Source organism: Panthera pardus, unplaced genomic scaffold, assembly GCF_024362965.1.
Source record: "Panthera pardus isolate Hobbes unplaced genomic scaffold, ASM2436296v1 HiC_scaffold_22, whole genome shotgun sequence".
Lineage (NCBI taxonomy): Eukaryota > Metazoa > Chordata > Mammalia > Carnivora > Felidae > Panthera > Panthera pardus.
The window spans coordinates 67529207-67673385 of NW_026526788.1; the positions used below are offsets into that span (position 1 = coordinate 67529207).

At 36.2% G+C, this 144179-nt stretch overlaps 2 protein-coding genes across 4 annotated transcripts; one reads left to right on the top strand and one right to left on the bottom strand.

Moving 5' to 3' along the window:
• Nucleotides 1–253: 253 nt before the first annotated feature.
• On the bottom strand, nt 254–10827 carry BBIP1 (BBSome interacting protein 1). 3 transcript variants are annotated; one of them, XM_053909915.1, is made up of 4 exons: nt 10684–10827; nt 9306–9348; nt 1660–1737; nt 254–964 (listed from the first exon to the last, which is right to left on the bottom strand). In XM_053909915.1, exons 3-4 carry the CDS (start codon nt 1703–1705, stop codon nt 798–800), a joined length of 213 nt encoding a protein of 70 aa, XP_053765890.1. In that variant the 5' UTR covers nt 1706–1737; nt 9306–9348; nt 10684–10827; the 3' UTR covers nt 254–797. The 3 variants fall into 3 exon arrangements, with proteins under 3 accessions (XP_053765890.1, XP_019314973.1, XP_019314975.1); XM_019459428.2 differs by lacking the exon at nt 9306–9348 and having other exon boundaries at nt 10684–10799; XM_019459430.2 differs by lacking the exons at nt 9306–9348; nt 10684–10827 and adding an exon at nt 10435–10537.
• Nucleotides 10468–118077, top strand: SHOC2 (SHOC2 leucine rich repeat scaffold protein). The gene is given in 12 exon segments (XM_019459424.2): nt 10468–10581; nt 59050–59759; nt 59761–59817; nt 59819–59959; nt 59961–59997; nt 88562–88699; nt 101461–101591; nt 105853–106041; nt 109889–110011; nt 113360–113497; nt 113824–113941; nt 115984–118077. Coding segments are annotated over 11 exon segments (1749 nt in total). The 5' UTR covers nt 10468–10581; nt 59050–59291; the 3' UTR covers nt 116193–118077.
• Nucleotides 118078–144179: the final 26102 nt, after the last annotated feature.

A 144179-nucleotide genomic window follows, 5' to 3' on the forward strand; every position in this document is an offset into this window, starting at 1 on the left:
TGGGGCACCTAGGTGGCTCACTGTTAGTTAAGTGTCTGACTCGATTTCTGCTCAGGTCACTATTCATGTGGTTCATGAGTTTGAGCCCTGCCTCAGGCTGCATGCTGACAGTGCGGTGCAGTGCAGAGCCTGCTTGGGATTCTCTCTCTCTCTCTCTCTCTCTCTCTCTCTCTGCTCCTCCCCTTTCGCACATTCTCTCTTAAATAAACTTCAAAACGTTTTATGAAAACAAAAAGCTCAGGGGACTACTGGATAAGTGAGGGTTTCAAATTTATTTAGTTTTGTCATTACTGGTAGAATCAGTTGGTTAGGCAAAATAGCCTTAAACATGAAACACAAAATTTGTAAAAGAGTTTTAAAGTTAGGTAATGTAAAAGCCCCAAAACGCTTTGTACAAGATTAGAATGTATCGTCCAATTCAGTTTTTAATAAATGTGTAAAGATTTTGTGAACATAAGAGTTGCATTTAGTCACGTGTGCCTAAGAATTTTACCCGTAAGACTGATAGGAATGGTGAACAATAATTTACAGTTCTAAAAACTTGGGTAAAAAAAAAAAAAAAACAAAAAAAAAAAAAAACCATAAAATTTGGGTTCAAAGTTTTTTTAATTGCTTATGTTCAATACAAACCACAGTGTCTAAATTCACAATACAAGTTTCATTAGTCTTGGGTATTTTTATATTATTTATAAGCACTATCAGTTTTAACACACTGTTCTCAGCATACAGGTGCAAATTATTTTCTAGCTATTGTTAATACTAAGGTAGGGTATTCTGTAGAAGTGCTAAGTTATCATTCAGTGAGTTATTTGCTGTTGTTCCTTTTCTGCCATTTCTTGTTGGCGAATCGTATCCTGGGCTGCTTGCTGCATTTTCTCCAATTTTTCCAGAGTCAGAGATTTTAAGGGTAAAAGTTTGGGTTTACACAGCACCATTGTGGTTATATCTTCCACAGACAGCTGCCCTAAGTTTAAAAAGAAACAATTTGAGTGAGATGACCCAGTTGATTGGTAGTTTGGATTTGCAGCTAGAATGAAAGTCTAAAGACTTAATCCACTACCAGTGAAAATCTTTTGTTTTCACAGTTACTTCAAATATATCAACATTTAATACTAGGGAGTTCACAAGGACGCCTTTTTGAACTTGGTACCTAAAATTCCAAGCTACCTATGAGACACACGACTCATTTTGTGTCAAATGTTTAATGTGCAAAAAGATTCAGGAGAAATACATAGTGCATAAAAATACTTAATATTCATGTTAATACCATTCTTTTACTATATTAACTACTGAATGTTAAACTGTCAGCTTTTCTTAATGATTGCTTGACTTAGGTTTCTTTTTCCCCATTTCCAGACCATATTTAACATTATGGTGAGTTACAGTACTAGTTTTTTCATTGAAAATTTCATATTGTAATTTGCAAATTTGAGTGTAACAGGATTCCTAGGTTGAACAATGATTCATTTGGTATCCTTTTACGGGGGGGGGGGGGGGGGGAAGCAGTGGATGAGTTCTTTATACTTGTAAAAGAGTGGATGATGAATGTGGCATACAAGACACAAAATAGTTACAGATGTTAAGCTACTTAGCCTATGTGCCTACTACTTTTTAGGTACCTGTAATATTCTGTGACCTAAGTATTTGTAATTTAGATACCTTGTTTTGGAAGGACTTCCCGGAACATTGACTTCACTTCCGCCATATCTGAATTGTTGGATACAGCTAAGTTTTTTCCTTCAATGAGAAATCAATTGTTAACATTCAAGAATGAATTTCCAAAGCATATTGCTTGAGGTATTTCCATTATACTTTAAGAAGTAAAATCACAATTCCTACAGAAAATGAACTACCCTACCCTTGCATAATTTTCCTATTAATTTCCTAGGAGTCTTTTCATTGAAACAAGGTTGAGAGAGTTAATGTAAGGATCTGGAGTGTGTCGATGTTCTTTAATCAGTGGAGGTGTTAATTTGGAAGGCTACATGTTCTACGTTTTTTTCCCTTATAGTGAAAAATTGGTAGGGCTTCATTTATTAGGCATAATTACCTAATAGAGGCCAGCTGAGGAAAACCAAAAGCATTTTTGTGCAGCCATTTGGTTCACTGATAGCATCTCCCTGAATGTGGATGGGGTAAAAAAGTGTTACCATTTGGGAAGTGGGGTAAGGCAGGTAGTTAGGAAAAAGAGGAGGTAGTAGGTAAATATTTCCTAACGTTCCCACTTCTCAACAGCTAACAGCTGGCTTCTACTTTAATCCCTTTGCTATCATGACAAAAAGCATCCTAAGGAACAGTTATTGGCTATACCGGTCCTGTTTGTAAGGAGGCAACACAAATGGGTGAAACTGGCTCTTGAAGAACAGAAGTGAGGTATGCTTTCAGTTTACTACTTTCCTTTAATACAGAGATACTACATGCTAAAGTGCTAGCAAATACCTTTATCTTGAGTATTTTGTTAAGAACATACCAGCATATATGCCATCTCTGGCTGATGGCATTTGCTTCCAGTGTTACATTCCAGATTACTGCTATGCTGTATATTCAAGGTGTTCTGGATTGTAATTTGTAGCATGATCCTTTTACAAACACAGATGCTTCTCTAGACGGACCCACCCATTTTGCGATATTTCACCATACTGATGCAACCTTACCATGTGCCTTTCGCAACATCACCACAGAAGAAAGATTTATTATTTATAAAGTGGTGATGCTGGCGTGGTGCCTGCCTTTACCGCCCACTGCAAATTAGTTACAATCAAGTGAAGCTGCTTCTGGTCTGTTATTCCCACTCTACTACTAACTTTGACATTTGTAAAGAAAGCTTCCTCTTCCATCCAAGCCTCTCCTTTCTCATTCAAATTCCCATTCTGGAACATCTAAAGTTCCTAAGGAACCTCTATACATTTTCCAGAACTTTGTCATCAAAGTTTAACCCCTACACTGCTCTGTTTGGGAGTGAAGATGAAATAGGGAATGGACCAGGAATGAAGCAGCAACTCCTCATTAAATGGAATCTGAGATAAATGTAATATGCAATTTCCTTAGAATGCACAACTTCTTCAGCCATATTCTTTTCTTGTTAGGCCTGCTGTGGTATCTAGTGATCATTTCCCTTTTTTCCCCTGGTTATGTTGAAAGCTAATAGCATTGCAGATCCCTGATTAGCCTGAATATGAACTATAAGCTATAATAAACAGCCTCTCCACTAAAATATCACCATGAACATGTTGAGTAAGCCCTTATTTGTTGCAAATCTGACATGATATGCTGCCAAAAGGGAGGATAAACATTATAGATGTTGATAAATGTGAAAAGAAATAACAGTAGCCAAGAGTTTTTGTATCACCAATTTTTTTTTTTATCAGCAAAATATTGGATGAATACTTAAAATCTTCAATGTTTTATAGAGTAGCAACTTCAGCTACTCAGAACTCAATCACAATCCTTTGCTCTCTCTAATCTGTCCCTCTTTCACATCCAAAATCTGGCTGGAGGAAAACAATGAAACTTGGTGCTCTACTAAACCTTAGTTCTGTTTCACTAAGCTGCCATTGTTACTGCAAAGGGTGTGGGGCCAAAAGCCTGGTAGGGAGTGGGTTGGGTCTGGTGTGGGGAATATCAGTGCTGGCAGTCACTTGCCTGGGTGGAGTGTTGGCTTTACTAGGGTTGGCTATTGTTCTAGGCGCCCACCCCCCCTCCCCAGGCACTGGCAGGAGAGAAACAGGAAGGGAAGGGCTAAAATAAGCAAGGTGGTGGTTGGATGACCCTCACTGGCAAGGCTACAGTGTCTTGATAATCAACTGCCCAGGGAGTCCACAGTAGGAAGGAACATTTCTTTCCTTCACCTGCTAATGGCCAAACATGGGTGTTTTGTCTGGTGTAATGTGCCCTAAGGAGTTGTGGTTGCTTCTAAAGGTACTTTCTTATTATGATGAGGTAAGATGTGTGTACCACTAGGGACAAATGGGTCAAAGAAGAAACATATCAGCTATGACAGAAATTCACATGTATCATACAAGTGCCATGTAATTCAATTCAATAAATATGTGTCTATAACGTGCAAAGCACTATTCTTTAGTGAACAAAACAGACAAAACCTCAAACCTTTTGGAGCTTACACTCTAAAGAAAGTAAATAATAGGATGCTATAAGGTAGTAAGTGCTATAGAAAATAAAGTTTAACGGGATGTAGGAGTGCTGAAGTGGGTACTGTAGTTGAAGTAGAAAAATGATCATGGATTCATGAAGCAAGTGAAAATCATGTGACATTTTGGTGTGTGTGTTAGATCTTTTGAAATTGCAAAAATAATCTAAAGCTGACAGTATCCAGAGTTAGAGAAGGTAGAGAGAAATGGGCATTCTCTGTTGGTGGGTGGGTTTCTTGGTACAGATTTTTTAGATATTTTGTAGTATCTATTAATATTTTGTATTATCTACTGAAGCTAAATATGCACATTTTCTTTGACCCAAGCATTCTAGAATGGGCCCTAAAGAAATAATGCACCGGTGTATAAAGACATAAGAATAAGAATGTTCATTAAAGCACTGCATTGAAGAGCAAAATGTTCAGCAATAGGTGAATCTAAATATTCGGCAATATATCAAAGGTTAAATAAATTCTGTAACAGCCATACAATGGACTACTATGCCAGATTTTAAAATGATACATTTGTCAAGGTATATTTTAAGAGAAAACACATTCAATTGCAGAAGTAAAATTCTTACACTAATATAACCCAAACTTTTAATGCTTGGAGAATAGAATGTCAATAATTTTTGAAGCTCTTGGTCTGGGTAATTGGAAAATAATCTACTTCCTTTCCCCCCTTAGTTTCTTTAGTTTGTAATTTGTCCCAGAGATAATGGTTTTGATGGATAGTACATTTCAAAGTCATAACAAAGTAAGCAAACCTGTCGTAGCCATTGAGCCGGATGCCTAAAATTAATGCAGAAGAACTTGGAGGGGAACCAAATCTGTCATGAAATATTTTACAAAGCTGTAGGCGTGGGAGTTGAAAGACACTTAAGTCTAGGAAGGATTACTACTTTATATCAATCATACACATGTTGATAATATAAGTTAATTTTACAACTTGGACAAGTTAAAAATTTCTGGGGTGACTTAATTTGATACTTGAACTAAACTGTGTATGGGACTGGACAAGAGCACTAAAGTGTCCTGAACCCAGAGAATATATGTCAGTGGTCCTCAAATTTTATGCTTGCATTAACACGCAGAGATTTTTATTCCATTTACTCATTCATTCATTTATAGTTTATTTATTTATAGTTTACATATTGAGAGAGAGAGAGAGAGAGAGAGAGAGAGAGAGAGAGAGAGAGAATCCCAGCAGGCACTCCGCCATCAGGGCAGAGCCCACCAAGGGGCTTGAACTCACCAACCGTGAGATCATGACTGAGTGGAAATCAAGAGTTGGATGATTTGCTAACTAAGCCACCCAGGTGCCCTCAGATTTTTAAAAACTAGGTAGAAAAACTACCCCTTTACACATTTCTAAATTGACAAATAAATTTATTAAGTTCAAATAGTTCTAAAGACATAATTTCCAGCATATTTAAAAATAACTGTTATATCAGTCTTTTATTTTTTCGTTTTATTTTTTGAAGTTTATTTATTTTAAGAGAGAGAGAGAGAGAGTGAGTGCACGTGGGGAAGGGGCAGAGTGGGGGAGAGAGAATCCCAAGCAGGGCTCAAACTCACGAATCAAGACATCATGACCTGAGCTGAAACCAAGAGTTGGATGCTTAACCAACTGAGCAACCCAGGTGCTCCATATCAGTCTTTTAAAAATATATCCAACATAATCTCAATATCATAAAAACTTGACAGCTATTATCCTCCATTAGTAAAAAGAATGAAGAACTTACTTTTAAGTCAGAAAGTTTACATCTTTTTTCTCCCTAGACCTCTATTACCATTCCACTTAATTTTACTGTAATATATTTTCATGCTTAACCATATTTTAATGATTGATTATCCTACCATATTTCTCTACAAAAATGTTTACAAATGAAAAACTAAAATATTCTGGATTGAGTTATTACCATTATTAGTGAAAAATTGATCAAAATAAGTTATACATGGACAAAATAATTACTGAAGATAAAAAATAAAGTTAATGGCTGTATATCTATTAATAAGGACAGAGCTTTAAAAGTAAACACTGGACAGTGAAGACTGGAGTAGAAAGGATGCTCTTTTCGGGACAAGGGAATTTACTCTTTCAGAATGAAAAACAAATGTAACAAAAGAGGAATTTGGGATCATATGTTCCTATCCAAACACATTTTTCCTTTCAACAAACATACCAATGTCTATAATGCCAGTCACAGCTAAATGAAGGAGCTACAAATGGATAAGAACCTTTTGGGGGTGCCTGGGTGGCTCAGTTGGTTAAGTGTCCGACCCTTGATTTTGGCTTGGGTCACAATCTCACAGTTGTGAGACTGAGACCCACGTCAGGCTCCATGCTGAGTGTGGAGCCTGCTTAAGATTCTCTCTCTCTCTCTCTCTCTCTCTCTCTCTCTCCCCCCCCCCCCCCGTCCCCCACTCGTTTTCTTGTCGAAATAAACATTAAAACATAATAAAAAATATGATAAAGCAAATCTATTTCATAATATAATTCAAGGTTGAGCAAATGTGGGCAAGTTTTTAAGTTGGTGGCAAAGAGTAAAAACCTTTAAAATTATAGGGAATAGAAGCCCGGTGTACATAAGATTCTATCTTGAATTTTTGATGGAAGTGACAAATGGAAGTTGCCTAACCTAAGAAAATAAATGTACCTGAAATATGTTTAGAAAAACATTTCTAAAGTATTTTCAGATTCTGGCCTAACTGCCAATCCTGTTTTCATATAAGAAACAAAGGTCACAAACTGGTGGCCCTTGGTCCTATCTGGTTAAATGTTTTGCTGGCTTGCTAAATGTTTAAAAAGTATTTGAAACTATGTTTAAAAATCACAAGATCTTCACATAAAGTCCAAATTTCAGCTCCTCTTGGCAAATCTGGCAACACTTCCCACGTGGCAAAATTTGGCTAGGGCTGGAAAGTAACGTCCCAGATGAACGTGGAGACTTGTCTAGTCCCCCACTTCTGCCTATTGTTCCCTTTCCCTTACCATCCTCATTGCTATAGGCACTTGATGTCACCACTTCAATAGAATACAGAAGAACCACTATAACACATTATATTCCAAATTGTCCTATTTTACCATTAATAGGTATTAAGAAACAAGATACAATCTTAGAGAACTGAGGGAGGTACCAGAAGCAATTTGTTTATGCAAAGGACAATAGAGGGTATTTTTTGGTGAATATTTATTAGTTTAGATCTTTTTAAGTAAATTCAATCTGCCTAGTACAGGTTGTGGATGGAGTGGCAGGAATTGCAGGAAAAATATGAAAGATTTTATTTGTTTTATTCAAGACTTATGATCGACTAACAGATGAATTTTCAAATGCATATTAGATTTCTGAACGTAAACTAACATGAAGGTGAAAGAGGGAGCCCCAAAAGAAGTGTTTTCTTTTTAGCAGACACAAAGTAGTAATGCTCATTCTCACTTGAGGGCTGCCCACATACTCGCAGAGTGCTTAGTTTGGATTGATAATGTTCATCTGGAGATGCCAAATAACATCATATGTCACGTATTTGGAAACTATAATAGTTCTACTGTGTTTGCTATCTGGCATCTGCTGGTAGGAAAATGTTGCAACATGTTCAATTTGGCTAATTAATTTAGACTCATGTGAATAAAATGTGCAGTGTTTAGCTTCTGAAATGTGCCTAGGCCTAAGAACAGGAACTGTTCTTCTTGGATGAACTTGGATGATGGTATACTTCACTAGCAGACACTACTATTAAGTTAATAGAAAATGACACATCCCACTCACACAAAATACCAGATGGCCAGCAGTTGCCTTGGTATCTGCTTTGATAACATCAAGATTCATCTGTATTTGAATTGCAGGGCCCACACATCTTTCATCAACAGTCCTCAGGGTGCCAGGAGTTGAAACTCATGAAACTATGCTGACATCAGTACACTGTTGCAGATTATGTTGCATCAGCTACAAGTGTAGGCAAAGTAGCAGCAATACTTTACTAAAGGTCGACAGCCGAGGACACTAGCACTTCCTCTCTACAGACAGGAGGATTGAATGCTAATTTCTTCTTTGTAGGACAGCATAGCAGGGTGTGTGTGCAGAGAAGTGGGATGCATTTAACTAGCCACTCATGCCACTGGTAGATGTAGTCACATTTGAGAAGGCTTAATTATTAATCATGATTGGAGAAGTATGAATACTGTGAAGTATTCTTGGGAAAAAATGTTAAATGGAATCTAATCAAGCCTCTAGATCAGTTTCTGATTTACAAGAAATAAGAAAAAAGGAGACATTCAAGAAGACCTCTGCTCTGGACTCTTTAAAATGCCAACGTTGGGGCGCCTGGGTGGCTCAGTTGGTTAAGCGTCCGACTTTGGCTCAGGTCATGATCTCACGGTCCGTGAGTTCGAGCCCCGCGTTGGGCTCTGTGCTGACAGCTCAGAGCCTGAGCTTGTTTCACATTCTGTGTCTCCCTCTCTCTCTGCCCCTCCCCTATTCACGCTCTGTCTCTGTCTCAAAGGTGAATAAACGCTAAAAAAAAAAAAATTAAAAAAAAAATAAATAAAATGCCAACATCACAGGAGAAAAAAAGATAGGGGAGTTGTTCTCAATTAAGGCTAAAGAGTTACAATACCCAAGCACAATACATAAACCTTGACTGGATTCTGAATTTTGTTGGAGGAGCAGGGGTAGAGATATACAAAATATTCTTAGGTCAAATGGGAGAATGTACATACAGACTAGATTTTAAATATTACAGAACAATTAATTTCCTTTGTTGTGATAATGATACTGTGTTTTGTAGAACTTTATAATCCTTAGGGAAATACATTTTGGAAATTTTAGAGGTGCCTGCTTAACAATAGGTCGGTAACCTATTTCCAAATAGTTCAACAACAATGAAAAAAGTGTGAGAAGGAATGAAATAAATATAGCAGAATTTAACAACTGTTGGATCTAGGTAAAGGGTATATGAATATTTATTGTATTTCCTTCAACTTTTTAATGTATGATTTCTGTTTTTCGAGGGAAGAAATCATGTTGGAAGGAATTCAGAGGGGAAGACTAGGAAAAGGTTGAGTAACAGGAACCACACTGAATTTGATAAACTAAAGCTGGCAGTGTCTTAGGTCCCCAGGACACCAAAAATATTCAACCTTTTAGGAAGTACTTACCAAAATAATATCATGTGCAGGATACTATGATAGGCAGATGAATCTGATAAAAACCATTTTAGACATAAACACAGTAGTAAAGCTAAGAACGTAAGCAGCTGTTATATAAAATAGAGACCGTCCTAAAAGAAGTACAGAAAGTGCTAGGTAAGCGCAGAGAAAACTGCTTCCTGTTGGAGAGAATCTGGAAACACATCTCCAAGGGTAACTAGGACATTAATATACAATCACAAAAGGTTAGTGCTTCAGTGATTAATCTTGGAAGAAACCAGAGTAGTTCATTTTGGTTAAAGCGTGAGTAGTAAGGTAGCAGAAAGAGATTAAATAATGAAGGTAGGTCTGCACCCTTGTTGAGAAAGTTCTCCTGGTCTTTCCCCCCCCCCCCCCCCCCGCAACTTTAGGCATCCAACCCAGCATTACCAATCTGACTGACAGTTCTTGACTTAAGCCTACAGAAGGAACTACACGAGTTAAGGTGTGACAACTTTTGGAAAGAACCATGTAAAAGTATTACGGTATTTTTAAGAATATTCACAAGCAGTAAGTTAAAATGCAGACATGGAGGATTAGGACGGTATACCTCTACCCAGAACTGCAGTTAATGCTTATAAACCCACAAAAGAGGAGAAACAAAGAAAAGGAAGAAAATTCAAAATGTGAAGACAAGAGGTGGGAAAATAAGACTTAAGAGGTGTGGCCGCTGTGGTGGAGGACCACCTTTTTTCCATTCTAGCCGGCAATGGAAAACGTTTTCCTCAAGCTCCACAATTCTCCGTCCTCCAAAGGTCGGGATGGAAGTACTCAATAGGAATTTAAGGGGGCGCGGTCAGGAGCTCCAGCGGCGGGAGTGAGGGGCTCCGCCCCGTAGCACTAGCCTAAGCTCCCGCAGGGCCCAGCTGGCTGCAGCTGGGTTAGAGAGGATGGTGGAGCGGCCTCGCCCGACAGGGAACCTCAGAGGGGCGGAGGTAGGGCGGGCCGCCGTCAGGCCAGCCCGGAAAGAAAACCTTCCTCCAGCGGAAGCGGCTGTGAGCTCCCCTCACCTCCCCGGCTCTCCGTCTCCCGCGGGCCGTCTAGCTTGGGCCGTCTAACTTGGGCCGTCCTCGCGGGACAGGGCAGATCGGATCCTCACCTCACTTGGCGGCTCCAGTGGAAATGGGCACTCCCTGGGGTGCCGGGGGCTATTCCCACCCTTCCGCCATGACCCCATTCAGAAGTGCCAAATGCAACTTCCGGGCGGGACAGGGATTTTCGGAACCCTAACCTTTTGTCCACCTAGGTAAGTGATTAGAGGTCCCAGCAAAATAAGGGCCAGGAAACCTGCTCCTTCCTCTCCCCCAACCCGGGCAGGCGGTTCCGAATATGAATTAAGTTGTCTAACCTGGGATGACTGGTCACCTTTGGTCCTTTTTCGGGCCTACTTACAGACTCCTCTCTTCCCAGACTGCCCGATTGTTGCCCAGAGCAACGGTGAGATTGGACGAAGGGAAAACTACGTCACACTGGAGACGGGAGGCCAGGAAACTCCCTTTGCCATTAGCAGTTATGGCTGCCTTAGCGTCAACAGTCACTTCCGTTTGCGAGTTGTCACTCTACCCAGCCGGAGGCTTACTCTGTGGCCCGGCTTGCCAGCGGCGCCCAGTGGGCGGGAGAGAGGGCCTAGAGCAGCTGAGGAAAGGAAAAGGGCGGAGCGAGGGAAGCTGGCGCCAATGCCTCACTCTGATTGGACAGCGTCGTTGGCGCCAGTGCCTCACTGTGATTGGGTAGTGTCGATTGCCCTGGCCCCGCCTGTTTTTCTCCCAGCGAGTGACGGGCCTGAGCCGGAGGGGTGGGGCGGGGCGGTAGGAGCGAGAGTGTGTGGAGGGGCGGGCGGGGCGGGGCGAGTGGGGGAGGGGCGGGCGGGGGGCGGCGGTTGGGCAGCGTCGCTTCTAAGGAGGAGGAGGAAGGAGGGCGAACGAAGAGGATGGCGGAGTTGGGGCTCCTGACGGTAACCCGGGGCTGCTGAGGCGGGAGGGCGTTTGTCGGTCGGTTCTTCCTGCCTTCCTTCTTACCCGTCGGGCGGTCCTGTGGCTGTCGGTAGAGGGAGGCCCCGCGCGCCCTGAGGGGCTAGAGCCGGCGGGGCCGGGGCGAGGCCCGAGGGGCTGGGGCCCTGGGAGGCGCCGCGGCCGCCGCCGCTTTCCTGGGTGCTGTCGCAGGGAGGGCTGGGCCCTCGGAGCCGGCTCTTGTGCGGGGCCCCGCAGCTGGGCGCCGAGACCGAGCCGGTCGGCTCTGACAGCGGCCGGGGCTGGGCCTGCGGTGGTGGCGGGCGGCCGGGGCAGCGCCCGGGCGAGGGCGAGCCGGCGCGAGGGCGCGGGGCCGGGGGCGCCCGGTGGACGGCCCGGCTCCACTCTGCTCCCCGGGCACCTGGCCCAGGCTGCTTGGGCGCCCCGTGGGCGTCTGGGGGCTGTGTTAGTCGTTGGTGGGGGTCCTGGCGCAGCGCTGGTGGTGCGGGGTGGGGTATTTCCTCGCCCCCTACTCAAAGCCCACCACTCTCTCCCCGTCTTCTTTCGGTGAAGAGTGGTGAGTTGGCTTTGAGTATGTTGCCTGGTGAGGCGAGTTGTAGGCATCCAAGACCGCCCTGTTGGACTTGCCTGGTGGCAACCTCTTTCCGCCGTAGCTTTTAGGGATAGAGGAAAAGTACTCTTATCTCCTCCTCTCTTCTCCCCCCCCCCCCCCCCCCCCGCTCTTAACGCCGAAGGCTTCTGGGCCAAAAGGTTTTTCCCCAGCCCCTCAGTATCCATTGTTTTGTACCTTCCCCCTCCCCCGCCCCATGCCTAGGTAGAAGAATGACTTCAAACCATTAATTGCCCCCTCCCCCCTTTTTTAAATCAGTAGAGGTTTTGTGTTATTGTGTTTGTATGGATTTACAAACAGGTGGAGTGAATACCGATTCGGGAGTTGGAAAGATGCTTTTGTGTGAGTTTTTAAGCTTTCAGTGCTTACAGTTAGTGGGTGATTTGATTTTGTCTGTTGCTTTGTATCATAATGGGGGTGATGAGAATAAAAGAGGAAGCAATGTTTTGCAACCTACCCAAAGAAATGTTTTTTAAGTCTCTGGGGATGCTGAAGCAAAATTGGGTTGCAGACGTGTACTGTATAGTATTCGCTTCCATCATGATAACTACCAACAGTCTATCTCTAAGCTTTCACTTGTGCAATTTTGTACACTTCTTCATAAATGTCAGCTTCTAGTATCTACTCGGCGCGATTCCTGGATCTAAAATTTCTTGTTTGTCAGAATTCTAGGGCATACTTGTGTATCCAAGCATTTTTGTATTTGAATGCAGCATTAACACATTGTCTTATTTTAAAGACGTCAGTTTATTAGTGTACTAATTTCTACCCTCATCCTTCGATGCCATAGCCCTTATAACTGTTAACATTATTTGAAGAAACTTAGCTCTTGGGTACAATTTGTAACATTAAGTAAGCTTACATTTATAGTTTGAGTTTACCAAATGTTGATGTTTTTCTGTGTGACAGTGACAAGAATTTTTAGGAATAACATGTATATGACCCTTCCCTACCTATGGCATTTCTACTGAATAGGATAAATCTTTTAAGTATTTATTTGGACATAAGGTACACTATGAAACTTGTTACTTAATTATGAATATACATTTGAAAAATAGCTCTTAGACAAGTAAATAAAGGCTTTAAGATTTGTAACTTTCAAATGGCTTAAATATATAAAGCTAACAAACTTTTTGAAATGCTAGTTTTGAGGGATGGATCCGGCCTATTTCTAAGATTACTACTGTAATCTTGTGTTTTAGTTTTTGAAGAAACAACTACATTTATCGTAGGTTGGCATTTGTTTAGTGATCTCTCATTGTTAATACAGTTTTCAAGTGTTTTTCTCTTGTTTTAAATTGTTACGGATTAAAGAGTGATATTAAGAGATACATTAATAGCTTGCAGCTGGGTTTTTTAAACGTTTTAAAATGATATTCAGAAAGTTGATTAGAGCTGTGTTGTGATAATTGTAGCCAGACTCATACAATTTGTGAACTTTGTGTCAGAAATTTGAAACATTTCACTTTTCAAAAGGAACACCAAAATTATACATTCTTGTGTTATATTTGCTGGAATTATGACTTTTAAGTTTTACTATTTCTTTAGTGACTTGGGACAGGGCTTGTCCCATGTTTAGAGAAATATAAATTGGAATTCTATGTGGAATACTCCCAAAGATGCCTCCTGAATAGCTTCTGATATATAGTGTGTATATATACATATATATATATATATGTATATGTATATATACATACACAATATGTGTGTATGTATATATACATATACATATATATATATATGTATTTTTTTAAGTTTATTTTTTTAATAATCGTTACACCCAGCGTGGGGCTTGAACTCACAAACCCAGGATCAGGAATCACATGCTTTTGTGACTGAGCCAACCAGGCACCCCTCTGTTGGTGCATTTTTTGACTTGCCTTACCCATGTGGGGAAAGGTAAATAAAATTGAATTTCTTTGTTATACAGGCAGTCATATTTGTTTTGAAAATATGCTGGATTATCATTATTGTGTAATTTAATATTTCTGTAAATTTGTGTTCTTTAAACAATTTATAGATTTTTTTCTAGTAAGATATTTAAATATAAAAATAAACTGTTATGGTTTTGATGTAAAATATACCTGAACCTGTATTTGCAGATAAAAGGATGAATATTTTTTGGAGGTTGAAAGAATATATCTTTAGAATTCAGTTTACTATATTCATGTATCATTTATGTACTATTCATGTATGAAAACATAAAATCTATGCTTATAACCAAAAAAACCAAAACAAGACCAGCTATTCCTCCCTCCCCCCCCCCCCGACCCCGCCAAAAAACAAAACAAAACAACACAGTAAAACCACCAAACAGGTTGACCTACAAATCCTTCAGTGAGTTCTGAGGTTTATATTTTGGCCTAGGTGGAAGTGTTCTTGAATTAGTTTATAAAGTATCAGGAGAGGAAATTTAGATATAGAATAAACACTGACTTTTCCTAATAAGACTAATAGGGAATTGATAAATATTTTGTTGTAGATAAATTAGATAGAAATTAGCTGTAATGTAGCAGAAGGATACATTAAGTATTTTCACACGGTACTTGAGAAATTAGTACTGCAAATATTAAATTAGTTTCTGTTTTTGCTTATTGTTTGACTCATGCATTATATATTATGCATTGGCATATTATAATTTAAGGCTAAATCTTTCATAGACTAAATTATTAAAAATTGCTATCCCTGTCTTCTGAATTTTGTTTTATTTACTGGTTATACCACGTCAAAGTGATGCCATATAAATCTTTCTGAACATTTTTTCTCCGATAATATAACAGTTAAAATTTTGTAATTTTGTAGCTCTCTTGTTTACATGGACTTTTAAAATCTGAAAAATTTCTAAGTCACAAGGTGACCTATGGAATGCTTGAACTTTATATAGAGTGTTCTGAAATGTAATTGCAGTCAGTGCAGGTTGAAAGGAACACACATAAGTGGGAAAAGCTGATTTATGTTCTAAAATATGTAATTGCATTATTTTTGAGGTAAACAAACTTTCATTCTTTGGTATTTTCCCCTGGTTCCCAACTTTTTTAGCACAGGATCTTTAATTCTGCAAATCAAAGTTCTAACACATGAAAAGAATATTCTAATTACAAAGAGCTCTTTAGCTTTTGAAATGTTGGTAACATGTGCTTTCTCCGAAAGTATGAAGTTTCCATTATCAAGATTTAAAAGAACTAATTAGATTTCACACGATAAATCTCATTCCTCTTCTTTAAAGATCAGAACTGATTGCAAAAAGTAGTGCATGCTGTAAAAGGTAAGGGTTCTTTTATCGGAAAGAATGAACATACTGCTTGAAGTTAAAACATTAAAGGAGACCTTAAAAGTGAGTATAATTGGTCCCTATGTGAAATGAACCTGAAAGACTTTTTATGAAGTATTTTGGCCTGTCTTCTAATGTTTATAGCATGGTGACCGCTCACAGTTTAAGCACTTTATTTGCCCTCAAATACTATTTGTAAATCCTACAATTTTAATTAATTTCACAACTTACAAAGATAAATCTTTTTTTCTTTTGGTTTTTCAAATATTTTGGAGGTAAAGTGGAAATTACCTGTTTTGACACTGATGAAATTAACTCCAAATTCTAGATATTGTCAGTTAAATTTGCACTTTCTGAGTTTCAGGTTTTGTGTTGTATAACACTCCTTCCTGCTTTCAGGGACTTTCACAGTTTTGTAAATAGTCTTTAACTTTCAAATTTTGTTCTATAAATATTTCTTACTATGAGCTTAATATTCATAATGTCAGACTTTCTAATGAGTGCCATGTATGTCCCAGACTCTGAGGATACATAGTTAAATATACTATGTTTCCTGCTTTTAGTAAGTTCACAGTTTGTTGTATGAACTGTACAAGTCAGTAGTTAATTGCTTTACAATGTGACAAGTGCTTTGATAGCGGTATATGCTGGAGAACTGAGCTGAGTTAAGGCACAGAATGCATGTGTAACCAGCAATGCTTGCTGGAAGATAGGACTTGAACTTAACTCTTGAGGGCTAAGTAGGATAGGTAGTGGATAGAAAAGCGTAGATGTTAGACATGGTAAGCTCCATTTGGAGAATTGCAGGTGAATAGCAATTTGGATTCTATGTAAGACCTAGTATTTTAGGTGATCGAGTAGGCATTCATTAAAGCCTGTACTTTTAGAGATTGTTATTTCTTGTGTTCCTAATTTAGTTTGGGCCTTGGACTGTGGATCTGCATGAATGTTAGGGATCTGCTTCAAATTATTATTTAAAACTTTTAACTAAGTACTTTTCATTAATATTTTAATTAAATACAGGAAGAACATATCAGCCTGATGTGGAATAATCCCCCAGGTTTAGAACTTGAATAGTTGTGTTTCAGAATCACATTTAAGTATCTTTTCTCAGCATTTATGCATCATGTTAAGAGTAATATTTATGAGCCTTCTCAGAACTCATGGTAAGTTTCTATTGTGCATTTAAAGTTATTCTTCTGGGGGAGCCTGGCTGGCTCAGTTGGAAGAGCATATGAGTTTTGATCTCAGGGTTGTGAGTTCGAGCCCCACGATGGGTACAGAGATTACAAAAATAAATAAACTTAAAAAAATAAAATTGACTCTTCTGAAAACATTAAAAGTCATTTTTTTCCATACTTATTTCAAAGTGCCACTTTTTCCTTTAGGTAAGTCAGACTGTATAATCAGCAGTTATGTTGTGGTAGAAGTCTTTGTATGGCTTATTTGAATTAAAAATTCTCTGAACTTGAATATTAATAATTTTTCCTATAGTATGATTTAATACTCCTTTGAGGGCTTTTTTTTTTTTTTTTTTTTTTTTGCCATTCCAAACTCTGTTCCCTCCAGAGTGCCATAGTTTCTCATTTTAAAACATTCTCATACTACTTTTTGTTGTTGCTTTTGATCCTTCCACTTGTGTTTTTTGTTTTGTTTTGTTTTGTTTATTTTTGAGAGAGACAGAGAGCGTGAGTTTGTGGGAATGGGGAGCAGAGAGAGAGACAGAATCTGAAGCAGGCTCCATGCTGTCACTGCAGAGCCTGATTTGGAACTTGAACTCACGAACCTTGAGATCTTGACCTGAGCCAAAGTCAGATGCTTAACCAACTGAGCCACCCAGGAACCCCTCCAGTTATTTTCATTATTCAAACTTGAGAAATTCCTTTGTAAAATTTTCACATTTTAGTAATTACATTATAAATTTTATATCCCCACATTTATCTCAAGGTTATTTATTAGGAAACTAAAACTTTCTGGTATCATCTCCTTGGATACAACCCCAAACATTCTTTACCTGGTGAACCTAATCCCCCTTCTGGCCTCAATATCATGTCGTTTGGGAGGTCTTCTTTGATCCTTAGGTTCTGCTGTTCTAGGGTCCCTTAACACCTGCACTGCCTCTTTTTTTCTTTTAACATTTTTGTGATGATGTGTGTAATATCTGTCTTTTTTGCAGACTGTAAGTTTCATGATAGCATCAGGTATGTCTGGCTTCTTTACTACCATTTCTGTAGTATATGTACAGTGTATAACTTTGTAGGCTCCTAATAAAAAAAAAAATTACTGAAACTAAGTATTGAGCCCCAAAACAGACCACTAAAAAGGACAAAGAGATGTCATAGTCTTCTGTTCTTTAACATATTTTCTGCTCTTAGATTTCCTCAGGCCTTAATTGAAGGCTTTTTTACTCAATATACAATTAAGAAAGTTTAGTAGCCAAATGTAAATAGGACTGGGATATCTCCTAGAGGCCATAAGAGTTGAAAATAAGAGCAGAGGGGAAAACACTTAAAAATCAGATACAAGACATTTTTTTTTATATAACAGTTTAAGGCAACTTCATCTTGTGATAAACATATTTAGATCTTTCAAGACCCCATTTGTTTTATATGTGGAACAGTATAGCAGTAATGCTGATAGAAGAAGAAATTAATTGCTGTTAGTAAATTTTGTTAAAACACAGGACAGGGTCGCCTGGGTGGCTCAGTCAGTTAAGCATCTGAGTCTTGATTTTGGCTCAGGTCGTAATCTCGTGGTTTGTGGGTTCAAGCGCCAAGTTGGGCTCTTCATTGACAGTGTGGAGCCATTCTCTCTCCCTCTTTCTCTGTCCCTCCCTTGCTTGTGCTCTCTCTCTCTCTCTCTCTCTCTTTCTCTCTCTCTCAAAATGGAAAAAAAAAAAAATTACACAGGACCATGTGTTGTATTTGGGAAAAGTTTTATATCTAAAATGATGTAATTAAAAATTTCAGTGTCAAGCTTTTGTTGGAAATATTTGCTTAATGAGGGGAAAACATAGTAGGCACCATAAGTACTGAATAATAAGTTGAAACAAATAATTATCTGAAAATACTGAATCACTGCAGTATAGTATTATTGCCTTACAATTTGTAGATGTAGTTTTTATACTGATCATGTTTCTTTGTTAGCTTAGCTATGAAATATGTAAAATTGGGTAACATGTTTTTGTTAGTTTTGAATAAAAACCTACCTGTTGCAATGATGTGACAAAATGACATAAATATTTCTGCAACTTTTGTTAAAGAGAGTAAGCTCTATGTATGTATGTATGTATGTATGTATGTATGTATGTATTGTGTTTCTTGGTAACCTGGACTGGAAAAATTAGGTTGAGGGTTATAATTATTTCTTTGCTAGAAGTATGTGGAATCTAACAGATTGGGTGACCTGAAATAGATTGTATTTAATTCAGTTTTATTTTATATATCTTCTGGGATAAAGTATTCAAAATTTCACCTAAGGGCTTTAGTTCTTGTTCAGATATACTGCACTTTATCTTAATATTGTAATCTGTTGCATTCTAGGACTTTATAAGGATAGGTAGAAAAGCTAGTTATTTCTTGTTACTAAAACAAATGTTGGTTTATCTACCATGTGTTAATTACATTTTAAACTCATAGAAATAGGATACTTATATACTAGGCAGCTGAAAATAGTAAGGTTTATGATTTAATCTTGAAGACATTTATTTCTGTATCTGGAAGTAGTGATTTGAAATTCTTAATACTAGAAATATGGCCTAGTTTCAGAACACCCACTAAGCAACTGTGAGAACTCAGCATGCTAAATGGCTTGTAGTGCTGCAGTATTTTTTAATTTTCCCCACCCCCTGTTATATAATGGCTTATAGTAGTACACACAGAACATGAGTATTTGGGACAAGAACAAATTGTATTCAAGTCTCCAAAACATGTGAGGCTGTCAGGTTTTTTTGTTGAGTACTAAGGAGCTAACGATGATCAAATATAGTGCTAATTAGTGATTGAATGACATACATCAGGTGGTGATGTTTTACGCCGCAAAAAAGGCAGGAAAAGCAAGAATTGTTTCAGGCTTGAGAAAAATGACTTTTTAAAAAATGGGGTCACTATTTTTAAAACAAAAAAGTTGAATTAAAATTTTTATTTAGGTTTGATAGCTCTGATTTAAACATTTCCATGATGCTTGTGTACAGGGCTTAAAAATTTCAGTGGAAATAATCCTAAACATTTCCCCCAGAATGTTGTGCAACGGAAACATTGCGGCATTATGTCAGCCTGTGAGAACCAGACACTGAAACTGATTAGCACCTGCCTGTAAAGAATGAAATCTACTAGTTCTTATTCACTGTCCAGGAAAGTATGGTCGTAAAGGCGTTTGGTAAAACATTTCTTTGCCATCTTATTTTGTTAAAGGGACTGAGTTGATCAGCAGGAATTGTAATATGCAGATGTATATTAGAGTTAAAATGTTTCAGTTTTAAAGGTTTTTATGATACAGAAAAGGAAAGAATAAGTTTCTTTTAAAGTCACCTATGTAATTCTTGCAGTTAGCTCTGTCAGTAATGCCTTAATGCATAACTAATTATATACAAAAATATAATGAACTTATTCTCGCTTCTCTCTACTGAAACTCCATTTTATCTGACATTCTCGCGCGTGTGTGTATTTGTGTGTGTGTGTGTGTGTGTAATAATTGATAATCATGATCCTGTGGCAAGATCTTGAAGATTTCTGTTTCATCAAAGAAAGTTGAAAATAATAAAATTGAAGTTTTGCTATACTTTATTATGTTCAGATTCTTTGAAAATTGATAATCCACAAATGGTAGGTAGATTCATGTGCAAAAAATAATTTGTTAATTAGCTTCTCTCTTTCCTGATTATACCATTGTCCAGTTTTTATAATTAACAATTTGATAATTGCATTGCTTTCAAGGGTAATTAAAATTAACTATTGCCAAATGTTTTTTCTTTCTGGCATGATTTAAATATCCTATCGCTACCTGCAAGTTACTAAATGATTTACATCTTTGTGGTGTAAGAATTTTCAATGTCGAAACTTGTGTAAACTACGTGAGAATAATTTTGGGATTATAGTCACAGGATGGTAGATAGTACACACCAGCTGGGAATTGGTTGGGTTTAATGTGTTAACTTACAAAAATAATGTCCTTTTATGTATATTCAAAAATGTAAGCAAGGGCTGCCTTTGAATATTTTGGATGGTTCTGATGGGAGAAATTCTTTATTAACCTTAAGTTAAACTGGACTTGGCTGCTCAGTATATTTCTTTTGATCTTGTTTGACAAATCTTTTTGTTTTGGGATATTTTTGACAAATATAATACAGAGATAATGAGATTATATTTTTAAAGCCCAAAATGCATTCTGTAAATCCTATTTTAACTACCAGGACAGGTAGATAAATAAAATGGTTAGTTGAGCATCTGGTCTTCATCTAAATAGTCTCAAAAATGGACTGTATAAATGTGAGAAAGGATATTTGCTTTATAATGTTATTTATTTATTTTTTAAATGTTTGTTTAGTTTTTGAGAGAGCGCGCATGAAAGAGTGGGGTAGGGGAAGAGAGAGGGGGAGACAGTATCCGAAGCAGGCTCTGGTCTGACAGAGAGCTCGGTGTGGACCCATACTCACACACAAACTGTGAGATCATGAACTAAGCAGAAGTTGGATGCTTAAGTGACTGAGGCACCTAGGTGCCCCTATCATACATATTTTTTTTAAGTAGGTTCCACACCCAGTGTGGGGCTTGACAAACTCATTGACCCTGAGATGGAGTCGAATGCCCTACCAACTAAGCCAGCCAGGCATCCCTAATAATGGCAACTTGACAAATACTGATTCTTAAATGTAAGATACCTACCTTGAGGCCACATAGCTTCTCATGTTGCTGTGTATAACATTATATTTGTTTACATGTTTTCTGACTGTTTCTGGTGAATAATTTATAGAATGAGTAATAGAAAGGATTTATAATCAGATAACACCTAGTGAAGGAATACGTGGGTTTATACATACAAAAATGAAGCATTTAGATATAGGTAACTTAATTTTAGCTTACAAGTGCTGAAAAGCATTTGTTTTTTAAGTTGAAAATACTTTATTGAATATAATATTCATCTTAGTGCATATAAACTAAGATAGCAATTACATTTTTTCTTTTTTGTTTTACACTGATAATTAGGTAATCATCTTTTTCTTTATTGTCTGTTGGTGCATAGTAAATGAAAAGTAACATATATTTTGGGAATACTTAGGTTTTGTGTGACATGTTTTGAGTTTCTTGGTAGAAAAAGCAGTTTAAGCAAACATTGACAGGTCAGTCTTTTGGGGAGAGTTGTTTGGGTGGCATAAGAATTTTCAGAGAATGATCAAGATATTTGATGTTTACCATTATATCTTAGTTCCATTGAGACATTTAAATCCCTCCTGCCCCACCCTTGCCTTTTATTTTGAGGCTTTGTTGGAGGATCCTACAGTTTTTCTATATGGTGAGTCGAAGTGTTGTCCCAGAGAGCTGTAATTCCAATTATGGCTTATGTTGTGGGTTGGATAAATAGGAATTTTCAGTTCTTTGCTTAAAACTGCACAGAATCAGAATTTCATAATCTTAGGCTTTTCCAAAAGAAAAAAAAAATGCAGATTTTCCTAAAAACTCTCATGTATTTATCTAAATTAGCCCTATCTCTCCCTGCCAGTCCAAACAGTTTTCATCTTGTCTCCTCAGCAAAAGGAAAAAAAGTTGAATGAATGAATTTGAAGGTGCTAGAAGTTCTGTAGTCTTGACATAATTCTAATTAGCATGGGCTAGAGTGTTGTATTTTGTCACAGACTTATTAGCCTCCATGAAAACTAACTTTACCTCTGGTTCATTCATGCTACTTAATTTAATGTATTTTTTCCATTTCTGTCTGAACAATAACATTCCTTTGAGCATGTTAATTTTGGGTGCTTTTTCAGTTTTGGGTCTTCTAGTTTTCAAGATTCCTTTTTTACACTTTTGAACTACAAACAACATATAGGTTTATGTGATTCGGAGGGGGAAACGTTTTATTTTTGTCCTTTAAACTACTTAAAAGAATAAAGAACATTTCAGATCTTTATAAACAAGGGAAAATAGAATTGAAATCTTGTCATTTTTAGGTATTCATATCAAAATCTGAGTGACTTAGAGTTAATTTTAAGTAAAGTATAGGGAAACTATTCATGGGACAAGGTTTTTGTCCTTATTGGTTGACTGTCTTTATTCAACAAGTGTTCACTGAGCACTTACTGTGTACTTAATAAAAAGTTCATGGTATCTTTGAGGTTATTGCTTTGTTGAGTAAAAATTGCTTCTTTGTGTAAGGTGCCTACTGTCTACTAGGGGAGATAAAGCTAAGTTAACAAATATTTATAATTATTTCAGTAAATATAACTGCTATGTATGGTAAGTATGGTTTCTAAGTACTGTACTAGGATATGACTGTGAAAAAGGCAAAGGTATCCCTATTTTCCCACTTTAAATGAGAGAGTCAAGACAACTAACCTGGCACTTATAAAGTGTGATAAATGTCCTGATGGGAAGTTTAAGTGGGAGCTTGGAGGGCGGTCTATTCAGAAAGGCTTTTGAGTGATCACAGAAGTCTTCCCTGACCTCTGAGCTGAAATCTGTAGACTACAGGAGACTTAGCTCAGTGAACTGTAAACCTGTGTTTCTGACAGGAGGAAAGAATCGCTTGCGTACAAGTCCTGGGGACAGGAGGTAGCAGGACCTGATATGGGATCTGAAAGAAGTTCATGTGACCTGAATGCAAGGTGGGAAATACTGGAGTTGTAGCAGGGGCCAGGTCTTGAAAGGCTTGGTAAGAATTTTGGATTTTATCCTGAAGGTTAGGTTTGTGGGGGTCATCCACTATTCCCCAAGTGTTTTAAGTTGGACAGTAACCTGATTAGATTTGAGTATTTGAAAGATCACTGTAATTACAGTGTAGTGATTTGGTTAGGAGCAGGATGGGGGTGGTGTGGATGTGGTGAGATCAGTTACAGAGATGTTAGAGGAGAGAATTTAGTATGCCCTGGAGCAGGGTAGTGGCAGTGAGAATGAAGAGAAGTTGAAGAGTCAGACATTTTACAATGGATAGATAGGAGTTGGTGATTGTTGGGATGTGAGAGTTGAGCTGAGAGGAGTCAGGGTGACTGCAAGATTCCTGGTCCCCTTCCACCCTTCTCAGTTGGTTTCTCCTTAGATGTTATCTGTTTAAGAAGCTTTTCCTTATGGGCGACTGGGTGGCTCAGTCGGACATGTACTAGGTTTCGACTCACGTCATGATATTACATTTGTGGGTTTGTGAGTTTGAGCCCCTCTCTTTGAGCTCTGCACTGACAGGATGGATCCTGCTTGGGATTGTCTTTCTCCCTTTCTCTCTGCCCCTACTCGTTTGTGCTCTCTCTCAAAAGAAATGAATTTAAAAAAAAAAAAAAAAAAGCCTTTCCTTATTTCTCTAAGCTCCAACACTGGTTTTTAAGTGCTTTCTCTTTGTGCTTCAGCACCTCTTACCACACTATGTTCTTGCCTTTTCCACTGGTTTGTAAGCTTACAGGCAAGTACCATGCCACCTTGTTGCATACTTAGCATCTTGCACAGTGCATGATACTTAGTATGTATTAAATGTCTGAATGAAAATAAAGTTTTTGTATTTATAGTTGGAGGAAAAAAACTTTTTCTGAAGCACCAGGTATCCAAAAACTTTGTTTATAATTTCAGTGTGAATCAGATCAGTCCATGGTCTTTTAACTAGCTTTTGTAAAAACAAATTGTAATTATAATTCAAATCTGAAGTGCTGGATATATTAGTTCTTCATAGGTGGGTTATCTTGGATTAAGATTTATGAGCTTTGATTATTATGGTGAGCTCCTCTTGTATTATACATTGTCTTTTTTAATAAGTAATTTTTTAATTAGCTTTATCCTTTGTCAGTTTAAAGTCAACATAACCAAACTATCACTGTTAGAATTTTTCTGTTTCAAAATGAAAATAGCTTTTTGGGGGGGTGCCTGCGTGGCTCAGTCAGGTAAGCTTCTGACTTCAGCTCAAGTCATGATCTCATGGTTCATGGGTTCAAGCCCTGCATCAGGCTCTGTGCTGACAGTGCAGAACCTGCTTGGAATTCTCTGTCTCCTTATCTCTCTGCCCCCTCCCCTGCATTCACTCTCTCTCAAAAATGAATAAACATTAAGAAAAGAAAGGAAAATAGTTTTTTTTTCCTTCCCTGATTATAAGAGGAATCAATGCTTATTTTATGCATTTAAAAAATAATACAGAGATTGAAAACCATCCTAACCCCCAAGGATAAATATTGTTGTCATTTGATGGGTGTTGTAGACTTTTAGGATTTTATATATATTTATGAATGCTGTGATTAAGTTAAAGGCCGTCCACAGAGAGGAAATAGTTATGACATAAATATGTAAAAAAAAGGTATTAATATCCTTCATACAAAGAATCCTGATAACTACTATATAACCAAATAACTGCATAGAGATTGGGTCCTAAACTTAAATTCCTGCAGGAAACCAGGCAGGTAACATAAATGAGGGAACACAGTAGGGAGAATATGTGAGGTGGTTGGGTTGGAGAGTACTTGGAGGGCATAGCTTCTACTCAACACTAGTTGATTTTTGACCCAGTGGTGGCAATTTTTTTTTATTTTTTAAATGAGAAGTAGAGGTCTGGATTGTAGTGGATCTCCCAATTATAAAATAGTGGCAAATAAAAAAAATTTAAAACTGTAATGTGTGTTAAACATAATGTAGCCATGGTCTATATTTTGTTAAACCACAAATAGTGGAAGAATGGAAAAGTTTGTTTGCCCTCACTAATCAAGGAACTGTAGATTAAAATATATCGTTTTTCATATATCAGATTGATAGAAATGAAAGTGATTAATAATTGGTAAGATTGGGAGAGTATAAATTGATGTAGTCTCTTTGAAAGAGAGCGATTGGAACTACCTATAAATATTTAAAATACTTATTAGGGACAAGAGAGGGAAAATGACGGCGTAGGAGGACTCTGGGCTCACTGCGTCCTACGGATCACTTAGATTCCACCCACACCTGCCTAAATAACCCAGAAAACCGCCAGAAGACTAGCAGAATGGATTCTCCAGAGCCAAGCATAGACGAGAGGCCCACGGAAGAGGGTAGGAAGGGTGAGGCGGTGTGCGCTGCACGGACTGGAGGGAGGGAGCCAGGGCAGAGGGGCAGCCCGCCAGCCAAGCAGAGGCCCCGAGTCTGGCTTGCAAGAGCGGAGGGGCCGGACGGAGTGTGTTGGGACAGTAAGCGGGACTTAACATCTGGAAGGTTATAAGTTAACAGCTCTGCTCGGAGAGCGGGAAGGCTGGAGGACAACGGGAGGGAGAGTTGTTGAGCCCCAGATAACAGCGCAGCTTGGCGGGGAACAAAGGCACTCGCCAGCGCCATCTCCCTCGCCCATCCCCCAGCCAAAATCCCAAAGCGAACCAATTCCTGTCAGGGAACTTGCTTGCACCACGCAAACACCAAAATGCTGTGCTTCTTCGGATCCATCCCTCCGGCGGGTCTGACTCCATCCCCATGCCGCAGGGCCCCTCCTGAAGTGGATCTCCAAAGGAAAAGCGAGCTGAGCCTGCCCCTCCTGCCCCTGTGCACCTTGCCGATCCACCCCAGCTAATACGCCAGATCCCCAGCACCAGAAGCCTGGCAGTGGGCAAGTAGCCCAGACGGGCCACACCACCCCATAGTGAATCCCGCCCCTAGGAGAGGGGAAGAGAAGGCACACACCAGTCTGACTGTGGCCCCAGCGGTGGGCTGGGGGCAGACATCAGGTCTGACCAGCCCGCCCACCAGTGCAGGTTATTCAAGACAGCACAGGGGAAGTGCCCCGCAGTCCTGCACCACTCCAAGGACTATCCAAAATGACGAAACAGAAGAATTCCCCTCAGAAAAACGTCCAGGAAATAACAACAGCTAACGAACTGATCAAAAACGATTTAAACAATATAACAGAAAGTGAGTTTAGAATAATAGTCATAAAATTAATCACTGGGCTTGAAAACAGTATAAAGGACAGCAGAGAATCTATTGCTACAGAGATCAAGGGACTAAGGAACAGCCAGGAGGAGCTAAAAAATGCTATTAATGAGCTGCAAAATAAAATGGAGACGACCACAGCTCGAACTGAAGAGGCAGAGGAGAGAATAGGTGAGCTAGAAGATAAAATTATGGAAAAAGAAGAAGGTGAGAAAAAGAGATAAAAAAATCCAGGAGTATGAGGGGAAAATTAGAGAACTAAGTGATGCACTAAAGAGAAATAATCTAACCATAATTGGTATTCCAGAGGAGGAAGAGAGAGGGAAAGGTGCTGAAGGTGTACTTGAAGAAATAATAGCTGAGAACTTCCCTGATCTGGGGAAGGAAAAAGGCACTGAAATCCAAGAGACACAGAGAACTCCCTTCAGATGTAACTTGAATCGATCTTCTGCAGGACATATCGTAGTGAAACTGGCAAAATACAAGGATAAAGAGAAAATTCTGAAAGCAGCTAGGGATAAACATGCTCTAACATATAAAGGGAGACCGATAAGACTAGTGACGGATCTCTCTACTGAAACTTGGCAGGCCAGAAAGGAATGGCAGGAAATCTTCAATGTGATGAACAGAAAAAAATATGTAGCCGAGAATCCTCTATCCAGCAAATCTGTCATTTAGAATAGAAGGAAAGATCAAGGTCTTCCCAAACAAAAACTGAAGGAATTCATCACCACTAAATCAGCACTACAAGAGATCCTAAGGGGGATTCTGTGAGACAAAGTACCAGAGACATCGCTATAAGCATGAAACCTACAGACATCACAATGACTCTAAACCCATATCTTTCTATAATAACACTGAATGTAAATGGACTAAATGCGCCAACCAAAAGACATAGGGTATCAGAATGGATAAAAAAAAACAAGACCCATTTATTTGCTGTCTACAAGAGACTCATTTGAGATCTGAAGACACTTTCAGATTGAAAGTGAGGGGATGGAGAACTATTTATCATGCTACTGGAAGTCAAAAGAAAGCTGGAGTAGCCATACTTATATCAGACAAACTAGACTTTAAATTAAAGGCTGTAACAAGAGATGAAGAAGGGCATTGTATAATAATTACAAGGTCTATCCATCAAGAAGAACTAACAATTATAAATGTCTATGTGCCGAATACAGGAGCCCCCAAATATATAAAACAATTACAAACATAAGCAACCTTATTGACAAGAATGTGGTAATTGCAGGGGACTTTAATACCCCACTTACAACAATGGATAGATCATCTAGACACATGGTCAATCAAGAAACAAGGGCCCTGAATGATACATTGGATCAGATAGACTTGACAGATACATTTAGAACTCTGCATCCCAAAGCAACAGAATATACTTTCTTCTCAAGTGCACATGGAACATTCTCCAAGATAGATCACATACTGGGTCACAAAACAGCCCTTCATAAGTATACAAGAATTGAGATCATACCATGCATACTTTCAGACCACAATGCTATGAAGCTTGAAATCAACCACAGGAAAAAGTCTGGAAAACCTCCAAAAGCATGGAGGTTAAAGAACACCCTACTAAAGAATGAATGGGTCAACCAGGCAATTAGAGAAGAAATTAAAAAATATATGGAAACAAATGAAAATGAAAATACAACAATCCAAACGCTTTGGGATGCAGCGAAGGCAGTCCTGAGAGGAAAATACATTGCAATCCAGGCCTATCTCAAGAAACAAGAAAAATCCCAAATACAAAATCTAACAGCACACCTAAAGGAAATAGAAGCAGAGCAGCAAAGACACCCCAAACCCAGCAGAAGAAGAGAAATAATAAAGATCAGAGCAGAAATAAACAATATAGAATCTAAAAAAACTGTAGAGCAGATCAATGAAACCAAGAGTTGGTTTTTTGAAAAAATAAACAAAATTGATAAACCTCTAGCCAGGCTTCTCAAAAAGAAAAGGGAGATGACCCAAATAGATAAAATCATGAATGAAAATGGAATGATTACAACCAATCCCTCAGAAATACAAGCAATTATTAGGGAATACTATGAAAAATTATATGCCAACAAATTGGACAACCTGGAAGAAATGGACAAATTCCTAAACACCCACACACTTCAAAACTCAAACTGGAGGAAATAGAAAGCTTGAACAGACCCATAACCAGCGAAGAAATTGAATCAGTCATCAAAAATCTCCAAACAAATAAGAGTCCAGGACCAGATGGCTTCCCTGGGGAATTCTGCCAGACATTTAAAGCAGAGATAATACCTATCCTTGTCAAGCTATTCCAAAAAATAGAAAGGGAAGGAAAACTTCCAGACTCTCATTCTATGAAGCCAGTATTACTTTGATTCCTAAACCAGACAGAGACCCAGTAAAAAAAGAGAACTACAGGTTAATATCCCTGATGCAAAAATTCTCAATAAGATACTAGCAAATCGAATTCAACAGCTTATAAAAAGAATGATTCACCATGATCAAGTGGGATTCATTCCTGGGCTGCAGGGCTGGTTCAACATTCGCAAATCAATCAACATGATACATCACATTAATAAAAGAAAAGATAACCATATGATCCTGCCAATCGATGCAGAAAAAGCATTTGACAAAATTCAGCATCCTTTCTTAATAAAAACCCTCGAGAAAGTCGGGGTAGAAGGAACATACTTAAACATCATAAAAGCCATTTATGAAAAGCCCACAGCTAATATCATCTTCAATGGGGAAAAACTGAGAGCTTTTCCCCTGAGATCAGGAACACGACAGGGATGTCCACTCTCACCGCTGTTGTTTAACATAGTGTTGGAAGTGCTAGCATCAGCAATCAGACAACAAAAGGAAATCAAAGGCATCAAAATTGGCAGAGATGAAGTCAGGCTTTCACTTTTTGCGGATGACATGATATTGTACATGGAAAATCTGATAGACTCCACCAAAAGTCTGCTAGAACTGATACATGAATTCAGCAAAGTTGCAGGATACAAAATCAATGTACAGAAATCAGTTGCATTCTTTTTTTGTTTGTTTTTTTTTAATCAGTTGCATTCTTATACACTAATAATGAAGCAACAGAAAGACAAATAAAGAAACTGATCCCATTCACAATTGCACCAAGAAGCATAAAATACCTGGGAATAAATCTAACCAAAGATGTAAAAGATCTGTATGCTGAAAATTATAGAAAGCTTATGAAGGAAATTGAAGAAGATACAAAGAAATGGAAAAACATTCCGTGCTCATGGGTTGGAAGAATAAATATTGTTAAAATATCAATACTACCCAAAGCTATCTACACATTCAATGCAATCCCAATCAAAATTGCACCACCATTCTTCTCGAAGCTAGAACAAGCAATCCTAAAATTCATATGGAACCACAAAAAGCCCCGAATAGCCAAAGTAATTTTGAAGAAGACCAAAGCAGGAGGCATCACAATCCCAGACTTTAGCCTCTACTACAAAGCTGTAATCATCAAGACAGCATGGTATTGGCACAAAAAACAGACACATAGACCAATGGAATAGAATAGAAACCCCAGAACTAGACCCACAAAAGTATGGCCAACTAATCTTTGACAAAGCAGGAAAGAATATCCAATGAATAAAAGACAGTCTCTTTAACAAATGGTGCTGGGAGAACTGGACAGCAACATGCAGAAGAATGAAACAAGACCACTTTCTTACACCATTCACAAAAATAAACTCAAAATGGATAAAGGACCTGAATGTGAGACAGGAAACCATCAAAACCCTAGAGGAGAAAGCAGGAAAAGACCTCTCTGACCTCAGCCGCAGCAATTTCTTACTTGACACATCCCCAAAGGCAAGGGAATTAAAAGCAAAAATGAACTATTGGGACCTCATGAAGATAAAAAGCTTCTGCATTGCAAAGGAAACAATCAACAAAACTAAAAGGCAACCAACGGAATGGGAAAAGATATTTGCAAATGACATTGGACAAAGGGCTAGTATCCAAAATCTATAAAGAGCTTACCAAACTCCACACCCAAAAAACAAATAATCCAATGAAGAAATGGGCAGAAAACATGAATAGACACTTCTCTAAAGAAGACATCCAGATGGCCAACAGGCACATGAAAAGACGCTCAACATCGTTCCTCATCAGGGAAATACAAATCAAAACCACTCTCAGATATCACCTCATGCCAGTCAGAGTGGCCAAAATGAACAAATCAGGAGACTATAGATTCTGGCGAGGATGTGGAGAAACGGGAACCCTCTTGCACTGTTGGTGGGAATGCAAACTGGTGCAGCCACTCTGGAAAACAGTGTGGAGGTTCCTCAAAAAATTAAAAATAGACCTACCCTATGACCCAGCAGTAGCACTGCTAGGAATTTACCCAAGGGATACAGGAGTACTGATGCATAGGGGCACTTGCACCCCAATGTTTATAGCAGCACTCTCAACAATAGCCAAATTGTGGAAAGAGCCTAAATGTCCATCAACTGATGAATGGATAAAGAAATTGTGGTTCATATACACAATGGAGTACTACGTGGCAATGAGAAAGAATGAAATATGGCCTTTTGTAGCAACGTGGATGGAACTGGAGAGTGTGATGCTATGTGAAATAAGCCACACAGAGAAAGACAGATACCATATGTTTTCCCTCTTATGTGGATCCTGAGAAACTTAACAGAAACCCATGGGGAAGGGGAAGGAAAAAAAAAAGGTTAGAGTGGGAGAGAGCCAAAGCATAAGAGACACTTAAAAATTGAGAACAAACTGAGGGTTGATGGGGGGGTGGGAGGGAGGGGAGAGTAGGTGATGGGTATTGAAGAGGGCATCTTTTGAGATGAGCACTGGGTATTGTATGGAAACCAATTTGACAATTTCATATGTTAAAAAAATAAAAATAAAAAATAAAATGCGTATTAGTTTTGACCAAACAGTTCTGCTTTCAGGAATCTGCCTTGCAGAAATAGTAGGTCCTGTTTGTGAATATTTATGCTCAAAAAGCACTATTTACTGCCCCCCCAAATATATATATTTATATATATTTTGATGTTTATTATATCTTTGAGATAGCGCGAGCAGGGGAGGGGCAGAGAGAGGGAGACGGGATTCAAAGCAGGCTATGCACTGACAGCAGAGAACCCAATGCTGGGTTCTAACTTACAAACCGTGAGATCACGACCTGAGCCAAAGTTGCACGCTTAATCAACCAAGCCATGCAGGGACCCCATATATATTTTTTTAATGAAAAAAAATGTAAATGAAAAAAGGCAAATAGAAACAACCTAAATGTCAGTCGATAGGAGAATGATTATATTATAGTTATACCACAAGTCATAGCAATGAAAAGAAATGAAGTATATTTGTATTCTTGTGTGGAAAGAGTCCATAACTTACTGCCTAATGCAAAAAATTATAATTTCATACATAAATTTGTATTATGCATATGCTATCATTTCAGGTATCTATATTATATTCCATTGTGTGGCAATATAATTTATGGAGACTACTGATGCCTGTGTTTCCAATGCTTTGCTATATGCACATTGCTGTGAACATTTTTTTTTGTATATGTCTTTGAAGTGTTGTCTCCAAAGATAAGTTTCTTTTTATTTTTTAGTTATTTTAATCTTTTTTTAATGTGTATTTTTGAGAGAGAGTGATATGAGGCTCAAACTCACAAACCATGAGATCCGACCCGAAATCAAGAGTTGGACACTTAACTGAGCCACCCAGGCATCCCTAATTTTAATTTTTTTTTTTTTTTTTTTTTTTTTTTTTGAGAGAGAGCACGAGCAGGAGAGGGGGTGGGGGTTGCTGGAGAAAGTGAAATCTTAAGCAGGGTCTACGCTCTGTGTGGAGCCCGATGTAGGTAGGGCTCAATCCTATGAGCCTGGGATCATGACCTGAGAGTTCGAAGTTCAACCCACTGAGCCACCCAGGAGCCCTCTTTTGTATTTTATGTGGTAACATTAAATATCTGAACTCCTGTAGATGCTTTGGTGGAGAAAATACATTTGTCTCTGAGAGTGTTTTTTGTGACCTGTGATCTGAGTAAATATACCTTAGGCATGGAAGTCAGAGAACTAACCAGAAAAGTAGCACTGTGTTCAGTCAACTTAAATTCTTTAAGGGTTTTTTTTTTTTTTTTATGTTGATTTTTAAGAGAGAGAGAGAGAGAGAGAGAGAGAGCGCGCGCGCTCGCATGTGAGTGGGGGAGGGGCAGAGAGAGAGGGAGACACAGAATTCAAAGTGGGCTCCAGGCTCTGAGCTTTCAGCACAGAGCCTGACGCGGGGCCCGAACTCACAAACTGCAAGATCATGACCTGAGCCGAAGTCAGATGCTTAACCGAGTGAGCCACCCAGGCGCCCCAATTCTTTAAGGTTTTTAAATTTAAGTAGTAATTTTTAGCTAACCAATACATGCTTATGGTACAAAATCTAAAAGATACAGAAATGTAAAGCAAATCTTGCTCTCACTCTGCAGTCTCTTCTGCGTATTTTCCTTTCCTGGGAAACCACTACCAGTTTTGTGTGTTCTTCCACAGATATTTTATACATATATATGTATATATTTTTTCATAAATGGTAACATGATGTTGTTTTAAAGCTGAGTTTTCCTCACTTAACCAAAATGAATCTAAAACTTCCACAGTGTTTTATATGTTGTAGGCCCTGTTCTATCAAGCGTTTGGATATTCATTGTTAATCTTCATCACAGCCTTGAGAGGCAGGTAGTATTATTATCCCCTTCATACAGAGAAGGAAACTGAGGCACAGAAACCTTAACATGCTAGTAAGTTGGGGAGTTGGAAGTTGTGGAACTCCCAAGAGTCTGGCTGCAGAGCCTTTAGCATTAGCTAGTATGCTTTACTGTCTGACTTGAAACAAGTGAGAAACATACATGGTTGGTACAGCATACTTTTTAGTAAATATATAGTATTTCATTGAATAAACAATAGTTTATCTAACCATAACGGAGATAAACTCCCGTTGGACGTGTGTTGTTGGATATATAGATTGTTTCGGTATGTTGCTGTTACAAATAATGCTGTAGTGAATATCTTTGTGCCTATATCTTTAGAATGCCTGTTTCATTTTGAACATAGTCTGCTTGTATTTCATTTTTGTCCTTTCACATTGGGGCAGGGGGAGTGTGGATCATTTATTCATACAATTATGTTTTATGATCTGAGACTTTCTTTTAATGAATCTATTTAGCTCATCTGTATTTATTACAGCATTATGCTTATTTCCTCATCTTTTAAGAAATAAATCGAGGTATAGCAATTGAAGTATACTCAGAGGTGTAAAGCAGTGCTGTATAAAGGTATAAGCATATCTCAGTCCTATTTCCTCTCCATTCTTGAGGATTGTAACATTTACATTATATTCTATAGCTATAAATCTTTTTATCTTTTTTTTTTTTCAGGCCAATAATTAAATGGACTTTATGCTCAAAACTTGCCCTTTTTTCATAATTTTTATTTTTATTCTTTGGATAGTTGAACTTTGTCAACTAGTGTTTTCTTCAAAAGCAGTTCATAAGAACAGTATTCCTTGAGTTCTTTCATATTCATTATTGTTTAACTGTTGCCATTTATACTAAACTGTATTCTTAGACTGGATATAAATTCTTGAGTCATACCTTTTTTAAACCCTTGGAGTTCTTAATAGGTATTGCTCTACTTTTTTTTAGCATTGAGTCCCTCCTTCCCTCCATTTTTGGGTAGTAATGATTTTGCCTCGGTTCTCAAAGAATTCTGTTTATTTATTTGTGGTTTTATTTTTATTTTTAAGTAATCTCTATGCCCAATGTGAGGCTTGAACTCACAGACCTGGAATCAAGAGTCTCATGCTCTACCAACTGAGACAGCCAGGCACCTCTAGAAATTGAACTTTCATGCTTTAGCTACTACCACTAATCTAGTATTCTGAATGGCATCTTGTTTTTCTTTTCAAAAAATTTTTTTAGATTTAAAATTTTTAAATTTTGAAAGAGAGGGGGGTGGGAGAGGAGCAGAGTGGGGGGTGGAGAGAGAGAATGAGAATCCCAAGCAGCTCCACGTTGTGTGTGCAGAGCCCGATGTGGGGCTTGAACTCAGGAAATGTGAGATCACGACCTGAACTGAAATCAAGAGTCAAATGCTTAACTGACTGAGCTACCCAGGTGCCCTGGCATCTTGTTTTTCAAGAGAAATGTGAATTTATTTTCTTCACTTAATGACTCTATTAAAAGAAATGTGGTTGAAAAATCTTTATAGCTGGTGGGCAAGCTTTCTTCTAGTCTCTGATTTGAACATAATCTTGTATTCATTTGACCTTGTTCTGTTTTACCTATCCATTAGCAAGAGCAGGATGACTGCTTGGAGAAACTAGGTATTTTTGTTTTCATTCCATTCCTTCTGTATGTTGGAATGTATTACTTTCTTAGCTTCAAATACAAATACATTCTAATAGCCTTATAGAAAATTTTAATGCCTGATTATTGGAGATTTCAGGGTTTAGTCTTTGTTATTCCAGTTACTCTGGTGTTTTTTAAATCTTAGAATTTTACAAAATTATTAAAAATTTATCAGTGTTTTAATGCTGATCTAGGTTTACTAAATATTTGTCGTTTGAGCACTTGAAACACTATGAGATGTTATAGATATTCCTTAGAAATGGTTTTTTGATCCAAATGTATTGGGAAATCTTGTATATTCTGTATCACAGGGTACTTTTTTTTTTTTAAATTCATTTTTGAGTGAGAGACAGCATGAGCAGGGGAGGGGCAGAAAGAGAAGGGAGACACAATCTGAAGCAGGCTCCAGGCTCTGAGCTGTTAGCACGGAGCCCAACATGGGGCTTGAACTCACAAATTGCGAGATCATGACCTGAGCTGAAGCCAGACCCCCAACCAACTGAGCCACCTAGGTGCCCCCACAGAGTACATTTTCATATCAAAAACAGATCATTTCTGCTGTAAGGACAACAGTATAATTATGTTTGAAACACATCTTATCCTAACTATAAGCCTGTTTGACCATGGAAGTAAATGTTGTAGAAATACATTTTGAGAAATACTCAGAATATAAATACGTTGTTAGGGTATTCCAAAACGTCTGTTTGCATGATGATTATTACCTGTAGTCATGGGGACCTAATGAACTTTTTAATAGGGATAAATTGTAAGTACTGTCTCACCTTGTAAATCTACTCAACACAATTACAGTAGTACCTTTACAGTAATCTTCAGGGTTTGTTTTTTGACCTGGACATTATGTTAGAATTGGTCTTCCAGTCTGAAAGTACTTCTTGAGTACTACTATGTGTCAAACACCCAGTATTGGTCCTTGGAACTACTTCCTGCTGACTTAGCAGTAGGAGTTTTAGAGCCTTAAGGTACCTGTGAGATCATGTAGCCCCCTAAACTCATTTTTCAGATGAAAAAAACTGAGGCCTTTAAACGTAGCCATGCTCAGGTCACACTGTAATTAATCAAGGGTTTTGGAGACCAAACCTTACAGCTCCAGATCTTTTGGTCTTTTTTTTGACTACATTTTCTTTTCAATATATTACTTTTAATCACATTCCTTTTAAGATTGAGATTAGTAAAGAGATACATCCATTTAACATGAGAATTTGGGTTAGATTATAAGGTGAGTAAAATTTAATATAGATAGAACTTCCCAAGTAAGTCTCTGGACATCTAGGTCTCCCTTCACATATCTGAATTATTCTTTCTTTTAGTTAAGGGAAAAAAATAGTTTTAAAGTAAGCATGTACTGTTAGTATTATTACTAAGGACTAATTAGCGCTAGTTTTTAATAATTGGTGCCTAGGTCAAGGATGCATGAGTCAGGTTCTTTTCTAAATTGATCTGCATAATCACTTCCTAGTGGTCAGTTATGGAAACATTTATTTATATGTTCTGTTAATGGAAAACTGGACCTAAATGACTGTAGAATTTAACATACTGAGTTTAAATTATAAAATATATTCTTTTTGTGATACTTTTCAGGAAGATACCACTCAGTAGAAAATGAACTCAAGGTAATGTGAATTATGCATTAAGACATATAATATATTATGGGGAGAAATTTCTCTTTTAAAAGTCCGTAAAGTACTAGTGTGGTCTATAGAATTAGGTGTTAGATGAGGGGAGAAATAATTTTTTTAAGATATTTAGATTTTCTGTATTTTGTTGGCTCTTTTTAGTCAACATTTTCTCAGACTATAGAAAGCAGTCCTATCTTTTCAAGTCTTGTTCTGTCAAAAATGTTCCTTGGTTCGTGTTTATTTACATCATTATTTATACCTATTTAATGTATCCTGAAATGGTATAGACATGGGTTAAGACATGGGTTTTGGAATCAGAACTTTGTTAGTCTTATGACTTTGCTTTATGATCTGTGTGATCTTTAATAAGTAATTTGATTGTTCTTGAGCCTCATTTCTTTTTCTGTAAGTGGGGATTAATCTGCCTCAGAATTGTTGCAAGGACTGAGTGAGAAAACAGCTAAAAGCACCTAGTACAGTGCCTGGTATGTAGTAAGTACTCAGTAAATATTATCTCTTGTTGCTCATGATGTTATTGTCAGATTCACAGCAGAGTGTGGCAAATAATTTAACTTCCATAAATCTTGGTTGACTCCTCTGTTAATGGGAAGAATACTTTGGGTGCCTACTTCACAGTTATTTTGGAAATCGAATGTGATCACGTGATAGCAGTTATAAACTCTCAACCTATCTGAGCTGAGGTAACAAATCTTATACCATTAGGACCAAACAGGTAAAAACAGAGGGAATGGAAATCTGCCTTTTGGGAAAGTTTAGCTGAGGGCTTCAAGACATATCTTATTCCCTTCTACTTCCTTCTTCCCTACCCACCCCCCACCCCTACATCACTCCCAATTCCCTTGTCTTTTTCAGATAGAGGGATAAGCACTTAAATGAACAGTGTGGGATATATATATATATATATATATATATTTTTTTTTTAAATCTTCTTTGTTCTTAAACAGATGTGTAACTCTCACATAAATTACAAACTTTCTTCTAACAAAGACCCCCCCCCCCCAAACTTATGTTAAGAAGCCATACTTTCTGAAAAGCTTTACTTGAATCATATGCCCACCAGCCATCCATTAGGTGTTCATTTTTCTGTATCCTTACTGCAATGTTTTATATTTTCATCAATTTGATATATTATTTCTTATTGTATTTTTTTAAGATAAGTTTTTTATTTTATTTTTAATTTTTTTTAAGTTTATTTATTTTTGACAGAGACAGAGTGTGAGCATGAGCTGGGGAGGGGCAGAGAGAGAGAGAGGGAGACACAGAATCCGAAGCAGGCTCCAGGCTCCAAGCTGTCAGCACCAGAGCCTGACACAGGGCTCGAACTCACGAGCTGTGAGATCATGACCTGGGCCAAAGTCGGACTTTTAACCGACTGAGCCATCCAGGTGCCCCTCTTATTGTATTTTTAAATGCATGTTCTTCTGATGACTAGTAAAGATAATTTTCTAGATCTTTCATATAGCCAAAGGCAGGACTCAGAATCCATTTACTTTTATTTTTTATACTTCTTTAATTTTTTACCTTCTTAAATTTATATCCAAGTTAGTTCCATATAGTGCAGTAATGATTCCAGGAGTAGAATCCATTGATTGATCCCCCACATATAATACCCAGTGCTCATCCCAACAAGTGTCCTCCTTAATGCCCCTTGCCCATTTAGCCCATCCCCCCACCCACAATCCCTCCAGCAAACCTCTGTTTGTTCTCTGTATTTAAGAGTCTCTTATGTTTTGTCATGTTTTTATATTATTTTTGCTTCCCTTCTCTTATGTTCATCTGTTTTGTATCTTAAATTCCACATCTGAGTGAAGTCATATATTTGCCTTTCTCTGACTAATTTCGCTTAGCATAATACACTGTAGATCCATCCACATTGTTGCAAATGGCAAGATTTCATTCTTTTTGATTGCCAAGTAATATTACACTGTGTGTGCACGTGCGTGCGCGTACATACACACAACACATCTTTATTCATCAGTAAATGGGACACTTGGGCTCTTTCCATACTTTACGTATTATTGATAGTGCTGCTATAAACATTGGGGTGCATGTGCCCCTTCGAAACAGCACATCTGTATCCTTTGGATAATACCTAGTAGTGTAATTGCTGGGTCATAGGGTAGTTCTATTTTTAATGTTTTGAGGAAGCTCCATACTGTTTTCCAAAGTGGCTGTACCAGTTTGCATTCCTACCAGCAATGCAAAAGGGGTTCCTCTTTCTCCGCATCCTCGCCAACATCTGTTGTTCCCGAGTTGTTAATGTTAGCCATTCTGACTGGTTTGAGGTGGTATCTCATTGTGGTTTTGATTTGTATTTCCCTGATGAGTGATGTTGGGCATCTTTTCATGTGTCTGTTAGCCATCTGGATGTCTTCTCGGGAAAAATGTCTATTCATGTCTTTTGCCCATTTCTTCACTGGATTATTTGTTTTTTGGGTGTTGAGTTTGAGAAGTTCTTTATAGATTTTGGATACTAACCCTTTATCTGATATGTCATTTGCAAATATCTTCTCCCATTCCGTCGGTTGCCTTTTACTTTTGCTGATTGTTTCCTTCGCTGTACAGAAGCTTTTTATTTTGATGGGGTCCCAGTAGTTCATTTCTGCTTTTGTTTCCCTTGCCTCCGGAGACGTGTTGACTAAGAAGTTGCTGTGGCCAAAATCAAAGAGGTTTTTGCCTGCTTTCTCCTCGAGGATTTCGATGGTTTCCTGTCTTACATTGAGGTCTTTCATCCATTTTGAGTTTATTTTTTGTGTATGGTGTAAGAAAGTGGTCCAGGTTCATTCTGCATGTCGCTGTCCAGTTTTCCCAGCACCATTTGCTGAAGAGACTGTCTTTTTTTGCATTGGATATTCTTTCCTGCTTTGTCAAAGATTACTTGGCCCTACATTTGTGGGTCCATTTCTGGGTTCTCTATTCTGTTGCATTGATCTGAGTGTCAGCTTTTGTGCCAGTCCTATACTGTCTTGTTGATTACAGCTTTGTAATACAGCTTGAAGTCTGGGATTGTGATGCCTCCTGCTTTGGTTTTCTTTTTCAAGATTGCTTTGGCTGTTTGGGGTCTTTTCTGGTTCCATGCAAATTTTAGGATAGTTTGTTCCAGCTCTGTGAACAATGCTGGTGTTATTTTGATAGGGATTGCATTGAATTCGTAGACTGCTTTGGGTAGTATTGACATTTTAACAATGTTTGCTCTTCCAATCCATGAGCCTGGAATATTTTTCCACTTTTGTGTGTGTGTGACGTCTTCAATTTCTTTCATAAGCTTTCTCTAGTTTCCAGTGTATAGATTTTTCACCTCTTTCATTAGATAATTTCTAGGTATTTTATGGTTTTTGGTGCAATTGTAAATGGGATCGATTCCTTGATTTCTCTTTCTGTTGCTTCATTGTTGGTGTATAGGAACACAACCAATTTCTGTGCATTGATTTTATATCCTGCAACTTTGCTGATTCATGGATCAGTTCTAGCAGTGTTTTTGTGGAATCCTTTGGGTTTTCCATGTAGAGTATCCTGTCATCTGCGAAGAGTGCAAGTTTGACCTCCTCCTGGCCATTTTGGATGCCTTTTATTTCCTTGTGTTGTCTGATTGCTGAGGCTAAGACTTCCAATACTGTGTAGAATAACAGTGGCAAGAGTGGACATCCCTGTCTTGTTCCTGACCTTAGGGGGAAAGCTCTCAGTTTTTCCCCATCGAGGATGATATTAGTGTTGGGTCTTTCATATATGGCTTTTATGATCTCGAGGTATGATCCTTCTATCCCTACTTTCTTGAGGGTTTTTATCAAGAAAGGATGCTGTATTTTGTCAAATGCTTTTTCTGCATCTATGGAGAGGATCATGTGGTTCTTGTCCTTTCTTTTACTGATGTGATGAATCACATTGATTTAACCAGCCCTGCATCCCAGGTATAAATCCTACTTGGTCGTGGTGAATAATTCTTCTAATGTATTGTTGGATCCGGTTGGCTAATACCTTGTTGAGGATTTTTGCATCCATGTTCATCAGGGAAATTGGTCTATAGTTCTGCTTTTTAGTGGGGTCTTTGTCTGGTTTTGGAATCAAGGTAATGCTGGCTTCATAGAAAGAGTTTGGAAGTTTTCCTTCCATTTCTATTTTTTGGAACAGCTTTAAGAGAATAGGTGTTAACTCTTCCTTAAATGTTTGGTAGAATTCCCCTGGAAAGCCATCTGGCCCTGGACTCTTGTGTTTTGGGAGATTTTTGATTAGTAATTCGGTTTATTTACTGGTTATGGGTCTGTTCAAATTTTCTATTTCTTCCTGTTTCACTTTTGGTAGTTTATATGTTTCTAGGAATTTGTCCATTTCTTCCAGATTGCCCATTTTATTGGCATGTAATTGTTCATAATATTCTCTTATTATTATTTCTGCTGTGTTGGTTGTGATCTCTCCTCTTTCATTCTTGATTTTATTTGGGTCCTTTTTGTTTTTGATCAAACTGATTAGTGGTTCATCCATTTTTTTTTTTATATATGAAATTTATTGTCAAATTGGTTTCCATACAACACCCAGTGCTCATCCCAAAAGATGCCCTCTTTAATACCCATCACCCACCCTCCCCTCCCTCCCATCCCCCCATCAATTTATCCATTTTGTTAATTCTTTCAAAGTACCAGCTTCCAGTTTCATTGATCTATTTTTTTTTATTGGTTTTGATGGCATCGATTTCTGCTCTAATATTTATGATTTCCTGTCTTCTGCTGGTTTTGGGTTTTATTTGCTGTTTTTCCCCCCCGCCAGCTCTTTAAGGGGTAAGGTTAGGTTGTGTATCTGAGACCTTTCTTCCTTCTGTACATAGGCTTGGATTGCTATATACTTTCCCCTTATGACCAAAATGGCAGTAATTTCTTAAAGTTTAATGCAATGTAGATTTTAAAACTGTTATCATTGAAGTTTCCCCCCTTTTTATTTAGAAGTGGTAAACTCATAGGAAGTTGCAAAAATAGTACTTCACTCAGCTTCCCCCAGTGTTGGCATTTTATATAATTGTAGTGCATTGTCAAAATAGGAAGTTGACATTGATGTATTATTTTTTATTAGACGATAGACCTTATTCATTTTTTTGCCATTTTTTTAGGTATTCATTTGGGTGTGTCCATAATTCTGTGCTTTTAAATCCCATGTATAGAGTCCTACAAGCACAGTCAAGATATAGACTGGTTTCATTATCACAAAGGAACTCCCTCTCCACCTTGTCCTATCCTGACAATTACTGCTCTGTTCTCTATTTGTATAGTTTTTCATTTGAAAAATCTTGTATACATGGAATTACAAAGTTTGTAACCTTTTGAGATTGACTTTTTCATTAAGCATAATACCCTTGAGATCCATTCAGGTTATTGAATGTATCAGTAGTTCATTCCTTTTTGTTGCTGAGCAGTGTTATTACATTGTGTTGAATATATCAGAGTTTGTTTAACCATTCACCCACTGAAGGAGATTTGGCTTGATTCTTTTTTTTTTTTTTTTTTTGCATTACAAATAAATATTATGGGGCGCCTGAGTGATTCAGCTGGTTAAGCGTCCCACTCTTGATTTTGGCTCAGGTCATGATCTTGCAATTTGTGGGATTGAGCCTTGCTTTGGGCTCTTGCACTGACAGCGCGGAGCCTAATTGGGATTCTTTTCTCCCTCTCTCTCTGCCCCTCTCCTGCTCATGTTCTCTGTCTCTCTCTCTCAAAATAAATAAAAATAAACATTAAAAAAAATTCAGATATTATTGACATTTGGTGTGCAGTTTTTTGCATGTATGTGTGAACATAAATATGTTTCTGGGGTAAATGCCAGAGTGAAATTTCTGGGTCATATATGGTAAGTGTACAGTTAATTTTATAAGTAACTACTAAACTATTTCTTCAGATACCTGGTTTCTCTGCATCCTTGTTAGCATTTGATATTACCACATTTTAAGGTACTCTGATAGGTGTGTAGTGATATTGGTTTTAATTTGCATTTGCCTAATGACCAATGATGTTGAACATTTTATTTTTGCCATTTTACCATCTGTATTTCCTCTTTGGCCAAAGGTTTGTTATGTATCTTTGCCCATTTTTTAATTGGGTTGTTTTTTTAATGTTGTTTTGAGAGTTCTTTATGTGTTTGGATTAAGTCAACAAATTCGACTGTGTGGTTTGCAAATATTTTCTCCCATAGTTTATCTTTACATCCTACTAACAGGGTCTTTTGCGGTGTGAAATTTTTAAATTTTAATGAAGTGGGATTTATGAGTTTTTTCTTTTATAAATTGTGCTTTTTATGACTTACACCTGTCAAATCTAGGCCCCAAAGAATTTCTCATTTGTTTACCTCTCAAAGTTGTTAGGTTTATATTTTACTATCCATGATTTTGAATTAACTTATTTAATTTACTTTCTAATTATTGAATTAAGTTTTTATCAGTGAGATTTAATGTGAGGCTCTTTCTCCCTTTTTCACTTATCCTATGAATGTCTGAGTTCATCTAATGAACTTTTCATTCTATTAAAATAAAATTCATTGATCTGTTTTGTACTTTCAATGGATCTTTTATCCATGTGTGGTTTTTAAGTAATCATACATTAAGTAATCATAAATGATTTTAAATAATCATACATTAAGTAATCATGCATGATTTTAAGTAATTATACATTAAGTAATTAACTGGAAGATACTGGTTTATTGAGTTATACAGATTTTCTAAATGTTGACACCTTTTATTCTCTAGTATTTTAAAAAATCCACATTTGTTAATAAGGTCACTTTTTTTTAAAGAAAAGTCTTTAAATTGAGAAATTGAGTAGCTTTGCAAATTCGTGGTAAAGGATACATATTTTCAGAGTTCTGATTTTTTTTTAAGGTGTAATTTTATCATTGGGTACAAATATACTCGGTTTTCTGTGCAGTGACAGACTTGATTTTCGAGAAAATCTTTATCAGATACCCAGTCTAAACCCCAGATACACATTCCCCTTGGCCTGCTCAGACTCTGACTTCCTTTGCCAGGGAATTAGATCCCCTCTCTTGTGATACTCTTCTCATCTGCTTGGGCTTCTAATTTCCCTTGTGTTTTTTTGCTCTGACCCATAGATAATTTAGGAGGGTGATTTTTAATTTCTACATATATGTAAATGTTTCAAATGTTTCTGTTGATTTTTTATTTTATTCAGTTGTACTTGGACAGTGTACCTTCCTTTTTATTTATTGAGACTTTAATAATGTGATTTGTCCTGGAAGATATTTCATGTTCACTTGAACAGTCTATATTTTGCTGTTGTTGGGTGGAATGTTGATAAATTTCTCTTAGGACTAGTTGGCTTATAGTGGTGTTCAAGGCTTCTGTTTTCTTGCTTAGATCCTGTCTAGTTTTATTATTGAAAGAGTATTGAAGTCATTATTATTGTTAAATCATCTATTTCTTCAGTTCTGTCAGTTGTTAATGTATTTTGGTGCTCTATTAGGTGCATATATGTTTATAATTGTTACATTTTTTTCATGGGTTTATCCTTTTTTTGGTTATAAAATGTTCTTTGTCTTTAGTAGTTTTTTAAAAATGTTTATTTTTGAGAGAGAGAGAGAGAGAGAGAGAGAGAGAGCAAGTGAGCATGGGTGAGGGGCAGACAGGGATATAGGGGACCTGAAGCGGTCTCCTCACTGACAACAGTGACCTCGACGTGGGGCTTGAACCCACAAACTATGAGATCGTGACCTGAGCTGAAGTTGAATGCTCAAGTAATTGAGCCACCCAGGCATCCCTCTAGTAGTAATTTTTGTCTTAAAGTCTATTTTGTCTGATAATAGTGTAGCCGCTTCAACTCTTTTTGGTTACTGTTGGCATGGTATACCATTTTTTGTCCTTTTACTGTTAATTTATGTTTTTTAGTCTATAGTGTCTTATAGACAGCATATAGTTAGATCACTTTTTTTTCCATCTATTCTACCAACTTCTGCCTTTTAATTTGAGAGTTTATTCCATTCACAATTAATGTAATTATTGGTAAGGTATAATTTACATTTGCCACTTCACTGTTTTTTGTGTCTCATCTTTTTTCTCTATTTCTTCATTACTGACTTCTTTTGTGTTAACTAGATATTTTCTAGAGTACTGTTTTAATTTCTTTGTGATTCTTAGTGGTCGTCCTACAAAATTAATGCCTTAAATCATAAGAATCTAGTTCTGATTAATATCAAGTTAATTTCAATAGTGTACGAAAACTTTGTGTCTATATACCTCCACTCCCTCCTCCTTTTTGTTGTTTATTATCATAAATGTTATATCTTTATACACACTGTGTGCCCATCAACACAGATGTGCAAGTATTGTGTATGAGGTTTTGTTTTTGTTTTTGTTTTTTGGTGGAGCCAGAAGTAGAGCCACATGTGTTTATTTAGTTTTTATTTAAATTCCAGTTAGTTAATGTAAAAGGTAGTATTCATTTCAGGTATATAATGAAGTGACTCAACATTTCCATTCATCTTGTCTTAAATTTTGTCTTAAATTGGATAGGAGAAAAAAGCTACAAGCAAGAAATACATTTATGTGGTTCTTTATATTTATTTTTGTAGTTAATTTTACTGGTGACCTTTAGTTCTTCATTTGTATTTGAACTACTGTCTAGTGTTTTTTCATTTCAGCCTGAAGGAGTTACTTTAGTATTTCTTATAGGACAGGGCAGCAACTAATGCTCTCAGTTTTGATTATCTGGGAATGTTTTAAGTTCATCTTCATTAAAGAATAATGCTAGATAAAGAACTCTTGATTGATGGTTGTTTTTTATTTCTTTCAGAACTACCTTCTGACCTCTTTATTTTTTGATGAGAAATCTGTTAATCTTACTATCTGTTACACATAATGAGTTATTTCTCTTGCTTCTTTCAAGATTTTCTTTGTCATTTTGTCATTTAGCAGTTTGGTAATGGTGCCTATGTGTAGATTTCTTTGAATTTATCATACTTGGAGTTTTTAAGCTTCTTGGAGGTATGGATTACTGTGTTTCTTCAAAATTGGAAAGGAACTTTTAGCCATTATTTCTTCTAATATTTCTATGACTTTCTCTTGTCTCTTTCTCCATCTCTCAGTAAAAATGTGTTGGCTCACTTGATGGTGTTCGACAGATTTCTGATGCTCTGTTCATTTTTATTCATTTTTTTTTCCTCTTTCTGTTTCTCAGGCTGGGTAATTCGGTTGACCTATCTTGACGTTCACTGTTTCTTCTGCCTTCTTATACCCATTGTTGAACCTTTATAGTGACTTTTTCATTTCAGTTATTGTACTTTCAATATCAGATTATGTTTGATTTTTCCCCCCAAATAATTTTCATCTTTTTATTCATATTCTGTATTACGTGAGACATTTTGTTGAAAAATTACATTTGGACATTTTAAATAATAAATGAACATTTAAATTTTATGAACTGTTTAAATACAAAGGTTTAAATAACAAAACATGGCAACTATGGAGATTTTGTCTTTCCCCAGGGTCTATTTTTGTTGCTGCTTGTCGTGGTGGTCGTTGGTGTAGTGACTTTTCTGAACTAAATCATTTGTGTGTGGCAACTGAAGTCTCTACTTGTTTAGCTTCGTGGTTAGCTAATGATTGAACAGATATGTCTTTAAATGCCTGGAACCAAAGAACTCTGTTGTTGGGGATGTACCTTCAGCACTCAACCAGGCATTTGACCTCTCTGCCTTAGCCTTTACTTCCTGTTTGTGCAGGGCCCCTCAGTTAAAAGAGCTTGGGGCCCTCTCAGGTTTTTCCTGAGCTTATACACAACCTTGGACGTGCACACTAACTTAAGCATGTACTTCTAGATACCCTGGAATGTGTTGGAAGTTTTCCAAGTCCCCATGGTATCTCAATCCTAGTTTTTAAGAACTTTTGAATTAGTCTGGTGTTTGCCCCACATGTTAGCCACCACCTCAACCTATAAATGTTTTCAACAACACTTCTCTTGGGGAAAATGTCTTTTGCACTGGGCAAGCTGAATTAAGTCAAATATAGATAGCATTGCAAGTGGTATCTTTCTGGGAGCTACCAGACAGTCCTAATAGTAATAATTTGGGGAGAATGAAGCTTTCAGTGACCTCCAGCTTTGTTTTGCTCCCTCTGATGGCAGCTAGGCTGCACTGGGAATATGGGCTATAATTTTTCAAGGCTGCCATCTATTTAGAAAGCAGGGAATGGGACTAGGACAAGTTAAAATGTCACAAAACTTGTTCTTGCTGAGAGTCCGTCCTTCCTTCCTTCCTTCTTTCCTTCCTTCCTTCCTTTCTAAAAGCACCCTGGGGCAAACTTTTGGTTAATTTTGAGAGTCTGATAAAGTTGATTCCAAATGTTTTTGCCAGTTTCCCCATTGATTTTGCGGGGGATTGAATTTTTGGAGGTACTCACTGTGCTATTTTATTTTCTCTGATGTTACCCGCCACTTGGGCTCTGACATCTTACACTGACAGGCCTCCATATTTAGATGTGGCCCCAACCCTCCAGATAATTTAAAGGTTATTGTCCTAAAAATTCAGGGATATGACAGAGTTATAAATGGTGGAAACATGCTCGTTAAATATATAGGCAGCACAATACTTAGTAAGGTACTAAACTGTGGGTTTTGTAGAGTCACCTGTAAGAGCTTCATTTGCTGTCCAGTCCGTATGTGCCTAATTGCCTAAAGTGACTTATCTGGATACAACAAATGTTTTACAATCCGTTTCTTTAAGACCACTCTGTCTTTTCAGATACAACTACTTGCAACTCTGCCTCTTGGCCTTGTGGCCTTTGACACTTTTGCTGGTTTTATATCTTTGTGTTTCACAAGGTACTCCTTGTCCTAAAGAATGTTGAAATTAAGGTATAAAAAATTACCTTTAAGATTCCTTACAGTTTGAAAAATTTTCTTACCTGTGTGAAAGATTATTTTTAATCTTATATAAAATGAAGTTTTTAAGACTTAGATTTCCCTTCTTTGGTTAGGTTTAGATTATTTGCTTTTATTGCCTTATATTACCATTATTGTGATGACTTTTATGTTTAGGAAAAATAGAAGAAAAGATTTGGCTCTAGAAAAATCTTTTAATAATAAAGTATTCTTTTTAATGAATACATATTATCAGTAAAATATATTATAAGTAGCTTACTTTTGTGAGATGTCAGATGTAATTGTAGCCTGTTTGTTAATTGAAAGAAAAGGTTTTAGTTGACCTGCAAAATTAGACATCTGGGTTGCCTTTTTAGGTGAGCTTGGAACTTTGTTCAGAGATTAAGAAAACAAGATACTCATTGGGTCCTTCTTTTCTTCATCCACCTATTCTTAAATGTTTATCTTCCCCAGAGTACCAGTATTTTCTCATTTTTGAAAAAAAAAAAATTTGTTTATTTATTTTTGAGAGAGAGAGGCAGAGTGTGAGCAGGTGAGAGCCAGAGAGAGAGGGAGACACAGAATCTGAAGCAGGCTCCAGGCTCTGAGCTGTCAGCACAGAGCCCGACGCGGGGCTCGAACTCATGAACTGTGAGATCATGACCTGAGCCGAAGTCAGATACTTAACCGACTGAGCCACCCAGGCGCCCCAGTATTTTCTCATTTTATATGCCCTCTGTGGATTTTCTATTCTCAAACCTTCAGGTGCCATTATGCTATTGATACCAAAGCCATAAGCTTATTTTTAGCCTAGACCTTTCTGTTTTATTCTAAATCCTGTTTTCAGGTGTAGAGTAGATGTTTTCACGGGATCCTCAGTAGAAGTTTGTTCACAATTTTACAGGTTTTCCTTTCTGGTTCCCTAACTTGGATAATCATGCTACATGTATCTGGTTATTTAAGCCAGCAGTTTGACATTACTCTGGATCTCTTCCCATTCATGGGGAATGGGGAGGATTACTCCCATTCATCTCCAACTGGTTTCATTCATTTTGTCTCAAAAATGTCTCTTGAGTTATTCTCGTCATCTACTGTTACCTCTGGTTTTAGTTTAAATCAGTGGTTCTCAGGTGCCTCAGACCTAATGTCCCATTTATATAACAAATTATTTTGTAATACTTCCTTTACTATACTGAAACGGTGGTAACCTACATAATTAAAAAAAATCCGTGTAATTGATTAATTGAAGGGAGAAATAAAAGAAAATACACCTTTTGTTTGTCAATATGAAAATGCTCAGGCACAATACTAGAAAATAATGAACAAAAAAGCTTGTACATTTAACAGTTGGAAACTTATTTGGGAGGGTTGTGTTGGTGACTCAAATGCGAAGATCTGTATGGGTGTGTGATGGTCAGAAATAATAAAAAATGAAATTCTTGAAGTTCTAAGCTAAACACAGTAACTTTCCTTCTAGACTGTAGACATTGTTTTCATTCCTGAAAAGTGAAAAAATTTAGAGTTTATATGTAAAATGGTTAGGTTCTAGGGGTGCCTGGCTGGCTCAATTGGTAGAGCATGCAACTTTTGATCTTGGGGTCATGAATTCAAGTCCCACATTGGGCATAGAGATTACTTTAAAAAATGGAGTTAGGTTCTAAGCATTAAAAATTATAAATAGGTGTTTCACCTAGGTATGTATACCTGACGAGAATTTAAAGATTGTGCAGCGTGCAGAGATGGTTCTTCATACCTCCACACCCTGGCCCGTAATGCCAGCCACACTTCCCTAAACAGTGAGACAATGAACCTATAAATTTCAAAATACTCTTATTAAAAGTTGTTGAATTTATCATTATGTTTGGCATGGCTTCATTGCATGGTTTCCAGATTTGGTCCTGCATTGGAATCACCTTGAAAACTCTTTCAGCATACAGATTGCTATTTTCTACCTCAGATACTTATTTTGATAGCATTCTTGGATTAGGGCTTAGGATTTCTAAGCTCCCCAAATGATTCTCCTAAAACATATCTAGCACTGATTTGGGAGTATTTGAGATTCAATCATTAGATTCTGTAGTGGCCCTCTAACTAGTTTTTCTGTCTTCCTTCTGAACCCTTGACCTTTTAAAATCATTCAGAACAGTACCAGATAAATTTTTAAAAATAGGTCTGTGATCATGCCCTCTTCTTTTTCATGAGTCCTCTATTGGCTCTGCATATTTACTCTTGACAGCCCCTGAAAGTATTCTTCTAGAATATTAGGGTTTAGAGTGTAGAGTTTGAAAATTGTAGTGCTGCAGAATAAAGTCCAAATTACTAAGTTTGAATACTTAGCCTTTCAAGATTAGACAGTCTTGATTTCCAACCTTATTTTGGGGCCTAAACTCCAGTGTAGAAAAACTGCTTATGGTTCCCAGTCTGGATAATTTTCTCATGCCATTTCAAACTGCGCACACAATATCTGCCCATCCCCACAGAATGAATTTGTGAACCCCTCTTCAACTTTGAGGACTCAACTGTAGCCTCATCACAGTACTCCCCCCCCCCCCCACCCCTTCATCTTTGTGCTCTCATATTATCTTTCCTAAAGTTTTATAACTTGCTTGTTTCCCTCTCTTTGTGAGATCACTGAAGACAAAAATATTGGTTTTTGTTTGATTGGGTTTTTTTAGCCCCAGATAGAGTATAGTACCTGACTCATAGGTGCTTGGTGACTGAGTGGGGGTTGTTAGTTAGGATGATGGGGTTGTACTAGATGATCTCACAGGTTTTTCTAGTTTTGGTATTGATGGTATAAATATGACTGATAATTCCTTTCCCAAGAAAGTGTGTGCATTGTTTACCTTTAAATTTTTAGATTTATGTACTATGTACCTTTTAACGTAAAGACATGAGTATTTTTTATCGTGGTGGCTGTGCAGGTGAACTGTATCGCTGTAACACTGAGATAAATAACATTAGATATAATGGACCATGTGAATAATATTCACATGGCAGGTATTGAAGTGCATTGAGAGAATATAATCATAAGTATACTATGATAGTTTATTTCATAGGTCTCCTTTGACATTGGAAGAGTTTATTCATGTTCATAGAATACCAAACTGTTTTCCAAATTGGGAAAACTTTTGCAATCCCAGTAGCAGAGTTAGGGTTCCAGTTTTTCCATATCCTTGTTAATACTTGCTATAATCAGGATACCATATTGTTTTGATTTTGCTTCCTAGCACTCTAGCCCATCCTTTGTCCCCAGGAACCTTCTCTACCTTATCTGTAAATTTTGTAGTTGTCTAGGGTCAGGGTGTTTGTTACAGATGTCCTGAGTCTAGTCCTGAACTCCCCCTCCCCACCGCCCTGCTTTTGGCAGTGTTTATGGTCTTATAAACTAGCAATATGCTGATAACTCCCAAATTTGTTTTTGTGTCAAACCTCTTAGTTCCAGGATTCCCTTCTTCAGCCTCTCTGTCCATATAGAATATATTACTAAGTTTGTTAATTTTTTTTACTAAACATTTCTTGAATGTACCCACTTTCCATCTGTTGCATAATATTTTAATATAAGATCAAGTCCCACCTCGTTACTGCAGTGGTCTTCTAATTGGTCTCCTGCTTCTACTCTTTGCCTCAAAATCCATTCTGTATACAGTACTGTGAGAGATTAAAAACAGATCATGTTACTCTCTTAAAATCATTGAGTGGTTTAGAAGAAAATCTGTGCTCATTATAGCTACAAAACCCTGCGTAATCTTGTGTTCTTAAGTACAGTCTGATCTCAGATAGTAAAACCTTAGCCTCCATTTAGTTCCTCTGCCTCATAATGTTCTTGCATATCTCAGCCATTACATCTTATTTTCTTTTTATGGAATGCTTTTTTGTTTCTTTTTTCTACTTGACTGTAAGCACTTTGAGGGCAGGAACCATGTCTGTTTTATTTATCACTTAGCATGATGCCTAGCACACAGAGGAGTGCAATAAATACTTTATTAAATGCTTACATGATGTAATTATATTTCTTTTGCTTGAAGTCTTCCTTGGACTGTCAGTTAGAAACTGTTTATGTATGTCTTAGTAGTATTCATCTTCTATACACATGTTATTTATAAAATGCCTGAGTAAATAAAATTTCTGTGCATTGCTTCTTTACCATATTGCCAGAATTGTGCTCCAGAATAGTCTCTAGTTCCCTTCCTCTTGGGTCCAATATAGTTATAACTCATTTACCTTTTATTTTTCCAGGGTAATGTTCACTTTCAATTCTATGATACATGTCAGTTATGTTACTTGTGTTTAAATTTTAATCAGATGAATTACAAAATAATGAAATCGTTTATTTTCAAGGAAAGAAACTACTGGAACTGTCCTTTTAATCTGACCCTCAAATTCTAAGAGTACTGGTGTGACATTTGCACAACACTACTTAGCTGGATATCGATCGGCAGGTTATACCTCAGGCTTATGGTAGCATCCACGATAGCACTGTAGATATTTTTCCTCATTCCATTCCCATTTAATTTTTTTTTTTTAACTAAAAGGTCAGTTTTTGTTAGATATGAAAATAACTAAGACTGGAGTTACTGAGTATTTTGATGTGTAATATTCTAGTTATCTTTTAATTTTATCTAGAAGACAAATGTATGCTTAGAATGTTCCTGATTTACCCACCATTATTTTATGAATGATAATTGTATTAACTAAAGTGTATTTAAATGTATTTGTACTTAAAAGAATCTTTTCTTTCCTGGTAATGTTGATGGAATATGTGCCTTCCCAAATTGAATGGTATCTGTAAATGGGTATATTTTTTATCTGATATTGAACAAGATTGAGAAAAATCTTTTCCCAGCCAATTTGAATTATTATTCATTTATTTTAAATTTTTTTTTTTTTTTTTTTTTTTTTTTTAGTTTTCAGGGCACCTGGGTGGCTCAGTTGGTTGAGCATCAGTCTCTTGATTTTGGCTCAGGTCATGATCCCAGGGTCATGGGATTGAGTCCCACATTGGGCTCTGTGCTGAGTGTGGAGGCTGCTTAAGATTCTCTCTACCCCCCCCCCCCCCACCTCTATCCTGGAAAAAAAAAATTATTTTCATCATCTTTTTTTCAAAAATGAGGTTTTTAAAAGTTCAATTAAAAAAAAAAAAACCTCTATGCTTTTTTATAATTTATATATGGTAGATTTGTATTGACCACTGTATTTTGTTTACATTTTTCTTTTGAAATAATTTTAGATTGATAGAATTTATAAAAATGTACAGAGTTCCCCTTCTCTGAGAAATGAAGAGAAATAAATACTCTGCATTTATTTTCCACCAATAATGACATACAACTGTAGTACAATTATCAAAATCAGTAAATTGACACTGGTACAATATTATTAAGTAAACTGCAGTCTGAGATTTCACCAGTTTTTCCATGCAGTATTTTTTTTGGAGGGTGGACGTTGATTGTCCAGTGAAATTTTTTTTAAACTTATTTTGAGAGCAAGCGAGCACAAGCAGGGAAGGGGCAGAGAGGGGTGGGGAGAGAATCCCAAGCAGTCTCTGTACTTAAGATCATGACCTGAACCAACATCAAACAAGAGGTGGATACTTAACCCATTGAGCCACCCAGGCACTCTGATAGTCCTATGAAATTTGAAAACTTGTACAAATTCTTATAACTGCTACCATAACAGTCAAAGTACACAACTGTTTCATCACTTCAAAGAGTCTCCCTCTTGGTACCCCTTCATAGTTCTCCTTTCACCCAGCCCTAAGCCAGAGCAACCACTGGATTTGCTCTCCATGGTTACACTTTTGCCATTTAAAAATAGTCCATGAACAGAATCCTACAGAATCACACATGCTAACTTTTGATACTGTTTCACTCAGCATAATGCTCTTGAGATCCATTCCAGTTTTTGTGTGCATGGATAGTTTGATCCTTTTTATTGTTGAACAGTGTTCCATTGTATGGATGTACCACAGTTTATCATTTCACCAGATGAAAAACATTTGGGTTGTTTCCACTTTTGGAGCATTTATAAATAAAGGTGCTATGAACGTTTGTATACAGGTTTTTGTGTGAATGTAAGTTTTCATTTCTCTAGGGTAAATACCTACAGGTGCAGTTGCTGGGTTGTATAATGTATGTTTATGAGAAACTGCCACGTTGTTTTCCAGAGTGGCTGTCAGTTTACATTCTCATCAGCAATAAGTGATAGATCCAGTTTCTCCACATTTTCACCAGCACTTGGTATCATTCATATTTTTTATTTTTGCTCTTCTAATAGGCATGTAGTTATATTTGCATTTCCCTAATGACTAATGATGTAGAATATTTTTGCATGTGTTTTTTTGGGGAGTGTCTCTATAAGTCTTTCACCCCTTTTCTAATTGGATTGATTGCTTTTTTATTATTTAAAGGAGTTCTTTATGTATGCCAGATATATTTTCTCCCAGACTGTAGCTTGTCTTTTCATTCTCTTCATAGTCCTTTGACTAGAGAGAGAGGACTTTTCTTAGACTTTTTTTTTTTTGTAGGTGCCTATTGGTGTTTTTGAATTTTGGCTTTTCTACTGCCAGGATATGTAGGAAACAAAAACAAAAACAAAAAAACGTAGAATGTATTACCAGGTTATCCTTCATCCAGGGTCCCTAGCCACTGTACCTTCATTTTTGTACCTTTCAGAATCTTCTGCTAGTTGCTTTATGTATTTTATCCAGAGTTTTACATTATAATTCAAGGGAGGAATGGAGTCAGAGGGGTTTATTTCATCTTGTTTGGAACCAGAAGTCCTATTCATTGTAATTCAATATGCAATATTGTAAAACTTTCACATCCACATTTATGGTAAGACAGACTAAGGAATATATTTAGTATATGTGGCCTTATTGATGTGTTTTTTAAAAGTATTTATTACATTTGATGATTATCATTATAGTCTTATACCAAGAATAGATCTTACTAGGCTGGTGCTTTCTCACTTCTGTCTCCCCTCTAGTCCTCCTTCCCCTAGATTTTAGGAAATTGTAGCTATTTTAGAAATTGCTAAAAGTAATGTGAATATAAGAACAAGGAAAAGTGTTTTTGTTTGTTTTTTACTTCTTGCATTCAGTTTGCATTCCTGAAAGGAATGATTTAAAATCAGAAATTGTGGGGGCACTTGGGTGGCTCAGTCGGTTAAGCACCTGACTTCTGCTCAGGTCATGATCTCACGGTTCCTGAGTTTGAGCCCCTGTGCCGTGCTCTGTGCTGACAGCTCAGAGCCTGGAGGCTGTTTCAGATTCTGTGTTTCCCTTTCCCTCTGCCCCACCCCCACTTAGGCTCTGTCTCTCAAAAATGAATAAATGTTAAAATTTTTTCTTTTTTTTTAATCAGAAAGTATGACTTGGAAAACTATTGCCTGAGGGCCAAATTCAGTATGAAGCCTCCTTTGGTAAACTTTTATTGAAATGTAGCCATACCTAGTCATTTACATACTGTCTACAGGTGTTTTCGTGCTATAGGTGTTTCATGATGGAATTGAGTCTGTAACAGAACATCTGGCCCACAAAACCTAAAAAAATTAATATGTGGCCCATTACAGGAAAAATTTGCTGATCCCTGACTTAGAAGGTATTGGAGGCCTAAAGCATTGTAATCAGCATCCTCCTACAATGATGATCTGGACAGTTATCTTTGAAATACACCATGGTATAGTGGAAAGAACATACATGGGCTTAGAGTCAGGCAGACCTGGTTTTGAATTTTTCCTTACTTACCAGGTATCTGACTTCAGTGCCTCAATTTTCTTGTCTATAAATTGGAAATAGAGGAACTCTTCTACTCAGGGATTTGAAGTTAAGAATTTTCATAATTTGAGGGTGCCTGGGTGGTTCAGTTGGTTAAACGTCCGACTTCAGCTTGGGTCATAATCTCATGGTTCGTGGGTTCGAGTCCTACATGGGGCTCTGTGCTGACAGCTCAGAGCCTGGAGCCTGGTTCGGATTCTGTGTCTCCCTCTGTCTCTGCCCTTCCTCCACCCATGCTCTGTCTCTTTCTCTCGCTCTCTACAAAATAAATAAACATTAAAAAAATTAACCATTAAAAAAATAATTTTCATTATTTGGAACATAGCTATATACCAGAGAAAAATTGCATCAACTTAGACCTTTACTAACAGATGGCATTGGTAGTTTCTAATTTGGTGTCATTTTTGAACTAATGATAAAATGGACTCAAGGAATCTACCTTGGTTATAAGTAGAGACACTTTAAATATCTTCCTTGATGTGGTTGTGAGAATTTGAAGTAAGATAAAAAATTCATGTCAGGTGCTCTGTACGTGGTATTATGGGATGGGGAATGAAGGCATCTTTGGGAGTGGTAAAGATCCCAGTATAAAAACACCATTGCTAGCGTCAGCTTAGTAATTGGTGCAATTTTATGTTTTTTTCACTAGATTTTAAACATTTTTAGAACGGGTACTGTCACTTTCTGTTACATAAGTGGGTGCAAGAGTCAAATTCTGTGCAAATGTAGTTGTCTCCCACTATGTTATAAAGTGATTTTAAAAAACCTATTGAATAGTTAATTTCCAAGAACCATGAAAGAGTACTCACAATACTTTTTGCTTGTCAAAAAAATATTTAGCAGTGTCACCTGAGTGAGGTCTGGATTAGACTCATAACAACTTTGGGCTGTCAAGTCATTTGTTCTCTTAGACGACCTATATTTTTACTGGATGAAAATTTTTTAGTTAATAGTCAAGCCTGGTTAGTTAATTCCTTTCAGTATGGTGAAATGTCAAAGTCCAAATTCTATTCTCTGTAACTAGTTATATTTTTATGAACTGTGACTTAACTATTGTATGTACCAGTAAATCTCATTAGGTATAAGAATTATAGGATGAGCATGTGGGTCAGTTCAAATCCATCACTATTGCAGGAAAACTATTAAACAGCTCAAGTATCTCTAGTATTAATGTCAAATACAGTGGTGGTATTTATATATTTTGGGAAGTCTCTTTTCAGACTTAAGTAGAAACTTTAAATTATTAGTAACTTGTTTTGTCATTATACAGTTTTCTTTCCTGACCTCCCCCCATCCTCAATTTTCATTTTTAGTTTATTTTTTATGGGACCATTTTTAACATTTATAGCAGTATCATGTATGCGCCATACAAATATTTATGTAGTTGTTTGTTTTTTTAATTTTTTAAAGTAACCTCTATACCTGTAGTGGGGCTTGAACTCACAACCCCAAGATCAAGAGTCAGATGCTCTACTGACTGAGCCAGCAGGCACCCTCTCAGTTTTCATTTTTAAAATAATATTTAAGGAATACAGTATTTAATATACCAGTGGTCTGATGTTTGGTGTTTAGATTTGGTTATATCAAGTATTTCCAAAGTGGATAAGCATTTGCTGAGACCTTTCTTTTTAAAACATGTTTCCGAGATTCTTCTTCTTAAAGATTCCAATTAAGTGGTTTAGGATAGAACCTGGGAATTTTATTTTATTATTTTTTTTAATGTTTGTTTGTTTGTACCTGGGAATTTTATTTTATTTTTTTAATGTTTGTTTGTTTATTTATTTATTTTCAGAGAGAGAGAGAGGGAGGGAGAGAGAGAGAGAATCTCACCAGGCTCTGTGTTGACAGTGCAAAACCCAGGGCAGGGCACAAACCCATGAACTGTGAGATCATGACCTGAGCCAAAACCAAGAATCAGATGCTCAACCAACTGAGCCACCCAGGCACCCTGGGAATTTTTTTTTTTTTTTAACCAATATCCCAGGTTTATTTTATTTTATTTTTTGTTATTAGGGAAGTTTGGGAAACATCAGAATAGAAGAACAAGGATTCCATCTTAAAAAATGCCAAGTGTGTGTTTAAAAAAGTGTCATTTTTAACTCACAAAAATGCTTTTAAATCTGATTATTAAGCAGAAACTTTACTTTTTGAGAGGCTAGATTTGTTCTTTAATATGTAACATCTTTTAATACCATCTGCAACTCACTTTAAATTCAGTACATACGTACCTTGCTAAATAGAAATTTGATTTCCAGAAACTTGGCATAATACGTTTCTTATACACAAATCAATAAGCAGTGTCTGTATTCCGTCATCTGTGTATATCTTCCATTATTCTTTGTTGTATCATTTTAATAAATGTGCTTTCATTTTGGCTCATCAGCATTGTTTCTCAATCCGTACCTCTAAGGTTTTTTTTAGTCGAGTCTCCATTGTAGCTCAAAATATTTTCTCGTTTTGAAAGGATGGTGAGTGGGGGGGAGATAATAGCTTTTCTGGTGTGCTAGCAACTAATAGCATGTTTATATAATTGTAGAATCTTATAAGCTGATAAATTCAAACTCTCTAGTCTGGGAATTTACAGATCATCAGTCTTCTACCCAGTTCTGGTTATTACTGCACCTCTTACCCTTTGCTTCAGCAAAGTTCTACCTTTTCGCTTTCCTATGGCAAACTAAGGTCATTCAGTATTCTTGGCCTAAATTACCTTTTCATTATATGTACCTGGACTGATTTGCTGAATGTTTTGGCTGTCTAATTAAACTGTAACCTTGTGTGGCATAGGGCTCACATCTTTTATATAGAAATTCTTAGCACGATCCTGTGCACATAGACTATTAAATACTATTGGTGTTTTCATAAAATTTTATTAACTTTTTTAACCTCTTAAGCTAATTGGATATTAGTCATTTTGTCTGTAATCTTTAAGCCCTACTACCACATAAAGATCCAGTTACTTATAAAATTAACAAGAGCCATGAAATACAAATTGTATTTATTTTTTTAATGTTTATTTATTTATTTTGAGAGAGAGAGAGCACGAGCAAGAGATGCGGAGAGAGAATCTCAAGCAGGCTCCACAATGTCAATGCAGAGCCAGCACGGGGCTCAGTCTCACAAACAGTGAGATCATGACCTGAGACAAAATCAAGATGCTTAACCATCTGAGCCACCCAGGCACCCCCAAATTATATTTTAAATTTGAAAATGCTTAGAGGGAGGACTGCCTCCTTCACAAAGATTTTACTCCTGTGTTTAGCCTTTGTAGCTCGTTTTGGTCATTTTACCAGTGAACTTTTTCGATTTTTAAGAACCCTTAAGAGTCCTTGTCACTATTCACATGTTTTAGTATATAGATATCATTGGAGATTGCTCTCTCTTACTGTTTCTCAAAGGTGGTCCCTGCATCTACCTGCATTAGAATCACCTGGAATGGTTATTGAACTACACATTCTTCATGCCCTTTTACCTGAACTGTTTGCTGTGCTCCATACATATTTTACTTAGCTCATTTTGTTCTCTTGTGAAACTGTTCCCAATTCTATCATCGTGGCCTTTGAAATCCTTCCTGTTACCTAACGCTGTCTGGCAGTTAATTGCAGATAGAACAATTTTAGTATAGTGATTAGGAACACAGGCTATAGATATATACATTGGAATCTCAGCTCTGTTGCTTTTCCAAGATCACAGAACTAGTTACTTAAACATATTTCTGTGCCTTTGTGTCCTATTTATAAAATAGGGACAACAGTTGATCTCATAGGGCTGTTATATGTATTAATATTTGTAAATTTCTGAACAGTAGTGCTTGTACATAGGAAGCACTCAAACATTATTATGATTTCCCCCAATTTTCAGTTCTTACAAACTTACAGTAACTTGTACGCTTATCTTACCTCTTCCTGTTAGATTATAAAGTCCTTGAAGATAGAACCTGCCTTATTAATTTTTATAGCTTTTCAGTGGATTTTGCATAACAAAATGTTCAATAGAAAATTACTGCATCAAATCATAAAATGGCCAGATTTTCAGTAAGATTGTTTTTCAGAGCCCATTTACTTAATATAAATTATAATCTAAAGTAATTTAATATTCTTTCTGTATTATATTTCAGGAATTCTAATGAATCGTTGACCAGCAGCATTTTACCAGTTGGAATGAGTTATCAGAAATGGGCATAGTGCTTTTAGATCTAACATGTAACAGATGGCTGTTACTCCATGGTGATTACTTCTTCAAGCCAACACCTTTTTTGATTGTGTAGGATCTTTGTCTCTTCATCTTTGAATTCCAATGACTGTTGTTGGCAAATAAAACAAAGGAGTTCATGTAGTTTTTGCCGAAGCTTGAGTCACCATGAGTAGTAGTTTAGGAAAAGAAAAAGACTCTAAAGAGAAAGATCCCAAAGTGCCATCAGCCAAGGAAAGAGAAAAGGAGGCAAAAGCCTCTGGAGGTTTTGGGAAAGAGAGCAAAGAAAAAGAACCTAAGACCAAAGGGAAAGATGCCAAAGATGGAAAGAAGGACTCCAGTGCTGCCCAACCAGGGGTGGCTTTTTCAGTTGACAATACGATCAAACGGCCAAATCCAGCACCTGGGACTAGAAAAAAATCTAGCAATGCAGAGGTGATTAAAGAGCTCAACAAATGCCGGGAAGAGAATTCAATGCGTTTGGACTTATCCAAGAGGTCTATACACATATTGCCATCATCAATCAAAGAGTTGACTCAATTAACAGAACTTTATTTATATAGCAACAAATTGCAGTCCCTCCCGGCAGAGGTGGGTTGTCTAGTAAATCTCATGACACTGGCTCTAAATGAAAACCTCACTTACCAGTTTGCCTGACTCTCTTGATAACTTGAAGAAGCTGCGGATGCTTGATTTTACGGCATAATAAACTGAGAGAAATTCCTTCAGTGGTATATAGGCTAGATTCTCTCACCACTCTTTACCTTCGCTTTAATCGTATAACTACTGTGGAAAAGGACATCAAAAATCTGTCAAAACTCAGCATGCTTAGCATTTCGAGAGAACAAAATCAAACAACTACCTGCTGAAATTGGTAAGAGACCTTGGGTTACTATTATTTGTAGTATTTGTTATGCCACATAATTTTGTCAAGTGCTTTTCCATATCAGAAAATATCTGATACTTGCCTAAAAACAGCTGATTTCTAAATGTCCTTCTTTATGTTTTACTTTAATTATTCAGTTTTAGCAATATTATATGGTTTGAGATTATTTTATAAACTTAGAGTATAAATGTAGTTGGGCCTTTTTCATATGAACCTATCCTCTCATTTTCATTTGGAGAAAGTGAATACGTAGCAGTAAAAAAATATTTCCTGAATTTTTAACTTGTTACCATCTATTTTTAAAATATTTAAAAAGTTACAGTAGATTCATTAAGGGTTACATTTTCCAGTTCTTCATTTGCCCTTCTTTATCTGAAAAATGTTGGTTTACTTTTATTTGACTTTTCTACCTAATTTGCTACAAAAGATTGGCATATCAGAGCCTTGTAAAAAAGCAAAAAGAGTGGTAGTAGTATAAAAATAGGAAATATGTATGTGTAAACAAGTCAGTAAAAGTAGTTATTTTCATTTTTAAGTTATGGAGTATAGTAAACCTTGACTACCAATTTGAGAAATTGATAAAGATATCTGGGCTTGATTTATAACATTTTTAAAAATTACATAAAAGTTGATTATGGAACTTTTTAAGGGAAGGTTTCTTTGTTACGAAAGGCACATTTATTCCGAATAAAATAGGTGAATTGAATATATTGTTGCTTGAGCATTGCTCTTTATAGTGGGTAACAAAGGAAACTTTAGACACTGCAGCTTTGTAGAGATATAATATTCTGTAGGTGTGTTTAAAAATTTATTTAACTTTGAAAAAGGTATAAATTTTAGGGTATTGTGCTCTTCTACATTTAACTCTAACCAGAAACTTAAAATCTTAATTTAATTGGTTTATTAAATGCATTTAGAAAGTCCATGACAGATTTTCTCAAGCAATGAACTGTACTTTCAAAATATGACTCACTTATGAGATATTAAAATATTCTCCAGAATTTGAATGGAAATATTCATTTTCATGTCTTCAGATAGGAATTGGTTGTTGATTGACTTTTGATTTCATACCAGATTTAGTCACAATTTCACCATAGTATATATGTTTCATTCTTAAATAGAATTAGAGACTGTTAGCAAAAGAAATGCTAAATTTTTATATAGAAATATTAAAATGTTATTCTTGTTTGTGTTCTTACTGTGTTGTGTATGTATTACACTCTATATGACAAATGTTGGCTTTAATTCACATGAGAGTCTTACTAAGGATTTTTTTCCATAGAGATGTTATCAACTTACCTGGGAATTAAAAATGTACATTTCTTAAGAAATTACAGGATTTTAAATTTACTTCAGTTTGTTCTTAGCATATAGGTATAGCATTTTTACTAAAGTGAATGTATTTTTAAAAATTGGCAAATTTTATTTGGTTGTTATTTGTGTCTGCCTCATCTTTGACCTTTAGGCCTAAGTTTGTAATTTTAAAAATAACCATGGAATTTGTTTAAGGAGCACCCTCCCACCATTAGTGGTGTTATTGAAGTTTGTGTCTTGTAATGTTTGTATTTCTGTAAAAATAGTAACTTCATAATGTTATTTTATCCAGGCAGGGCATCAGATAGACAATAAACTGCTTTTAAAGATAAAAGTTAATATTTCTTTTTAAAAATTAAAAACAATTCTTTAATGTTTGTTTATTTCGGGGGAGAGGGGCAGAGAGGAGAGAGACAATCCTAAGCAGGTTCTGTGCTGCCAGTGTAGAGCCTGGCATGGGCCTAAATCCATGACCTGAGCTGAAACCAAGAGTTGACGGCTTAACTGACTGAGCCACCCAGGTGCTCCAAAAGTTATATTTCTTATTTATTTATTTAGAGAAAAAGTGCGAGTGGGTGAGGGGCAGAGGGAGAGAGAGGAGAGAATCCCAAGTAGGCTCCCAAGGTTTTATTGCAGAGCCTGATGCGAGGCCTGATTTTACAAACTGAGATCATGACCTGAGCTGAAATGAAGAGTCTGACATGAACCGACTGAGCCACCAGCCTCCCCGAAAAGTTATTATTTCTTGAAAAGAGTTAAGATTTATAAGGTTTAACTTAGATGCAATGGATTTGGGGCAGATATTGAGAAGTTCTATAAAGAACAGGAAAATAAAAGTCCAGTAAAAATAACAATCATAATAAAATATTGTTTGAGCACAATATGTCCCTATAGTATACTTTGTATATATTATTAAGTTTTTATAGTAACCCAGTGAAATAGGCATTTCTTCCTGAATTGTACTGAAGTAGGACCTGAAAATGTAGAGAGATTAGTAATTTACTGAAAGTCATGTAGCTAGGAAGTTGACAGTCAGGTTTGAACTGGTCTTATTGTACTGCTCCTCTAGTCTAGAAAAGTGCATCCACTTCATAGTTGAATGATTTAGTGTCTGGCTGGTTCAGGGGATCTGTACTTTCAAAGAATATGCTAGGTTATTCTATGTATAGCTGCAGTTATTAGATTTTTTTTTTCACTTGGAGGGAGGAGGATGTTAGCAGCTTACTGGAGGTATAATTCACATACTGTACAATTCACACATTTAAAGTGTACAGTTTAGTGGGTTTCAGTATATTCATAGAGATGTGCAACCATCACGGTTTTAGAACATTTTTATTACTCTAAAAGAAACTCTGTGCACTTTAGCAGTTACCCCTCTTCTGTTTTCTTGAAACCCCTTAGCCCTAGGTAGACTAATTTATTTTGTTTCTATAGATTTGCCTGTTCTGGATATTTCAGATAAATGGAGTTATACAATATGTGGTCTTTGGTAACTGACCCCTTTTACTTAGCATGGTTTTCAGAATTCATCCAGGTTGTAGCATGTATCAGTACTTCTTTCCTCTGATTGCTGAATAATGCTCCATTGTATTAATATACCACATTTCATTTACCCATTCATCAGTTGAACATTTGGGTTGTTTCCATTTTCTGACTGTTACAAATAAAATTACTGTGAACACTTGTGTCCGAGTTTTTGTGTGGACATTTGTTTTCAATTTTCTTGAGTTATATACCTGGCTGTGGATTACTGAATCATATGGTAACTCTATGTTTAACCTTATGAGGAACTTCTGGACTGTTTACCTCAGTGGCTGCACCTTTTTACTTTCCACACACATGTGTATGAGGGTTCCAGTTTCTCTGTATCCTCCACACCTTTGCTATCATCTTTTTATTATAGCCATTCCATGAGTATGAAGTGGTACGTTTGTGGTTTTGATTTGCAGAGTTTCGATGGACTATGAATTTGTTTTTAGTTTTTGAAAGCTATCCTTTTATTATAAAGAAAAAGACAAGTATTTTTTGTGATGCAGATCTTTACTGCTTTTTTAAAAAGGCGAAAGATTTACAACGATCTGAAGAGAAACCAGAGTATTTTACTGCTTTTTTAATTACAAAAAAATAAAATCCTGAACCCCTTTGAAATTGTTTACAAATTAAGACCTATGCAGAAAGAACAAGTAAAATGGAAATTTGACATTTTTTAAGTGATATATACCTTTTATGTAGTTTGACTTACTGCTGAAACCCCTAACGAGAATTTACAATTCGAAATACATGGTCATTATCGTTTTATTAAAATTTCTCTTTCTATGTATTAGATTTGCATTATTATAGATACTAGGTTCATATTATGCATATTGCATGCTTATTCTTTTCTATATGAGTATACTATCAGTCTTGCCCATCTAGCTTGTGTTCAGCAATATATTTGAGAAATATGAGAAATTAGAAGTTTTGAAATATACCCTACTGTTTAGTTTAAATAATATATTTGAAATTTGGTCATGATGATACAAGCTGCTCTGCTTTATAGAGTATTCTTTAAGCATTAATGGCATCTTTATTAATGCCATGTGATTTCATACCAGTGATATGTATTCACATGGGTGAACACTGGCAGAAAACAGTAAAAGGATACCAAACAGACAGTAAATGTAACCATGTGAAGAGCCAGAGATAATACATCAGAGTAGCCTAGAAAACTTCATTTGGTAATTTTCATTACCCTTTCTTTTTGTGTGATAAGGCATGGATGGACACAAAGTAAATGTCTTCTTGTGTTAAGTAGATAGGTGGAACACTTAGTCGTTCTTTTACTGATTAAAAAGTCATTGCTTTTTACTTTAGTGTTCCATCCTTCCTGCCCTAACCTTCTTTTACCATTTATAATCTTAAAAGAGACTCATCACTGTATACCAAGACAGTTAAATTGTTTTGAGAGGGAAAACAGGAAATAATCACTCCCTCTTCCCATAATTCCTACTGGTTCCCTTGAGTTTCATTCTGGAGGTATGTTTTTGTTTTTATAGTTTATTTATTTATTTTGAGAGAGACACAGCGCCTGCGAGGGAGGGGCAGAGAGGGAGAGAGAGAATCCCAAGCAGGCTCTGCACTGCCAACGCAGAGCCTGATGTGGGGCTCAAACTCATGAAATTGTGAGATCAAGACCTGAGCTGAAACCAAGAGTCAGACGTTTAAAACCCACTGAGCCACCCAGGCTCCCCTGGAGATGTGCGTTTGTAAATTTTCTTTTTTTTTCTTTTTGGCCTGGATGGATTCCACTTAGGGCCATCAAATAGTCAATTTGAATAATTAGTTTAGGGATTTCTGGAAAATGAAGTTTTAAAAGGATTTTATCTTCTAGGAAAGAAACGGTTGCTCTTTGAAGCCAGGAAAAACTCCATCTTTGTCTTTCATGAATATTCCCTACAGTTTGCCTCTGTTGAAGTATGGGCTAGTAGTTTTAGGATTTCTTTAAACTTTCCCCCTTATTCTTGTTAGAAGGAATATTTTTTAAAAAAAATTATTCTTCCTACATCAAATGTTCAATAAAATGCTACATCCATTTCTGTATAATATACAATTCACATGAATTTGTCAAAATAACCTGTTTTGCTTATGAGAACGATATGTTAAAATGTATATGCTTTTTGGGACTCAAATCATTTTTGCTCATTTGAAAGAAACCACTCACAACATTCAGATATACAGAATCAGCAACATTTTTTTTACTCATTTGATGCAGTCACAGTATTGAAAAAATTCCTACCATACTGAAGTACTGCTGTGTTACCTTCTGTAAGTCAAGCTACATATATAATATATAATTTTTTATATATAAAATCAATTTGTTTTAAGTTGAAGGATTAGAGATTTGAATTCCTTATGTTTTCTGTGATTTTTTTGTAGGTAATAAATGGTAAGTTTTCAGTAAATGAGGCTTGAAGTGAATTTAGTGAAGCCCAATACTATTATTACTCACACAAAAAATTTTTTTTTTCATTTTATTTATTTGAGAGAGAGGGAGCATGAGCCATGGGGGGGGGGGGGAGCCCAACATGGGGCTCGATCTAACGACCTAAGCTGAATCAAGAGTCACATGCTCAAAGTGACCCATTTTTCAATATTAAATTGTAACCTTTAGTCCCTAAAATTCTTGAAATTCTCCCAGGACTGCCAGGGATGATAAAATTGCTTTCATGGTGTGGGTAATGATATTTAATCGATCCCATTTGAGTGTTTTGCACAAGTGCTAATTAGTAACTTAGTTTGGCAGGAAAAAGAAATCAGGAAAGGAATTCATAGTTGTTAATAAGTAACTCCTTTTGGCTAGGAATCAGCAGAAACCCAGAGACTTGGAAATGAACTATTAACTAACTTAGTTTATTGTTACCAGATTGTCAGATGTTTCACAGAACAATAGAAACCTGTACAAGTTGTTACTGCTAAAGGAGGCGGTAAGGGAACTGAGAGAATATCACTTGAGCCATCTTAGAAGGGGTTGATAGGATCAGAGAGAGGATAAAGTTGACTTTCCACCCTACTGAGGTGTAGGGAAGAGGGCAGTCATTGTATTCTAATGACAGCATGCTACTCATCCAAAGGAATATAGTCACTGTTGTCCATGTTGCCTAGTTGCAGATGCCCCTGCTTAGAAGAGCTTCTGAATTTGTCTTTGAAATGAAAGGGAGAATTAAGCATATAATACAAATTTAAGTAATACAGTAGTATAAATTCTGATGTAAGTTCTAAATCTGCTCAAGCTTGTGTGATAGATATTTCCAGCTCTTGTTAATTATGTGATTTTACAAATTATTTTAGTAAGATTAATGTGATTTTTCATAGAGTTAATCTCTGAATATTTTGGAAATATCCCTATAAGTTCAGGAATAAGTTATTTTAAAATATCAGCATCTTTAATGTCACTTGAAAGGGAAGGTCAATATGGCTTCATTGGGCAGGTCACAACTTGTGAAAATCTAAGTATTTACCAGTATTTGAGGTGCCTACTATGTACATTTTAATAGGGCCTTTTCTATGTTGGTAGATTTAATTTATTTTTTAAATTACCTATACTAAAATTTTGTTAAAGAATTTGTATCTATATTCATCATAGAGTAGATACAGAATGGAATAGAATGCATCATCTGTAATTGTCTCTCTTTACTAATGGTTTGCTGTCAGAGTAATGCTGGCTTCATTTCACAGAATGACGTTGAAAAGTATTTCTCTTTTTATGTTCTTGAAGAGTTTGTGTATAATTAGTATTTCCTCAAATGTTTAGAAGAATTTATCAGATATGCAATCTGAAGCTGATGTTTTCTTTATAGGAAGGTTTTTAATTCCTGATCTATTTTAGTTAATAGATACAGAATTATTTGAGTTTTCTGCTTAGTTGAATTTTGGTAGTTTGAATTTGTCAAAGCATTTATCTAATTTGTTGAAATTTTAGGCATGAAGTTCTAACAGTTCTATATTTTATTAATGTCAGCAGTATGATTTGTAATCATGTCTTTATTTCATTCCTAATATTGGTAATTTGGTCTTCTTTGCTTGATCAGTCTGGCTAGAGATACATCAGTTCTATTGGTCATTTTTTTTTTTAACGTTTAGTTTTGAGAGACACAGAGCTTGAGTGGGGGAGGGGCAGACAGAGAGGGAGACAACAGAATGCAAAGCAGGCTCCAGGCTCTGAGCTGTCAGCACAGAGCCTGACGGTGGGCTCGAACTCATGAACCGTGAGATCATGACCTGAGCTGAAGTTGGATGCTTAATGGACTGAGCCACCCAGATGCCCCTATTGGTCTTTTCAAAAGATAAATAAGTAAACCTGTTTCAGGTTTTTTCTATTCTCTTTGATTTTTTTTTTCTTTTTTTTTTTTTTGTGCTTATTTAGTTTTTTTTCTTTAGGTTTAATATGCTGTTTGTCTACTTTAAGTTATCAGATTAGATTGATTTTTTTCATTATATGAACATTTCTTTATAAATCTCCCAAGTACTATTTTTAGCAGCAGCATACAAATTTTGATATGTTGTATATTCATTGTTGTTTAGTTTTAAATATTCTTTAAATATCTCTTGTTAATTCTTCCTGTAACCCAGGGATTCTTTAGAAGTGAATTGTTCAATTTTTCAAGTGTTTGAGAGATGTTTTCCGATATTTTTGTTATTGATTTATAAAATATGTCCTGTCTTAGTAAATGTTCTGTATGCAGCTGAAAAGAATATACACTGCAATTTTTTTTTTCAAGCAAGGTCAAGTTAGCTGATAATTCATTTATTTTGTACCCCTATCAATCTTCTGTCTGCTGTTTTTTCAATCTGTTATTGGTTATAGATATACCTAGCATTTTTTTTGATGAGGTTACTTATATCATTAATAAATGTCTGTATTTCTGATAACATTCCTGGTAATTATTTCTTTTTATAAATCCTATTTTATCTGCTATTAATACAGCCACTCCAACTTCCTTGTTAATGGTACTTGCATTGTATATCTCTTGCCATTCTTTTACCTTTTTGTGTCTTACATTTAAATGGTTTCTTGTAGACAGCATATAGATAGTTCTTGTGGTTTTTAATCCTGACAGTTTTTGTCTTACTGGAAGGGTTTAGACTATTTATATTTAATACAGTTTCAAATATGATTGAATTAAATCAATCTATTTTCTGTATGTGCCATATGTTATTCTCCACCCCCCCCCCCATTCCATGCCTTCTTTTAGATTGACTTTTTTTAACTTTTTTACAAATTCCATTTATTTCAACTGTTGGCATATTAGTTATATGCGTCTTTGTTACTTTGCTTTAGTATCTGTCTGGTATTTACAGTACATATCATAACACAGTCTGCATTCAAATAATAGTATATCACTTCACATATATCCTAAGAACCTTACATAGAACACTTTTATTCCACTTTTTGCAGTTATTGTCATACCTTTATACTTCTTCATATATTATAAATCTCACAATAATACATTGATATTATTTTTACTTTAAACTTTATCATTTTTTTAATGTTTATATTTTTGAGAGAGAGAGCACAAGTGGGGGAGGAGCAGAGAGAGAGGGAGACATAGAATGCGAAGGAGGCTCCAGGCTCTGAGCTGTCAGCACAGAGCCCAACGTGGGCCCAAACTCATAAACCATGAGATCATGACCTGAGTCAAAGTTGGACTCGTAACCAATTGAGCCACCCAGGAGTCCATGAACTTTATCTTTTTTAAGCTTTCCAGTCTGAACAAATTTTGGACTTAGAAATTATAAAACCAATACACAGGGTTCTCATATACCCCTTAACCCAGCTTCTTCTCTTGTTAACATTCTACATAACCATTATATAGTGATAAAAACCAAGAAATTTACATTGGTACAATAATACTAAGCTACAAAATTTTATTTTGATTTCCCAGTTTTTCCACTTATGTCCTTTTCCTATTCCAGAATCCTACATTACATTTAATAGATATCTGTACTCAACTCCAACTTGTGACAGTTGGAAAGATTGAAAGTCATTCCTTTTCTTTCATGACACTGATGCTTTTCAAGAGTACTGCTCTGGGACGTCTGGGTGGCTCATCCATTTAAGCATCTGACTTCAGCTCAGGTCATGATCTTGTGGTTTGTGGATTATAGCCCTGCATCAGGCTCTGTGCTAACAGCTCAGAGCCTGGACCCTGCTTCAGATTCTCTCTCCCTCTCTCTCCCTGCTCCTCCCCCATTCGAGCTCTGTCTCTATCTCTCAAAAATAAACATTTTTTAAAAATTAAAAAAAAAAGACTACTGATCAAGTATAACATACTAGATCACTCTTTTTTTTGTTTGTTTGGATTATGTTTTTGCATGACTAGTTTGAGGTTATGTGTTTTGGCAAGAAAACCACTGAGGTGATTGTGGTACCTTCCCCAGTGAATCATATTAAGAGATAGGATGTTGATATGTCTAATTGCTGGTGGTTTTGACCTTGGTTATGGTGATTTCTGCTGTTCTTCTCCACTTCATTCATTCATTCATTCACTCATTCATTCATTCATGTATTTATTAGTGTTTGTTTTGAGGGAGGGGAGGGGTAGAGTGAGAGAGGAGAGAATCTCAAGCAGCCAACATGAGGCTTGAACTCACCAACCAGATCATGACCTGAGCTGAAATCAAGAGTTGGACACTTAACCAACTGAGCCATCCAAGTGCCCCCAGGCACCCCTCCACTTTAAAGTTAATTATTTTTTCTTTTTAATTAATAATTACCCTGAGGAGTGCTGGTGTTAGTCTATGACAGTATCTTGTTTTTCCTTCATCCTTTGCTCCTTAATTTTAGTATTCATTGGTGGATCTTGATCTTCCCTGAAACAATTATATTACTGTATTCTAATGGTGATTTTTAAAAAATTTCCCTCATTTCCTTTGCATTAATTGAAATTCTATAATGAATAGCTGTCCCTTCTCTCCCTCACTTATTTATTTATTCCATTACTTAAATTATATCAGTCTGGATTCATTTATTCTCTTCTGTGGTTCCAGCCCAGTGTTGTTATTTTGTTGCTCAATTTGTTCTAGCTTTGGTTATTGCTGACTCTTTTAGGTTGGTTCCTGTACCTTTTGTCATACTATCATCCTTCTCAGTTATCTTGTAAAGAGATTAAAAGATGCAAAAAAAAAACCCAAAAAACCCTTTCATGATTACACATGAATTTACCATTTCTAGTACTTTCATTCTTTGTGTATATCTGAATTTCTTTTTCCCAAGAACTTCCTTTAACATATATTGTAGTACAGTTATGCTCATAATGATTTCTCCAGGCTTTTGTTTGTCCTAAAGCCTTTGTTTTGCTTTTATTTTTGAAAGCTATTTTTCTTGGTATAGAAATCTAGATTGACAGCTTTTCTTTTTTGCTGTATTTTAAACATGTCTCTCATGTCTCTCTGGGTTTGTTTTGTTTTGTTTGTTTTTCTGGCTTGCCTAGTTTCGAGCAAGAGTTTTGCTGTTATTGTTTCTGTGTAGTCTTTTTCTCTATATTTAAAATTTTTCTTCTTTGTCCCTGGCTTCCAGCAGTTTGTTAATAATATGCCTTTGTTTGGTGTTTTTCATGTTTCTTCTGCTTGGAGTTTATGAGCTTCTTGGATCTGTGGGTTTATGGTTTTCATCAAAGGTAGAAAGATACAGGCCATTATGTTTTGAAATTTTCTTGGTTTTGGTCCCCTCTTTGCTTTTCTATTCTGTGGATCTCTAACTATGTGTATATTGAAACTCATTATGTTACCTTTCAGGTTATTGATGTTCTATTCATTTTTTATGTGTGTTTTAGAATGTTCCTGTTGCTATTTTTTTTTATTGCTCTATATGGTACCTTTTTTAGTGTCTATTATTAATCCCATACAAAAAAATTTTAATTTTAGATATTATATTTTTCTTGGCATTTAGTCTTGATATAAGGTCTTTACTTCTATAGTATTTCCCTTTTGGGGTTTTGTTTTCTGACCCCTGTAACTTGGCAGAATTGAAATTCCAAAATCTTATCCCCACTGCAGATGGTAGCTGTCAAAATCTCTGCTTGGCTGTTATAGCTTTCTAGCTATTGTTTTTCCCCTAAGCTCCTTTCAGTCTTTTCTCCCATAGGTGTACTTTTGGAGTCAGTCAGGAATTTGAGGGGTATGAATATGCAGACTTTGGGACTCCACTTTTCAAGGTTTCCTCCTTTCCAGGATATCCAACCTTGAATTCCAGCCACTGTTACAATCCTAGACCTTGTCCTTTGGCTTCTCAGGCAGTAGGACTCTGGCTTTCTACTTGAGATTTATTTTCTGCTGGCAGATTTGTGAGTAACTTCATGGTAAAAGCCTTGCAAATGTGGATATTACCCAATGTAATTTCTTATGTAAGTTATCTACTGTTGCATAAGAAATTACTCTGAAGCATAGCTCTTAAAACAACACTCACTTCGAGTCCCGCGTCAGGCTCTGTGCTGACAGCTCAGTTTCAGATTCTGTGTCTCCCTCTCTCTGACCCTCCCCTGTTCATGCTCTGTCTCTCCCTGTCTCAAAAATAAATTAAAAAAAAAAAAAATGAAAAAAAAATTAAAAAACCAAAACAACACTCACTTACTACTATCTTGCAGTTTCTCTGGTTCAGAATCAGGCATAGCTTAACTCTCACCCAAGGGGTAGTCAGGACTGAGGTGTCATCTGAAGGCATGTCTGGAAAAGGGTCCACATCTGAGCTCATGTGGTTATTTTCAGTATTCACTTAGCTAGCAGGTTATTGGACTAAGGGATTTCAGCTTTTCCTGGCTGTTGGCTAGAGACTGCCCTCAGTTCTTAGCCACAAGGATCTCTCCAGCAGGGCAACTTGCTTTATCAAAGGGTGTAAGCTGAGAAGGCAATAGAGTGCTAGCAAGATGAGAGCACAATCTTTTATAACTTAATCAGAGATGTGACATCATTGTTTTCATAGTCTATTCATTAGAAGCAAGTCACTAAGTTCAGCCCACACTCAAGGAAGGGGTTATTATGCAATGTATACAGTTACGCATGAGACAGGGCCATTGGGGCCATCTTAAAACTCTGCCTACCACAGTTCCCATTTTGCAAGAGTTGAATTCCTTCTAGTTTCTGCGTTTAGTCTCTCTTCATGCTTTTATATAGTGTTTTTTTTAAAATAAAATAATTTATCCAGGACTCCACCATTACTGTTATTCTGAAGACCAATATTTGACTCTTTGCAGATACTAACCCCAACTCTCTCTTTGGAAGAAAAATGTTCTATCATGAGAACATTTTCTTCAGATCTGTATATATATTTTTTTCCTAATTAACCAATAGATTGTTACCTAGATGTCTCACTGATAGATTCAGCATGGTCAAAATATAACTCCTCACCACACATCTCTTCCTTTTGGATTCTGTTTCTCTCTTAATTGCATCATTACTTTCTCTGTCAACTCAGGTTCAAGATCTTGGAATCTGAGGATTTTTCTTCCTGTTTTAGTTCTTGTCAAGGTGTGGTCTAATCACCAGACAGATTGCTGGCTAACCAATTTTTTTGTCACAAGTTAATAACAGAAATTGAGAGTAAGCATTTAGAATCTTGTATAACAATTTGACATTGCTAGAACATCCAAGAACTCAATTTTGTAGTTTACAGAATATTAGTTCACAACCCTGGGAAAAAAACAAAAACCCAAACTAGTCATTCACTGCATATGATTTGAGAATCACTGTTCTTATCACATTCCTGTTGTTTTTTCCGTGTCTCTTAGTTGCTTGTATACTGGGCCTATTTATTCCACTGCTATTGATTATTCAGTGTAGTCCTCATATTATTTCATGTAGGCTAACAGCAGTAGCTTCCTGATAGACTGTGCTTCCTAATTCTGCTTGCTCCAGTACATCTTTCAAATCTATGAGAAAATAGACTTTTATTTATTTACTTATTTAGAAAATGTTAGTGGGGGAGGGGCAGAGGGGGGGTGGAGAGAGAGAATCTTAAGCAGACACCACACCCAGTGCAGAGCTGGATATGGGGCTCAGTCTCATGAGTGTGAGATCGTGACCTGAGCTGAAATCAAGAGTTAGTTGCTTAAATGACTGAGCCACCCAGGCACCCTGAGAAAATAGACTTTAGAACAACATCCTGCATATCATGCTTATTCAAAAACTTTAAATTGTACTTTATTACCTGAGCAAAAAGGTCTATATTCTTTAGTTTTATATTTAAGACTCCAGATCTCTTTTGTTCTGTTCCTGTTTTCCTTATTCTCCTCACCTGTCCTGTGTTTCTGTTCACATATGCACATGGTTCCTCCTTGCTGTCCGTTACACTCTCATTTCTAACTTTATTTCCTTGCTTTACTTTGGTTTACAACAGTTATCACTTCCGATTGCTTTATTTCCTTACTTTGTGATTTTTTTTTTTTAATATAATTTATTGTCCAGTTGGCTAACATATAGTGTGTAAAGTGTGCTCTTGGTTTTTGGGGTAGATTCCCGTGCTTCATCACTTAGGTACAACACCCAGTGCTCATCCCAACAAGTGCCCTCCTCCCCTCTCCCCCACTCCCCCATCAACCCTCAGTTTGTTCTCTGTATTTAAACATCTCTTATGGTTTACCTCCTTCCCTCTCTGTATCTATTTTTTCCCCTTCCCTCCCCACCATGGTCTTCTGTTAAGTTTCTCAAGATCTGCATATGAGTGAAAACATGGTTATCTGACCTCTTACTGACTTATTTCACTCAGTATAATACCTTCCAGTTCCATCCATGTTGCTGCAGATGGCATGATTTCATTCTTTCTCATTGCCAGGTAGTATGTATAAACCACATCTTCTTTGTTCATGCATCAGTTGATGGATGTTTATGCTCTTTCTATAATTTGGCTATTGTTGGAAGCACTGCTATATACATTGGGGTAAATGTGTCCCTATGAATCAGCACTCCTGTATCCCATGGATAAATTCCTAGTAGTGCTATTTGCTGGGTTGTAGTGTAGTTCTATTTTTAATTTTTTGAGGAACCTCCACACTTTTCCAGAGTGGTTGCATCAGTTTGCCTTCTCACCAACAGTGCAAGAGGGTTCCCATTTCTCCACATCCTCACCAACATCTGTTGTTTCCTGAGTTGTTCATTTTAGCCACTCTGGCTGGTGTGAGGTGGTATCTCAGTGTGGTTTTAATATGTATTTCCCTGATTTTGAATGATGTGGAGCATCTTTTCATGTGTCTGTTGGCCATCTGGATGTCTTCTTTGGAAAAGTGTTTATTCATGTCTTCTGCCCATTTCTTTACTGGATTATTTGTTTTTCAGATGTTGAGTTTGGTAAGTTCTTTATAGATTTTGGATACTAACCCTTTATCTGATACGTCTGTCGGTTGCCTTTTAGTGCCTTTGCAGTGCAGAAGGTTTTTATCTTGATAAGGTCCCGATAGTTCATTTTTGCTTCTAATTCCCTTGCCTTTGGAGATGTGTCGAGCAAGAAGTTGGCTGCGGCTGAAGTCAAAGAGGTTGTTGCCTGCTTTCTCCTCTAGGGTTTTGATGGTTTTCTGTCTCACATTTAGGTCTTTCATCCATTTTGAGTTTATTTTTGTGTATGGTGTAAGAAAGTGGTCTAGTTTCATTCTTCTGCATATTGCTGTCCAGTTCTCCCAGCACCATTTGCTAAAGAGACTGTCATTTTTCCATTGGATGCTGTTTCCTGCTTTGTCAAAGATTAGTTGGCCATACATTTGTGGATCCAGTTCTGGGTTCACTATTTTATTCCGTTTGTCTGTGTGTCTGTTTTTGTGCCAATACCATACTGTCTTGCTGATTACAGGTTTGTAGTAGAGGCTAAAGACTGGAATTGTGATGCCTTCCTGCTTTGGTTTTCTTCTTCAGTATTACTTGGGCTATTCAGGGTCTTTTGTGGTTCTCTACAAATTTTAGGATTGTTCTAGCTTTGAGAAGAATGCTGATGCAATTTTGATTGGGATTGCATTGAATGTGTAGATTGCTTTTACATCTTTGGTTAGGTTTATTCCTAGGTATTTTATGGTTCTTGGTGCAATTGTAAATGGGATCAGTTTCTTCATTTCTCTTTCTGTTGCTTCATTATTGGTGTATAAAGATGCAACCGATTTCTGTACATTGATTTTATACCCTGTGACTGCTGAATTCACGTATCAGTTCTAGCAGTCTTTTGGTGGAGTCTTTCAGGTTTTCCATGTAGGGTGTCATGTCGTCTGCGAAAAGTGAAAGTTTGACTTTTTCTTTGCCAATTTTGATGCCTTTTATTTCATCTTGTTGTCTGCTGATGGTAGGACTTCCAACACTATGTTAAACAACAGTGGTGATAGTGGACATCCCTGTTGTGTTCCTGATCTCAGAGGGCAAGCTCTCAGGTTTTCCCCATTGAGGATGGTATTAGCTGTGGGCTTTTCATAGATGGCTTTTATGATGTTTAAGTATGTTCCATCTATCCTGACTTTCTTGAGGGTTTTTATTTAAGAAAGGATGCTATATTTTGTCAAATGCATTTTCTGCACCTATTGACAGGATCATATGATTCTTATCCTCTCTTTTATTAATGTGATGTATCACATTGATTGATTTGCAAATATTGAACCAGCCCAGCAGCTCAGGGAATGAATCCCACTTGGTCATGGTGAATAATTCTTTTTATATGCTGTTGAATTCGATTTGCTAGTATTTTGTTGAGAGCTTTTTTTTTTTTTAATATTTTTTTAATGTTTGTTTATTTTTGAGACAGAGAGAGAGCATGAATGGGGGCTTGTCAGAGAGAGGAGACACAGCATCTGAAGCAGGCTCCAGGCTCTGAGCTGTCAGCACAGAGCCCGACGCGGGGCTCAAACTCACAGACCGTGAAATCATGACCTGAGCCAAAGTCAGAAGCTCAACCGACTGAGCCACCCAGGCGCCCCTCTTGTTGAGAGTTTATGCATCCATGTTCATCAGGGGTATTGGCCTATAATCCTCCTTTTTTGTAGGGTCTCTGTCTGGTTTGGGAATCCAGGTAATGTTGGATTCATAGAATGAGTCTGGAAGTTTTCCTTCCATTTCTGTTTTTTGGAGCAGCTTGAGAAGAATAGGTATTAACTCTCCTTTAAATGTCTGGTAGAATTCCCCAGGGAAGCCATCTGGCTCAGGGCTCTTATTTGTTGGACGAGTTTTGATAACTGATTCAATTTCTTCACTAGTTATGGATCTGTTCAACTTTTCAATTTCTTCCCCTTTGAATTTTGGTAGTATGTGGGTATCTAGGAATTTGTCCATTTCTTCCAGGTTGTCCGGTTTGTTGGCATATAATTTTTCATAATATTCCCTGATAATTGCTTGTATTTCTGAGGGATTGGTTGTAATAATTCCATTTTCATTCATGGTTTTATCTATTTGGGTCCTCTCGTTTTTGAGAAGTCTGGCTAGGGGTTTATTAATTTTTTTTATTTTTCCAAAAACCAACTCTTAGTTTCATTGATATACTGTTTTGGATTCTATATTGTTTATTTCTGCTCTGATCTTTATTATTTCTCTTCTTTTGCTAGCTTTGGGGTTTCTTTGTTATTCTGCTTCTAGTTCTTTAGGTGTGCTGTTAGATTTTGTATTTGGGAATTTTCTTATTTCTTCAGATAGGCCTGGATTGCAGTGTATTTTCCTCTTAGGACTGCCTTTGCTGCATCCCAAAGGGTTTAGATTGTTGTGTTTCCATTTTCATTTGTTTCCATATATTTTTTAATTTTTTCTTTAATTGCCTGGTTGACCCATTCATTCTTTAGTAGGATGTTCTTTAACCTCCATGCATTTGGAGGTTTTCCAAACTTTTTCCTGTGGTTGATTTCAAGTTTCATAGAATTATGATCTGAAAGTGTGCATGGTATGATTTCAATTCTTTTATATTTATTGAGGGCTCTTTTGTGACCCAGTATATGATCTGTCTTAGAGATTGTTCCATTTGTACTTGAGAAGAATGTGTATTCTGCCTGAGGATGAAAAGTTCTAAATATATCTGTCAAGTCCATCTGGTCCAGTGTATCATTCAGGGACATTGTTTATTGATTTTCTGTCTAGATCATTTGTCCTTTGCTGTAAGTGGGGTATTAAAGTCCCCCACAATTACCACATTCTTACCAATAAGATTGCTTATGTTTGTGATTTATATATTTGGGTGCTCTTGAATTCGGTGTGTAAACATTTATAATTGTTAGCTCTTGATGGATAGACCCCGTAATTATGATATAATGTCCTTCTTCATCTCTTGTTACAGCCTTTAGTTTAAAATCTAGTTTGTCTGATATAAGTATGGCTACTCCAGCTTTCTTTTGACTTGTGGTAGCATGATAGATGGTTCTCCATCCCCTCACTTTCAATCTGAAGGGGTCCTCAGGTTTAAAATGGGTCTCTTGTAGACAGCAAATAGATGGGTCTTGTTTGTTTGTTTGTTTTTAATCCATTCTGATACCCTGTCTCTTTTGATTGAAGCATTTAGTCCATTTACATTCAGTGTTGTTATTGAAAGATGGATTTAGAGTCATTGTGATATCTGTAGGTTTCATGTTTCTAGTGATGTATCTGGTCCTTTGTGGTCCTTGTAACATTCCACTCACAGAGTCCCCCTTAGGATCTATTGTAGGGCTGGTTTAGTGGTGATGAATTCCTTCAGTTTTTGTTTGGGAAAACCTTGGTCTCTCCTTCTATTCTGAATGACAGGCTTGCTGGATAAAGGATTCTTGGTTGTATATTTTTCCTGTTGATCACATTGAAAATTTCCTGCCACTCCTTTCTGGTCTGCCAAGTTTCAGTAGATAGGTCTGTTACTACCCTTAGGTGTCTACCCTTGTAGGTTAAGGGCCATTTATCCTTAGCTGCTTTCAGAATTCTCTCTTTATCTTTGTATTTTGCCAGTTTCATATATGTCCTGCAGAAGATCGATTCCAGTTACGTCTGAAGGGAGTTCTCTGTGCCTCCTGGATTTCAGTGTCTGTTTCCTTCCCCAGATTGGGGAAGTTCTCAGCTATGATGTGTTCAAGCACACCTTCGACCCTCTGTCTGTCTCTCCTTTTTCTGGAACTCCTATGATATGGATATTGCTCAGTTTTCATTGAACCACTTAGTTCTCTAATTCTTCCCTTGTGGTCCAGAATTTTTTTATCTCTTTTTCTCAGCTTCATCTTTTCCATAATTTTATCTTCTGTTTCACTTAATCTCCCCTCTGCCTCTTAAATTCTCGCTGTCACTGCCTCTAGTTTATTTTGCACCTCATTTATAGCATTTTTAAATTCATCATGACTTTTTTAGTTCCTTGATCTCTGCAGCAATAGATTCTCTGCTGTCTTCTATGCTTTTTTGAAGTTTAGTGATTAATCTTATGACTATTATTCTAAATTCTTGTTCAGTTATATTGTTTATATCTGTTTTGATCCATTCTTTAGCTGTCATTTCTTCCTTGAATTTCTCCTGAGAATTCTTCCGTTTTGTCATTTTGGCTAGTTTTTTTGTCTCTTACGTGTATTAAAAGCTTGTTATATGCCCTGCACCTGCGAGCACTACTATATTAAAGAGGAGTCATACACTGTCCAGAGCCTGGCCCTTTAGGAGGTGTGTTTTGGAGAGTGTTACTTGCCCTCTGTTGTTGTGACTTGGGTTACTTTATCTCCCTACTCATAGTGATGTTTTGGATCCTCCACCAGGTGTGCTTTGATTTGTTTATTGAAGTAGCTCTTCGTCCTGTCAGGTTTTCCCAGTGGGTCCCTGGAAGCATCTCTGTCACTTTGCCGCCTGGGCTCTTGGAATTCAAAGTCCTTTGGCCTCAACACTGGTTTCTTTGTTTGAGAGATGAGGGAACTTTGGATCCCCCTACTTCTCTGCCATGTTGGTGCCTCCTTATTTTCTGATTTCTCTCCCTTCGTGCATAGTAGAATATAAGCTCCTTGAGAATAGACTTTGTTCACTGCTTAATTTCCAGTAGGTACACTATAAATTTTTCTTGAATGAATAAGTAAATGAGATGGTCATCCTAAAAGTAAAGAACTTTGACCATGAAAGGCCTTGAAGATCTACAAGAATGGTTTTTTAATGGTGAGATTTCACAAGCAGTGCCCTCACTGGCCTATATCAAATCACACATTGTCTCCTACTACTTTTAAGTTTCATGAGAACAAGTATTTAATGTCTTATAGTCTCTTTGTATATTTAGTGCTTAGTATTGTGCCTGGTAAAAAGAATACACATGCGCCTGGTAAAGAGTTTTTTTCTGACAGATTGAATTAATGCTCTTAGAGCAATAATTTATCTTCTGTTATGTTTTATGGACATAGTTTATTCAAATGTTTGTATGATAATGTTCTTTTGTTACTGGTTAAACCCAACACATTTAGTTTTATCACCTAATCACATAATTTGTTAAGCTTCTACTATGAACAGAGCCATGTATAAAATATTTTTAACAATAATTATTAAAGGTCAAAAATCTTTCTAAAATAAGAAACTTAGAAAAATTCCCAATAATCCTCAAGAAGTTGGTATTTAACTGCATTTTAATAACTTGGCAATCTCCAGAAGAGGGGAAAAAACTTTCCTCCTCCTAAAAATCACCTTTCTGTTGTTTGATGAACATTAGTTTTACATTCCAACTATCTGACTTCTGGTTTTCAGGTACCATGTGTCCTGCTGCTTTTTGCATGTGGAACCACTACCTTTCTGTATTACAAAATGAAAGTGGATTGAATATATTAGAGTAACCTGGGGGACAATATTGCTTACAGAAATAGTGGGAAGAATCTCCCAACAAGAGTCTAGACAGTGTCGTCACCTTTGAGAAAGAATAAGTCCAGCATGCTCCATTGTCTGGATATAGGATAATATATAATATCATGCTTAAAGAGTCTTAGATATAGTGTGCAACCTTTGCCTCCTCTAAAGATAAGATGAAAGGAAAATAATTTTTTCAGAATGGAATTAATTTAGACTTAAATTTTTAACTAAAAATTTTGAAGATTATTCATCTAAATACAAATTGAAGAAATGTTTTTTTCTGTTTCTCTGCCAGGTTTGGATTAAAGCATGTCCAAAGCAGGAGCTTGGGCCAGAGTTGGGGTTGTTTTGTTTTGTTTACTTTTTATTGATATATCATAAATGTACAACTGAAGATTGTTTGCCAACAAACAATTACGCTGTGTAATATCAGCGTCCAAGTTAAAAAATAGAGCATCAAGACCACTCAGGAGACTCCTTTCAGTCCCTATTCATTCCCATCAAGTAAACTTAGTATCCTGACTTCTACAGTCAAACATTAATTTTCCTTGTTTTTATATAAATGGAACCATAATCTCTGTATGTTTTTGTGTTTGAGTTCTTGGCATTATTCATCATAATTGATGTATGTAGTTAGAGGTAGTTTATTCTCGTTATTGCATATTATCCCGTAGTGTGAATATGCCACAATTTATCCATTCTGTTATTTGGTATTGTAATTTGGGGCTAATACAGATAGTGCTACTGTGTTATTGTGATAAAAGTCTACTGGTAAATATATGGATTCATTTTTATTGAATATATCCCTAGCAAAAGAATTGTTGAGCCTTTTTTTTTTTTTTTTTTTTTTTGCCTCCCTAGTTTCCTCATATTATTTCTTTTTTGGGGCGTTATCTGTAGTTTCTGACCATCTTTTAAAATCTAGCTTTCCCCAATCCACCCAGCCAGAATCTTGTTTCTTGATTTACCCATCACTTTGTATTTATGTATTTACCTCCTATTTGATGCCTACAACATTCTACTTATTATTATATTTGTAGGTCTTAATTTTCCAGAATAAATTTTGTTCTTTTGGGGCAAACATTATCACATCATTACTGCTTTTCCATAGGGCTACTTTATGTCCTGTAAAGCTATACTTTCAAAAGACAACCACAATCGCTACGTACCTATTAGAATGATTAAAATCCAAAACACTGACTCCACCAAATACAGATGCAAAGTCTTTTTTCGTACTGGTGAGAATGCACAATGGTATAGACCCTTAGCAGACAGTGGCATATTCTTTCAAAGCTATACATAGGCTTACCATCACAGTCTATCAGACATGCTCCTAGTTATTTACCCAAATGAGTTGAAAACTTCTGTCCATACAAAAAGTTGCACCCAAAATATTTTTAGTGGTTTTATTCATAATTGTTAAAAATAGGAAGCAACCAAGATATCCTTCAATAAATGAAGGATAAACTGTGATATAGCCATACAATGGAGTATTGTTCGGTGATAAATGAACTATCAAGCCACAGAAAGACATAAAGGGACCTTAAATGCATATTGCTAAATGAAAGAAGCCAGTCTAAAAAATTTTACATCATTTATGATTCCAACTATACGTAACACTCTAGAAAAGGAAAAAGGAAAAGATCAGTGGTTGCCAGGGCCTCTGGGGGAGAGGGAAAGTGGGGTGAATAACTAGGTGAAGCAGGTGATTTTTAGGGCAGTTAAACTATTCTATACGATATTTGTAATGATGGATACGTGATATTTTGTATTTATCAAGGCCCATAGAACTGGACAACCCAAAGAGTGAATGCTAATGTAAAATAAGAACTTTCAATTAGAAATAATATATCAGTGTTGATCTATCAGCTGCAACATGTGTACCACCTAATAATGGAAGATGTTAATAGGGGAAATTGTGGGGAAGAGCTATATGGGAACTCTCTGTACTTGCTGTGCAATTTTTCTGTAAACTGCTATAAAAACAACAACAACAAAAAACACTCTTATTACCATTACCACTATCTCCTTAGTCAAAGCTGAAATCCTTACCTTAGCCTATAAGACCTTAAATGAATCTGACTGAGATCTACTTCATCTCCTACCACCTGATTTCCTTAATCATGATTCCAGCCACATTGGCCTTCTGTTGTGTTTTGAACTACTCTCTTGCCTCAGAGTCTTTGTGCTTGCTCTTCACTCAGCCTGGAAAATTATTCCACCAGATAGTCTCATTGTTTCTTCCCTCTCCCATTATTTTAGGTCTGTTTTCAAATGCTACTTCATCGAGGGGCGCCCGGGTGACTCAGTCGATTGAGCGTCTGACTTTGGCTCAGGTCATGATCTCACGGTTCATGAGTTCTAGCCCCACATCAGGCTCTGTGCTGACAGAGCCTGGAGTCTGCTTCCAATTCTGTCTCCCTCTCTCTATGCTCCTCCCCTGCTCACACCCTGTCTCTCTCTCAAGAATAAAGAAAGGAAAAATATTTTTAAAAAAGTGCTACTTCATCGGGGTTTCTTTTCCTTTTATTTATTGTCAGCATCTACAATCTCCTTCCCCCATCATACTCTTCTGCTTTTATCTGGCTTTATTTTCTTTTATAGCTCTTAATACTTCCTCACCTTGATCATATGTTAGTTTATTTTTTCCTAATTAAAATATAAGTTCTATGAAGGCAAGCATTTTATCTTTTTTTCTCTTACCGTATCCTAGCACATGGTAGATGTTTAATAAACATTTGTAGAATGGATGACTGAATGAAGTCCGTGTTCTCTCTGTAGGCATATGTGTGGGAAATCAAATTTAAAATCAAAAGATTGCTTAGTAAGTGTGGAATATGAGTCCTAAGATGCATAATATTAATGGCTGACGTTAGCAGTACAATAGGGTGATCCATTTGTTTTCACTGAAGGATGCATCTGCTCCACAGACAGGAAGCTTCTATTTGGGATCAGAAAGTGCTCTTCCATGAATAGTGGAGGAGAGACTGCTAGTGTTTCCCTCTTGAATCTCCCCCCTTTTTTTCTTCTTGGAATTAAAAAATACATAAAAACAAAAATTGCAAAATACAAATGTATGAAGTAGAAAATAAAAACCACTCTTAAACCCCATCAGAAGCAAGTCACTATTAACACCTTGGTTATTGTCCTTGAAAACCATCTAGAATGGACTTACATTTTGTTTTGTTTTTTATTATATTTCATATGTGGTGAAACATGTTTACTGTGTAGCTGGACAGAGTGTAGAAATAGCAAATAGTGCTGTAGCAAATTATTTCATGAAGTGCTTAGATATTTAATATGTAAATATCTTGCAAATTGTAACCTAGGCTCTTACCCTGGCACAGTGTTGCCAACTACAGAATTTATCATATATTCATAATTTTCAGAGGTTTCTAACTGTCTGAATATGAACAAGAGAAGCTTGGGAAGTTATGAGTATTACTCTAAAGAAGAGCAATCTTAAACTGTCCCACCACCACCACCACTAAGAAGGTTTTGTTAATTGCATTAAATAGGACATTTTGGATTAGTTTTGAAAATATTTCAGATTTTCATGGAAACTATATATAAATGATAAACTTCCCTGAATTTTCCTAGATCTTTTTCTTTGGACTGAAGAAAATTTTAAGTTCTTCATGGGTCTTAAAATTTATACATGGATTTTGGGGAAAGTCTAAAATAATTTTCACATTTAATCCACAATACTATATATAACTATACTTAACTATATAATATATATAATATACATTAATATAATGTATATAATAGAGTGTACAATCCAATATTTCAGGGACTAACAGACCAGATTTTTAAATCGTTATTTTTTTGTGTGTTGTTAAAATTAAATCACATTTCCTGAGTTTTAATCATCTTCAAAATATTTAGAGATTACTAGATTGTGAGAAAGAAGTATTAGTGTTACTAGGTGACACTCTTTCCTAATATGTCAGTATTACCATGATTTGCTGACTTTGCAGAGTTTTGTAGTGCTGGAGGATAACTTTCTGGAGAGAATATGTGTTCAAAATAGTCCAGTTGCCATGTGGTGATTTACACAAATCAAAAGGGTTTAACTTAATTTGAGTCCAGGTGATTATATTCTGCTTTTTAAAAACACTTTTTAGTTTTAATATTAGATAGTCGTATGCAAATTTCTGTCCTAAAATGTTAGTAACTAATCTATGTTCAGAGGTTATCAAACTGGCATTCTGAATACTGAAAAAGGTCCACGAATGTGTTTAGTAAGACAGTGTTTTGTTCTGTTTTAACCTAAGAATTAGTTAACATTTAAGCATTAAAAGATTTTACATGAAAATCTACGTTTCCAGCTTCTTTTGAAAAGTGTGAAAATTGGATAGTATTGAATTTTATTCCATCATATCCGTGATTCTCAACTGAGGGCAATTTTGTTAATGTTACAACAGAGGACATTTGTTAATGTCTAGAGACAATTTTGATTGTTACAGCTTGGTTGGTGGGTGCTATTTGCATTTAATGGGTAAAGGCTAGGGGTGCTGCTTATACATAAGACAGCCTCCTATAGCAATGAATTATCCAGTCCAAAATGTCATAGTACTTAAGTTGAGGAGTCCCGCAGTATATTGGTAACTGAGTTGAATCACCCCTGTTCCATATGGGTTAAAGTTAAAGAAAGTCTTCCATCTTGCTTTATTTACTTGCCTCAACTCACTTTTGGAGTATCTTCCTTTACGGTAGTAGAAGTTATTTTAATGGAAACTAAATAAGTATCATTTATTAGAAAATATGATGGCAAATATAAAAAAAAATGTTTTTGTTACTTCTGGCTTGAAGAGCATTAGAGCCCAAATTTTACCTTCCCCAGTTATCTTCATTCATTCTTTAAGTTAACGTGATGCTATAATACACACACACACACACACACACACACACACACACACACACACACAAAATACTAGATATAGAGGAGATAAGCAGGTATGTACACTTTAAGGATTATGTTTTGGAGAGTTGCTCCATTTGCCATTATGTAATGCTTTCTATATCCCTGATAATTTTCCTTACTTTGAAGTCAACTTTGTCTGAATTTATTGTAGCTACTCCAGCTTTCGTTTGATTAACATTAACTTTGTATTTCTCTATCCCATTACTTTTAATCTACCGGTGTCTGTATTTAAAGTGTCTTTTTTGAAGACAACATGCAGTTGGGGTTTTTTTAATGTTTTTTTTAATGTTTTTGTTTTTGAGAGAGAGAGAGAGAGAGAGAGAGAGAGAGAGAGAACGAGTGGGGGAGGGGCAGAGAGAAAGGGAAACCCAGAATCTGAAGCAGGCTCCAGGCTCTGAGCTGTCAGCACAGAGCCCGACGCAGGGCTTGAACTCGTGGACCCTGAGATCATGTCCTGAGCTGAAGTTGGACGAACACTTAACTGAGCTACCCAGGTGCCCCTGGGTTGTTTTTTTTTTTTTTTTTTAATGTTTGTTTATTTTGAAAAAGAGAGTGCATGCGCACATGAGCAGTAGAGGAGCTGAGAGAATCCCAAGCAGGCTCCACACTGTCACCCCAGAGCCTGAAGAGGGACTCCATCTCAGAAACCCAAACTGTGAGATCGTGACAGGAGTCGAAATCAAGAGTCAGATGCTTAACCGACTGAGCCCCTCTGACAGTCTCTTTTATTTGGTATATTTATTACATATAAAATGTTTACTGGTTCTATTGGATTAATATAAACTATATTGGTAACTGTTTTCTATTAGCTGAACTTGTTCTTTCATCATCTTTTGCATTATTTGGTCTTAACTGAGGATTTTATATTACTCCATTTTCTCTCTTCTTAGTGTATTGTTTATACTTCTTTTAATTTTTAGATGTAAGAGTGAGTGTTTTGTCCTAGAGTCTGCAGTATGAATTTACAGCTAATATTAGTCAACTTTCAAATAACACTATACCACTTCATGGGTAGTGTGGTTACCTTAAAACAGAATATAGCCAATTCCTCCCTTCTGTCCCTTATAACACTGCTGTCATTCGTTTCATTTATCCTTAATCTGCAATCATCTAATATATTGTTGCTATTATTACTTTGAACAAGCCTGTTATCTGTTAGGTCATGCTCTTCTTTCATATAGATCCAAATTACCATCCTATATAATTTTCTTCTTTTTGAAGAACTTCTTTTAGTATTTCTTGCAAGACAGGTCTACTGGCGACAAACTTCGTCAATTTTTGTTTGACAAAGTCTTTATTTCTCTTTTACTTTTTTTTTTTTTTTTTAACATTTATTTATTTTTGAGACAGAGAGAGACAGAGCATGAACAGGGGAGGGTCAGAGAGAGGGAGACACAGAATCCGAAACAGGCTCCAGGCTCTGAGCTATCAGCACAGAGCCTGATGCGGGGCTTGAACTCACTGACCGCGAGATCATGACCCGAGCCGAAGTCGGCCGCTTAACCGACTGAGCCACCCAGGCACCCCAATTTCTCTTTTACTTTTTTTTAAAAAATTTTTTTTTTTCAACGTTTTTTTTTAATTTATTTTTGGGACAGAGAGAGACAGAGCATGAACGGGGGAGGGTCAGAGAGAGAGGGAGACACAGAATCGGAAACAGGCTCCAGGCTCCGAGCCATCAGCCCAGAGCCCTACGCGGGGCTCGAACTCACGGACCGTGAGATCGTGACCTGGCTGAAGTCGGACGCTTAACCGACTGCGCCACCCAGGCGCCCCTCTCTTTTACTTTTGAAGGATACTTTCACTGGATACAGACTTTTAGGTTGATGGTTTTTTTTCTTTCAAGACTAAGTATTTCATTTCTTTCTTTCTTTCTTTCTTTCTTTCTTTTTTTTTTTTTTTTTTTTTTTGCTTAAGTGGTATTCTGAAGAGAAGTCTAGTACAGTTCTTACCCTTGTTCCTCTAAAAGTAAGGTGCTTTTATCCTGTAGCTTCTTCCAAAATTTTCTTTGTGTCTTGGATTTTCTACAATTTGATTATACAGTGCTTGGGTAAGAACAGGAGGGGATTTTTCTTCTGTCTTCATCCTGAGAAACCTGAGTGGTAAAGCACAAGGGTCCAGTTTCTCCATCTCCTTGCCAACATTTGTTATTTTCTGTTTTTTGATTATAGCCATTCTATTTATTTATTTATTTATTTATTTATTTATTTATTTATTTATTATGTTTTTAATGTTTATTTTTGAGAGAGAGAGACAGAGTGTGAGCAGGGTAGGGGCAGAGAGAGAGGGAGACACAGAATCTGAAGCAAGCTCCAGGTTCCAAGCTGTCAGCACAGCCCGACGCGAGGCTTGAACTCACAAGCCATGAGATCGTGACCTGAGCCGAAGTCGGACACTTAACCGTCTGAGCCACCCAGGTGCCCCTCAATTATAGCCATTCTAATGGATGTGAGGTGGTATCTCACTGTACCTTTGATTTGATTTTTTTTTTTAGTGAGTAGTGATATTGAGCATATTCATATATTTAGTGGCCATTTGTAGATTTTTTTGGACAAATGTCTATTAAAGTTCTTTGACCATTTATGAATCGGGGTTTTTGTTGTTGTTGAGTTGTAAGAGTTCTTTATATGTTCTAGATATTAATCCTTTAGCAGATAACATGATTTGCAGATATTTTCTCCCATTTTGTGGGTTGCCTTTTCACTCTCGATAGTATCCTTTAATGGAACATATGTTTTTAATTTTGATGAAATTCAGTTTATCCATTTTCTCTTTTGTTGCCTGTATTTATAACAATGTGGCTTAATAATCCCAGACCCAATTTTCAGAGTTCTATGCACTTTATTTGCTCATCTTACTTTTTCTGTATTTCCAGCTTCTGCTTTTAGAACAAAAGGGAAATCATGAGGGAACCAATGTAGCTGTTCAAAAACTTTATGTTCAAATGTGCAACATTCTTTGTTGCAGAATAACACTAAGAATAATTTAAATTGCCAGTATAGCCCTTTCAACCAGAATGAGGAAAAATATACCTTATTTTCTAACCTTTTGCAGTACTCTTAAATCTAGAGTCAGTTTATAAATCTCATTTTGTTCATTTTTTTTGTTTTTTAATATTTGTTTATTTTCGGGAGAGAGACAGAGTGTGAACAGGGGAGGAGCAGAGAGAGAGGGAGACATAGAATCTGAAGCAGCCTCCGGGCTCTGAGCTGTCAGTACAGAGCCTGACACGGGGCTCGAATTCACAAACTGCAAGAGGTCACGACCTGAGCCGAAGTCCAACGTTTAACTGACTGAGCCACTCAGGTGCCCCTCACTTTGTACATTTCTGTGACATCAGAATGTATGCCTATTTGAAAGCATATATGTTTTGAGATAGAAGGTGACCTGACCGTCAAATTGAACTCAAGATGAATTTGATATTTTGTGTTGAATTTGGTTAAAAAATTGGTGAGCTCTAGGGGCGCCTGGGTGGTGCAGTCGGTTAAGCGTCCGACTTCAGCCAGGTCACGATCTTGCGGTCCGTGAGTTCGAGCCCCGCGTCGGGCTCTGGGCTGATGGCTCGGAGCCTGGAGCCTGTTTCCGATTCTGTGTCTCCCTCTCTCTCTCTGCCCCTCCCCCGTTCATGCTCTGTCTCTCTCTGTCCCAAAAATAAATAAAAAACGTTGAAAAAAAAAATTATTAAAAAAAAAATTGGTGAGCTCTATTTAAAGTATGGAATTTACAAACATAAATGTGGTTGAATTGGTTACTTGAATCTATGTGTATAATATTTGTCGTCATTTATATTGATTGGTAGTCATTTATAATCATTTTAACTTTATTAGATGTCATTTTCTTTTTTATCATTATTGAGGTATAATTGACAGATAACATTACAGTAGTTCCAGGTGTACAACATAATGATTTAATATTTGTAAGCTGTCATTTTCTAACAGTTTCAGATCTTGTGTTTGTTACCTTTTCAGAAAGTATAATTATGATAAAAAACATGAAGTTTTCTTTCAGTTTTATTTAATATATTCATTAATAATTCTTGTTAAATTTTTATGTTGGTCAATTTTACAGGTGAATTATGTAACCTCATTACGCTGGATGTAGCTCACAATCAACTTGAACACCTCCCAAAGGAGATTGGAAACTGCACACAGATAACCAACCTTGACTTGCAGCACAATGAACTGCTAGACCTCCCAGATACTATAGGTATGAATGGAGAGAGAAGATACTGATAGTCATTTGTAACTACTTGGACATTAAAAAGACTATTTTTGATCCATTTCTATAAGAAAAGTTAAAAGATTAAAATTACCATTAAAGTAGTAAAACTTCTAAAAGAGAGTATTTTAAAAGTGGTTTTTATTTCCATTTCTTGGTGAAGAAAATAATTAGGTTTTAGGAAAGGAGTTCAATTAGACTATAAAAAAGAATGTTGAATATTGGATATTGAATATATATTTTATAACTGCTTAAATTGCAGAATGAGTGCATTTTTTGTTTTTGCTTATTTCAGAATGTTGCATGCTATTATATAGGGTGTGGTCCCTTTGCTAAAGCAAACCACACTGAAAAATAAAACCACTACTGTTCAGTTTTTAAAATCTTGGCCAACATAGCTTAAAGTTTGTTCATCTCTGCTATTGAAGGGACTAAGATAAGAGATGTCTTGACGTACAAAATGTGTTTCAAAGACCTAGCCACAGCCTCCAAAAGTTGGAAGTGCTTGTTGTGATATGTTTTATATTTATAGAGTCATGTTTATCTTTCTAAATGCCCATATAGTTGTACAAACCAGTAAAAGAAATTTTAAAAAGTTTGGACACCTTTTTAGTTATTAGTTTGTTATAAGGATACTATAATGTTTATTTAGGAAACTTATACCTGTACTTAATTTTTATAATTTCTATAATGAATATTTATGTGGTTCTGTTACTAAATCATAAGAGGCCTATGATGGTGATATCTTTCTCCAGAAAGATTTTCGTTTGTTTCTGTCAGGTACCTAAGGGACCACTTGAATGCTTCTGTGTTCTAAGGTTTGAGATTTTTCTGGTCCCTCGTCATTCAAAAGTACCGTGTAGACTAATTGGAGGGCTGTTTTACTTTGGTTTACTCTTAGTGCTAAGGTACAGCCCTTAGCTGTTGACATTGATTTCTGGACTCTCCACCCTTGGCTGGCTGTAGATTTTGACTCTTGGCAGAAACATGCCCAATTAGCTGAATCTTCTAGTTAGAGAAGCACTCTTAGGACAAAATTTTCTCCATTATTTTGCTTATTTCTTTGGGTTCCCACCTGATTTCTGCCCTGGTTATTAGTCATTATCTTGTTAGCTCTGTGACTTTTGTTTTGGAAGAGTTTTAAATTTTTTTCAGTGGAAGGGTTTGTCTGAATTACCTAGTCTACTGTTACTTGAAACAGAAGCAGTCATTAAAAAATTTTTAAATAAGTTATATTAAATTGTTCTAGGTTACAGGACTACTATTTCTTCACGGGAAAGCAGTCTGAGACTTCTTTAGGATGTAATAGCTAGCCATTAGAACCTGTATCTTTGTGATTCTTGGTCCAGAGTTCTTTATATCACATTGTTATTTGTAAGACTAAGTGTTCTAGTTAGTCTTTGGATGTGTTTGGATGCAGTCTAGTCTTTGGATGCAGTCTAGTTAACTGCATTAGATTCATCTCTGAAAGGCAAGATGATGTACAGCATATAGTGAATTGCTCTACTAATATTCATAGTAATTTTACCAGATTTCCTGTGTAAATAAAAGAATCCCAATTTCTGGTTCAATAGAGACTGAATGCAATTCTTTCTTCCTTTTCTCTCTAAAATCTATTGAAATGGCCAAAAAAAAACAAAGAAAAATGGCCCTTGAGGAAAAAGAGAAAAGATCTATAGAACATGATCAGGCTGATATAAAAAAGAAACAAAGAATACTTTGCTTAGAAATATCCTTGCCATATAAAGTTTAACTTTAAAGGAAATACTGTATAATATAATGAACACATCCAAAGACCAAAAGAGCGATGGTGTAGGATCAGTGGAAGAAGTCCCTTAGAATCTGGAACAAAAAGAAGATACAAAATATTTGAAATAGATACAAAATAATTGAAAAAGAGTCTCAGGAGACAAGACTAGGAGTTCTAGAAAGAGAATATAAGTAATACAATGAAGAAACTAATAAAATACACTTTTATAATCTTGCCCTGAACTTGACAAAAACCCAGCTAATATGATTGACATTGCTTACCAAGAAGACATAGTGAAAAAAGATACATTCTGGTAGTTTTAAAAATTAGATTTACGTAATTGCTTTGAATATACCTTCTAGTCACATATAATGTTCTAAAACTTGTCTTTGTCTAGTTTCAGTTTTAGGGTAATGCTGGTTACATATAGTAAGTATGGAAGTGTTTTCTACTCTTCAGTTTTGGGAACAGTTTGTATAAAATTATCATTATTTCTTCCTTTAAGCTGTGGTAAGATTCATCAGTGAAGCCACCTGGGTCCAGATGTTTCTTTGTAGGAATGCTTTTAAAAACAATTTGTTTCCTTAAAAGAGAGCTGTTTAGGTTATCACTTTATTCTTGAGCAAACATAATCATTTATGTCTTTCAAGGAATAGGTTCATTTCATTTAAGTTGTCACATTTAATAGGCATAAAATTGTTTATAATACTCCCTTATTAATAATAATATGGTAGTATTATAGAATCTATACTCTCATTCCTGATATCAGTAACTTAGTAGTAACTTAGATCTTCTCTTTTCCTGTTTGATTAGATTGTATCAATTATATTGATCATCTCTAAATTTTATTGATTTTCTCTGTTTCTTTGACTTTTATTTCATTGATTTCCACTTTGGCCTTTATTATCTGCTATGAGTTTTATTCTTTTTGGGTTTCTTATAGTGGAAGCTTGATGTCATTGATGTGAGGTAGAGTTTGTACTACATACGGACATATTTAATTTGTGTTGTATGCTGTTACTTTGAAGATTTCTTCTCATACATGTATCTAGTGCTATAAATTTCTCCTTATGTACTGCTTTAGTACCATTCCCCAAATCCTGATATATTGTGTTTTTCTCTTTGGTTTTGTTCAAAATACCTTCTAATTTACTTTTTCGTTTCTTCTGTGATCTGTGATTTATTTAGAAGTGCGTTATTTAGTTCCCAGTATCTGACAATTGTCCAAGGGGTTTTCTGTTCATGATTTCTAATGTAATTCTGTTGTGATTGAAAACATAACTTGTGACCTGAATCATTTAAATTTATTGAGACTTCTTTTATGGCTCAGTATGTGATAAGTCTTCCATGTGCAGCTGAATATGTGTTCTGTGTTTACTGAGTGGAGTGACATAGATGAGGCAATCAGTAAATTTATTCTACTACCTGTCCTTTTTTGTCCTTATTTCCTCCTAATTTGTGTTACACTGTTGGGACATTCATGGTATATCTTGTGCTGACTGATCTCTGGTTCTTTTTCATCTTCATGTTCATTGACAGTTGTGTTGCCATGGTTGTCCCAGTCATCTCTTGGTTGGCTTAAGTCAGTCTTGTAGTGTTTTCTTAGAAACAGTTCATAAATAACCGTTCCCTAGTTATAGAATGTTTGTAGCCTTTATTTTTTTTTTTAATTAATTAATTTATTTTGAGAGAGAAAGAGAGAATCCCAAGCAAACTCTGTGCTGTCAACACAGAGCCTGATTCAGGGCTTGAACTCAACGAACCATGAGGTCATGACCTAAACCAAAACTGAGAGTCAGACAGTTAACTGATTCAGCCACCCAGGCATCTCTGTTTGTAATCTTTATATTTGAACAGTTTGGATGGATATAAAAATCATTGGGTCCAGCTTTGTTTACTTTAAGAATCTTTGTAAAACTAAGAGAGAGTTCTACTGTCTTCTGGCATTGAATGTACAAAAGTATGAGGCCAGTTCAATTTTTTCCCCATTGCAAGTGACTTAATCTTTTTGCCTGGCCATGCAGAGTACTTTTCTTCATTTCTGAAATTCAAGAACTCTAGTATATTTAAGAACTCTATTATAATTTTTTAGTGTTGATCTTTCATGGTCCATTTACCTGGGATACTCTGAGCCAACTCAACACATAGGTTTAATTTTGATAGTTTTATGTAGTTTATATACTTATTATAGTTTTCTTGGGTTATGTAGACCTATTTACATAGATTGTATATTCCTACATTGAAAGATAGGTCTGTAAGTTTGCTTGTTCTAAACAGCCAACTAATGGCAACAGTAAAGGAAAAAAGAAAGAATAATGCATAATCTTAACATGATCAGTTTTCAGTGGAATGTTATATAAAAGCACTTTAAAAAAGCAACTTCTTTTATAAAATTAAAGTCTTGCTCGGTTGTAGAAAGAAAAATAAAGGTTATTTATTGCAAATCAGCTAGGGAAACCAAAGTTAAAGATGCTTGAACTGGTATTAATACTCATATCCCTCTCACTGATGCTTAGTCACTGTATATTTCTTAGGATATTATAGATGCTAACACTTTATTGGTCCTTAAGCGTTATCAGGCAAGTTCTAGTGTAGGGGCCTTTATTTATACTTCTTGGTGTCTCTGCTTATGATCTTTCTCTTAAATACCCACATAATTTCCTCTACTCTTTCAGCTGATCAAATGGATATATATAGGGTTTGTTCCTCAATCAGCCCTGTTCTTACTCTTAAATAGTCCAACAATGTTTTGTTTAATATTTTATGCATGTGTCTATATCTCTGTTATGTTAAATAACAATCAAAGGGGGATGAAATTAAAGTACAAAAATGAACAGCCCTGGCAAAAAGAGGAAGTATAGGTGGTAGTGGATGATAAAATCTTCCATTTACTAGGACTAGGGTCAGGGTGTCTTGGATTTACTTCCTCTGACAAAGAGTGACTTCTCCATGTAGCCGCCTTTCTCCTGGATTTCTTAATTGTATGTATCTCTTCTTCTATCAGAATTACTATATTTTAAGTATGTTTATTAATATGAAAACATTTGACTTCATTATTAATCTGTTGTGGTTAAGATATCATCTCAGAATAACACAAATGCCTCGCTTCTAGCATATTCTATGTGATCAGGTTACAAGTATGTATTGGAAATCAATGAGAACTGAAATATTAACAATAAGAAAAATTTTATTAAAAATTTTTTTAATGTGTATTTTTAAGAAAGAGAGAGAGAGAGAGACAGAGAATGAGCAGGGGAGGGGCAGAGAGAAGGAGACACAGAGTCCAAAGCAGGCTCCAGGCTCTGAGCCGTCAGCACAGAGCCCAATATGGGGCTTAAACTCCTGAACCGCAAGGTCATGACCTGAGCTGAAGTTGGCCACTTAACCAACTGAGCCACCCAGGTGCCCCGACAATAAGAAAAAAATTAATATTTTATTTATTTTTATATGCTTTGATAGTTTTCAGCAAACGGAGTATTTATAACTGTTAATCCAAATAATGGCAAAGTGAATAAGTAATGTTTATTATAATTTTTTATAATATTGTCATTTTTTTAAGTTTATTATTTTGAGAGAGACAGAGACAGAGCGCCCAAGAATGGGAAGGAGAGAGAGAGAGAGAGAGAGAGAGAATGAGAATCCCAAGCAGGGTCCTATGCTCTCAGCACAGAGTCCTATGTGGGGCCCATACTCACAAACCATGAGATTATGACCTGAGCTGTAATCGAGGGTCAGACAATCAACTGAGCCACTCAGGTGCCCCTGTAATACTGTCATTTATTATTATTAAAAATAATTACTTTGCCTTTTCCATCCCTCTCATCCCCAGTATTTTGTATAGCAGAAGGTTGAGATTTGGTGAGAAATTTGAACATTTGGGTCTTGGTCTGTTATAAATCTCAACAGTCTTAATTGACCTTTGAGATTCTTCCTCTTGTTTATTGGAGAAGAGAAATTCACCCCAAAACATTTAGTAGCAAACTAACTGGAATATGGTTCTTCTGATACTTTTCCTTTTTTTTCCTAGTCTGCTTCTTGAAAAGTATAACTTAAAATGAAAAACAAACAAACAAAAATGAACACCTGTCCTGCACAGTTGATTTGAGTCCTGAGCAGCTGCTCTTCTCTCTTTTTTCTGGACCAGAGAAACTTGCCCTAATTCACAATTGAAATGAGATCTTTTAATTGTCACCTGACAGTCAGTTTTCTAAAAATCACTTTATTTCCTTGCCTTTTTTTTCTTACAAGTAGACCAAGATGTTTTTACCCCTTTCTTTAATTAACATGGACCCTCCTAGAGTAGTTATCACTGGTTGGCGGTAGTCACTGCCATTTACACCTTGTTCTGTGAAGAAGAGACAGAAGGAAGTGGGGAGGGGACAGCTGGTTGCAGTTAAGTGAGAGAGGACTTAAAAACATATTTACAGTCTCTCTGATTTAACCGTTAGTCTGCCCTGCTGAGTAAAAAGTATATTCTTTTTCATGTAAATATTTTCCCATTCAAGAGTCAGTTATGACTAAAAATAATTAAACTTCATTACAGCAGCCATTTTGTTTCGTTAAAGCCTTCTGAGATAACTCTGGTGATTTTCTGAAACCAGCGGTGGATAGTGGTGAAAGGTCTGAAATTGGAAAAAATGTTTTATTTTCTATTTCTTCTCAAATGAGATAAAGAAAGAAATCTGCAACAAGACCTGGCCTTGGAGGCTGGAGCACAGAACAATTCAGAGATCTTTTGTTGCACTGGGCTCTGAAGAAATGTTACAGTAATTATGGTTATAGCAACAAGTAGAGTTTTAATAATTACGTTTTAGGTAATTGCAGTGCAAATTCATATTGCAGCTTTACTAGTTTTCTTTTTAATTGTGGCATTCTTTTAGGTTTTCATTTAAGAATTCTTTATATTGCTTGCTTTTCAGTTTGATTTTAGTTTCTTAGTTCACCATTTCTGGAAAAAAAAACCTTTGACATTATTTAATCATTAAAACTGTGTGTCTTTTCTGATTTGGTTTTTTTTTTTTTTTTTTTGAGACTTTGTTAAAATAAGATTAAGATCATTTGAGTAAGAAATTTACTCAAAAGTTATACTGAATTAACCTAAAGGTGCTGATTATATTTGCTGAAGTTAAAAGCATCCAATTTTAATTCATAGCCATTTGATGTTGCTGTAATTTAAAAATGTGACAGCATAAGAAAGCAAGCTGTCAGAGCAGAGCACAGAACAACTTACATTTAAAGTTAAGCACTTAAAGCTAAATGCCAGTGATTGGCAGTGATCAGCCTACATTTATACACAGAAGCTCAGCAACATTGATTTTATTTCTTAGTCACAATGGCTCAACATTAAAGCAAGCTATGGCTTGATTTCTAGGCTGTGGTTTAGTTTGTGGTAAAACCTGCTTACTGAAAGAGGTTAGAGTTGAAACCACTGCAGCGGGTGAATCACAGTAAATATCAGATTTCTGATGTCCAGGTTTTTTTTTCTGGCACAAGAGAGTTTTGATATTTCACCCTTCTTTTTTTTGAGAGTAATGGATTTTGGCAAAATGTGGATGACTCTGAACATGCCATGCTCTCAGTAAAGTGGTAAGGGCTTCACAAATGTGAGCTGTTCATCAGAATAGCATATTCTTACAGATTACAGTTTTGGAAGTTCAACTTCTTCTACCCCACAAAAAAGGAAAAAGAAAAAGTTCAAGAAAGTTGGAGGTACTATTTTTGCTTAAATAACCACTAATTTCTGTATTAGATAATGTCATGTGGCATTTTGACTACATCATTTTCATTTTGTAAATTTTTTTAATGTTTATTTTTGAGAGAGCACAAGCACAAGAGGGGCAGAAAGAGAGGGAGATACAAGATCGTATTTATTTTTGAGAAAGACAGAGACAGAGTGCAAGCAGGGGAGGAGGGGCAGAGAGAGACACACACACAGAATCTGAAGCAGGCTCCAGGCTCTGAGTTGTTATCAGTGAGCCGGATGGGAGAGCTCAAACTCCTGAACCGTGAGATCATGACCTGAGCTGAAGTCAGATGCTTAATCCACTGAGCCACGCAGGCTCCCCTCATTTTATAATTTTTAAAGAAACCTGTTCTAACTTTTTTTATTTTTATTTTTATTTTTATTTTTATTTTTATTTTTATTTTTATTTATTTATTTGAGAGAGAAAGAGAAAGCACATGAGTGGGGAAGGGCAGAAACAGAGGGAGAGAGAATCCCAAGCAGGCTCCATGCTCAGCAGGAGCCCGAATTGGGGCTTGATCTCTGGAATCCTGAGATAATGACGTGAGCTGAAATCAAGAGTCAGACACTTAACTGACTGAGCCACCCAGGCACCGCCATTCATACTTTTTAATACTGTAGAAACTAAAACATTTTACTATTTGTCCTCCTCTCTCTATTAGGGAGCAAAATGTAAAATCTTAAAATTATATGAGATGCTTTTCTTTGGTTCTCATTTTAAAATAGGGAGGGAAGGAAGGAAGGAATATTTTATTCTTTGCCTCTCCCATGCCCTCTGGCCACTATAGCTACAAGGCTGGTCAAGGTGGAAATTTTTCTACACACAGTGATAACATCTGATTTTAAAGAGCTTCAAAATGTTATAGTAAAAGTTTAATTTGCTATATGAAGTTAAAGGTAAAAAAGGCAGTCAACCTTAGGGAAAAAAATGGAAGTAAGACAGACCATCCCTTTCTGTCCTTCATACCACTGCTTTGCCTGTGGAAGAAACCTGTTGCATTTAATAAAAGGCTGAAGCATTTGCCAAGGAGTCTTTGAAATCTGCCTGAAGAGTAAAGTGCAAAGACTCCATAATTTTGTTCCATCAGTTGACATGCTTCATTCAATCACTGTTAAGAGTACAATAGTACAGAAATACAATATTTTAAACATTTTTAATTCTGATCAAGACCTAGAAGCTTTCTCTAATAACAAAAGATTAGTTATGGTAACCAAATTCTAAATGCTTATCAACTTAAAAGCCCAATAAATAGAAGCAGATTCCTAAAATTTATCGTCCAAAAGCAAAATAACTTTTGAATTTCTCACTTTCAAAATCAGAATAGGGGCACTTGGGTGGCTTAGTCAGTTAAGCATCTGCCCGTTAAGCATCAGGCTTTTAATTTCGGTTCAGGTCATGATCTCATGGTTTTTTAGATCATCCCCTACTTCGGGTTCTGTACGCGCTCGCTCACGCTCTCTCTCTCTCTCTCTCTCTCTCTCTGTCTCTCAAAATAAATAAATAAACATTAAAGAAAAAAAGATAGTATGAGTGAAGGCCTGCTGTGTGCTTAGCACTGAAGCATACTCTGTGGGGAGATAGAAGTATGTAAGGTCTGTTACTTAAAGGGGTTTGTCTATTGGGTGGAGGTAACTCATCTATGAAATGACAACATAAAAACAAGTATAATTAAATGCCATCTTATAGTGAAAACAGTATACAGCCATAAGTCCAGTGTACAGGAAAATCAATGAGATCTTGATGGAATGGCCAGGGAAAGCTTCGTAAATGAATGAATCTGTTGGACTCCGTATGGAATAAAAATGTATTCCACGAGCACTACAGCATGGACCAACAGCATGGGAGTAAGAATGAACATATTTTGCTTCTGTGTCAAGAGGTATAACAAGCAAACTGGAGCACAATCAGTAGAGATCTTGAAGAATGATTACTTGATATAAGGAGCCCTCTGAGTTTGATTCTTGCTTTGCCAGTAACTAGTTGGTGGCTTTGGTAAGTCTCTTCCCATATCTTATGCTAAAGTCCATGCTTATTACCCTCAGATGGTTCTTTCTGCTGTTTCTTAGGTATTTTATCATCTTTTGCCTTTTTTCTTTTTAATCAGGGTGTCTATCTAAGAATTCAAACCACCACACTCTGTTTTTGCAGTTTATCTCATATCTACCCTTTATGCAGAAGATGAGCCTCACAATGTAAAGTGTCCAAATGTCTTACCTCTACATTAGTATAAAACCTCTCCATAATGTAAAATACTCATTCAAAAAAAGAATGGTAAAAGATTTTGCAGATTTTAAAATTAAAATACTTTAGAATTACAGATTTTTCTTTATCAAAATGTTTTTAAATGACAAAGCTATAGGGGCGCCTGGGTGAGCGTCCGACTTCGGCTCAGGCCATGATCTCACAGTCTGTGAGTTCGAGCCTCGTATCGCGCTCTGTGCTGATGGCTCGGAGCCTGGAGCCTGCTTCCGATTCTGTGTCTCCCTCTCTCTCTGCTCCTTCCCTGCTCATGCTCTGTCTCTCTCTGTCTCAAAAATAAATAAAAACATTTAAAAAAATTATAAATGACAAAGCTATAGAAAATTAGGAAAAGGCAAGTTCAAAGAAAAACATTTTAACCTTCGGTAATTCTACCACATAGAGATAACTTTAGTTTTGATATTTTCTTTCCACTCTTTTCCACTTGTTTTTTACATTGTTGAGATCATACAAAATGCATAATTTTTATTACCTTTTTTCACTTAACATCATAAAGTCACATCTTAAAATTTTTGTAACATAATTTTAATAGGTATAGGATATAGCAGAATATAGACATGTTCTATAGAATAAAATCATGTTTTGACCATCTGTTATGTATCACTCATTGTGCTACATATCTTATGCACATTGTTTAACCCTTAGAACCACACTGTGGAATATTTGGTGTTATCCCCACTTTATGGAAGAGGAAATAGTCTCAGTTAAGTAACTTTCCCAGAGTCCTATAGATCATGTAAAATCCTTTGTTTTGTCTGACACTGTGGTGTCTCCAGTTTAAGTAATTCTTCATGTATTCTTGAGTAAATAGGTTGACCCCATTTTTGTCACTACAAATATGACTATAATTAACATTTCATCATAAAACAGCTTATTTTATTTTTGCCAACCCAACTTTTAAGAAACATTTGTATCATATTCAATGTCATAATACAGTAATAACAATAGTAAATATTATTCTTGCCCTTATTTCTATTCTCTAAATTCTCTGGGGCTTTGGAAAGTCCTCCAAGCCTCAGCTTGTTTTTTTCCCCCTCCAAAATTGACACGTCTTACCAGAATGTCATTAGAAAGATTCTAGTGAAGCATCCTTAGTTAATTTAGAAAACATTTTAAAGACAAAATTGATTTGTTTTTGTTAAGTGATAGTTTTTATTGTTGCTTTTGAATTCAGTTTTCTGCCTATTGGAATCTTGCTTAAACAGAACCAGCAAACTATTGGCCCAGTTTCCAGACACTATCATAAGAAAGTAATGTAAATGAAAATAACATACCTCTGGAATAGATCTAATTACAATTCCTACAGGAATTGAAATGTTTGCTAAGTTTTTCTGCATTATATAATGCTGGCTAGATTTATGGTATTGTCAGAATACTTTATGAATGACTAATTATTGTCTTGGAGACGTAAAGAGTAAGAATTGGCTCTGTTTAATCATTTTTTACAACTTTAATCACTGATCTCTTCAGCAAGAGGGAACGATGCAGATGAGTGATGACTAGATAGGATTATGAGGCGTAGTGACCGCCCTCGTGGGGTTCCAGGGCTTAATTTGTGTTAAAAGCTAATTATGTGTTTTCTGTAAGTACTGTGGTAATGTTACATCTCAGAAAGAAAGTTACCCAATAACTTTCTGAGAAATGGTCAAAGCAAAGAGAAAGAAATGGGAAGACTTCAGAAAGTTGGTAGAAGTTGACAGACATCAAAATATTGGTCTCCAGGGGCGCCTGGGTGGCGCAGTCGGTTAAGCGTCCGACTTCAGCCAGGTCACGATCTCGCGGTCCGTGAGTTCGAGCCCCGCGTCAGGCTCTGGGCTGATGGCTCGGAGCCTGGAGCCTGTTTCCGATTCTGTGTCTCCCTCTCTCTCTGCTCCTCCCCCATTCATGCTCTGTCTCTCTCTGTCCCAAAAATAAATAAAAAACGTTAAAAAAAAAAAAAAAATATTGGTCTCCAAAAAGTTAAGTGTGGCACAGGAGGTATCTACTGCTGTAATTTTTTTAACATTAGTAATACTGTTCAATTTAAAACTAGAGGCTACATTTGACATTTAAACCTGGCCCATCTAAAAATGTGACAGCAGCAGTTGTAATGTGAAGTCAGAAAAGAAATTAACCAGCCATGTCAAATAGTTACATTGAACTAAATTCTTGCAACTGTTACCTTTTTCCCCCCCTTTCTGGTATCAAAAATAAACTTGTTCTCTAGTGTATATTGTTTGGGAAATCAAGTTTGATTAAATTTTTTATGATGGCAGGTATCCTCATATTCATCTATGTAAGCTTACATGTAACTTGCCAATAAACTAGCCTATATTTCTACTCTGCTTTTTAATGTATTCAGTTATAGCTAATTTGTGCTTAAATTGGTTATGCTTAGATTATTAAGAGAGAATATAACTTTAACTTTCTAAAAAAATTTTAATGTAAAGGAATTTAAAAGAAAAATTCAGAAAATTTTTACCATCAGGTTGATCTTCAGAAATTTTGGAACGTTTGTATTTAAACTCATGAAAAATACTGAACCTTTCCAATCTCACAGAATAATTGTGCATTTGTATTTTAAATAATGCCATTTTAGAAATTTGGAAATTTATTTAAAATTACATGAACATTTTTATATATAACCATTGTTCTTTGTTGGATCAAGATCCCATATATACAAATGGGATGATTATTATAAATTTAAAACATACAGTACTTTGTCATTCAATTAGGCCATATCTAAATAGGTCAATTTGTTATTAAAGTATGCCAATAGTTTGTAATAATTCATTTTTAAAATTGACTTTATGACTGTGTATTTCATTATTTCTCTAAGACAAGTGGACACAAAAGTGGTTTCAGTTTCATCCTAATTGAAAGGGTAGTGTGTAGTTCCTTGGTGCTAGGAATTAAGGATCCTGCTGAAATAGTACTTCACAGTAATTCATATTACTGCCAGGGAGAGTGACAAGTTCATCAGATTTTAAAAAAAAAATTCTTTTTTGTGTTCACAGGAAACCTGTCCAGTTTAAGTCGTCTTGGTCTGAGATACAACAGATTGTCAGCAATACCCAGATCCTTGGCAAAATGCAGTGCCCTTGAAGAGCTGAATTTAGAGAACAATAACATTTCTGCTCTACCAGAGGTGAGAGGTGGTAAATCTTTACAGCTGGGTGAATAATTTGATTATTGAGATTGTTTAAATAATGAGCATGCTACAGACATTTAGCCATCACTAAGATAAATATTCCAAAGAAGAAAGAATAGGTATGATTATAGGAACACACTAATTTTTTTCTTTTTTTGTGTATAAAAGAGAGAAACTAAAGTGAGAGATCAGTGGCTGCTTTCCCGTAGAAATCTTGCTTGTGTCATTTTGGAATTGACAGCAAATGCTATCAAGGAAAAGTTGTATGGTTAGTTGTTTTAAAACTCTACCCCACCCAGTTCAGTTATTTTAAGAAGTCCTATAGAAAGATCATACAAGAAAGGAATGAGCTACATAGAATAGAACATACTATTTATTAATCAGATTAATATTAGCCACAACACTTCCATGACCCATATTATTACCCTGCGTATACAATAATATTAAAGCCTATTTAGCATATGCCAGTCACCAAAATTTGTTATTTTTTAACACATTATTTTTAATTTGGGTTTTGTTCTATGAAAAAATATTTTCACTTATTTTGCTTAGAGATTTATTGGGCAGAATGCAATATTCTTTTGTCTTTCCTTCTTTTGCTATATATGATTTTATCATACCCACAACTTGTATGTTTGCTTATGGTTTTTCAAGCATACTATCTTACTGTAGTATTCTAACAAATAAAAGAATGGAATTATGGGCTTAATTGATTGAGCTTTGCAAAAAAGTCTTAGACTATTTCTAGTTTTCCCGTGTGCGTGCGTGTGTGTGTGTGTGTGTGTGTGTGTGTGTGTGTGTGTGTATTTGAATTTAAAATAAAGGTATTTTGGGGGCGCCTGGGTGGCTCAGTCGGGTAAGTGTCCCAACTTTGCCTCAGGTCATGATCTCACGGTTTGTGACTTTGAGCCCAGCATTGGACCCTGTGCTGACAGCCTGGAGCCTGCTTTGGATTGTGTGTCCCCCTCTCTCTCTCTGCCCCTCCCATGCTGGTGCTTGTGCGCTTGCTCTGTCTCTCTCTGTCTCTCTATTTCTCTCAAAAATAAATAAACGTTAAAAATAAAGTTGCTTTGGGTGGATATTTTCAGATACATACTATGATTTATAACAATTTGAGTACATGAAGCTATGAACTTGTAGTGATTAGTTTATAAAATGTATTTAATTGATTTCTTAGGGATACAGAAAAAAGTAGTACCTATTAATTTTGCTTCTGTTATTCTGGCTGTTTGGATTTTTAGAATACTGATCAGAGTACAAAAATGAGTTTTCCAGGATTGTAGTCTTCTAGGATGGACCAGTTTACTGCCACTGCTGTGTGACAGTATCTCACCCTGCGTTTTAAATAGGATAAGGAATAGAATCCACAGATTGTAGATACAGCCCTAACAGCTAGACTGTCTGGATTTTTGTCTTTCTTTGCTAGCGGTAATTTAGAATGGTAAAAATGGGTGGGGTTCTACTATTTAATATCATCCCCTTTGCTAACAGTAATTAGCACAGTATTTAGACCTTGTTGGGATTCTTTTAGGATGTGAGCTTAAATAAGACTGACTACTTTTACAATGTCTATAAGACTAAATACAAAGACTGGGTACTTATTAAATTTCAAAAAGTGAGAAAATTAAAATTTTTTTTTATATCCACTTATATGTGGGGGGAAACTAATAATTGGGTATCTCTTAGGATACAGACATTGTGCTGAGTAGTTTCACATAAAATATTTTGCGACTGAAATTAGTCAAGATTTATTTTTGATAAGAGAATTATAAAGAGAACAGCTCTCTTCAGTCTTGCTGTGGAAGAAGTGGTGTGTGCGTGTGTGTGCACATGTATTTAAACTGGCCTGTTTGCAGATAGAGAAGCTCTGGGGAAAACCCTTGACTGGCCTTGTCCAAATCTGGGAAAGCATTAAGTCTCAAATAAGTACTTAAAAAAAGTGGTCTGTGTGCTTTGGAAGCAGCATATTTCTAATGCAAATATGTAATTATCTGCATTTATAATGAGCACAGTAAGGAAAACAATAAAATCCATTAGACAGCACTTACTAGACATTCAAGCTGGGTTAGGCATGTAAAATCAGGAAAGTGGTTTCAGTTGGGGCTCATGGCTGAAATCAGAGCCAGCAAAATGACTATATACTTTTCCATTTGATGACTGTCTGAAAATAGACTAGTTTTAGTGTGGATACAAACACATAAGAAAAAGGAATGTAATAAATTCAAGCACATGAGCTTAAGGTGTAAGGCTAGGAGCTCTACATGGATTATCCCATTTAATTCTTCACTATAATCGTACTAATTATTGGGGTATTATCAGCTAGGAAGGGTAATAAGACTTAAGGAGAGTTATGTTTTTGGCCAAATTTGTTACCTTAGATATTTTTCTGGGAGTACTGTGAGATACATATTGATTGTCTAATTCACTAAAAGTTACAAAACTGGTAAGTGGAAGTCCTAAGTGGGGATCCACATGTGTCTGACTTTAAAACAATGGTGAGCAACTGCAAAGCTTCATCATATGACCTAGGAATGAAAGGTTGGAGACCTGCCTTCTTGTTGCCACTTTTTAGATACCCTCAGTTGTTTGCAAAGAAGAATGTCCATAAAGTTAGCTGTAAGAATAATAAAAATAACATTTTTGCCATGAGACTCAAAACTTTGTGCATTGTTTCTGTAAAGTAGGATGTAGACATTTTTCTTGAATTGACTGCCATGCGGTTTTCTCACCACTCTCACCTGAGCTCTTCCTTTTATCTGTGCACATCAGTAGACAAATGTTGAAAGCTGCTTAATGTTAAGAATAAAGAACAAGTTTCAGTTCACCATATAATTATACCTTCAATTACATAGTTATTTCATTCCTTCGGCTGGCCTTGCAAATCAGCTGACACTTCAGGTACTAAGTCTTCAGTTTTCTCATGGTATACAGCTGGTATTTGAGCACTATTTAAAATAACACACCTCACATGGTTTGTTTCTTCCCTGCTTTCACTGTTTTTTCTACTTCTGAATATTTAAATTTTTTCCATCCTTCAAGATGTCAGTCTCTTCCTGCTTTTCCAGTTACTCCAGTATTCCTTCTTTTCTTTAAATAGAGAAGGGACTTACAATTTAAGCACTTATTATATGCTAGAGATTGTAAAGCTATGTATTTTATCTCTTTAAAGTGTCTCCACTACAACTTATAAAATAAGGCATCATCATTTTACAAAGGAATTAATTAAGGCTTGGAGAAATATTTTGCCCAAAGTCACAAGCTACTGAAAGGTAGAGCCAGAATTCCAAACTATTTTATAGCTCATACCAGTGTTTCTCAAATATTAATGGGGCTACAAATCACTTGGGAATCTCGTTAAGATTCATATCGATTCTGTAGGAGTGGGACCTAAGAGTCTAGATTTCTAACAAGCTAATGCTACTTTTCTTTCAAACATACTTTGAGTAACAAGAGTCAATTACATGTAATTTATTATTGATTATACAGTTATGTATTATTTTTTTACTATCCGTGTGCTTTATTTCTCTAAATAGGGTTTAGTCTTTTTAATGGCAGAGATTGTTTTGTAATACCTGAACACCTCGCACTGTGGTTACATGGTAGGAGGCTGAAGTAAGGGGATATGGGGCTATTCTGTGCAGTAAACACTGGAGTGATAGATGGATATTTCCCTCTGAAATTTTCCCATATGGAAAAGCAATATTATGTAATATCAGGAAGTGTTATCTTCTGAATCGAATATTCCTTAGAGGAGCCATTAAATTACTGCATAACAGCTTACTCTGAGCCAGGTATTATGTTAATAATAATTTAGAGGATAATTAACTCAGACCTGAATAGGCTTGGTCACATAGCAAGTGGCAGGGCTGGGACTCAGACCCAGGACTGTCGGATGCCAAAGATTCTGCTCTGCAAAGTTCTTAAACTGGACGCTCAGGAGATAACCTCTTACAGACATATTTTCTTCATTGAGTGTTTTAAATAAGCCGAAGCCAATGAATAAAAATCAGAGTTTATATGAGTTTTCTGTTCTTTGTAAAATCTGAAAATCTGACTGTTGGCTTCACATTCCTAGAAGGCAACAATTAGCTAGAGCTGAGAAGTGACTGCTCTATATGAGGCATTACAGAGCCATCCCAACCAGTCTCTGTCATTTGTTACCTGTAAGGCCCTTTGAGGCATTTGTGACTGTCGCTCTGTACTCTGAAGTAAATCTTGTTACAATTCTGATTCCTATGTTTATTTTATTTGTTTACAGAGTCTTCTATCAAGTCTTGTGAAACTGAACAGTTTGACCTTAGCCAGAAATTGCTTCCAGTTATATCCAGTAGGTGGTCCATCTCAGTTTTCCACCATCTATTCCCTCAACATGGAACACAATCGAATCAATAAAATCCCATTTGGAATTTTCTCCAGAGCAAAAGTATTAAGTAAGCTAAATATGAAGGTAAGCCTCTGTTTGTATTGAGGGGGGAAATTTTGCTCCTATTACTAGTACTTCTATTAATATTGGCATTTTCTCTATCAGTGTGGAGAATAGGTACTTGTGTTTTGCTGATGGGGTCTAAACTGATAATGATAGTTCAGGGCAATTTGTATTAGATAACAAATATTTTAGCATTTTGTCCTAAAGAAATAATCATGAATGTCCATAAAAGCACAGTTGTAGGGATATTTATTGTAGAGCTTTCTATTTAACTGTTTAATTGGTACCGACTTAATAAAAATTTCATTTTTTAAAACTCCTATATCTTCAATGGAATTCTCTGCAGTCATTAAAAATAATACTCTAGTTAGGAGAATATTAAATGCCAGTTGAAACATTCTCAGTTTATCAACTAGAAAAAAGTTACAGCATGCAAGACTTTCCACAGTTTTTAAAAACTATTCTTAACGTTCATAATTAAATACTAGATATCTGTAGATTTATATGTATACATATAACCAACATTTATCAAAATGTTTATTTTTGGATATCAGAACTATGGATGGTCTTTTTTATTGAGGAATAATTGACATTGTATTTCAGTTGCACAACATAATGGTTCAATATTTGTATATTGGGAAATGATCATCACAATAAGTCTACTTAGCACTGATCGCCATACATACTTACAGAATTTTTTTTTCTTGTGATGAGAACTTCTAAGATTTAGTCTCTTAACGACTTTCAGATATGTAATACAGTATTATTAACTGTAGCTGCCATGCTGTATCTGACAGCGTCATGACTTATTTTGACTCTGTTCACCTAGTTTTCCACCTAACCTTCACCTCTGACAACCATCAATATGTTCTTTTTATTTTTGAGTTTGGTGTTTTGTTTTGATTCTGCATAAGTGAGATCATATGGTATCTGTCTTTCTCCATCTGATTTACTTCACTGAACATGATGCTCTCAAGGTCCATTCATGTTGTCACAAATGACAAGATTTTTTATGGCTGAATACTGTTTGTGTGTGTGTGTGTGTGTGTGTGTGTGTGTGTGTACTGAAACTTCTTTATTCATTCATCTGTGAACACTTAGGTTGCTTCCGTATCTTGGCTATCGTAAATAATGCTGCAATGAACAGGGGGATGCATATGTCTTTTTGAGTTAATGTTGTCATTTCCTTCAGATAAATACCAAGAAGTGGGATTGGGGGATTATATGGTAATTCTACTTTTGATTTTTTGAGGAACCTCCATACCATTTTCCATAGTGGCTGCACCCATTTACATTCCCACCAACAGTGCACAAAGGTTCTCTTATTTTTCTTATCTTCACCAATACTTGTTGTTTCTTGTCTTTTTGCTAACAACCATTCTGATAGGTGTGAGATGGTATCTCATTGTTGTTTTGATTTGCATTTTCCTGATGACTAGTGATGTTGAACATCTTTTCATGTACCTGTTGGCCATCTGTATGTCTTTGGGAAAATGTCTATCCACATCCGCTGCCTATTTTTTAATCGGATTGTTCTTTTGCTATTGAGTTATAGGGATTCTTCATATATTTTGGATGTTAACCCCTTATGAGATACATTACTTGGAAGTATTTTCTTTTGATGGGTGATCTTTAGTTTCTTTTTGCTTATCTATATTCTCTACAGTGAATATGTTTCACATTAAAAAGGAGGAACGAAATGAAACCTGATTTTTCCAATGATTTAATTTATAGTGAATAAACTTTAGGCTGAGAGATGATAAATAAATTGGCCATATAGCTAATTTATGGCTGAAGTGTAGGAATCCAGGAGACCTAGATTTCCTGCTTCCAGGTATAAGTGTTCTTTCTGTTGTATCTTACTACATTCTTTTATCTTTGGTGAACTATTTCAGCATAATTGTGGTTCTTTAAACTGTAGTCTAAATGTACAATTTATTGATTCTATCTATACTTGTTCATAAATACATATTTTATATTCTTTAGAAGTATATAAGTGAACTAGTGGAAATTCAAGATAATCTTATAATCTTAAGCAGGTATAAAATGTATTGTTCATCATTTCAGTTACATAAGATTTACCAGTGGTAATGGTATTAATTCTGAATGGTCAGTAGAGGCTTAGAACAGCAGCAGTCCAGGTGTTCATTGGCTTTTGCATTTGGTGATACATTTTTATAGATATGACATTATTATAATGTTAGCTTAGGAAGGCTTGTTGTTTTCAGTGAAATAAGAAAAGTTTGAGTAGATCTTTGCCTTAATTTTTCTTCAATATGACAAATGTTTAATAAAACTTTTTTGTAAGAAGTCAAAATGAAACCTGACATTTTCCTCCTCATATAAGCACCAGTAGTAAATTTTTTTAATGAAAATGCCTTATACAATTAATTACCAGTAGTTAATAAGTTTAATTGTTACAGTGGGGGCACCTGGATGGCTCTCAGTCGGTTTAGCATATGACTTCAGTTCAGGTTATGATCTCATGTTCGTGGCTTTGAGCCTTGCGTCATGCTCTGTGCTGACAGCTCAGAGCCTGGAGCCTGCTTCGGATTTTGTCTCTTTCTCTGCCCCTCTCCCACTTGCACTCCGTCTCTCTCTGTCTCTCTCTCTCTCTGTCTCTCTGTCTCTCTCTCTCTCTCAAAAATAAGCATTAAAAAATTTGTTTAATGTTATACTGAATAGGTAGTAAATATAAATATTATAATAAAATAAAAACTTGGTTTCAAATGGATGTTTGCTACTTTAGATTTCTCTTATGGATGGTTTTGTGTAAAATAAGACAAGTAATCCATGTATATTGCAGAAAAAATTTAAAATACAGATTAACAAAAAGGACATAAAATAATCCTACCACTGAGAGGTAGCATCACTGTTAACACATTAGTGAACATCAGGGTACTGATGGTCCTCTTTTGATACCAAAAGCCCCAACAAAAACAGTGTGGTAAGAGTTATTGATGAAGATGTGTTTAGACATAGACACGAAGAAGCAAGAAGAAAAATAGTGAATCACTGGCATATATTTCACTTTTTTCTGCATATAGCAATATCTACTTTTTTTTTTAATGTCTATTTTTGAGAAAGCACCAGCAGGGGAGGGGCAGAGAGCGAGGGGGACAGAGTTCGAAGTGGGCTCTGCAATGACAGCAGTGAACCCAATGCAGGGCTCAAACTCACGAACCGTGAGATCATGACTTGAGCCAAAGTCAGACGCTCAACTGACTGAACCACCCAGGCATCCCTATATATATCTCATTTTTAAACAAAATTAGTATCCTACTGTTTCATCATCTGTTTTTATTATTCACTGAAAAATGTATTTTTACCATCTCTTATATGGATTTTTAAAGTATAATTGTGGATACTTCCAATTAGTGTTTTAATGATTTAATTTGCTGTCTTCTTTAGACTTTTTTCTCTCCTATTTATTGCTCAGTATTTCTAGAATAGCTGAGCTTATTTGGTTTCCTCATGGGCTATAATTAGATGTTTCTTCTTCTATTGTGCTCATGACCATCCACATTTTATTCCATGATTGCTGTATATTATTGTGAAATGGGGAAAACCTGGTTTTCACTGGAACCTTTGACATCTCAGTGTTAGGTCTGTATAGTCTATTTTTCCATATCCAATACTGATAATCACATAAGGAACAAGCTTCCAGTTCAAAATAAAAACCTAATTACTGTCTGAAAAACTTTGGAGGCTTATATTTTTTGTTGCTTTTAAATTTCTTTATTTGGATATCAAAAAGGGGAATAAAGTTTTGTGTTTCATTAAGCATTCTCTTTCCATAGGGAGGTATATATATGGAGCTTAGTTTTTGTGGTTCTACCTTGGTTACTTTTTTTTTTGTCTTTGCCAGGACAATCAGTTGACATCACTTCCCTTGGATTTTGGAACTTGGACCAGTATGGTAGAATTGAATTTAGCCACTAATCAGCTCACAAAGATTCCTGAGGATGTGTCTGGTCTTGTTTCTCTTGAGGTGAGTATAAAAGAGCCGTTTATTTAGAACTCCTTAAACCCTTCTGCAGTTACCTCACTTACAAACTTTCCAGTTCAAATAAGCAATTTCTTTGGGAGAAGATCATATGTAAAAATATTAGAGCTCTCTTAAACCTACAACTCCATTAGCTTGATGAAGCGTGAACATAATCTGGGCTCAATGCTTCTGAATTACTCTTGTCCACTAAAAGTTGGTAGGTTTGAATGCTATAATGTGTCTTTGAAAGAAAAGGTCTCTAGAATTTAGCATATTTTAGAACATATTTTTTCCCTTAACTGTGTTCAAGAATCCTGCACTCCTGGATAGGAAGAACAAATATTGTTAAAATGTCGATACTACCCAAAGCAATCTACGTATTCAGTGCAATCCCTATCAAAGTAACACCAGCATTCTTCACAGAGCTAGAACAAATAATCCTAAAATTTGTGTGGAACCAGAAAAGACCCCGAATAGCCAAAGCAATCTTGAAAAAGAAAACCAAAGCAGGAGGCATCACAATCTCAGACTTCAAGCTATACTACAAAGCTTAATCATCAAGGCAGTATGGTATTGGCACAAGAACAGACACTCAGATCAATGGATCAGAAGAGAGAACCCAGAAATGGACCCACAAACGTATGGCCAACTAATCTTTGACAAAGCAGGAAAGAATATCCAATGGAATAAAGACAGTCTCTTCAGCAAGTGGTGCTGGGAAAACTGGACAGCGACATGCAGAAGAATGAACCTGGACCACTTTCTTACACCATACACAAAAATAAACTCAAAATGGATGAAAGACCTCAATGTAAGACAGGAAGCTATCAAAATCCTCGAGGAGAAAGCGGGCAAAAACCTCTTTGATCTTGCCCACAGCAACTTCTTACTCAACACATCTCTGGAGGCAAGGGAAACAAAAGCAAAAATGAACTACTGGGACCTCATCAAACTAAAAAGCTTCTGCACAGCAAAGGAAACAGTCAGCAAAACTAAAAGGCAGCCGACGGAATGGGAGAAGATGTTTGCAAATGACATATCAGATAAAGGGTTAGTATCCAAAATTTATACATACAGAACTTCTCAAACTCAACACCCAAAAAACAAATAATCCAGTGAAGAAATGGGCGAAAGACATGAATAGACACTTCTCCAAGGAAGACATCCAGATGGCCAACCAACACATGAAAAAACGCTCAACATCACTCATCATCAGGGAAATACAAATCAAAACCACAATGAGATACCACCTTACACCTTTCAGAATGGCTAACATTAACAACTCAGGCAGCAACGGCGGCACTATCGACAATAGCCAAAGTATGGAAAGAGCCCAAATGTCCATCGATGGATGAATGGATAAAGAAGATGTGGGGTGTGTGTGTGTGTGTATGTGTATATATATATATATATATACACATACACACACACATACATATATATATATATATATATATATATATACACACACACACACACACACACACATATATATGTATATATACGTGTGTGTGTGTGTGTGTGTGTATATATATATATATATATATATATATATATATATATATGATGGAGTATTACTTGGCAATCAAAAAGAATAAAATCTTGCCATTTGCAACTACATGGATGGAACTGGAGGGTATTATGCTAAGTGAAATTAGAGAAAGACAAAAATCGTATGACTTCACTCATATGAGGACCTTAAGAAACAAAACAGATGAACATAAGGGAAGGGAAACAAAAATAATATAAAAACAGGAAGGGGGACAAAACAGAAGAGACTCATAAATATAGAGAACAAACAGAGTTGCTGGAAGGGTTGTGGGAGGGGGGATGGGCTAAATGAGTAAGGGGCATTAAGAAATCTACTCCTGAAATCATTGTTTCACTATATCCTAACTAATTTGGATGTAAATTTTAAAAAATAAAATTATTTAAAAAAAAAAACCAACACACAAAACCAAAAAAAAAAAAAAAAAGAATCCTGTATTGTTGTCTACCAAAATAATTCTAGATTCCTCAGACTGGCATTGAGAACCTTTCATACGATTCTGGCCCACTTTTACATCCTATTTACCCATGTATTCTTTTATTTACTAATTAGACTGTTTTCTTTGTTGGAAATTTGTGCATGTTTCTAACTCTGCACATTTAGTCTTACTGTTCCCAATATCTAGAATGCCCTCCCCTCATCCCTTTAATTTTTTCTTTTAAAAATTTTTTCCATAATTAAAGATTCATCTTAATGTTCTCTTTAGTCAAGGATGATTTCTCCTGCTTCTGAGTCCCTAGAATTTTCATCCTTTTGATGAAAAAGCTTACTAATAGTAAAATATTTTTTAAAAGTTTCCTCTGTATCCATGTTTTTAAAAAAAATCTAATTTCTTTTTTTTTAATCATTTTATTTAGTAAGCCAAAATAGTATGGCATAATGGTTAAAAAGCATGAGCTTTGAAGCAAGACAGATCTAGGTACAATTCCACTTTTATCTCTATGGATTTAACTTGTCCAAGCTTCTGTTTCCTCAGCTGTGAAATGAAGAAGATAGTATTTACCTCACAGGCTGTAGTTAGGATTAAATGTGATAACACACATACGCAATGCATTTAGTGCCTTGCAAGTAGTAAACTCAATAAATAATAGCTATTATCATTATTATCATTATTTTTTGGTCTTATTACATATGTTCATTTTACTATGTATGGTATAACTTTGGGGAAAACAAGTGGGCATAAAATATTAGCCCAAAACCTTACGTAGGTCTTTCCATTCAGTGCTCTTTTCACTGTCCCATACCTAGTATTGTCTCCCTACTTTCTCCACCACCACCACTGTAATTTCTCTAAGAAGAGGAACTATCTTTCTCAACCACTTTTTTCTCTCTTCGGTGTATTACAGGATGGCTTGCAATGTAATAAATATACCATAGCTAATAACTGTAGGGCTTTGAATTAGCAGTTTAGAAATCAGTTGTTAACCACCCTTAAATGATAGTTTGTAAGGGGTTTTGAACAAATAAGTGGCTTCCTATCAGATTCCCATTGGTAATCATTCAGTATCAAAACACCATTAACTATATGAATTTTAGTGCAAGTAGTTAATTTTACATTTTTTTGTAATATGGTTAAAGTTAAACTTTTGCTTTCATTAGCTTTGACTTAAAATCTTTTATTTCCAGTAACTATGGTGGTTTTTTTAAGAATAGTAAATTAAATGTTTTATGTTATATAAATGAACATTACCCTTAATATTCACTGTTTAGAAAATTAGTAGTTTAATAAATTTTAAGCCACACATGGTAATATATAACTCCCATTTCTTGAGTTACTAAATACTGTCAATAATTTCTCTTAGGTTCTAATACTGTCAAACAATCTTCTAAAAAAGCTTCCCCATGGTCTTGGAAACCTTAGGAAGTTAAGAGAATTGGATCTAGAAGAGAACAAATTGGAGTCCTTGCCAAATGAAATTGCTTATCTTAAGGATTTACAGGTAAAACATTATCCTGGTGATTTTATAGTTCTATGACTAAAGTTTTTGGGGTGCATTCCAAATTGTGCATTTTTCTTAAGAATTTGATCTAATTCTTGAATTAGAGATTTTTCTGTTGTAGCAGTAAGGCTCAGTTTTATGCTTATGTAGCCTGCTTTTTGTTTTCTAACAAATGATATATTTTGAAAGTAAAATTTATTGAGTGATTCTTACCCAATCTAATTTACTTATTAATTTCTTATTAGTTTAGTAGATGTATTGTTTTACATTTACATCAGTAGTAAGGAATATATATGTATTTCTCTTTTGTTTTGTCAATCTTTTAGAAATTAGTCTTGACAAACAACCAGTTGACTACCCTTCCTAGAGGCATTGGTCACCTTACCAATCTCACACATCTAGGCCTTGGAGAGAACCTACTTACTCATCTTCCTGAAGAAATTGGTATGAACCTTTTGGATGCTTGACTCTGTACTTACTAATTTGCTCTTGTATGTTCAAGCAGTGTTTCAGATAGGACAAATCTGTTTTTGTCATCTGATGTTACATCAGAGTCAAGATTTTTTATTTTGTATTTTTATAGAGCACCAGTTCTTAGTTCGTTGGTTAGTTTTGGTGAGATTTCCGCATGGGGTATTAGAGTTAATATTTTATTTGAGAATGTTTTAGCATACTTACATTTCCAGTATTTAACCTTATTTTAGAAAAGTTATCCTCTGTTTCCTCTACATTTAAAAATTATATAAACTTGAATTAAATTAGTAATATCCAATGCCAAAAGAACATTTCCTTATGAGGTTTTAGGATATTTGATTAAATTAATATTTGACAGTACTTTCAAATTTTCTAAGTGTTCATATCCATTATTTCATATAATCAATATGACTACCTTGAATTTTAGGCAATTCAAGTTGTAACCCCATTTTACAAAGAGAATCGATTGAGGTCACATTATAGTTCTTAAATTAGTAGTTTCACGCATTATTTTCTTGCATATATACCATGCTGTTTCAGACGCTTTTTAGAATAGTGATTAAGAATGAGTTTGGAATTGGGGTGCCTGGGTGGCTCAGCTGGTTAAGTGTCCGACTCTTGATTTCAGCTCAGGTCATGATCCTCATGGTTGTGAGATCGAGCTCCATGTTGGGCTCCACTCAGGGTGTGGAGCCTGCTTAAGATTCTCTTTCCCCCTCTTCCTCTGCTTGTATGTGCACGTGCTCGCTCTCTCTCTCTCTCTCTCTCCCCCTCCCCCCCGTCTCTCTCTCTCAAAAAGAATGATTTTGAAGTTATAATGTAAATTATACTTCAATTAAAAAAAAAGAAGTAAAATAGACCATTCAAAATCTGGCCGTGCTGCTCATTGGCTTTATGGCTTTGGATAAGCCATAAGCCTTTAGGTTTTCTACTTGTGCAAAGGAAGGATGATAATAGTAACTTCTCATAGGGTTGCTCTGAATATTAAGTAAAATCTTAAATGTGAATATCCATTACCCGGTAGCCATTATTTTCATTAGTCTTCTGCATACAGCTATCAAATATTACAGATTTTTAAGTTTAAAAATTAGAAAACACTGGAGGTGACTTCATTTTTAGTATGTTTATTCATCTAGCCTCATGTGATTGCAGGAGACATTTGCCTACAAAGCGTGAATATCCTAAGAGAGTCTAAGATAAATTTTTCAAAGATTACATAAGTTGATTTTTGGCTTCCTGCCACATATGTGATAACCTCTCTTTGTGAAGGATTTATATACCCAGTAACAAAAATCTTTCCACATGATAGATTTATTAGTAAAAGAGATTATCACAGTATCTATAATAGGAAAGTGATGATAAGCACTGATTTACAATAAACTTACCTCTGGAGTTTTGAAAAAGTGCATACCAATGCCAAGTTGTTCTGAACAGAATCCTTGGAGATACAGCATGTGTGTTAAAAAAAAAAAAAAAAAAAAGTTTAAAAACCTACCATAAAGGAAGAAATTCTGGTTTAATTGGTATGGAGTGTGACCTGGATATAAGGGTTCTTTAAATTGGCCCCACTTGATTTGAATATGCAGCAAAATCTAAGACTGTGGTTGTAGAGCTTTAAAACTAAGAGACAAGAGGAAGAGGAAATATGTATTCAGTGTATATAATGCCCACATCATTCCCAATTGAATTTCTAAAATAGTAATGAATTAAAAAAAATTTTTTTAATGTTTTCTTATCTGAGAGACAGAGAGCAAGCAGGGAAGGGGCAGAGAGAGAGGGAGACACAGAGTCAGAAGCAGGCTCCAGGCTCTAGGCTCTGAGCTGTCAGCATATAGAGCCCGATGTGGGGCTCGAACCCACGAACAGTGAGATCATGACCTGAGCCGAAGTTGGACACTTAACCAATTGAGCCACCCAGGTGCCCCTAAAATAGTAATGAATTTGTTAAAAAATAGTAATTGATTTTCTTTCTCTTTTTTTCTTTTTTTTTCTTTTTTTTTTTTTTTTTACAGGTACACTGGAGAACCTAGAAGAACTGTATTTGAATGACAACCCCAATCTACATAGCCTTCCCTTTGAGCTGGCTCTTTGCAGCAAGCTTTCAATCATGAGTATTGAGAACTGTCCACTCAGTCACCTTCCACCTCAGATTGTTGCTGGGGGTCCTTCTTTTATCATTCAGTTCCTAAAGATGCAGGGTCCATATCGTACCATGGTCTGATACAAATCTGCTGGTCCCACACACTGTTCAAAAATAGACTGCCATTAATGTTTCATATCTATATCTGTATCTATTTATGTAGATATTGATATATTTGGCAGATTTATAAAGACTGCATTATGTGTTTCTGCTAATAGAGGAATCATAGCCATTTAGATTTTTTTTTTTAATTCTGTACAAAAGGCTTATATAAGTTTTCTTTGCTGAACTTGATGGATGTTTTTCTGTTGTGTAATATGATAATGCCAGTTTGCTTAAAACATTTGCCAACAAATTATGAAGTTATTAAATTTAAGGGCCAGAGGTAGTATAGTTACATATACTTTCTCTTAGCAAAAATAATGGACAGTTTTGTTGCAACTTTTTGTATACATTTTCCCCTTACCAATTGTCAGATCATTATAGTATTATAGGCCCTAAAAGTAGAATTTTTCTTTAACTTATTTTGAAATTTGAGATTTAAATTTTATATATTGTTTACAGTCAGAGTAAATCACTGGATTTTTTGTTGTTGTTGTTTGATTTGCTCTGTTTTAATCAGTGAAATCTAGTTTATATCCTCTGCTAAAGAATTTGCATCAGCTGGTTTAAATATTAAAAGATATTTGCTTGTTGAAACAACTGGCAAGTGAAAAGATACAGTCAAAAATTCTAGAATTCCTTTAATTGTGTTTCTCTGATCAATTGTAAAGCAAAATATCTGAAGTGAGTCTTTAGGTCGGGGGGAGGGTATTGAGACCTTTTCTAGTATAAATAAATATCTTTTCTTAAGTTTGGGGGAACAGAAACTTGTAGTATGAAAGTTGTCACTCCTGAAAGTTGCAGAATGACAAAAACTAACATTAATTTGGCAAAACAAAAACAAACCCTACACACCCATACACACACACATTCTATATATGTATATACAATGCTATATAGATATGTATTTATTATATCATAAACTACAATAGGTAACTTTAAGGATTTCTCCCTAGCCTTGTACAATGAAATGAATGTTTTTTCTTTGAACACTGCAATATATGTATGTTTCAAGGTTATTTAACAGTGTACTATGGTTTTATATCTTGACTTGCCTTGTACATCTTTCAGTTCTGGAATATCTGCGTCTAAGCACAATATCTTCACACTGTGCTGTATTGCTGCTGAACTAAATGCACTTTTCCCCACATGTGGGGCACTGGCTTCAAACAATTCAGTTCAGTACCTTTGATTTTAATCTCATCTTTCCTTTCTTGGTAGTTGTTAATACAATTATGGAGAAGAGGCACATTGTATAGAAGCCATTGACAGTTCAGTGGAAGTTCTGTAAGATGTGCATGTGCTATTTGATACATTTTCTTTTGCTTTACTGCTTTTAAGGCTAGCAGTATTGTAAGTGTGTGCCCCTTATACAGTAATCTTACTTTTGGTAGTGTCAGCCTAAGTCGATTTAATTATTGAAGAGACAGAGCAAGTGCATTCTAGATATCATCCTAGAAAACACTTCCCATATAACAAATATTATGTATAATTAAGTATTGCTGCTTGGTTTTCTTTTTTTTTTTTTCCCCCATTTAGATGGGCATTGTGTTTTAAATAAAACCATTTTTTAATTGAAGCTGTATTAAGGTAGAAATTTGGAATGTTTTGCTTTTTCTGGCACTCAAAATCAAGACTAAGTTTGTGGTTGAACCTGTATTCATAATTGGCAATTTTTTAAGGAACAAGTAAGAAATGGAAGGCAGGTGAAGATATAAAACCCTAGAATGCTTAAATGTGCTGTAAAACTATTGTAGATGTCACTGGATTTTACCAAGTAATATCCTTTCTTCTTTTTTTCCATCTACTGTGGCTTTTCAGTTAAAATTTTGTTTATAAAAGGAATTTGTTTATTACAGCTCTATATGCCTGTGTGTATGTGTGGTTTTTTAAAAAATATCATATCCAGGTGTGTTTATGTATAATGATGATAGAACTTGAACTTTAAAGGCAGTAACCTAATGTCTTTTTTTTTTTTTTTGAGAGAAAAGGTTATTGTTTCTTAAAAATGAAAATAGATTTGATTTTTAAAACATTTTGGTTCCCCTGCTGTCATTTATGTTAGTCTTCAACAGAAAGAAATGCAGAAGGATCACACTCTTAACGTGTACAAGTAATGTTCTAGGCAAACCATATATAGCTGAGGACTTCTATAAAAAAGTTGTAAGAAGTATAAAACATATGTCCTTTTTAAGGCTGCTACCTTGTAAGAATGAATTTTGTTACTTCTAACAAGAAACTAAGTGGACTCTAATTGGGATATCCTTATGAAATTGATATTTAATATTTAAATAGTTTAGGGATACTGTTCAATGACTACATATAAGCAAATACTTTTCCTGAAACTGCAGTGGGACTCATTGGCATATCCAAACATTTTTCTTTCTTTTGAAGAAATCAGGTTTAAGTCTCTCTGTTAGGCTCAGTAAGTCTAAAAAAGGTGGGGGGGGGGGGTTAGAATGTTACATTGTAAAAAGTTGCTCTAAACTTTCCTTTTTGTTAATATATAGTAGCAAAACTGCAATGACCATATCAACCAGTCCTTTTGTTGATAGTTCAGTACTTTTTAAATCCCATATGGTTATTTCATACAAAAAGGGGGAGATGCTAAATAATTTATGGACTTGATAGATGCACATGAAAACAGAAGATAGAAACTCTTGGAGGAGAAAATACACTAAACGTTTATTTGTACTTCTATTAAAAGGTGGGTGATAAATTGGAATGGCCTCTAAAAATGTAATTGCATATTTCTAACTTATCTCATTCTAAAGGCTGAATCATTTAAAATGTATAAATGGTTATACATTACAATTTATATAGTCTTTCTGTGATAACATTTGTTACAACTTTTCATGTCAGTTACTGCTAAGCCATGCATCTTGAGTCCAAATTTCAGCTTGCAGAATTTATAATTATTTATCAGTAAGAATGGGTTGTGGTTGAAGTGTATAAAATGGAACGCTTAGAAATGGGGAGCACTATTAGTCATTATGTTGGGCCCAACAGCCATGTGTCAGAACTGTCTCTGGAAAACCAGGTTATATGGTTATTCTTGGGTGATTAACATGAGATCCAAACAAATGGCACAGTGTATATAAACAAGCGAATAAATTCCTGAAATGTCCAAATTTAAAACAAACAACTTATAAAGAAAGGTTTCCTTCTGCCTATACCAGAGGATAAGGATGGTGTACTATATATCTTTGCTAAAACTTTCCTCTTGCTGTGTTCTTTGGTTTGTTTAGACTTTACAAGCCAATTTGGGCAGTTGGAAGACACGTGACAGTGGTAGACTCCCACATCTCTGAGAATTCGAATATGAAAGAATTATGATGTTTATACATAAAAGGATATCTTGAGTGTTATGTTTAAGAAAGAATGAAGAGAATGTTTTATAAAATAGATATCTGTACTTTGTTACTGACTAGAATGCCTTCTTAACCTGATTAACACTAATTCCAAGGAAACATTTGTGTGTTTATTTTTAACTTTGAAATAGAAGTTAAAATGTAAGTTTTTGGAGATTTTTAACTTTTAAAACTGAAGTTGGATCATTATTACCTTTAAACAAACTTTACACACTTGTTAACTATCCTGCTGACATTCTGTATTGTAGATATAAACTGTTTTGAATGTAAATACTTGCTAACAATCAAGACTTCACACTGGATCGTAATTTGTGGTGTTTTAGATTGGGGACTTGTTAAGGTTTGATAGGAGGAAGTATTACTGTCTATACTATGAAGTGTCTGCACCATTCAGAGTAGTGTGGATAGGACTGTCACAAAACCATAGTGGTTTTGCAGGTTGTGCGTTGTGCAACAACACTACACTGGTGGATGTAGTCACATCATAGATTTGCAGTTTTTCAGCAGATGGCAGTAAAGTGCCTCATTCTAACAAAATCAGTATATTATGTCAAATTTCTGACAGATGGAAGTAGAGAGTCTAGAGGAAGGAGCGTTTTTTTCACCCTCATTTGCCCAGTGGTACTAAGTGGGCTAGTGAGTCTTTGTGCAGATTATCAGAGCTCCAACCTAACAATTGTAACAATAATTGAATAATATTTAAGTTACATTATAAGCATTTTATATGTTATAGGTACTAGTAAAAATGCTGTTGATGCTCTTATTTGGAGGGGCACCTTGGTGGCTCAGTCTGTTAAGCGGCCGATTTTGGTTCAGGTCATGATCTCACGGCTCGTGAGTTTAAGCCCTGCATCAGGCTCTGCCTGCCTGGGATTCTCTCTCTCCCTCATTGCGCCCCCTCCTCGAAATAAACAAATAAAAAAATACTCTTAGAAAGTCTAAGAGGGACTTTATTAATGACCATTATTAATCAGATTTCATATGTTATTACTGGTATTATTTATATGGAGAATTCCAGTGGTCTGATCAGACTTAATATGTAAATAGCATTTGCTTTAGTTGTCTATACCATTTTCTTTAGATAATTTTGTAGAAATTATTCAGTAAGTCTGTCTAGCTAGCACTTAAAACTTGGTATCTACTACTGAAGGGAATATCATGTGTATGGCTCAAATGTTTTTTTATTTTAATATTTGTCTTTAATAGAAACATATACATAATTTTTCCTTGTTTAGTGTTTTTCTTCTTAGCTCAAAACTCACTTAAAAAAATTTTTTTTAACCTTTATTTTCAAGAGACAGAGACAGAGTGTGAGTGGGGGAGGGGCAGAGAGAGAGAGGGAGACTCAGAATCCAAAGCAGGCTCCAGGCTCTGAGCTGTCCCCTCAGAGCCCTACACAGGGCTCAAACCCACTAACCATGAGATCATCACCTGATCTGAAGTCAGACGCTTAACTGACTGAGCCAGCCAGGCGCCCCTCAAAACTCATTTTTAACAGTTGTCTTGTGATTGCTAAACAAGAATGTTAACAAAGTATTTTGTATGATGGTGTCCTTTGATTATATTTTAACTTGCATGTCAGAACTTGTTTTTAATTAGATACATGATAATTTGCACAGTACAGAGTTTATAAGATAGGCAGTTACAAGATAGAACATTACAAAAATGATAGTATCTTAAAACCATATTTAACAGTTTTGACTTTTTTTTCCTAGTAAAGCTCAGCCTTCCCTTGATGTTTAACAGGACGTATACCGTGGTGAATACTTAGCTCTTCTGAATTATGTTTCAAGATCGGGAGGTATAAAATAGCATATAGAAAATGTACTTTCCTTTTTTTGTTTTTAAGTTTATTTTTATTTTATTTTATTCATTCATTCATTCATTCATTCATTCATTCATTCAGAGAGACAGGGACAGTGTGAGTGTGGGAACAGCAGAGAGAGGGAGAGAGAGAATTCCAAGCAGGCTCTACGCTGCCAGCTGATGCAGGGCTTGAACTCCCGAAACTGAGATGATGAAATCAGAGTTGGAAGCTCAAGCGACTGAGCCACCCAGGCGCCCCAGAAAATGTACTGTTAACCTGAATTATATTGTCCATTATTTTGACCATATAAAAGTTACCTTTTTAAATTATCCTATATGAAGGTATTCAGTATAAATTATGTCTTTGTAAATGTTGTGCCACTGAGTCTTAAAAATTTTTCAGTGCTGCATGTAACTGAAATTGGACATGAAATCAGCCTTTGCAGTGTTCTTGAACTACAAAAATGTGGAACTGAGAGAAGGGACTCTACTACCATTTAATCTGGAAAACTTTAAAACAGCAAATGGCAACCATGAAGTATAGAAAAATAGGTGTACAAAAAATGCACCAAAGTATTTTGTATGGTCAAGAGTGACATTCATTATACTTACTTATATTGTTTACTATTTATAAAACTACCAGCTATATGGGTTTTTGGTTTTTTTCCTGTTTTGGTTTTTCTATTAGGGTATATAATGACTGTATCGTGGAGATACTGAATTATTAGAGGTAATCCATTCTTTGAGCCTTCACAAGCAAATGCTTTTGTAAGTTTTCATAAGAAAGTCTGCTCTGCCATTTAGGATGTCTTAGTAACTAAAGGAATTGAGCACAGGATTCCTAGAAAAATGAAGTTGGGATATTGGCTAATAAAGAACATTATTTAAATTAATGTTTTTAAATGTTTCATGATAACAACACCCATAAGGTTTGCCCAGTGGAAACTATCTAATTGGCTGAAGAAAAAAAGTTCTCAGGGGAGGCCACAAATACCAGTCCTATGCACAAGGTGATTAACTGTATCCTCTTTCCTCTTAACATTCTTTGGTACATGTTTTTTAAAAGGTCATTCTGACCACTTTGAGAAAGAGTGGATGAAGGGAATCAAAACTAGAGGCCAAGTGACCAAATGGGAAGCTGTTGGAGTAATCCGGGTGAGAGATGACAGTGGCATCAGGATTGAAGTAGTGGGGATGGAAAAAAATAAACATTAAGGGAGCCTTAGGAAGATATAGTGGTAAGACTTCATGATTGATCCGAAAAAGTGAGAGAATCAAATCTTAGTTCTAGGATTGTGGCTTAAGCATCTGAATGTATTTACTAAACTGGAACTTTGCAGGAGGACCAGGTTCTTCTAGTTTTTTGGGTATGGGGATAGGACGTGTTCTATCTGGTACCTGTGGGACCTCAAGTGGAGAGGTCAAGTAAGCATTTGGATGCTTATATCTGGTGCTTGATAGGTTAGACCTGGAAACCGACAATCCAGCATACAGGTGATAATTGAAACAATTTCCTAGGTAGCTCACGTTGAAAGGGAAGAGAATGGAATCCTCCAGGATGGAATCCTGATGAACTCCAAAATGTAGCTTTTGCGAGGTAGGGAGGGGCCTGGAAAGATTGCAGTAGCTGTAGTAGAATTGGGAAGGAAAGGAGGAATACGGTGTTCAGGAAATAGCCAGTTTCATTCAGAGTTCAATTTGTAAGTTATCAGTGTATTCTTCAATATCATTTTAATTTCTGTACCAGTTTTTCTGGAACTCTGCACTGTCCAAAATTGTTGCCACTGACTAGCTGCATGTAACTATTTAAAGTTAGATTAATTAAAACTAATTAAAATTTAACTTTAATTCCTCAGTCACACTAGTAACATGAATTTGTCAATAACTCTGTATGGTTGCTGACTAATGTATTAATGGAAATACAGAACATTTGTGTCATCAAAGAAAATCTGTTGCACAGTAATTCTCATTTATAGCCACTGTCCATAATTAGTTTTCAACCCTAAAGCTTGGAGATTATACCAAGTGCTTGTTTTTAAGATTGAGTGGAGGGTGCCAGATAAGGAATGTTAAGGGCAACTCTTCATGGTCTTTCCAATAAATTTTATATGGTTGCTTAGTTAAATTTGATTCCCTTTAATCTTATCTCTAGAAAAGTCACCTAAAGATTTAACCTATTTTTCTTTATTTAAAAAATTATTACCTGTTCTTTTCCATATTCTGATTATTTAATCAACCTGTTTATGGTGGTTTTTCTTCCCTTTTGCTGTTTAACTCTTTGTAGTTAATTTTTTGGAATAGATTAGACTTGAAGTAACTGGCAAGTTTTATACAATTTTTTTTTTTTTTTTTAATTTGAGAGAGAATTCCAAGCAGACTCCACATCCAGTGCGGAGCTTGATGCGGGGCTTGATCCCACGACTCCGGGATCATGACTTGAGCCAAAATCAGGAGTCAGGACTGAACGACCCAGGTGCCCCATACATTTTTTTTTTTAAACAAATCTTTGATTAAGGCTGGCTTACCTAGTCTAGCTAAAGAACTAGATTTTCACGATCTTAGCCCTGTTTATAAAAAGTAGACCCAGGAAGAGCATGTCTGTATTTGGGAAGGGTACAATTTTAAAATGCATACCAAAAAATTCTGACTTGCACACCATTATATAAAAACTTAGATTAAAGTTAACTGATTAGATGATTGGTTGTTTAATGACTTATGTAGATTAAAGCAACGAAACTGTCAACTCTTAAACTGTTTTCAACTGAGATTTTTAAAAACTGGGTAATAATTTATCCTTTAAATTATAAGTGCATCAATGCCTAGTGAGAGAGCTAGTATATATATTAAAAATTACTTTCAAGATTAGGCATTGTGAATGTCCAAGTCTTTTTAAATATTTCATTTGATTGAATAACTATATCATTATTTAAATTTCCCTGTTGAGATTAGGGGTAAGAATATGAATGTTTGGATTTCTTTTTTAGTTTCTATTGCTAACTTTGAAAATTAGAAAACCTAACTTTAATGTAATTTATTCGAGAGGGAATTTTAATGCTCACTGTTTAAGCATCTAAATGGTCATATTTTTTATGATAGAAGTAACACTCAGAATGCTTGGAGTTAGCCTTTTAATATCTAGTGTAAAGATATATGCCATATATGTGAGTACATCTGTATTAATGTGAGAGTTAAAAGCATAATGATGAAAACATAAATGAAGTCTACTTTGTTTCAACTCAGGTGGGTGAACAATTTGTCAAGAAGTTCTCTGTTTTTTCTTGATTTGGAAGGTCACGTTTTGCTGAATTTTATTAAAGATTCCATGCATTTTGACTGGCACTGTTCTGGTGCAAAAGTGTTTATTGTATATCTTTCCTTGTCAAACACACACTACAGACAAATTTTCGCCATTGAGGAGGTCAGAATTTAATGGATTTCACACCTATTTTCAGTAATCTACTTAAAAATTAAGAATAGCTGATTTCATTCAATTTTTCTGACCTCCAAAGCACCTTCTGTTACTGCTTAATAAAGGCATCCTAAGGCATTTGAGAGCATTGATTGCCATTTAAGAGTACCAATAGACTGGTTTGTAGAGAAGAAAATATTAACGTGAGTTACGGATGAGCCTGGGTTTGGAATGATTACCATTTTCTTCTAAAATGTCTGGTGACTTACGTTTTCCTTCCGTGAACATCAGCATAGATGGAAGTAATCTACACTTTTTGGCTTTGATGTGAACTTCAAAAGAACACTGTACAATCAATTCTTCGAAGTAACCGCTAATTTATTCAGATTGCAGATGAAAACTAAAAGCAAAAGTTTTCTAGTTTTCTGCTTTTGTACGGTTATAACTTATTGGGCTACTTTTCACAGGGCATAATTAGTCTTAACCACAGTCATTAAGTTTTCCCATGGATGAGATATCTGAGTGTTAGGGTTAACTTTTTTTCATTTTATATACATACACCCATGTACATATATGCGCTCCAACTTTTTAAAAGCACGTTTGAATATCATGTAGTAAATACCAGCTTTTAAAAACATTCTAAAATATACCAACTTTTCTACCAAGGAAAGTCTTTAAGTTCTAGGTTCAACAAGAGTTTGCTTGTACCTAAGTGCTTTTGGCAGTTATTATATAAATTTTCTCCACAATGTACTATTGTTTGTCCAAGACTGAATTTTAAAATAACTTGGAGTACTGGAATTCAGTGGGCTATGAATTTCACTAAGGATTGTTAAGGTATTTTGGACCTTTAAAAGCTTGACAACCTTGGTAATCATTTTTTCCACTTAATTGGTTTTGGTTAGGTTTTTTAAAGGATCATTTGTATATTATTTTAAGTAATTTCATTTTTCCCTTGCTGTTCCTTTGATTTTTATGTAAATCTGACTCCATTATCTTTATTTTCAAGATGATGGAATATCCAGGGTAATTGAATGAGTTATACACTAATACAGTATCATGTCAACATTGAAATTAGAGCCTGAGCCTTCTGACACCTTAGAATTCCTTCCTCCATTGTATGGCCACCCCATCTGGCTCACATCATCTACACTGCCCCGGGTGAAATCGGCTAACCAGGTGAAAGCCAACTCAAACAACACTTTTCCTCCGCTGCGAATCTTCTAATTTGAAAAGCCGTATATTGTAACAGCCGTCAATTTGAGCAATTTCTATTGAGTTCCACACTTCCTTCCTTTTCATCCTTTTAAACCACAAATGCAAGGTATAAACTACAAGTAAAGTGTTTTAACTTAAATCTACAATGTATAATTTATATACTTAACTGCTACGATTTTTGTGGGGGTGGGTAATCTTTCATACTGATTATACGTGAAATATTTGCTGATAAAATTTTTGGACAAAAGCAAGGATCAATGACTTTATAGTTGATGGTTCAAAGAAATCGCATGAACCATTTCTGTCTTTCAGGTAGAGTGAGACACTACTTATTTTAAAGATAATCAAATCCAAAGACTTGTTAAGCCAACTAGCTAACAAGTAGTACAGTGACATTGGAGACTACCGCTACTCGTTCAGTGTTCTTTTGACTTTATCATGTTGACTTTGTAATATTGTATGCTTGGCTGTGAATGCATTTTCCTTTCTGAAGGTTTGGGAGAGATGTTTGGAGCTGTGTGAGTAGTAATTAAGAAAGGGGGCCTGCTACTTAGCCCTCCTGATCAGTTTATTTTTTTTTTTTTAATTTATAATGGTCTGTGCAGCATGTTTATTTATTTATTTTTTTAACATTTATTTTTGAGAGAGGAGAGAGAGAATGAGCAGGGGAGGGACAGAGAGAGGGAGACTGAGAATCTGAAGCGGGCTCTGTATTGACAGCACAGGGCCTGATATGGGGCTCAAACTGGCAAACTGAGCAATCATGAGCCAAAGTCAGACGCTCAACTGACTGAGCCACCCAGGCACCCCCTGGTCAGTTTAAATGAATTCAAGGGAACAATGGAGTGACAGGTGTTCTAGGTTGTATTTACTTATCTAAGACCGTAGAAGCCAGATGGCCTATAAAGTATAGATCCAAATTAAGATTCTCATAGTTGCCTTTTGAGACATGGCTGATAAAGAATTCTGCATTCAAGTTCATTTGTTTTTATATCCTAGGCTTGGGTGTGAAGAAATGGTGTACTGTACATTCATTCAGCAAATATTTGAGCACTAAGATGCCAGGCACCTATCTAGATGCAGAATATAATAGTCAACAAAACAGGTCATAGTAATGAAACTTATATTCTAGTGAGGCAAGGCCAGTGGTAAGCAGTAAGTAAATTTTTTAGTCTGTTCAAGGTTGCTAAATGTTTTTAAAAAGCAAAAACAAACTTACAGTTTCTGGTCCAGCATATAAGGAGCTTGGAAGTTGTCACTCTGTCCTAACAATAAAGACAAAGCTTAACAAACTGAAAATCTTAAGATTTGTAAGAGAATTGAGGCCACAGGGCAACTAGTGCCCCTCAAACGGGAGAAATAGGTGGATACAGAGAATCACAATTACCTGAGCAGATGGCCATGAGCATAAATCTTCATGGAAACCAGTGTGGGGTTAGGAAAATCTAAACTGTAATACCCAAATTCCTAATGGCTCAGTGCGGACAAGTCTGAGAGTTAAAAAAAAAAAAAAAAAAAAATCCTAGCAGCCCAAACTAAAGGGACCAGGTCCCCACACTTTTAAAGTTTTTGCCCCCAGAAGCTCTAGCAGGTTCTTACAGTGAAGACTGAAGAATAATTTCCTCATGCTTCCATTGTGGGAAGGGGAAAGGTGGCCATTTTGAAATCTACTGAGAGGATTTCTGTTCTGTTTTTTGAGAGAGCACATGAGTGGGGAGAGGGAGAGAGAGAATCCCAAGCAGACTCCACACCCAGCTCAGAGCTGGACACAGGGCTCCATCTCACGACCATGAGATCATGGCCTCAGCCAAAGTCAAGGTTTGGACACTTAACTGAGCCACCCAGGTGCCTCTCAGAGCATTTCCGTCCTTAACAAGCCCTGCCCTTAAGCGAAACCATTTTACCATAGTCTAACCTGCTGAAGATTTAGCCTATTTGACTTGGCTAAAAGTATTTCTTGAAGAGAAATACCCAACCACAGGCTCCTCTAGCTTTTCATGTGGGGGAATAGAAACATCCAACTGTAGCCTTCCTGTTTCACTGAAATGGTGGGGGTGGGAAAGAGGAAGACTAAGAAGTATTTATCTCTTTGCACAGCCCGGGAGCACAGGCTCACTAAAAGACCTGCTCAGGACTATAGAACACTTCCTCTCCCCCAACATCCTATCACCACATCACCGAAGACCTATTTACATCGGTTCATTTCACTTGATACATCACGTCTGGCTTTCAACAAAAGCTTGCAAAGCATATTAAGTGGGAAAAAAATTTTTTTGAAGGGACAGAGCCACCACATATTAAGAGGGAAAAACTTTTCTTGAAGGGACACAGGCACCATGAGAACCAAACTGATATCACAGGAGGTTTGGAACTGTTAGACCAGGAATTTAAGATAACTGGTTAATATGCAAAGGGCTCAAATGGAAAAAGTGCACAACATACACAAATAGAGGAATGTAAGCAGAGGTGGGAATTCTAAGAATGAATTTTAAAATGCTAGAAGTAAAAACAATAACAAATGTCTTTGATGGACTCATTAGCAAATGACACAGCTGAGGAAGAAATCAGTGAGCTTGAAGTTCAGTAGAAACTACCCAAATGAAAGCAAGGAGAAAAACTAATTAGTTAACTAACTAAATAAAAAGTACGCAAGAACTATGAGGCAATTACAAAAGATATACATGTAATGGGAAAACTAGAAGAAGAGAGGAACAATATTTCAGCAATAATGACTGAGAATTAGATTTAATGTCAGACACCAAAGTACGGATTCCAGGGAGCTCCAAGAACACCAAGCGGAATAAATGCTCTCAAATCTATACTTAGGCATATCCTATTCAAATGGCAGAAAAATCAAAGATAAAATCTTGAAAGAAACCAGAGGGAAATAACATCTTACTCGTGGAGAAGCAAGAAGAATTATCTCAGACTTGTTTTTGAAACCATGCAAGAAAAGAGTGAAGTAATTTAAGTGTGTGGGGTGGGGGGAGCACCAACCTAGGGCTTTGTACCTTGTGAAGTTATCCTTTCAAAGGAAAACTATTTTCTCACACACACTAAGATTTAGGGAATTTGTCACCAGTAGACTTGCTTTACCAGAATTGCCGAAAGAAGTTCTTAAGAGAGAAGAGAGATGATATGGGTCAGAAACTTAATCTACATAAAGAAAAATCATTAAAGAATTAATGATGGTAAAATAGAATCATTTTTCTTTCTTTTTTTTTTTAAATAATGGTTATTTGGAGAGAGAGAAAGCATGCAGGGGTGGAGGGGCAGAGAGGGAAAGCATGACTGTGAGATCATGACCTGAGCCAGAATCAAGAGTTGGACATTAATGCCCTTAGAATAATTTTTCTTACTAATTGATCTAAAGGTAACAGTTTGTTCCAAATAATAACAACAATGTATTTGGTGAATATAGATTATAGATAAGTGAAATGAATGACTGCAGCGTTGTAAGAGATGGGGGGATGAATTGAAAAATACTGTTATAAAGTGCTTACTCTACCAATAAGGTGATGTATGATTTGAAAGTGGACTTGGATTAGTTGTATATTGCAAACTCTAGGGAAACCACTAACAATGAAAAAATTACAGTTGATATGCTAAGAGAAGAGAGAAAATGGAATCCTATAAAATATTCAGTTCAAAGCACAGAAAGAAAAAATGTGGAAGGCAAAACAACGTCAATGAATAAAAGATATTAATCCAACTATATCAATAATCACCTTAAGCATCAATGATCCAAATGCACCAATTAAAACTGTCACAGTACATAAAACAAGACCAACTATATGTTGCCTACAAGAAGTCATTTATAAAGACATAGATTAAAAGGAAAAGGATGGAGGAAGATATACCATGCTAGCACTAATCAAAGTTGGAGTAGCTATATTAATTTCAGACAAAACAAACTTTAGAGGAAGGAAAATTATCAGTGATAAAAGGGCATTACAAAAGAGGTCAATTTTCTAAGAAGGCATAACAATATGTAGGTGCTTACCAATAGAGCATCAAGATATGTGAGGCAAAAACAGATTTAACTATAAGGAGAAACAGGTCAACCCACTATCTAGTTGGAAACTTCAGTACCCCTCTATCTCTAATGGACAGATTCAGCAGTCAGAAAATCGGTAAGAACATAGTTGAACTCAATTGCATCGACTGGACCTAACTGACATCTATAGACTACTTCATTCAAGAGCAGAATACACATTTTTCTCAAGATCACCTGGAACAATCATGGAAATGGACCACATTATGGGCCATAAAATACACCTAAACAAATTTAAAGGAAAGCATACAAATATGTTCTCAGATCACAATGGAATTAAGCTACAAATCAATAACAAAGATGGTTAGAAAATCTGAAAATACTGCACATTAAATACATTTCTGAATATTGAAAGAAATTTCAATAACAATTTTAAAATATTTTGAACAAAATAAAATGAAAATACAACTTCTCAAAATCTGTGGGATGTGGTAAAAGCAGTACCTAGAGAGAAATGTATAGCACTGAATGGAGAATATTAGAGAATATTAGAGAAAAGATCTGAAATCAGTCTAGCTTTCAACTTAGGAAAATGGGGTGGGGGGAGGATGGTCAAATTAAATCCAAAGTAGGTAGAAGAAAAGAAATAATAAAAATTAGCATACACCAGTGAAAATAAAAACAGGAAATCAATAGAAACCAAACCAAAAGCTGATTTGAAAAAATCAGTAAAATTGAGAGGACTCTACCAGGCTAACTAGAAAGAGAGACAAGCGGAGACACAAATTACAAATAGCAGAAATAAAAAAGAGGCCATCACCACAGTGTCCATGGATATTAAAAGGATAAAAAAGGAATATGATGAATAATTCTATGCCCACAAATTTGGTAACCTAGATTAAATATACCAATTCCCTGAGAGACACAATCTGCCAAAACTCACACAAGAAATAGTCTGAACAGGCCTATTTCTATTAAAGAAATTGAATCAATAATCTTTCAAAACAGCACCAGTGCCAAATGGTTTCAGTGGTGAATTCTACCAAACATTTAACTAAGATTAGATACCAATTCCCCACAGTCTCTTCCAAAAGATGGAATCAGAGAGAATACTTAAGTCATTCTATGAGGCCATCATTCTCTTAATACCAAAGCCAGACAAAGGCATTACAAGAAAACTTCAGACCATTATCTCTCATAAACAATGCAAAAATTTTTGGCAAAATATTATCCATTTGAATGAAAAAAATGTATGAAAAGTATAAAAAGAACTGTACACCATGACCAAATGGGATTTATTCCAGATATGTGAGGCTATTTTAACATTCCAAAATAAATACAATCATCATATCAATAGACTAAAGAAGCATCCAATGATTATATAAGTTATGGAAAAAGCATTTGATAAAATATCCCTTTATGAAAAATCTCAGCAAACTAGAAATAGAGGGTAACTTCCTCAACCTGATAACATTTACAAAAAAACAAAACAAAACAAAAACTGTACGGTTAACAACATACTAAAGAGTGAGAAACTGGAAACTTTTCTATTAAAAACAGGAGGCAAATGTCTTGTCTCATTCTTTTTTTAGAATTATTAGAATTTAGAATTATGTTATTATGTTATTTAGAAGTATGTTATTGCTAACGCAATAACAGAAGATAAGGAAATAAAAGTCATACAAACTGGGAAGGAAAAATAAAACTGTTTGCAGATGACATGATTGTCTATGTAAAAAATGCAAAAGAATTGACCAAAAAAACCCTCCTAGATAGTAAGTGACTATAGTAAGGTTACAGGATTCAAAGTTCATATACAAAAGTCAGTTGCTGGGGCGCCTGGGTGGCTTAGTTGGTTAAATGTCTGACTTCAGCTCAGGTCATGATCTCGAGGTTTGTCGCGCTCTGCGCTGACAGCTCAGAGCCTAGAACCTGCGTCAGATCCTGTGTCTCCCTCCCTCTCTGCCCCTCCCCCACCCATGCTCTGTCTCTCTGTCTCTCAAAAATGAATAAACGTTAAAAACAAAAGTCAATTGCTAAAAAAAAAAAAAGCCAATTGCTTTCCTATGTACTAGCAACAAGCAATTGAAATTTGAAATTAAAAACAATACCTTTTAACATTAGCACCCAAATAATGAAGTACTTTGGTACAAATCTAACAAAATATGTATAAGATCTACATGGTAAAAAATACAAATCTCTGATGAGAGAAACCGGTAACTGAAAATGGACAGATTCTAGCGGGGGGCACCTGGGTGGCTCACTTGGTTAAGCTACCCACTCTTGATTTTGGCTCAGGTCATGATTTTATGGTTTGTGAGATCGAGCCCCCGTGCTGTCAGTGCAGAGCCTGCTTGGGATTCTCTTTCCCCCTCTTTCTCTGGCCCTACCTTGCCTGTGCTCTCTCTTGCAAAATGAACAAACATTTTACAAAATGGGGAGAGATTCTATGTTCATCAGTCAAGATGTCAGTTCTTCCTCAACTTGATCTATAGCGTCAACACAATCCTGATCAAAATGTCATAAAATTATTTTGTGGATATTGACACACTGACTGTAAAATCTATGAGGAATGGCAAAAGACCCAAAATCTCTGGCACAATATCGAAGGAGAAAGACAAAGTTGAGGATATACTACCTGATTTCAAGACTTAACTAATGCTGCGGTAATCAAGATTGTGTGGTATTAGTGAAAAAACAGACAAGTGAATGGAACTGAATAGACACCTCAGAAATAGATGCACACAGATATAGTTAACTGATATTTGACAAAGGAGCAAAGACAATTCAATGGAGAAAGGGTAGTCTTTTCAACAAATTCTGTTGGAGCAACCAGATATCCACATGTAAAAGAAAAAAACAGACCTTACACCTTTCACAAAAATTAACTCGAACCATATGCCTAGATGTAAAATACAAAACTATAAAACACATAGATATCTGATAACACAGGAGACAATTTAGATGACCTTGGATCTGGTGTTGTGTTTATAGATACAATACCAAAGTCATGATCTATGAAGTAAATTCAGATTTCACTAAAATTAAAAAAATTCTGTTCTGTGAAATACACTGGCAAAAGAATGAGGAGTCACTAACTGGAAGAAAATAGTTGCAGAAGACTTATCCGATAAAGGACTTATCCAAAAAAAAAAAAAAAAAAAATTACAAAGAACTCTTAAAATTCAACATTAAAAAACCCAACCTGGGGCACCTGGGTGGCTCAGTTGGTTAAGCCTGTGACTTCAGCTCAGGTCATGATCTCGTGATTTGTGGGTTTGTGCCCCACGTTGGGCTCCGTGCTGACAGTGCAGAGCCTGCTTGGGATTCTCTCCTCCTCTCTCTCTGCCCCTCCCCCCCTCAAAATAAACTTAAAAATAAAAACCTGACCTCAGTAAAATATGGTCAAGAGATTTAAATACAACTCACCTAGGAAGATAAACATGGTAAATAAATATATCAAAAAAATGTCCAACATCATGTGTCATTGGGGAATTGCAAATATAAAATAACGAGATTCCACTGCACAGCTAAAATCCAAAACCCTGCTAACAAATGTGAGAATGTAGAACAACAAGAATGCAAAATGGTACAGACACGTTGGAAGACCATTTGGTAGTTTCTTATAAAACTAGACATACACTTGCAATCATGCTCCTAGGTGTTTACCCAAATGAGTTGAAATTATGGCCACACAAAAACCTGCACTCAGATGTTTGTGGGAGCTGTATTCATAATAGCCCAAACTTGGAAGGAAGTCAGATGTCCTCCGGGAGGTGAATGGATAAATTGCGGTACTTCCAGACAACGAAATATTCTGTGCCAAAAATAAATAAGCTATCAAGGCATGAAAAGACATGGAGGAACCCTAAATGCATATTGTTAAGTATGATTCCAGCTATATCACGTTCTGGAAAAGGCAAAACTATTGAGACGGTGAAAAGATCAGTGGTTGCCAAGGGCTTTGTGGGGATGACAAGAAGGAGCATGGAATTTTGAGGAGAGGGAAACTATTCTGTATGATACTATGATGGGGCGGGGGATACATGTTATTATACATTTGTATCCGTACAACATACAACCAAGAGTGAACCCTAGTATGAAGTGTGGATTTTGGTGATAATGAGATGTCAGTGTTAGTTCATCATTGGTAACAAATGTATCAATGCAGTGCCCTGTTCTGATGGTTAGAAAAGCTGGGGGGGAGGGGGAGGTGATGTACATACAATAGGACTCTACTTTCAGCTCAATTTCCTGAACCTATAACTGCTCTAAAAAAATAAAGTCTAAAAAAAAAAAGTGGAGGATCGGAAGAGGACAGAGAGTGCACAAATTACAAATGAGATTCATAGTGTTGCATTTAGTTGTAGTTTGGTGATTTGCATTGCTGTATAGCATTTCATCCTGGGGATAGACCACAATTTATTTAACCATTATACTGTTGATAGATATTTGAATCGTTTCCAGTTTTGAGTTTCTATGAATATTTTTAAATGTGTCTTTTACCAAACACATATATACATATCTGTTGAGTATATGCCTAAGAATGGAATTATTATTTATAGACAATACACATGATCAGCTTTAGTAGATACTGCTGAACAATTTTTCAAAGTGGTTGAATTAATGTACACATAAACCAATATATGGATAAAAATTCCAGTAGCTCCACATTTTGCCTGACAGTATTATTTTTGTCATTTTAGCCATTCTGGTATGTTTATAGTTAGCCTCTCAAATTTTGAGACACCATTTTTTCCTCAGAAATTCGCTAGTTGTTATCTCTTCTGGGGATAAGCCAACTCCTTGCCTTTCCCAAGAAATTAGGACAGTACTCTGATGCCCCAAGTGGTAATAAGCAGCCTCAAGGTATCAATTCTTTATGATTTTGCACCATCTTGCTCGTGGCTGTGCAGGTGACTTATAAGCCCTAGCACGTGGTTATTGTGTAAGTCTCAGAGTTACCATTGATAATGTGTTAACATTCCCAGATCCTGCATATTGAATTCTGCCATGCTAGCAGTGAGCATGGTTTAGCCCCTCTTTAGCACATTAAAAAAAAAATCATTTTATATTGCAATCAATACTGTGAAAATCATGCCACTTTTAAAAGTTTCTTTTGTTTGGATATTGTCTATTAAAAGCTAATTAATTGCCTTCACCAAAATTCAGTCTTCAGATGGCCTTTCTGCATTTCTCTAGTATGTCTTTCTTATTTTTTTTTTTATTTTTTTAATGTTTTTTATTTATTTTTGAGACAGAGAGAGACAGAGCATGAACAGGGGAGGGGCAGAGAGAGAGGGAGACACAGAACCGGAAGCAGGCTCCAGGCCCTGAGCCATCAGCCCAGAGCCCGATGTGGGGCTCGAACTCACGGACCCTGAGGTCGTGACCTGAGCCGAAGTCGGATGCTCAACCGACTGAGCCACCCAGGCACCCCGTCTTTCTTATTTTAAAACGTTCACTACTTTTCCTCACCAGTAATATTCTTCTGGCTCATTACATGCTAACGTTGAGAAAAACAAGAAATACATATGTTGGTGATTGAGGGAAGATGTAAAAAATAGAACACAATGTAGTGAAGTCTCACTGTCAACAAGAGAGGATATTGAGGTGTTGGTGGAAAAGACGTGAGTTTGTCTGAGTGGGTCTGGCAAACCTGGCGTTGCTTCTACTGTTTCCCTTTAGATCTCTGGGTTACCTGACACCTACGTTAGTGTGGTCTGAGATTGACTGGAAACTCATTTTCTAGCCAAGTCTCTATGGATAGCTGCTTAGACATTCCAATCTGGTTCTCCAGTGCTCATGCATAGCGCTCCCTAGCATAATGAACTTTGTGCTAAGATCCATGTGAGGGGATGTGAGGACTCTTTCTCGTGCTCTTCCAGAGTTTTAGAAAACAGTGTCCTTAAACATGCATCATTACCAAATCACCTTCCACAAAACATCTTTTTGAGGGGAGGTCTCTTTCTACTCGGTGGCCTCTCTCGTGCTATTGGCAGCCTTTACTTCCCATCCTGTTTACCTCTTGTATGCCACTTATGTATAGGAGACTAGGACATAATTGGCGATATTAGTGATGATACATGTCATTAACCAGCCACGACTATATGGTAGGCACTTTTTTAAACACTTAATATACATCATGTCATCTAATTCCCACCACAGGAAATAAGCTCTATTATTCCCAGCTTACAGATGCTGAAACTGAGGTTCACAGAGGTTAAGTGACATCTGTGTGGGTGCAGAAGAAGAAAGTAGAGAAAGCTGATTCAAGTGCAGGTCTGCCTGTTTCAAAGGTGCCTAGAGTCTTAAATTTCCAGCTTAGATTTAGAAATTTAAGAAATAGACTTATGAGGATCACAGGTAACTTGTGGGTCAGCCGTGTGTGTGTGTGTGCACGCTAAAAGATGCATATGAATATTGTTGCACATAACCTTAGGGGTCAATGTAGATATGGTATGTGAGAATCGTTGAAATAAAGAAAACTCAATCACCTCAATCTGAGTTAATTCAATGACATTCTCTGTTGCTCTGCCCCTGTCTCAACTTCATTTCTTCATCCCCGAATTAGAGATTTAAATACTCATAGCAGCACCTTCCCCTATATCTGGAAATGGAATTAGCTGGGATAGTGGGTAGGGCTCACAGTCTTTGTTTCTTGGAAGGTCTTTCTGCTATCATAAAGTATATTACAATATTGCAAAAAAAACAAGGCCCATTGGCAGCCAAAACTTTTAAATAAAAGGAGGTTTTAAATAGAGCAGAAAATACAGCTCAGGTTGTGTATGTTATCATATGGCGTTTGGTGGGGTCTGATGTGCTTTTGTACTTTGGTCTGGGCTTACCTTTGGACTTTCTTTCAGTCTGGTCGAGAACTTCCAGGTGTGGAGAACGAGGTGGCTTCCTGATTTTGAATTTCCCCACCATCCCGGAGCCCTCGATACCCCTCCTGAGCCTTTCATAAAACTTGCAAGACCAAATGAAACCACACACGACCCACATCCTCAGCACGGCTCAAAGACAGAAGACAAATTTGAAAGGGGTTTCCACTTCCAGCAGCTGCTGCAAGCCCGTGAGTGTGGGGAGTAGGGAGTGGGATGTTTAAGAAGCAGAGATAAATGTACCCCAGCAAGAGGAATCTCGACAGTAAATGCCCAAATACTGACTAGAAGTAAAGACTTGATAGGGCACCACATTTGCTACGGGGAAGATGACTTTCCAGAAACGAAGGAAGATCTGTCTGTGCACATTGAAAGGGCCCACTGGGTACCTGGGAGAATCGACCAGAACAACTGACTCAGAAACTATCACAAAACTGTCAGACTTAAAGATTTAAAAAACTTCTTGAAGCCTCTGGCCAAAGGATAATTTACAAAGACAAGAGGCTGAGAGACATCAGACTTCTCGAAAACAACATGCAAAGCACAGCAACAGTGAAGCATCATGACCATCACGAAATCTAGTGTCAGCCAAGATTATTACATCCAGGAAAGCTGATTTTCAAGTATTAAGCCTACAAGTAGTGTTAGACGTGCAAGATCCTAATACCACCAATATGGGCCCCTTCTGAAGAATCTCCTAGATGGTGAGTACTATTTAGTCAAAAGATGACTGAAAAAAACAAACACCAACTGAGGATTTGGGATATTTAACTGTAGAGCTGAGATGGAAACAAGGATGGAGTGAGTGTAGAAGAATAATATGGGAGCATCAAATGTTCTAGCCAAGTAGAAAGAACGCAGTCCCCCAAAGGGGAGGAGATGCATATCAACAGCACAGTGAGACGTTACTTCATACTCACGGGGATGGCTGTAGTAAAGACAGCTAATGGTACACATTGATGAGGATGTGAACAAACAGGAATGCTCAGATTGTTCCAAAATGTGAAACGTAGGCTTCCTAGATGACCCAACAGTTCCACTCCTAGATATATACCCAAGGGAAATGAAAACATTTGTCTTCACAAAAACTTGTACATTAATGTTCATACAGCATTATTAATGATAGCTAAAAGTGGACATAATGAATCATCAACTAATGAATGAATAGAATGCGATGTACCCACAGAATGGAATGATGATTGTATTACAACATGGATAAGCACTGAAAACCTGCTAAATGAAATAAGCCAGCCACAAAAGACCACAAATTATATGATTCCATCTACATAAATGTCCAGTGTAGGCAAAACTCTAGAGACAGAAAGAACTAATGGTTGGTTGGGGCTGGGAGAAGCGGGGAAAATGGAAAGTGATTGCTAATGGGCGTAGGATTTCTTTTTGGAGTTATGAAAATTTCCTAAAATTGATTGTGGGGATGCTTGTGCAGCTCTGTGGATATACTAAAAATCATTGAATTGTGTACTTTAGGTGGAATAGTTGTGTTATGTGAATTATATCCCAGTAAAATTGTTAAAAAGAGGGAGAGAGAAGGAAAAGAGAATAAAATAATTGTTGTGTAGATAAGAGTTGAAAGATACCACTTAAAAGCAACATATCATATGATCAAAGGTTAGTAAGAAAAAAAAAACTAGGGCATTATAAAAAAGTATTAATACAAAGATAAACACTAGAAGAAAAAGACAAGCCTTCCTACACTTATTTTATTTTATTTTATTTTATTTTATTTTATTTTATTTTATATTTTATTGTATTGTTTATCTTCCCTTCCCTTCCCTTCCCTTCCCTTCCCTTCCCTTCCCTTCCCTTCCCTTCCCTTCCCTTCCCTTCCCTCCCCTCCCCTCCCCTCCCCTCCCCTCCCCTCCCCTCCCCTCCCCTCCCCTCCCCTCCCCTCCCCTCCCCTCACCTTAAAGCTCTACACCCAGCATGGGGCTTGAACTCACGACCCTGATATCAAGAGTTGTATGCTCTACTGACCTAGCCAGTCAGGGGCCCTGGCCTTCCCAAATATCTAAAATTTTTAAAAAGCAAGAAAAGATAAAGTAGAGAAAGAAACACAATAAATGTAGTACAGAACTTACAAAATACTATGACAGAGTTGAGGCCAAACCTTAACACAACATGCTGTACTCTGTTTACTGTAACTCTTTGGAGATCCACAAACCATTGTAATATCATGTTTTTCATTCCTAAAGCAATTTTTGTCTTTTGAGGGGCAATAATCCCTTATTGAAAATGCATGATATACATGAATAATAACCAGTTAGTAGATGCAACAGATGAAAAAAAGTCCCATTTACATTAGTAAGAAGAAAAATAAAATAAGGGGTGCCTGGGTGGCTTAAGTTGGTTAAGTCCAACTCTTGATTTTGGCTCAGGTCACGATCTCATGATCTCATGGTTGTGGGATTAAGCCTTGCAATGGGTTCTGTGCTGGGTATGGAGCCTGATTAAGATTCTCTCTATCCCTTTGTCCCTCTCCCCTGCCCTCTCCCTCTCTCTCCTTCTCAAAAAAAAAAAAAAAAAAAGAGTTCAAAAATACAGATACAGATGTATCTATGTATGACAAAAGATACTGAAACTTAACATGTGATACCGATGCATTGTATAGACAGACCAGTGGATTGGTGTAGAAAATTCAGAAATGCCTCACTTGCATATAAAAAACTAGTATGTGCTAAAGGTAGTGTCTCAAATCACTGGGGAAAATATGGTCTTCTAAATAAATGGTGTTGGGACAACCGGGCAGCCATTTGAAAAAGTTAACATTAGATCAGCCCTTCCGCCAGAAGCAAGAATGCCCTCCAAATGGATCAGAGATCTAAATGTAAAAATTAAAGCTATACAAGTAAGTAGGAGAAAACATAGGGGTTTCCTTTTTAATTGGGCAGAGAAACCCTTTCCAACTATGACCACTTTGTCAACATTTGTTGCTGTTTTTTTGTTGAGCCATTATAGTGTCTGTGAAGTGGTAAATCATTGAGGGTTTGATTTGCATTTCACTAATGACTAATGTTATTGAAGATCTTTTCTTGTGTTCGTTGGCCATTTGTGTATCTTTGGAGAAATGTCTATTCAAATCATAATCTATTTTAAAGTCTGGTTATTTGTTGTTAAGTTATAAATGTTCTTAAACACTCTAGATACTAGACTCTTATTTTCTTCTGCAAATATTTTCTTCTATTCCGTGAGTTGTATTTCACTTTCTTGATACTGTCCTTTGGAACACAAAAGTTTTCAATTTTTAGAAAGTACAATTTATTTTATTTTATTTATTTATTTTTTTTTTGGTTGCTTATGCTTTAAGTATTGTATCTAAGATACCATTGTCTAATCTAAGGTCACAAAGATTAACACGTATGTTTTCTCCTAAGAGTGTTATAGTTTTAGCTCTTGCATTTAGGTCTTTGATCCATTTTGAGTTATTTTTTTATATAGCATGAGGTAGGTGTTCAAGTTCAATCTTTTGCTTGTGGAAATCCAGTTGTCCAAGCACCATATTTTGAAAAGACTATTCTTTTCCTCCTTTGGTTGTCTCGGCACTGACTGTTGTGGAAAATCAATGTATATAGATGTGTGGGTTTATTTATGGACTTTTGATTCTAGCCCACTGCTTCAGTTATTGTCGCTTATAACAAGTTTTGAAGTCAGGAAGTCTGAGTCCTCCAACCTTTTCTTACTTTCCAAGATTGTTTTGGCCATTCTGGGTCATTTTTATTTCCATGTGAATTTTAGGATCAGCTTATCACCTTCTGCTAAAAAGCCAGTTGTAGTTTTAATAAGGATTGCATTGGATCTGCAGATCATTTTGGTGAGTCCTGTCACCTTAATATTTAGTCTCCCAGTATATGAACAACAGGTTGTCTTTCTGATATGGTCTACCTTGATGAGTATTCCTTGTGTACTTAAAAAGAGTATGTCTTTTGTTCTATAAATGTCCATTTGATCCAATTGATTGATAGTTTTGTTTAGGACTTCTACATTTGATTATTAAGAGAGGAGTGTGGAGCTTTCAAACTGTAATTGTGGATTTTTCTATTTCTTCTTTCAACTTTATCAGTTTTTGCTTAATGTATTTGAAGTTCTTAAATGTGCATATACATTTAGGATTTTATTTTATTTTTTAAAGTTTATTTGTTTATTTTGAGAGAGACAGAGAGAGGGAGGGAGAATCCCAAACAGGCTCCATGCTGTAAGCACAGAGCCTGACGGGGGCTTTATCTCATCATGAAATCATGATCTGAGCCAAGATCAAGAGTCAGATGCTTAACTGACTGAGCCACCCAGGCGCCCCTACACGTTTAGGATTTTAATGTTTTCTTTTGTTTAGGGTTTTAATTTTTTCTTTTTTTCATTTTTTTAAGGCTTTTAATGTTTTCTTGATGTATCTACTTTGTTATCATTACATAGTATCCTTCTTTATTCTGACAATTTCCCTTGTTCTGAAGCTGACCTTAATATTAATTTAGCTTCTTTAGCTTCATTTTGATTAGTGTTTATATTTGATTAATATTCTTTGATTGCATGGTATCTCCTCCAATCTTTTTACTTTTAATTTATCTATGTCATTACATTTAAATTGGGTTTCTTGTAGACAGAATCTAGTTGGGTCTTGTTTTATTTATCCTATCTAATGATCTCTTTTTACTGGGGGGCTTAGACTTTCTCTTTAATGTAATTATTTTTATTGGATTTAGGTTTACATGTTATTATTTGTTTTCTGTTTTTCACCTCAGTTTTTTGGTTCTGTTCCCTTTACTGTCTCTTTTGATTATTCAAATGCTTTTGTTTGTTTTGTTTTAATTTCTCTGTTCTGTTTTTTGGTTATAATCCTTGCATTATTTTTCTAGTGGCTGTTCTAGAGATGGCAATATATGTGCCTAATCATTCATAGTCTTCTTAGACTTAATGCTTTACCATTTCAAATAAAATGTAGAAGCCTTACAACTATGTAAATTCTTTTATGTTCCCTCTTTATGTTATAATTGTCATATATATTACAATTACTGGCATTGAAAGCCCTGTCAGATATTGTAATTTTCATTTTAATATCAATATTTTTTAAAAATTTTAATGTTTATTTTTGAGAGAGAGAGAGCACAAGTGGGGAAGGGGCAGAGAGAGAGAGACACACACAGAAACCGAAGCAGGCTCCAGGCTCTGAGCTGTCAGCACAGAGCCTGATGTGGGGCTTGAACCCATGAACTGTGAGATCATGACCTGAGCCAAAGTCAGATGCTTAACTGACTGAGCCATCAAGCACCCCAACATCAATAACATTTTAAAAGAATGTTTCAAGAAAACTAGTCTGTTATTTTTGCCCAAGTGTTGTGGGTTGAATTATGTCCTTCAAGAAAAGGGATGCTGGGGTCCTAACCCTCCAGTACCTCAGACTGTGCCCTTATTTGGAGATAGAGATAGGATCTTTAATAGGCCATCAAGTGAAAATGAGGTCATTTGAGTAGGCCCCAGTCCAGTATGACTAGTATCCTTATCAAAAGGGGAAATTTGGACACACGACACACACAAGGAGATTATCACGTTGAGGATGAAGGAAGCGATCAGGGTGATGCATCTATAAGCCAAAGAGCGCCAAAGATTGCCAGCAAACCACCAAAAGCTGGGCAAAGCTCTCTCTCACAGCCCTCAGAAGGAACCAACCTTGCTGACCCCTTGATCTTGGACTTCTAGCCTCCAGAACTGTGAGACAAAACTTTTCTTTTGTTTAAGCCACTCAGTGGGTAGTGCTTTGTTATGGCAGCCTTAGCAAACTAATACACCAAGTATTTCCTATTCCTGTTATTCTTCTTCCATTCCTTAAGTTCCAGATTGCCTTCTGGTATCATTGCTCTGCAGACCAAGCAACTTCCTCAAGTGTTTTTAGTGCTCTATCTTCAAGTTCACTGACTCTTTCTTCTGTTATCACTCCTCTGCTGTTGAGCCTGTAATGGGCCGAGTAGTGTATCCCCCAAAATTCATGTTCATCTAGAACTTCAGAATGTGACCTTATTTGGAAATAGGGTCTTTGGAGATGTAATTAGTTAAGGATCTCAAGATAAAATCTTCCTAGATTTAGGATGGGCTCTACTTCCAATGACTAGTGTTTTTAAAAGAGAAAGTGCAGGGATATTTGGACACAGAGAGGCACAGAGGGAGGAAGGCCATGGGAAGGGGGAGCCAGAGGATGGAGTGATGCTGTCATAAGCCAAGGGGCCACCAGGAGCTGGAAAAGGCAAAGAAGAATCTCCCTAAAGCTTTTGGAGATAATGTGGCCCCGCTGACATGTCATTTCAGACTTCTAGCCTCTAAGACTGTGAGAGAATAACTGTTATTTTAAATCACCTCGTTTGTGGTCATTTGTTTTGGTAGTCCTAGAAAACAAATACAGAGGCCTTCCTGTGAGGCATTTTTTTTCTTTTTAATTCCAGATTGTGTATTCTTTAGCTTAAAATTTTACATTTGATCACTTTTTGTAGTGCCTATTTTTCTGCTGATGACTTCTATCTTTTAATTTATTTCATGAGCATTTATCTTTACCTCTTGGCACATAGTTGTAACAGCAGCTTTAGATTATTTATTGGACAATTCTGACATCTCAGGTTAGGCATCTATTCATGATTTTATTTCCTGATATATACCTGGTCCTTTGTATGTTGAGTAATTTGGGGTTATATCCTGCCCATTATATTACTCTGGGTCCTGTTAAAATCTGTTTTGTTTCTTTTCATAGGAAATCAACCTACTTGGTTTCAGATCACAGGTTTTGTCCCTCCTCTGATGGCCACTGTTTCCAAAATGAAGTGTTTGAAGCCTTTGCCATGCTACCTTCTGTTGGTCACATGCACGACCAGCTCACAGGTGAGCCTGGGTTTATGTCAGCCATATACAGGCTTAGAGGATGCCTTCTCCCTTCTCTCTGGGTTTCCCTGCTACCGTCACTTGTGTGCTTCCAGGAAGCCCATTTCTGATTTTTCTGGTTAGAAAGATGGCTTTCTCTTGGAGTTTGTGAAATCATTTCCAGGGAACAGTGATAGCCCGGCCATCTCTTAAATAGGGTGTGTGTGTGTGTGTGTGTGTTATGTTTAGGCACGATGTCTCCATGGTTTCTTTGAGTAAATGTGAAGGGTGTTTCACCTTACCTACCTAGATTAATGAATGTTAGTTTAAGAGTTATTAACACTGGTGACAGATTATGGCCCTTATACCCAAGGCTGTAGCTCACCTCTTATCCCTGAGAATGCATTCTCATCACTTGCCATAACTCAT

What these genes read in the sequence shown, in the direction of transcription:
- BBIP1 (XM_053909915.1), bottom strand. Translation starts at nt 1,705, where the DNA reads ATGGCGGAAGTGAAGTCAATGTTCCGGGAAGTCCTTCCAAAACAAG. An exon ending in GGAAGTCCTTCCAAAACAAG is followed by an intron (nt 965 to 1,659) that starts GTATCTAAATTA and finishes TTTTAAACTTAG; the next exon opens with GGCAGCTGTCTGTGGAAGAT.